Raw genomic sequence first — 144,179 nt, 5'->3', positions numbered from 1 at the left:
CTCCCTAGCTTCACCACGGACTACGGTCTGGACATACCTTTCGGGGAGCCGACCATCACGATCGAGATGCACTTCAAGGCCATCGATCAGGTACTCCAAAATCACCAACTCATCGGGGAGTTAGCAAAGATGGTGATGCTTCCTGCTAATTGGAAAGTCAGGAAAGTACGTTCGATCTCAGAGATTCAATCAGACACTTACATATCGTTGATCGGGGTAAGTACTCGAACTTTTTTTATTGGTTCTTTTTTTTCTTAGCCGAGTAGATGACTTAGTTATTTCTTTGTACTGTAGATGATCCACGACATTACTATACTGTCGGAAGGATTGATCAAATTTGCTCAGGTCAACTATGAGTTGGAGGACCAGGCCCAGACTGTTCGTGCATGGGCCGAGGTCTCCGATGAGCTCCTCCAAGCTGTCGAGGAGCAAGAGAGAAAGAGCAGAGAGAAAATCTCTCTGCTAGAGGCCGAGTTGGTCGATTTGACAGCCCAGCAGCAGAGCGACCAGGAGAAGTTTGAGAAGCTGAAGGTCGATTACCAAAAAGAAATAGAGTCAGCTGAGAGCACCCTCATCAAGGAGAAAGAGAGGGTACTGAAGGTGAAAAAGACTGTTGAGGAGGCCAAAAATGCGGTCGAGAAGATTACCGCCGAACTCCAAGAAAAATTGATGTCGGTAGAAATTTCGAGCCCAAAAAGTTGCTTCCCAGGTACTAGTTGAGTTCTGCCAGTCAAAAGAGTATGAAGATGAGCTTGCCAATGTCGGTGCGGATGCATTCCAACTCTCGAGTTCATGGAGGTAAGAAGCAAGTTCACCAGCTTATGCCCAACGTGGACTTGAGCTCCATCCAGCCCGACAAAAAATCGGATGAGTCAGACAATGAGGATGCGGAGGCTGAGGTGGATCGTCCCCAATCGAGCTCTTAAACATCTCTTGTACTCTTTTCTTCTTTTTTTTTGCTTTTGTAATGAATTTCTTGGAAATGAAATGAAATAAAAACTTTATTTATAAATTGTTTGACCTCTTTTGTTTGCATGCATTTCTCATTTTCTTTTCTCAACAAACTTCTTACAAATTTAACTAAGTAACTAAGCTGGTAGAATAACCCGTAGGAAGTAGCAATCCGAATAGGTTGTAGCCTTCCCATAAAATTGACTAAGTTACGAAATCGGTAATAAAATAAGATAGTTTGTAGGAAGTAGCTGACCGAGTAAGCTGTAGCCGAATTATCCAAATTTGAGAAAATTCTCTAAGTCATGTACTCAACTCTTGCAGGCAAACTCGGTCAGAGTAAAGTTGTAGTCATAAACCATTCACCGTAGATTGTCCCGTTAAGTAAGAAATTTGTAGGTGGTTTTTGTTTAGGATCAGTAGATCTTTGGCTAGTCGATACTAAGCCAACTCAGCGTAATTTATTTTCATCGGGTCGTATGATGAACTGTACCTCTTATGCTTGTAGCCCTTAGGCTGTTGCGAGTATGGTGGCAGTTGTCGGACTGCACGGCTTCGATAATCAGATTTTAGTCGATTAACATAATGATTTCGTCTAGATCTCGCATTCAATCTGGTGTTGTAGCTCTTGACGGGCATGCTTGTGATTGAGGGACCCATCTGTTGTTAAGAACGGGCCCACTCCCGGCTTCGTTAGTAGGGTATGAGCCGACTAGTGCTTCATCAGGGACGAGCCGATGAGGGAGTGGTTGTAATATAGTTTGTCGAGAACTTGAGTTGTTGGGAACATAACTTGCAAGAAGAAAGATCCTTTTGTTTGATGAAGGTATTCTTATTGATAATACATTTGTAGGTTTTCGACGTTCTAAATTTGAGGGATCTTGGTGCCATCCAAGTTTTCGATTTTGTATGCCCCTAGCCGTAGGATTGCTGAGATTCTGTAGGGATCTTTTCAATTCGGAGATAATTTTTCTTACTCAGTAGGCTTGAAAATTTTCACTCTCCTAAGAATTAAGTCTCCTACTTGGAAGATCTTTGGCTTGATTCAGGAGTTGTAATATCGCGCTATCCTTTGTTGGTAGGTGACTATTCTTAGTTGAGCTTTTTCTCGAATTTCTTCAAGTAAATCCAAGTCCACTCGTCTCTTGTCCGAGTTGGTAGATTTGTCGTAGAGCTCTACTTGAGTTGAAGGTAGGTCAATTTCTACTGGAATCATGGCTTCGGTTCTAAATGCCAACTTGAACAGAGTTTCTCCGGTTGGGATCCAAGGAGTTATTCGATAGGATCATAGGACACTGTGAAACTCATCGATCCAGCTTCCTTTAGCTTGATCGATTGTCATCTTTAGGCCTTGAAAAATCATTATGTTGGTCACCTCAGCTTCTTCATTGGATTGAGGATGGCCAACTGAAGAGAACTTGTGGATAATATGATATTTTGCATAAAATTCTTTGAATTTGGCATTATTGAATTGTCGGTCGTTGTCAGTGATGATTGCCTGAGGCAGATCGAAAGGGTAGATAATGAATTTTCAAAGAAAGCTGGTAGTCTTTTGTCCCATTATTTATGCCAATGGTTCGGTTTCGATCCACTTAGTAAAGTAGTCGATAGCCACTATGAGAAATTTTTTTTGTCCACTGGCAGGCAGGAATGGACTAAGTAGGTCCACACCCTATTGATCAAATGGTCAAGGTGCCAAGATGGCTGGATGGAAGCCTTTGAATATTGACGAACCTTTGACATTGATCGCACTTCTGCACTAGATCATATGCATCTTTTTGCATGGTTAGCCAGTAATATTCTTGCCAGAGGATTTTGTAGGACAGTGACTTGCCCTTCAAGTGACTACCGTAAATGCCTTCATGTACCTCTCGGAGGGTGTAGTCGACCTTGAAAGGTCGGAGACACTTGTGTAGGGGTAGAGATGCTGATCTTCTGTAAAGCTGACTATCAATGATTATGTATTGAGTTGCCAATCTTTTTACTCGACGTGCCTCGACAGGATTAGTCGGTAAGGTCCCATCTGTCATGAGATCGATGAACGGGTCAATCCAACTCGGCTCTTATCCGACTTCAATTAGATGGATTTCTTCTTTTGAGTTAATGCTCGGGCTCTCAAAATGCTCGATGAAGATTTTTTTAAGATCTCCGCAACCAGAGATGACGAGACAGGATAGAGAGTTAACTCGGACATTCTCAAAGCAAGAGATGTGAGAAATTTTGAAGTAATCAAAATACGATTGTAGAGACTTAAGCCTTTATAGATTTCTAGAGAGAATAGGATTTTAGACTGCATATTCTCCTTGGGATTGTCTGATGATGAGTTGCGAATCGATGAATACCCATAGACGCTTGACACCGAGATCCTTAGCAATCTTGAGTCTGGCTACTAGGGCCTCGTACTCTGCTTGGTTGTTGAAGCCTTGAAGCCGAATCGAAGAGCATATTCGATCACCATCCCATCAATATTGGTCAAGATCAAGCTCGCACTGCACCCTTGAGCGTTTGAAGCTCTATCAACATGCAAAATTCAGGTGGGCTCTTGAGTGCTTTCTATGGAGTTGCCTTCGACTTGTCAGGGTACATTTGATGATGAAGTCGATGAGAATCTGAGATTTCATTGACATTCTTAGAACAAAAAATTGGTCGAACTTGATGAGCTTGATCATCCACTTTGTCATTCTCTCCGAGATATCCGGTCTGTGAACTATAGACCTTAGGAGGAGGTCGGTGAGAATTTTTATTGAATGGGCCTGGAAGTAGGGCCGTAATTGTCAAATAGTAGTCACGATTGCAAAGATGACCTTGTCAATCCTAGAGTTTCTTATTTTAGTATCTCGCAGCATCCGACTTATATAGTAGATGGGCCTCTACACTTTGTCTTCCTCTCAGATCAGCATTGAGCTGATGGCTTCAGAAGTGGTCACCACATATATGAGTAATTCATCATCGGTGTTGGGCTTTGTCAAAAGTGGAGGAGAATTGAGGTATTGCTTCAATTCGTCGAAGGACTTTTGACACTCCTCCATCCATGGAAAGTCTTTCATCTGCCTGGAGATTTTAAAGAAAGGGAGGCACTGCTCCACAGACTTGGAGATAAATCGACTTAAGGACATAATTAGCCCCACCAATCTCTGAATGTCTTTTCGAGAATTAGGAGGCTTCATGTCGAGAACTGTTTTGATCTTTCCAGGATTGGCCTCGATGCCTCTTTTTGTCACCATAAAATCGAGAAATTTTTCTGACGTGACGCCAAAGGTGCACTTTGTCAAGTTAAACTTCATCTGGTGCTCCCTCAGGACATCGAAAGCCTCAGCCAAATCGGTGATATGGAGGGCAGCTTCAATACTTTTCACAAGCATGTCGTCGATGTAAATCTCCATAGTGCACCTGATTTGATCTTTGAAGACTTTATTGACTAGTCTCTGATATGTTGCTTTGACGTTCTTGAGGCCAAAGGACTAAATTTGTAGCAGTATAAACCCTTCTTGGTGATAAACACCATCTTCTTCTCATCCTCGGATGCCATTCGGATCTGATTGAAGTCGGAGAAGATGTCCATAAAGTTGAGTAGCTGATGTCCGACTGTTACATCAACTAGCTGATCTATTCAGGGGAGAAGAAAGCTGTCCTTAGGACAAGCTTTATTCAAATTAGTGTAGTCGATGCAGATGCACCATTTATCATTTGCTTTCTTGACCATAACTATATTCGTAGGCTAATCCAGGTAGATTGCTTCACGGATGAAGTCGGCTGTCAATAGCTTGTCGATCTCTTCATTAATGGCTTTCTGTCATTCTGGAGCAAAATTTTTTTTCTTTTGTCTCACTGGCTTGTGATTGGAATCAATGCTTAGTCGGTAGACAATAACTTTTGAAGGGATGTCCGGCATGTCGGAGACAGACCAGGCAAAGACGTCAGTATTTTTTCTCAAAAAACTAATCAGCTCCTCTTGTAATTGCTTGCTCAGTAAAGATCCAATTTGGATGGTTTTGGCTAGGTCTCTAACAAATAAGGGAACTGAGATGTGCTGTTATGCGGGTTCTTTTTGACTTTCAATTTCTCTTTGATCCAGTCCGTCGTTTATGAGAAGAGTTTCAGCTGATCTTTTTTCATTGATCATGGTTAAATAGCATTGTCGGGCCAACTATTTGTCTCCTCGCATCTCACTGGGTTCGTTCCTTGTTGGGAAGCATACGAGTAGGTGATAGGTTGAGATGACTACTCGGAATACATTCAATCCGAACCACTCTAAGATAATGTTGTAGGCGAACGGGACTCGGACTATAAGAAAGTTGAGGTGAACAGTCGATTGTCAAGGTGGTTGTTTGATCATCACGGGGAGTTCGATCTCGCCCTTCACCTTGATCGAGTCACCTGTAAATCCGACTAGAGAAATATTAACGGATTTGAAAAGTTTAGCGGAAAGCCATCGCATGTTGGAGAAACAATCATAAAAAATCACGTCAGCGAAACTTCCATTATTGGCAAGACATCCCTTTACATCATAATTTACAATTATCATTGACATGACTACAGCATCATTGTGAGAAGTCTGGACTCCTCGTAGATCCACTTCAGTAAAGACGATGTCATTATCGGTGCGCTGGCGCTTGGACGTGCTTCCACGATCGTCTGCCCCCCAGAGTCACGGCCCAATCGAAATCATGTTGATTACGCCAACCGTTGGTTGGACGTGAGCCTGCTCCTCGGGTTTCGATTGAGGTAGATCGGAAGGCAGCTGTGCAGATCGCTCCTGCATGTACTTTTCAAAATATCCCCATCTTATCAGGTTCTCGATCTCATTTTTCAGCTGGTGGCACTCCTCTGTGTCATGTCCATGGTCGCGATGGAAGCGACAATAGCACTTCTGATTATAAGATTTCATCCTCAATGGCGGAGGTCGATGAAGGAAGCTTTCTCCCTCTATTTCCATCAAAATCTGCAAGCGAGAGGCAGTTAGAGGGGTATAGGAGTCATACCTGCCCATAAAATTTTTGGGCTTCTGGCTTAGTCGGGGAGGTCGAGCCTCATTTTCGACACGGATCCGACTGGGCTCCCCTAAGTCTCCTCCCTTCTTTGTCTTTTTCTTCTGGCCTTTTTCCTCGAACTGGTGTCAATCAGTTGCGGCTTCCTCGACACAAATGTACTTTTGTGCATGTTCGAGGAGCTCGACGTAAGATCGAGAAAGCATTTTATCCAGAGAGTAGGTGAACTTCGAGTTTCAGAGTTTCCACTTCATCACCGCAATGGCCGTCGCCTGATCGAGGTCCTTGACCTCTAAGGTGGCAGTGTTAAAATGCGCTACAAACTCTCACAAAGATTCTCCATCCTGCTGATGAATAGAAAAAAGGCTGTCAGTAGTTCTGCGCACTCACTATTCAAAAAAATTGATGCTTCTCGACTGTAGCCCCGAGTACTATGCCCGTGTAATTTTTTGGAGCGTAACCAGGAAAGCAATGCAGAGGAGGGCATCAGATGCCCCTTGTAGAAGTATGAGGGCTTTATAGCTCTCAAGATGATCAAGTGAGTCTGTGGAGCGGTCATATGGCTCAATTTACGATATTTTGAACCGACTAAGAACTGGCTCATTGAAGATCCATCTTGAGAAAGACAGATTCATACTAATGCCAAATTCATTAATCGGGCCATGATGGTTGGTCTGGAGCCATTCCAGATGGCGATCTATCTTCTTTAGTTTTTGATCGTACTCGTCCAGCCATTGTTGCGACATATCTAGATTCCGCGAGTAGCCTGGAGTAGAGCCTTCTCCGAAAAAAGAAAATCTCAGAGGGGACTGCGGCCTCTTCCCCTTATAGAGAGTTCATCGAGGGGAATGTGGGGACCAACGATCACTGGAGTCGATATGCGAAGCATGCCGAGACTACGAATGTGGTGATTATCGGGCAAGCGGAGAACTCACTTGATGAGAGTGCTGCATAGAGTGGTGGGTTGGAGATCACGGTCGGTGGCTACGCTTGGGAGGCACATCACACGCTGCAACCTCTCCCAACTGTTGTTGTTGCTGTTGTTGTTGCTGGAGACTCTGAACAGCCTCCATCAGACTTTTTATCTACTATATGAGGGTAGCAAACTCAGGATCTACTATCATCGGCGATCGTGAAGCACTCGACTCTGCTCGAGTTATCGAAGGTGCATCACACTGCAATGAGCGTCGAACTGAACCAGTGGAGACATTTTGCGCCCATGTCTTAGCCTTGGAGGTCCTTGAGAGAGAAAATTTTTCTCTACTCGATCTCCTGCTGTGCCCCCTTACCTAGCACGCCAAACTATTGCACCTCCTCCGATGGATAGTCGATAGTCGGTCAAGAGCCGACTAGAAGCTACGCCTGTCGGTTGGCAGTGAGATTGCCGATTGATGAAGTACCATCGCTGGAGAAGGTGCCCACAATCAAGATCAAGACAAAGGGAGATGATTGAGTTTAGGGTGAAGTGATGCTAGGCTTTGCTCGATGTCAAGGAAGGAAGACCTACAAAACAAATCTCATCGGAGGTGGCTTCGGTGAAGACCCTCCGACGCTCAAGTCAATGTATGACTAAAGAGAAAAGAGTGACAGAGTTTCTGAATTTTGTGATGGTGCATTTGTGCATACTTGGAGGGGTCTCCGTTTATCTCTATTTATTGGGGGAGAAAAATGCATGATGAGAGGACAAGCGATTGTATCAATTATATCCTATCATACGGCATCGCACGGTACCATGTGGGCATCTTTAAATGATGGCAGCGAGCATGCCTTATATTCAGCGCGCACATGACGGCAGACGCCACAGGGCATGGGGCGTAATAAATAATCTCTGGACATATTTAATGAGATCGTAGTATCCCATCATGATGCGCAGCTAGCTGATCAATGTATGATGTCTGAGTGATATAATTTTGATGTGGTCTTTTCAAGTCGTATAATGGTCGTAGTCGGTAGAGTTCCACGTTGTCTGAGTCGGGAGGATGAAATTATTGAGGTACCTTATCCTTGTTTGGCGTAGTTGGTTGTCAACCGACCATTAAGTCGGTTACAGGCCAAGCAACCGTGGGAGGCATACTAGTCAGGATGGTGCCGACCAGGGGCGGCCAGTCTTCAGTAGGCTAGATATCAGTGATGGCGCCCGACATCTACCCTACTGGGGGGAAACTTTGAATATCCGAGCCAGGTAGATTGTTGGTTACTTGGTGCAGTTTTCTTAATCGGTTCATAGACGAGTAGGTAGAGTAGTCGGCTAAGTGACGGGAAGCTACCCCAACATTTAGAAGACTCGAAGCTGTCTAGCTATGTTAATTCACCTCCTCTATGAAGCGAATTCGATGGGTTTTCTGCCCTATCTTTTGTCCATCCATTTATCATCTATTGTAATTGGTCTAATAGGACTGTAGCTTCTTCTAGAGAGTACATAAAATCAAGCCTAAAGTCCTAAACTGACTATTTACCAAAAAAAAAAAATCCTAAACCGACTCCAGTGCATTTTGGACCAAGGGTCTAAAATATTTATCCTATATTTGGTTGGGTTATTGAGAGGATGGATGGATGAATGGCCTTCATCCACTATTTAGTTCAAAAAATTACAGAAAGGATGGATGAAAAAGGAGAAATTGTCCATCCATCCAGACCCATCAATTTATTTCTTTCCAAATTGAAAGAATACAAGGAAAGATGGATGTACATTAATAGATGAATTTTTATATTAACAAAATTATCACTCACTAATTTTTTAACAAAATTATAATATTTCTTCACTTTTTCTTTCATATTATTTATATATATTTTTGTATATACTATCAATCATATACTATTAAATTTTATTACTAATTATTTTAATTTTAATATATAATTTTAATAATTATAATTAAATAATTATAATTATTTTCTATTTATATATTTTTTATTTACTATTTTTAATCTTTATATGATATTAATTAAATATTTAAATAAATTATTAATTAATTAGATATTTATATAATTAATATATAATTAATTAATTAATATTTAATTTATAAAATTATTTATTAAATTAAATTTAATATTTATATAATTTTTTATATAATAATAGATTATAATAATTATAAATTTATATATTATTTATTTTTTTAGTATAAATAAGTATTATAAATTAATAATAGTAATATTTTTATCAAATGATAGTCTAATAAAATTGTTATATAAATATCATCTATTTTTCTTTTCATTTCTCCTATATCAAATAGAGGAAAAAATTATTTTTATCCATCATTTTATATTTTACTAAATAAATTTTATCCATCATATCTCTCATTTATTTTTTTTATCCCTCCTTCGTACCAAAACAGAAGGTTTGTATGTACTTTTTGCAAGCATCTAAGTCCAACCCAAAAATTCTTTGGCCCTAAATTTCCAAGCCTAAGCCAATCCATGGCTCTAAAACATGACCCTAGCCCTGGTCTTTTCCAGACGGACAAAAGTATGGATTCTTAAAAAATTAGATCACATTTGACATGTGCAGTATAACAAATTGTTAAAATTAATAATTGTCTCAAGATGGCCACGATCCGTGCACTCCCTCTTCGTCAAAGAGCAGGTTGTCTTATGTAACCAAAAACAATAAAAAAAGAAGGAGGAGGAGGAGGAGGAAAAGAGGGAGCAGGTCGTCTTCCAGAGTACCCTGGCCTTGGAATAGCAGATATAACAAAACGTGATTTTTGACCTACTTTACTAGGTCAAAAATAGTGCTCCCAATGTGATTGGAGAGGAGAAAAATTTTGTTCAATTGGCCTAACTCGAATCTTTCAATTTTTTTATAAAAATAATTGAAGCATAATTTTAAATCTTCTATTTTTTCATTGATCATAAATTGAGATATATAATCTCATTTATAAAATGAGATCCACTCTTATACAATTCAAATTAAATTCATCTTCTAATTCTAATAAAATTTATTTTCTTAAATTAGACATGATCAATAAAAATAACTATGAAAAAGTTAAAATTTTACGTAGCATAGCTTTCGACTTCTATATCAGCTTTGCTTTTTATCATTATGCTTAATTTTTTTCGAATGGAGAGATTTAATCTAGTCAAATTCTTTTCAAAGAAGAAAATCTTTAATTTGATTTGCCTATTTTGCAGTTCAAATGATGAAATTCGGATATGCACTAGAAAATAGTTCTATATCTTAAATATCAAAAAAGCTATTGATTTTTTTATTTAAAAAAAATTATTTCAATTGAATGCCATAAGATTGAGTTATGGTTTCTAGAGACTCAACGTGTGATTCGATTTCTCGATTTGGCCAATCCACTTTTGGATTCTATCTAGTTCTATCTATACTGACTAAAATGATCCGCATAAAATCTGATAATCTTTTAGATCAATTATAAAAAATTTAAGAAAAATTATTGAAACTATTGGGACTTTAAATAAATAGGAGGCTGTGAACCAGCCCTATCCCACGTTGTCTTGCTTGCAGCCCCGACTACAAGAGATGGATTCAGTCACTGATTTGAAAAAGAAGAGGAATAAGGACACCATTAGGCAACCATTCCATCAAGGAAAGAGCACAAGCCATTACACCTAGCAAGAATGGAATAAGATAAACAACACCCCGTAGAAAACCATTGTATAATAAAGAAAAAACATCTTAGACTCCACATGAAATTTTATTATTACTCATAGAGGGAGGACTAACGGAAGTAGTTCCAGATGGAAGCAAACATATGCCTCAACCTTCTACAGAAAGGAGTGAATATTCGGCGTTTGATGGACCCTCTTTTCGGCGGCACTTCCTTCCTCTCAGGAGCCATTGCCTCGATGCTTCCTCCTTTTTAGTTTTTTGTTCTTTAGAGCAGAGCAAGGGAGGAATAGGGTCCAAAGACCGAATTGTTTCCTATTATATAGAGATAATTATACATGTTTTTATTCTAATATTCACCTTGGCATAACTTGATTGCCCGTCCATTGTGCTCATAAAATAGAATGGATGGTTATCTAGTATGACGATAGCCATGACTTGATTAGTCTTCGGTATTCCCCCAACTACTATCATTTTATAGTTTACCATCTCTTTTATTTTTTTTTTTTAATTTTTTTTTTTTCAAGTGGCTGTGAACTATAACCACAATCATCTACCATGGCCATAATATCATGATATATGTCCTATGATGAATGCCAAATAGATTCTTGGGATCTAGGTTGGCACTGTCAATGCAGTAGATAGTGTCATTGATTTTTCGTTTCATTTAGTTTTTCATTTTAACAATAGGTAAAGTAGGCCACCTGTTGCCTACTAAGGCTTCTCTCACTGCTTTGCCCATATGTCGGTAGCTGGTAGGGGTGACAATTTACTCCAACCCCTCGGGTACCCGACTCAAACCACAATAGATCGAGAAAACGTATAGATAAAAATAATTCTATCTTGAACTTGATCCAGATATATATAATTTTTTACAAAAATTTCCTCCTTCGAGCAAAAAATATGTTTCGTTATGCCCCAAAATATATATATATATATAACATTATCTGATCTGATTTGTTTCTTATCCTGCTCCTTCTAATTATACCTACTTGTCCCATCTAACCCGAAACAAGAATAGAGTGGATATGAGTAATGGACTCTCCAACCCACACCCAACTCATTGCCATCCCTAGTAGCTAGAGAGGCAGGACAGCTTCCAGACCGTTGATGATACACCATAAGTGCACACTCAGGACAGCACAAATCAAGCAAGATACATCTAAGCCAAATCCAATAGAAAACTTAGCGCATCCTAGTAAAACACACCCATATAATAACTATACACTAGTGAGAGTCTAACAATGGCTTCTTGCTCCATGCATGGCCCACATGGCGAGCACATGCAGCCAAGTACTTTCATCACCGAGGAGGAAGAAACGCATCAAGCCCCATTAATAAATATATATATATATATATTAGGGTCTGTTTAGATCCAGGAGCCAAAATTCTATACGATTCATAGTTAAGCTTACACATTTGGGATAAACAAGTTTGGGTTATGTCTGCATACAGAAATACCTAAGAGCTTGTAGAGTGGGCCGGCTTGAATTTCATAGGATAAAAAAATAATCTGTTGAGGTAACTTTTTATTGAAAAAATTATAAGAACGTCCCCTCAACTTTAACTCAATTTCACTTGCACCCTCTTTACTTTAAAGAATGTCAAACTAGCCCTTCTAACTATCGATTTGTTTTAATGTGGTCCAATTTTTTATCTCCATTAACAGAATTTCATAAAATAATGAAAATATCCTTATCTCTATCTTCTTCCTCTTCTCTCCTTCCTCCTCCCTCCTCCATTGTCGGCATCTCTCCTTCTCCCTCCTCTTTCCTCTTCTTCTCCTTTCCCCTCTTCTTCCACCCCACCCATTTCTCCTCCTTCGCAGTGGCTCCCTCTATCTCACCCATTTTTCCATCTTTTCTCTTTCTTCCTCATCCACTTCTCTTTTTCATCCTTCTCCAAGTCGCCCATAAATTATCCCCTCTACAGCAACCCCCTCCATTTCTATCCCTTCTTCTCCTCTCCCTCTTCTTTCTTCTCATCCTCTGCTCTTTTTTATTCTCCTCCAACTCATTTTTTTGCTGGCGGCCCCTCTCTCCTCCTCCTCTTCTTTCTCAACCTCTTTCTTCTCCTTATCCTCTTTCTCTTTCAAACCCATCCATCTCTCCACCTCTTTCCGTTCCTCTTCATCCATTTCTCCTCCTCATCATCCTCCTCATAAACTATCCCGCTCCTTGACGGCTCTTTCCACCTCCATCTCTTCTCACAGGCAACTCATCCTTTCTCCTTCCCTTTCTCTCCACCCTCTTCTCCTTCTTGTCCTCCTCCTCCTCTAACTCAATCCTTGCCGGTAGCTCTTTTCTTCTCTTCTCCTTCATTCTCATCCATTTCTCTTTCTCATCTTCTTCTTTCTTCGAGCCCATCCATGAAGAGGTATTTCTATCTATTGAAAAGGAAAGCTAACTCTATTTATTAATAAAATGAATGGTTGGATTATACTGAAATATATCAATAATTAGAAAGATCAATTTGATACTTTTTAAAATATATCGGTGTAAATAAAATTGGACTAAAATTGAGGGAGTGTTCCTATAATTTTTTTTTTACACTTTTTTTTTATCCTATGAGATTTGAGCCGGCCGTATAGGCTCACGAGTATTTCTAAATATAAGCCTAATTCAAGATTTTTTTCTCAATTATATAGACCTAAACCATGAAACCTATGGAATTTTGGGCCCACGAGTCCAAACAAACCCTTATTAGTGAATTGACTAATATGTTGCTCGTGTTTATATCATCTGATCATAGACAATAATACCATCCAATGCCTTCAACAATTACTTCCATTAGGCTGTGATGTATAGAGGACTCGAAGCAGTCTAGCCGTGTTAATTCAACTCCTCCATGAAATGAATCCGATGGGTTTTCTACCCCATCTTTTGTCCATCCATTTATCATTTGTTGTAATTGGTTTCATAAGACTGTTACTTCTTCTAGAGAGTACACAAAACCTAGCATAAAGTCCTAACCTGACTCAAGTGCATTTTGGACCAGGCTGGGCTCCAAACATTTATGAACTATTTTCCACAAGAGTCCTAGTACAGCCCGGCCCAGAAATTTTTTCGGCTTAGATTTCAAGCCAAAGCCCAATCTATGCCTCTAAAACATGAGCCTAGCCTTGATTTTTTCTACACAGACAAAAGGACATATCCTTAAAAAAAACATCACTACCTACTGCGAGCGCGCATGACCCTGGTCGTGATGCTTTTAGATCACATTTGACATGTGTAATATAACAAATTGTTAAAACTAATAATCATGTCAACATGGTCCCCATCTATGCACTCACTCATCGTCAAAGAGCAAGTTGCCTTCCAGAGTTCCTCGGCCTTGAAATAGCAGACACAACAAAACGTGACTTTCGACCTAATTTACTAAGTCAAAAATAGTGCTCCCAATGTGATTGGAGAGGAGAAAAATTTTCTTCATTTGGCCCAATGCGAATCTTTCAATTCTTTTTTTTAAATGATGAAAGCATAATTTTAAATCTTCTGTTCTTTCATTAGTTATAAATCGAGATATAGATCTACTTCTATATAATTCAGATCAAATTTCTCTTCTAATTCTCATTAGACTCATTTTTTAAAATTAGACATGACCAATAAAAACAAATATGAAAAAGTTAAAATCTTATAGAAGATAGGATTGTCTTGCTTTTCCCTTGTTGTCTTGCTTGCAGCCCCAACTACAAGAGATGGATTAGTCACTGATTCGAAAAGGAAGAGGAATAAGGAAGCTATTCGGCAACCATTCCAACCAAGGAAAGAGCACAAGCCATTACACTCTAACAAGAATGGAATAAGATAAACAACACCCTGTAGAAAACCATTGTACAATAAAGATACAACATCTTAGACTCCATATGAAAGTTTATTGTTACTCATAGAGGGAGGACTAACGGAAGTAGTTCCAGATGGAAGCAAACATCTGCCCCAACCTTCTACACACAGGAGTGAATATTCGGCGTTTGATGGACCCTCTTTTCGGCGGCACTTCCCTCCTCTCAGGAGCCATTGCCTCGATGCTTCCTCCTTTTTAGTCTTTGTTCTTTAGAGCAGAGCAGAGGAGGAACAGGGTCCAAAGAACAAACTGTTTCCTATTATATAGAAATAATTATGCACGTTTTTATTCTAATATTGACCTTGGCGTAACTTGATTGCCCGTCCATTGTGCTCATAAAATAGAATAGATGGTTATCTATTATGACGATAGCCATGACTTAATCCAGTCTTCGGTATTTCCCCAACTACTATCATTTTATAGTTTAACATCTCTTTTCTTTTTCTTTTTCTTTTCAAGTGGCTGTGAACTATAACCACAATCATCTACCATGGCCATAATATCATGATGGATGTCCCATGATGAATGCCAAATAGATTCTTTGGATCCAGGTTGGCACTGTCACTCGGTCAGTCGTGTTGTATCTTTCTCATTTATTTCACGAAGTCAACTGTTGGGTTGCAGACCTTTCCCATCAACCGGGGCGTCCAATATAGGGCTCAATTCTGCTCCCCGTCGTCTTAGTCTTATTAATCTTAACGTCTTTGAAAACACTATTTTTTGAGTATACAAAGAAGGGGAACCCGATTTCTAAAGCGAACAGCTCAGGTTAGAGTCACGAAATAAATAGCTGGTAAATCAAAATTGGAACTAGCGTAATATTTGCTTCGAGATCTGTGCAAACGGCGGTCCAATGTTTGATGTCGCGAGAGAATATCAGTCATGCCTTCGCCCGACGGATATAACCTGAACCCACACGGCACGGAGGTGGTCATGAATCCAATAGCACGTCTTTTTTTTTTTTTTGGTTGGGGGCAGAAATAGTACATGTCATTTGACGGAGTCTTGGATGCGTTCCTATCTAATGCACGTGCTGGGAAATCTAGGGTGGATACAGAGTACAACTTGGGAGAGCAACAGACTTTGACCTGTAAGGTCCATAGAATTAGAGAGCTGTCTGGATTCCGGAGCCAATTGCTGGAGGCTGCTAAACGTGTTATAAAAGATGGCACTAAAGGAGAGATCCATTGTATCCCACAAAAGAGACGGAGAAAGAGACATCCATAAAAATATGGGAAGTCTGCGTCAATCCATTTTAATCCATAATCCAAGTTTTCTGTGGTTTAATATTGTGCACGTATAATTATGGTTATCAGTCATCAAATTTTTTGCCGCAAGGCTAGGAAAAAAAAAATTGAGTCGATCAAAAATCGAACTTGAGTTCCATGAAGAAATAAAATGAAAAAAATAAGTTGCATTAGTGTATCATCTGTGCAGATCTTGAAGTAACCAGTCAGTGATCCAACGGTGGATTTGCACGAAGGAAAATGAATCCTTCTTTCATGCAAAACATGCAGCCTGTTCTAATCTGAACCAATCCACACAACGTTTCAAGTCTCCATTTGGCCCAAGGGAGTAACAAAGCCCAATGGGCCAACCTTATAATGCATGAGTTCAGACACAAGTGTATCTATTCCCTCTCTCCAAAGGAAAAAAAAAAAAAAAAAAAGATATATCAATTCCAATTTAACATAATCATGATCTAAAATCTTTTCAGAATTTGTGAAAAGCTCCAAAGCTGTTGTGTTGGTAATCTTTTAGACTCTAGATTATTTATTGGTTCTAGTCTGGGCGATTGTGTGAGAACACCTAAATTGCTCCCATCGATTTCCGTTTAGGTCACTCCCTTCATTTTGTATCAGCTCAAGGAGGTCGTAAATGTCTATAGCCAACCCCTTTGTATGTCTAACTTAACAAATAACTAGTTGTTCTAAATAGACAAATTTTTTCAAGTCCCTTTTTCCTTGCTGAAAGGAATCCTAGGGTTCATAAATGACTAAGGGCCTATTTTGATATTCTTATAGGATTGAACTAAAATATCTATAAGATTCATGGATTGAGCTGCCTATTTAAGTGTGACCCTATATCAACTAAACACTATCCAGCCCAAATTCTGTAGCAAGAAAAAAAAAATCTTCATAATTTTTTTTTTATTTTCTGTAGCTCAAAAATAAGAATCTTAGCTGAGTTTGGATATCTAATATATATATATATATATATATATATATATATATATATAAACAGAAAGTGAGAGAAAGTTTATGAACTAGTGGAACTATCCACGTAAGTAACCATTTCTTATCTATAAATGCCACCTGGAGACAAATTAACATTCCATAGGCCACGTTTTTAAGTTCTTTTTCCAAACAATTCTTAATGCTTAATAAAAGGCATTAAATATCAATATTAATTATTAAAGTATGAAGTCCATTCATATATGCAGTTGAGAATATCAATCAACACTAACATTCCACGTTTCTGATCTCTTCTTCCAAATAATTTTTAATGCTTAATAAAAAGCATTAAAGACCAACATTATATTATTAAAGTATGAAACTCATTCATATATACAATTAAAAATATCAATCAACACTAACATTCTGAATGGATGATATTTTTTGATTTATAAATAATAAATATTTTTTTTACAAAAAAATTAATTTCAGAACTCGCATGCAAAGTGCGGGTTTAAAACTAAAATTTTAATAAAATACAAGCTAGATGAATAGATCTGATTTTTGTAGGATTTTTAATCCAATTTTATAGAATTATCCAAATAAGCCTAGAGGCATGATTTGTCGCAAATGATGGTTGTGGAAAGGAAACTTTGCATATGGACTTTGGTTCCAGGTGATCCTTGCTTTCATTGCCCCTATATTTCTTTCTGTATAAAGTTAAAAGATATAAAGGACTTACACTGAGGAAACTACTAGAGATATTTTCCACTGTGGTTGTTGTCATAGACCTTGCATGGTGGGATTAAACTCCAAGGATATGAGGCCATTTACTTGCCCTATAAAACTTTACTTGCCCTTCCATTCATTTACATCATTCTAAACTTACGTATTGGCAGAAATAATAATCTAATACATTTATTCAAAAGAACAGTCCATAGTCAATTAATAATACTTAGTAAAACTAATCAATTTCTTCAAAGAAACACTAATATGTCTTCTATATCCTAAAATCCTCGTCACTCAAACCCTAGCTCGTATATTCTTCCGCATTTGAAAAAAGTAGAAGAGTGGATATGAGCTTTACGGACTCAATAAGTTACCAAAACCTCTAGTTCGATTAAATATAAATTTTTAGTTTGTATGGCTTTCCAAAAATAAACATAGGTCAATAAAACATACCATATCTATCAACATAAAATTCAAGATATATAATGCATTTAGCCTAAAATAAATTTTCAAAAACAACCAAAGATGGACCACCCATTCTCATTCTCCTAATCCTATGATTATGGCCATGATCGATCAATGGCAAGTCTCGAAAAAGACTAGATTCTAACTATAACAAGTTGTTCATCGGTTATGCACTAGTAATCATTCTACTAGAGGCTCAGAAGGAATCTAGCTTTGACATCATATGAAAAAATATGTTTTTACCAACATATGCTAACAATCAGCCTTAACTGACTAGACCCAGAAGGAAGCTAGCTCCTGACTACAATACACCATCAGTCGGCATGTGCCAATGATTCTCCTGCTAAAGGTCTAAAAGAAGACAAGATCCTAAGTTTATATGATTATAATTGGATTAGACAATAGTAAAATAGAAACATAACACATTTTTTGATATAATGAAATATAATTCATGTCTAAGTAAATATGTTATACTCGATCTATAAATCATTTTCATATATAGCACATAAGATACTTAATTCAAATATAATAGTAGATTAATTTTCAAATTAAATCATGTACATGATAGAATACTATAGGTAGAGGCAACTTATATTTTCGCTTTAAAATCTCTTGAAACTCAACAATTAGGTAGGTCATCCAAAAACCTAAAATAAACAAAAGCCTTATTGGACTTCTATAAGGCATCATATAAAATGAAATGTTCCATAGTAGGGTCTAGTCTACATTCAAACTACTAAACCTATTGATTATATTGGGCTTTGCTCCAAATTATAACTTTTGAAGGGATTTTTTGCAAAAGGACAAAAATCTTATTTTAGTCAGTATTAACTTCTTATTTTCGATTATGTTTTTTGGGGACTGTTTCTTTTTTTTAAAAAGGGGAAGACAGAACCCTTTCGGTTGATAAGAAGGAGCCCTCACCCCGATCCCCATCCTGGTTCATCGCTTTCGATTTCTATTCTGATTTTGGTGTTCTGACCACTGAAAGCATCCTTCCCTTCCACATGCTAATGACACCCTTCCTGTGTCGAGATTTTTCTATTTTGTCCCTCGGTGCCGAGCATCTTTGTTCTTTCCTATTGAGTTGTTCATCAGTGGATCGGTATGCTCTTCTCTTGATCTGCCACTGAGGTCGAAAAAGATTGATCTGATCGGTGTATTTTGTTGCCTACCTTGTGATTATTCAGTAGCCCTTTAATTTGAATATTTGTGTAGCTTTTTTTGTACCTTATTAGAGATAGTTTATATAGTAGATTGCTCCTCCTCCCCGTTAATGTAGGCATCTTTGTCGAACCATGTAAATTCTTGCTTCTCTTATGCTTGTTTATTTATGCTTGCGATGTGTTTAATGAAATACCTGAATAAGATGAAATACTAGATTGAATGCCTAAAGTGATCCAATCTGGTGCTCACATCTACAAGAATTGGTATCAGAGCATTTTTTTTGGATGGCTAATGATGGATAACAAAGTTTCTCAATGGCTAATGATTCGGTGTTTGTTTCTGATTCCACTATCATAAGACATGAAGTGGCTGTGTTTGATGGCACAGGAGATTTCTCACTATAGAAGGTAAGAATGAAATACTTGTTGGCCAAAGAAGGTATAGCAAAAGCCCTCAAGGGTATGGATGCAATTCCAAGAGATAATGAGGCTGTCAAAGAAGATATTAATAAAATAGCACTAGGAACTCTGTTTTTGGATTTGAGTGATAAAGTCTTTCACAATGTTGTAGATCTTGATACAACTAAAGGTGTATGGAAAAAACTGGACAGTCTATGTATGGCAAAATCCCTTACCAATAAACTGTATTTAAGAGGAAAGTTGCACACATTTCGTATGGCAGAAGAGACTTCACTCAAATATCACTTGGATGAGTATAATAAGCTGTTGCTTGATTTAGCAAATGTTGGTATTGATGTAGATGAAGAAGACAAGGCTTTGATCTGATCTACTCTCTGCCTATGTCCTTTGAGCATATTACTACTACCATGCTCTATGAAAGAGAGACTATAAGTCTTGAAGAGGTAAAAGCTACTTTGTTATCCAATAAGCTTAGATTGAAAGTACAGCTAGAGCATCAGGCTCAAACTCCAGCTTAAGGACTTATAGTTAGAGGTAGAGATGAACAGAAGAAAGGTGGACAAGACAGAATCAAGTCCAAAATCAGATCAAAGTCTAGGCCTAAAAGATCAGGTGTTTGTCACTATTGCAAGAAGCCAGGCCATTGAAAATCAGAATGTAGACTTCTACAGTCTAAGAAAGAGAAGGAACAGAAAGATAAAGAAACCATCTCAAATTCAGCATCAGTTGCAGTTTCATTAGGAGGTCACGGCAGTATTAAAAATGATGCAGTATTTACAGCTGCTTGCAGTGTTAGTTATGCTGATACTTGGATTGTGAAATCTGGAGCATCTTTCTACATGACACCCCATAGGGAATGGTTCTCTTCTTTTAGATCATGTGAGGGGGACACCATTCTTCTTGGGGATGATGGTATCTATAAAGTGGAAGGTATTGGTACAGTTCAAATTAAATCCAATGCAAACACTATGGTGACTTTGGATGATGTCAGATGTGTTCCTCAACTAAAAAAGAACCTTCTCTCAATACATGCTTCGATAGTGCAGGTTTCGAGGGCAGATGGGGTAGAGGATCAATAACTATCAATAAAGGAGTATTAACTTTATTGAGAGATAAACTGAGTAGCACCTTTTACTATTTGGATGGCAATACAGTGGTTGGATAGGCTTCAACAGTACCATCTTCTATTGAGCAGTTGACCCACTTGTGGCATCAGAGATTAGGTCACATCTCAAACAAAGGTTTACAGGAGCTGAGCAGACATGGTCTGCTAAGTGGTCAGAAGGTTAGTACACTAGGATTCTATGAGCACTGTATATTTGAAAAATAACACAGGGTCAGCTTCTCTATAGGCGTGCATACGACAACTGGTATATTAGATTATGTTCATTCTGACCTATGGGGGCCTGTCCCAATTACATCCAAGGATGGATTCAGGTATTTACTCATTTTTATTGATGACTACTTCCGTAAAGTCTGGATATACTCTATCAGAAATAAGAGTGATGTGTTTGATACATTCAAAAAGTGGAAGGCTGTGGTCTAGAGGTACACTGAAAGGAAGGTGAAAACCTTCCGAACTGATAATGGATTAAAATTTTATTCTACAGAGTTTGATGACTTTTGCAAGTCAGAGGGCATTGTCAGACATAGAACCACAGTGGGTACACCTCAGCAGAATAGTGTAGCAAAATGCATGAACCGTACACTATTAGAGAGAGTCAGATCTATGCTACCAGTTCTGGATTAAGTAGAGATTTTTGGGCAAAGGCTGCACACATAGCCTGCTACATTATAAACTAATCTTCAGCATCAGCATTGAGCATGAAGACTCTGAAAGAGATGGGGATAGGAAGACCTGCATACTATTCAATGCTCAGAATCTTTGGGTGTCCAGCTTATGCATTTGTAAGAGATGGAAAGTTGGACCCCAGGGCAAAGAAGTGTGTATTTCTTGGATACGCAAATGGGGTGAAGGGCTACAGACTATGGTGCACAGAGCCTGGATCTTAAGCATTTCTAGTTAGTAGGGATGTGACATTTCATGAGACAGCCACTCCTTCAAGGTAGCTACAGCCTAGTTCTTCTCAGAGAGATTAGGGTCAGGGTTAGCAGGATAAGACTATTATGGATATTGATTAGACTATTAGCAGCAACAGCTAAAAGAAGAGACTTATATTTAGAATGAGCAGCAACAGTAGACAAATACAGAAATACAGACTCAGGAGAAGGTTACCATGCAAGGTCAGGATCAGATTGATAACATTGCCACTCGTAGATTCAGACGTCAGATTAAAGCATCTCAAAAGTATGGTTTTGAGGATTCTGCTTGTGCTGAGTTAGTTTATTATGCTCTGAGTATTACAGACACCATTGGTAATAAGTCGACCACATGTCAGGAGGCTATTAGTAGTTCACAGGCTAAGCAGTAGACCATGGCTATGGTTGAAGAACTACAATCTTTAGAAAAGAATCAAACTTGAAAATTAGTCAGATTATCGAGGACAAGAAAGCAATTGGCTGCAAATGAATCTTCAAGAAGAAAGAAGGAGCCAATCCTCGGGATTTTAGATATAAGGCCAAGTTGGTGGCTAAGGGCTACAGTTAATGGGAGAGTATTGACTACAAGGAGGTATTTTCTCTTGTAGTCAAACACTCTTCTATTCGTGTATTGTTTGCTTTAGTTGCCTCTCAGGATTTGGAGTTGGAATAGCTAGATGTCAAGATAGCTTTTCTTCACAGTGACTTGGAGGAGCAAATTTATATATGACAGCCACCTGATTTTGAGGTTTCAGATAAAGAAGATTATGTATGTTTGCTTAAGAGATCATTATATGGTCTCAAGCAATCTCCAAGATAGTGGTACCACAAATTTGATAGGTTTATGATCGATCATAGATTCAACAGATCTCCATATGACAATTGCGTGTATCACCAAAGACTTTCAGATGGATCCTTTTATTACTTATTGCTGTATGTGGATGATATAATTATAGCAGCCAAGGATATATCAGTCATCCAAAAGCTGAAAGCTGAGCTCAGTACTACATTTGAGATGAAGGACCTTGGATCGGTAAAGAAGATACTTAGGATAGAGATCATTCATGACAAGCAGTCAGGTAGACTTTTTCTTACTCAACATGGCTATATTGAAAAAATCTTGGATAAATTTGGTATGTCTTTCGTTAAGCCAGTCACTACTCCTTTTGCCAGTCATTTTAGATTATCTACTAGAATCTGTCCTCAGACTAAGGCCGATGAGGAGAGATATATATCCAAAGTACCATATAAGAGTGCAGTAGGCAGCATCATGTACGTGATGGTCTGCACTCGATCCGATATTTCATAGGCAGTAAGCGTGGTGAGCAGATACATAGATAAGCCTGGGAAGGCTCATTGGTTAGCTATAAAATGGATACTTAAATATTTGAAAGGCACTTCTAATTTGGGATTGGTATTCTCCACACAGAGTAGTTGCATTGTTATAGGATTTTGTGATTCAGATTATGCTTGTAACTTGGACAGAAGAAGATCATTGATCGAATATGTATTTACTCTCTCTGATTATGCAGTCAGTTGGAAAGCTACTTTGCAGTCTACAGTTGCCTCGTCTACTATAGAAGCAGAGTGTATAGTGTTGACAGAGGCATCAAAGGAAGCTATTTGGCTAAGAGGGTGGGTACAGGATTTGGGTCTCAAGCAGGACTGTTTGGATATTCATTATGATAGTCAGAGCGCTTTGCATCTTGCCAGAGACCAGATGTATCATGAATGCACTAAGCATATGGATGTCAAGTATCACTTCATCAGAGATTTGGTGGAGAATGGTGATGTCCAGCTTCAAAAAATTTACACTGCTCATAAACTGGCTGATATGCTCACTAAACCAATCCCAGCAATTAAGTTCAGGACTTTCCTGAACTTGATTGGTGTAAGCACATGTTAATGCCCTTCGGGGCTTGTGGTGAGAAGGAGGTTTTATTTTTCGATCCACATCTGATACAATATACATGATTTGTCGCAAAGAGAAGGATTGTTAATTATATTGGGCTTTGCTCCAAATTATAACTTTTGAAGGGGTTTTTTGCAAAAGGACAAAGACTTATTTTAGTCGGTATTAACTTCTTGTTTTCGATTATGTTTTGTTGAGGCCCGTTTTTTTTTTTAAGGGGAAGACAGAACCCTTTCAGTTGATAAGCAGGAGCCCTCATCCTGATCCCCACCCTAGTTCATCGCTCTCGGTTTCTATTCTGGTTTTGGTGTTTTGGCCACCAAAGGCATCCTTTTTTTCCACATGCTGGTGACTCCCTTTCTTTGTTGAGATTTTTTTATTTTATCCCTCGGTGCCGAGTGCCTCTGTTCCTTTCTATGGAGTTGTTCATCAGTGGATCGGTATACTCTTCTCTTGATCTATCGCTGCGGTCGAAAAAGGTGGATCAGATCGACGTATTTTGTTGCCTTCCTTGTGATTATTTGGTAGCCCTTTAATTTGGATATTTGTGTAGCATTTTTTATACCTTATTAGAGACACTTTACATTGTGGATTGCTCCTGCTCCCTATAGATGTAAGCAACTTTGCCGAACCACGTAAATTCTTGCTTCTCTTGTGTTTGTTTATTTATGTATGTGATATGCTTGATGAAATGTCTGAATAAGATGAAATACTAGATTGAAAGCCTAAAGCGATCCAACCTGATGCTCACATCCACAACAAAACCTAACCTAACATCCAGGGGTCTCAACAATCCATAGATCTAACAAATAATTATAATCTACCACTACTACAAGTATTCCAAAGTGAGATGGAGTCCATAGTTATCTAAATGTAAAAGAATTGGTCTTGATCATGCCTTCTTGCTATTGGATTCAAGCTTCTATTTGATCAGGTCCAAGCTCCTGGGTTAAATCAAATTCATCAATTATTGAAAAATTAGGTTAATTAAAAAAAATTAGGTCTGATTTGGGTCAACTAATAGGGATAGAAAAGAGAGAGACTCGATCCAAATTCAATCAAAATTGAATCTATTTGATCTGAATCAACCGACATAGAAAGGAGAGTGATATTCGATCCAAGCCAATTAGATTTTTAAGCCAGATCCATTTGATTTAGGTTCAATTAAGGGTCCGACCTATTCAGCCTAGGCCGATAAGGGGGGTCTAGCTCCAAGCCTAAAAGGAGCATCTTTTTTTTTTTTTCCCCTCCCGAATTTGTCCCTTCTTCTCCGTAGCAAAATAAGGATGCAAAACAGGGTTTATTCCATCGAACCAACAAAAGGAAGATGAAAAGGAGGGAGAGGAGGCTGGTGGTCCGGCAGTGGCACGACGAAGGTCCTCGGTAGTAGGCGGTGAGGACGGCAGCGATGGCTTGTGATGGCCGTGGCCTAAGAAGAAGGCCTATTAAAAGACAGAAAATGGGTTGGGAAATTGGCACTCGGTTTAGGAGAGAGTGGAAGCGGATGGGTGAGGATAGCCAAGGTAGCACTGCCGGCGGCGAAGTAGCCGCGGCCCCTGTGTGCATCGCCACGAGCACAGAGAACAGAGCAAGAGGAAGAAGAGGGGCATCGTCCCCGGCTGCCACAGCGTCCGCGATCTCAAGCAGGGACCATAAGAGTGGAGAGAGATCATAGAGATGGCAAATACGGCGGAGATTCGTCCGGAGATGACGGCGGCCAGCGAGAAGAAAGATGATGGATCTCGGAACACGAAAACAGAGCAATAAGAGAAGAATCGGGGTTTTGGGAGAGAAAGATGGGTTCTTGGCCGACGGCACTGGGCCGTGGAGGCACGGCAGCCAGCGGAGACGAGGAAGAAAGGGAGAGGGAGGCGGGTAGGTGTCTCGGTGGTCGGCGGAATTTAATAATGGATTTTTGGAAGAGATAAGTTCGGGTGGTCGTCGGCCGTTCAACGGTTGGAGACGGCTCTAACGGCCGACGGCTGTTTCGCTCCGGCCTCACGAACTCCGTACCGGCCATGACGGTCCGGTCGTGGTCTTCGCAACGGCCACTGCTCTCTCTCTTTTTTTTTTTTTTTTTTTTTTCTGAATGAGACTTGGTGGGTGTTGCCGACTCCTATCCAAAGAGGGCCCTATTTGGGCCATTTGGGCTTTTTCTCATAGTTTTGGATTCTCCCCTCTTCCTAGAATTTTGTACAAGAAAGTTTGTTCACCACATGATGCTGATCTTATGCTTAAGAACATTATTTTTCCTTCAGATCAAATGACCCACAAATTCATAATTTATCGGCAATGGGATGATATAGTATCGGCCAATCCCAAAATTCGAATAACTTTTTCCTTGTAAAATCTTTTTTAACTACAAATTTCTCTGTGCGAGTCTCTCTCTTTTTCGGGAAAAGAATTTTACCAAAACAATCCACTTGTAGAATGATTTTGCAGGAAAAGGACACAAAGTTCAACTTTTTACAGTTTGATCAATATTTAGACCTGTTGGGGAATATCGATCGACCTCGCTCGGGCCAACTTATGACCGACCGATCGACCGACTGACGGAGGGGCCGACCGACCGACTAACGGACCAACCGACCGACTGGCGGAGGGACCGACCGACCGACCGACTGTCGGAGGGACCGACCGACCGACCGATCGATTAACGGCCCTCTTCCATCCGTGGATATGTCGGTCGGGTTTCCACTCTCCGGGCCGACTGAACCAGGGAGTCTGATGGCCGACTCTCGCAACATGCCCGGCTGACCGTCAAAGGGGCCTGAATCTCCACCCGACGCCACACAGATGGCCACCGACCTAGGGTCGGTCGACTCCTCCGATCGCCGTACAGCCGCCGGAGCCTGTCAGTCCTGACAGCAATATGCGGCACTGCCACCCAAGGGCATTATCCCGCCTAGGACATTGTCAACCCTGGTGATTTGACAGCCTCGCGGCGATATGACGCTTTCACGGCGACTCTGACAGTCTACAGTGAGTTGACAATTCCTCAATTGTCCGCGCCATTAATGACGGCGCCATGCCGCGCCTCACTATAAATATCGGGGAAGGCAACAGTGCAGAGGGACTTCGAAACGACAGGCTTGCTCCCCCTCTCTCTCTTTCTCTCTCTCTCTCGTTTGAGCTCTCTGTCTTCATTTCACTGTTGCCCAGTCACCTCTCTGACTTGACCGTCGGAGGGTCCCCGCCGGAGCCGCCTCGGTCAGTGTGGACTTCCTTTCTTGCAGGTGCTCGTTCCCGGCGATCAGGCGACGAGGGGATTGGCCGCAACAGATTGGCGCGCCAGGTAGGGGGGCTACAGTGTTTACAGCAGTTCTAATGACAAAGACAAGGGCTCAGCGCTCGAGGATCACTGGGTCGGCGAGGCGCTCTTCCCGCCGGGAAGAGACCTCTCTACCACCTTCCGCGGCGGAACCCAGTTCCCCACATCCCGCGGTCACCACGGAGGCGCAGATCGCGGCTATCGTACGGCAGATGACTGTGCTGACGGATGCAGTTAAAAGCCTTCAGCAACAGCCGGTCCGACGGCCACCGTCACCGGCAGAACAGCCCGCGGCACGTCCGATGCCCTCCAGGAGCAGTCGCCGACGCCCGTGTCGACCTCCATCGCCCTCGCAGGAGCACCTACCACGGCACTCCTACCGGGAGGAGGGGGAACGGCCGCGGCGCGACACCCACTGATCCCGGCGAGACTCTCCATCCCGGCTGGAACGGGCAAGGAAGGAGAAGCGCCCGCAGACGCCGTCCGCCTCTCTCTCAGATTCTTCTGGAGACTCCACCCCTGGGGTCTCTCAGCACCGGCAGACGGACGACTACGAACGCAGGTTCGAGAAAATCGACCGTCAGCTTGCGCAGTTGCAGGTGGACGGGCAGAAGTCTTCGAACGACGTCGACTTTCAGACCGTCCAGCCTCTCTCCCGACTCATCCTCGATGAACCGATCCCCAGCCGGTTCAAGATGCCGCACGTGGAGCCCTACGATGGCTCCACCGACCCAATCGACCACCTGGAGAGCTATAAAGCTCTCATGATGATTCAGGGGGCAACCGACGCTCTCTTTTGCATCGGCTTCCCCGCCACACTCCGCAAGGCTGCCAGGGCTTGGTACTCCGGTCTTCGATCGGAGAGTATCCACTCCTTCGGACAGCTCGAGCACTCTTTCGTGGCTCACTACAGCACCAGCAGGAAGCCGCCGCGAACGTCGGACAGCCTTTTCTCCCTCAAACAGGGAGAAAACGAGACGCTCCGACGCTTTGTGGCGCGATTCAATACGGTCACGCTTGAGGTTCGGGACCTCAACGAAGACATGGCTATCTCAGCCATGAAACGGAGGCTGAGGGCGTCCCGATTCACCTACTCCCTGGACAAGACCCTCCCCCAGACGTACGCCGAGCTGCTGGAGCGCGCATACAAGTACATGCGCACGGATGAAGGAGCTTCCGATCGATGCTTGGCCGAACCCAAAGGCCCGAAGGAGAAACGGAGGAAGGGTCGGGAACCCGCTGCGCCCAGCAGGCCCCCGACCGATGGTCGGGTCTCGACACCACGACAGAACCAAAAGTCGCCCCAGCGGCAGACTCCAAGGCCGACACGCCCCAGGTATGATTCCTACACTCCTCTCTCTGCCCCCCGTGTGCAGATTTTGATGGAGATCGAGGGGAAAGAATACCTGCGACGGCCTCCGCCTCTGAAGGCAAAAGGTCTCGATAAATGAAAGTACTGCCGGTTCCACCGGGGCCACGGTCATAATACCGAGCAATGCATCCAGCTTAAGGATGAAATCGAAGCCCTCATCCACCGAGGGTATCTCGGTAAATTTTGGAGGAACCCGCCAACCCAACCTGTGGCCGACCGACGACCCCCGCCGACTGAGAAAGCGACCACCAATCAGCCGACGGTCGGGGTCATCAATATGATCTCCAAACGACTCGGCCCGGGGACGTCTGCTGAGAGGGAGCCCCTGAAGAAGCCATGCCCGAACGACATGATTACTTTTACAGAAGAAGACATTCGGGGCATCCAAACTCTCCACGACGACGCTGTTGTTGTCTCGGCCACAATAGCAAACTACGATGTAAAAAAATTTTTTGTAGATAATGGAAGTTCCGCGAACGTTTTGTTTTACTCGACTTTCTCCCGGATGCGATTATCAAACGATCGACTCAAGAGGGTCCCTACACCCTTGGTAGGCTTTGCCGGGGACGTTGTCACAACGGAAGGGGAGGTCACCCTGCCCGTAATGGTTGGCACCGACCCGCGGCAAAGCACGATCCATTTGACTTTCACGGTCGTCCAGGTGCCCTCGGCCTACAACGCCATACTTGGAAGACCCGGACTTAACGCCCTCAAGGCAATCGTCTCGACGTATCATCTCCTCGTTCGGTTCCCAACCAAAAATGGGGTCGGAGAGATGCGCGGGGATCAACAGCTCGCCCGACGATGCTTCCAGATCTCCACCCAAAGCGACGAGTTGAAGGGCTCCCTGACGATCGACAAGCTGGACCCACGGGAGGAGGGAGAACGGGGCGAACCGGCTGAGCAGCTCGTCCCCATCCCGATGGCCGGGGATCCCGACCGAAAGGTATGGGTCGGTTCTCAACTACCCGACCCAGACCGACGACGGCTGGTGGAGCTGCTGAGAACCAATGCCGACGTATTCGCTTGGTCGGCAGCGGATATGTTGGGCATCCCCCTGGAGACAATGATGCACCGACTCAACATCGATCCGACTATGAGGCCGATGCGACAAAAGAAAAGATCTTTTGCCTCGGAAAGACAGAAGGCCATCGACGAAGAAGTAGATAAGCTACTCGAGGCGGGCTTTATCAGAGAAACCACCTATCCCGACTGGCTCGCGAACGTTGTCATAGTCAAGAAGGCCAACGGGAAATGAAGGATTTATATCGACTACACCGACTTAAATCGGACCTGCCCAAAGGACAGCTTTCCACTTCCGAAGATCGACCAGCTGGTAGATGCGACGTCCGGATTTCGACTACTCAGCTTCATGGACGCCTTCGCTGGGTACAATCAGATCTGGATGGCGCCTGAAGACGAGGAGCACACTGCCTTCGTGACTCCCAAGGGTCTCTACTGCTATCGAGTAATGCCCTTCGGGCTGAAAAATACTGGCGCCACCTACCAACGACTCGTCAACAAGGTCTTCAAAGACCAGATCGGACGCAACATGGAAGTGTACGTCAACGATATGCTGGTGAAGAGTGCGCAGATTCAGGATCATGTCCGAGATCTTGAAGAGGCTTTCCGCACTCTACGACGACACCGGATGAAGCTGAACCCGACCAAGTGCGCCTTCGGGGTAACTTCGGAGAAGTTCCTCGGATTCCTCATCTCGCAACGAGAAATCGAGGCCAATCTAGAGAAAATCAAGGCCATCATCGACATGCGGCACCCGGGCACCAAAAAGGAAGTCCAGCAGTTGAATGGGAAGATCGTCGCCCTCGGTCGATTTATCTCTCGGTCGGCTGAAAGATGCCTCCCGTTCTTCAAAACCTTGCGGCAGGCCAAGCAGTTCTCTTGGCCGGACGAGTGCCGGCAGGCCTTCGAGGAACTGAAGAAGTACCTCGCCTCCCCGCCACTCCTTGTGAGGCCGGAGGTCGGGGAGGTCCTGTACCTCTACTTGGCCACTTCCCCAGAGGCGGTTAGCTCTGTGCTCGTCCGGGAGAATGAGAACCGGGTTCATCAACCAGTATATTATGTCAGCAAGGTGCTCCACGAAGCTGAGACCCGGTACTCAAAGGCAGAAAAGATGATTTTCGCCCTAGTCATTTCGGCACAGCGACTCCGTCCATACTTCCAAGCACATGCCATTATGGTCCTCACCGACCAGCCCCTGAGGGCTATCTTGCACCGACCTGACACGTCGGGATGGCTGGCGAAATGGACTGTGAGACTGGGCGAATTCGACATCCAGTACCGACCGAGACCTGCCTTAAAGGCCCAGGTTCTTGCCGACTTCATCGCGGAATGCCCGACGACCAACGTACAATCGGGGGAGGACGACCCGGTGAAGGTCGGGACCTCCGACTGTTGCCCCGACCCGACCTGGGTACTACACATCGATGGGGCTTCCAACGCTCAGGGGAGCAGGGCCGGTTTCCTACTCACCGGCCCAGAAGGAGTGACCACCGAACACGCCCTCCGATTCGACTTCAAGGCCTCCAACAATCAGGCCGAGTACGAGGCGCTCGTTGCGGGGTTGAAATTAGCACTAGAACTCGGGATAAACCATCTCCAAGTCTTCTCCGACTCCCAGCTGATCGTCGGACAGACCAAGGGCGAGTTCGAAACACGGGATCCGACCATGGCCAAATATCGCCAAAAGGTGAAAGATCTCGTGACGCCCTTCAAATACTTCGAGATCTCCCACATCCCTAGGACGGAAAACGCTCGGGCCGACGCACTATCCCGGCTCGCGACGTCCGACTACGGTGCCCTGGGCCGAACCTTCGTGGAGAATCTCGGGCGACCTAGTATCGACGAGGTCGACGAGGTGCTACAACTGACGGCCGAACCAAGCTGGATGGACCCGATCGTTCGGTATTTGACCGACGGGATCAGCCCCGAGGATCCCACGGAGGCCAGGCGGCTCCGATGGTCGGCCTCCCAATATGTAATCATGGATGGCCAACTCTACAAAAAGTCATTCTCCCTTCCCTTACTTAGGTGCTTGGGACCGACCGACGCAGACTATGCTCTCCGAGAAGTGCACGAAGGGATCTGCGGGAATCACTTGGGGGGCAAGTCTCTAGCCTACAAAGTCCTGCGACAGGGTTACTACTGGCCCACCATGAGGAAGGACGCGGCTGAGTTGGTCCGGAGGTGCGAACCCTGTCAGAAGTACGCCAACGTGCAGTACCAACCGGCCAGCTGAATCGCTCCCATCGTCGCTCCATGGCCCTTCGCCCAGTGGGGGGTCGACATTCTCGGTCTTTTCCCTCCGGCATCGGGTCAAAGAAAGTTCATAGTTGTCGCCATCGACTACTTCACCAAATGGGTGGAGGCCGAACCCTTGGCGCAGATTACCGAACGGAAGATGGAGGACTTTGTCCAAAAGTCCATCATCTTCAGGTTCGGGTTGCCGCATACCATCATCACCGACAATGGGCGGCAATTCGACAACCAAGACTTCAGAGGTTTCTGCGTAAGGTTTCACATCACGCACCGACTGACTTCAGTTGGGCACCCTCAGTTCAACGGTGAAGTCGAGGTGACCAATCGGACCATACTGCACGGGCTCAAAACTCGACTAAATGAAGCCAAAAGCCTTTTGGTCGACGAGCTGGGCTCCGTTCTGTGGGCTTACCGAACGACTCCCCGCATTCCGATCGGAGAGTCGCCTTTCAGCTTGGCCTATGAAACGGAGGCAATGATTCCACTCGAGATTGGACTGCCGTCTACAAGGGTCGAGCGGTATCAAGAGCCGGACAACTCTGATTGTCGGAGGGCCGACCTAGACCTCCTCCCTGAGCTGCGAAATGAGGCTCAACTTCGCATGGCTTCATACCGACAGAAGGTGGCCCGGTATTACAACACCAGAGTCAGACCAAAGCTCTTCAGGCCTGGTGACTTGGTCCTGAGAAAGGCAGAGGTCTCGAAGCCCCTGGACCAAGGGAAGCTGGCTCCGAACTGGGAAGGACCCTACACGGTAGCAGACACCTATGGTCCGAGGGCCTACCGACTGGAGACTCTGGAAGGGAAACCCATTCCCCGAACATGGAATGCCGACAACCTGAAGTTGTATCACCAATAAACTTTGTACTCGTTCATTGGGAATGCGAATCCAGTTTGAAATCTTGGAGTTTAACTCTTCGACTGACGATCGGCGCTCACCAAGGTCGAGCCCCGACGTGCCAACTCGGACTTGGTATCCATGCGAAACCGACGGCTCCATAGTCGGCGACATACCGGACTCTGACAAGGATCGATATACCTGCAAGGATGGGAGCCACACTCCTTCGACCTTCAACGACATATCGGACTCTTGCGAGGACCAATATACTTATATTAACGGGAGTTGACACTCCTTCTACGATCGTACTTTCGGACCAGACTATCGGCTAACTTACCGATTGAGCCCCGACCAAAGAAAGGCGAAATGCCTACGCGACCGCCGTCGCGACTCACCGACCGAGCTACGGCCGGTCGAAGGGTATTTGGCTAGCCACCGTTTATCAAACGATGCGACTTCAGTCGCATTCATGATTCACCGACCGATATACTACCGGTCGAAAGATATTCGGCTTACCACTGTATATCATGAGGCGTAGTATGGATACCCGACACGAGGGTATCAGGATCCGACTTATCGACGTTCGGACGACTAAATGCGCCGGACGACAGTCGACTGAACGCGTCGGAAGAGACCCGACTACCGCACTTTTATCCCGCGGTTGGTCGGCTTCCAACTCAACGGACACACCCGACTCATGGCCGGAGGAAGGACGCCCGACTTTTGACCTCGACCACCGAAGGCCGGTCCAAAGTCGGGACTTGACCTACCTTCGTGGCAGCACGAGTTGCCGAACGACCTAACCGACCTATATGAGTCGGCGACCTATGAGTTCGGATGCATTCTACAACTCATGAAAGAAAGAAAAACAGACAGAGGGAAAAAGTTTAAGCCTAAGACCGATTTCATTCAAGGTCAAAAGGAGCTTACAAAATCGGGCCGAAGCCCCAGTTACAATTGTTCTAAGAAGAAAAACGAAAAAGATAAAAGCCAACGAGGGCGCGGTCATCCCTCCTAGTCGATCTCCTCGACCGACGGAAGATCGGGGATGACCGGCGTATCCACCATGATCGGCGCTGGGTCGACAGCCGGAGCAGGATCGTCGGTCGGCGGGGGGCTGACAGTCAGTGCCGGGACAGGAGTCGCAGCAGTCTCTCCTTCGGCCACTTGTACCTGGATGGCCTCCCCCACCACGGCGATGCCTCCCGATGACGGGTCGGCCATCTCTTCAGTGGCTTGGTCGCCGGCCCCCGACGGGACAATACTGCTGAGGTCCAGCTTCGGGTACAAGGCTTGGACCGCATCTCGACCGTCCTCGTACCCCACCCAGTACGACGCGAAGCCGGACTCCAACATTTCCTCCCGGTACTGGTCGGTGGCACGGAAGTCGTCCACCGCCCGACTTGACGACTCCTTCGCCGACCTTGCTTCCTCTTCCGCCCGGTCGAGAGAGTCCTTTGCCGACTCAGCCTCTGCCTTCGATATGTCGACGTCGGCCTGGGCGATTGACAGATCCTCCTCAGCCTTGGCAAGTTTTTCCAGGCTGACTCGGAGCTGCTCGCGTTCACCCTCGAGTTCGACGGCAACACCATCGTGCTCGTACCGCAGACGGTGCACGATTTGACCCTTGCGTTTGGCTTCTTTTCTGGTCGACCTTAGCTCGGACCCGAGGCGGGAGACTTCGTCCACCAACTTGGCCTCCCGATCGGCCGACTGCTTCAGGTGGTCGACCAGCATTGCCCGGTCGGCTTCGGCCGCCGCCGACCTTTCTTTCCAAGCCGCCCGGATGTTCCCGAACCTCCGGTATCCGGCTTCGAGTTCCAACATGGTGTAGATCAGCTGCCGACGCAAGCGTTTCGTCAGGAAAACAAAGTAACTAAAATATTAAGGGAAAAGGAGGCGAAACGGAACTTACCTCGACCATGATCGGGTAGAATGAAGATAACATCTCGGTTACCTGCCGAGACCTTAGCACCTCCACGTCGGCTGGAAGGAGGATCCCCTGGCACAACCTCCTGGCCAGGTTGTGGTCGGCCAACGCCGACGCCCCTTCGGGGAACTGTGCGCTGGGCGGCACGGTGCGACTCCCCGATCTCGTGTCGTCTGCGGGGTCCATCGGGGCTTTCCCCCGATCGGCCGCTCCGACCGACGGAACTGGCAGGGAGGGGATGCTCGAGTTTGAACCGGCACCCCCCGTTGCGGCCGCAGAAGCCGTCGGATGGTGTTCGGTTTTCCAAACGTCATCCGGCCCCACACCAGCCGGCGAGGCCTCCGATGTCCCTTCGGCCGCTTCCCCTGCCGGCCTCTCCTCCGGTTGCGCTGTCGGAGCCGCAAGCGCTATTACCGGCTCCGACTGGTCGGTCGCCGATGCTTCGACGGTCGGCGCCGCTGGGGTGGGCTTCTTCGGTGGACGCGAAGGTCCCGCCCCCGATGCCGGCCTCTTCCTCGCTGCGTACTGTCGGATCTCGGCGTCGGTCGGCCGCATCCTCGGAGGTGTCCCTGCGATACCGACAGAAATGTTAATCTAAGAACCGGAATAAGGGCCAAATGAAAAGAGGACCGGAGGATCGGGCGATACCTAGTCGGGGGACCAAGCTCAGGCCGGCGTCATAGAGTGCTTGTTCGGTAACAAGCTCCCTCTGCTTCGGAACCGACATGTCTTTGAGTCGGTGGAAGTCCTCCCGGTCGTCTGCCTCCACCCGGCTGTTGTCGTTTGCTTCGGTTCGGGGCACGCCCCAGTGGGAAGGGAAGCCCCAGGGAGAAGAAGATGAGACGAAGAAAAATTGGTTCTTCCACCCGTGGATGGACGATGGAAGACCAGTGATGAAGGAAAGATCCTTTCGGGGGTTGAAGAGCCACCACCCTCGAGCCTTAGGGTGGGGTCGGAGCACAAAAAATATCCGAAAGAGCGAGATGCGAGGGTTGGTCGGCAGAAGCTGACACAACAGCGCGAAGCTGATTATCAGTCGGACGGAGTTCGGCGCCAGTTGCGCCGGACAGAGTCCGTAATAATCTAGCAGATTCCGGACGAACTCTGGAATCGGAAGCCGAAGACCCGCACGGAGATCTTCGACGTACAGCGCCAGTTGGCCCGGCGGAGGGTTGTTAACCCGACCACCGGCCCCTGGGGCGGAAAGTTGAAACTGCTCCGGGATGCAATATTGATCCCAAAGCCGATCAACGTTCGGCCCCGAAAGTGAGGAAACCTCAACTTCCGGAGCCGACCGAGGGTCATCGGTCGGATTTCCCGACCGAGCCCCCCGAGATGGATTTCCGGCCATCGCACCAGAACCGAAGGAAAGGCGAGGCCGAAGAAGAAGAAGAAGGAGAAGAAGAAAAAGAAGGAGAAGAAGGAGAAGAAGAAAAGGAAGAAGAAGAAGGAGAAGAAGAGGAAGAAAGAAGGGTAAGGTCACGAACCACCAGGAGACCGGAAGGAGAGGCAACTGCCGGTGCCGACGGAGGAGCCACTCGGACAGAGTCTCGGCAGCAAGTTGTTCAGGGTGGGGCTTCGAGCGCAGGTGGTCCTATATATATAGGGCCGTTCGACGGCCGAGATGACCCCGCGTCGATCGAGGTCCCCCGGATGGGCGATACGTGGCGGCATCTGGGCCCTCCCTTCGGCCCGATGGATCGGCGCGCCCATCCCGGGAAAGCCGCACCGCCCTCATTTAATGCGAAAGATGACGGCCCCAACCACCTCCGACACGTGGCAAGAGGACCGCAGTTCCGAATTTAATCGTCCGCGGTGATTCGCGTTTCCGATGGGACGCCTGACAGTGCCCCGCGCTCCCAGAATCGGCGCTGGGCGACGGTTTGCGTTCCCCAGAAGGCGCCGGACATCCGATCGTCTGACACCGAATCGTCCGGCACCCGACCTCCTAACGCCGACGTGACACCTGACACCGACTGGACGTCTGACACCGACTGGATGCCTGACGCCAGCGGATCGCACGGCATTCATAGGACGCCTGATATCGCATCAACCCACGGTACGGTCGGAATTGGGCACACGGTGATTCCACTCCTTGTCGCCCAGCGTCGCTGTCCAAGCAATGGCATCGGCCAGCTCACCGTCCGACTCAGGAGTGGAGGGGGGCAACTGTTGGAGAATACCGACCGACCCCGCTCGGGCCAACTTATGACCAACCGACCGACCGACTAACGGACCGACCGACCGACTGACGGAGGAACCGACCGACCGACTGACGGAGGGACCGACCGACCGACTGGCGGAGGGACCGACCGGCCGACTGGCGGAAGGACCGACCGACCGACCGACTGCCGGAGGGACCGACCGACCGACCGATCGATTAACGGCCCTCTTCCGTCCGTGGATATGTCGGTCGGGTTTCCACTCTCCGGGCTGACTGAACCAGGGAGTCTGATGGCCGACTCTCGCAACATGCCCGGCTGACCGTCAAAGGGGCCCGAATCTCCACCCGACGCCACACAGATGGCCACCGACCTAGGGTCGGTCGACTCCTCCGATCGCCGTACAGCCGTCGGAGCCTGTCAGACAGCAATATGCGGCACTGCCACCCAAGGGCATTATCCCGCCTAGGGCATTGTCAACCCTGATGATTTGATAGCCCCGCGGTGATATGACGCTTTCACGGCGACTCTGACAGTCTACAGTGAGTTGACAATTCCTCAATTATCCGCGCCATTAATGACGGCGCCATGCCGCGCCTCACTATAAATATCGGGGAAGGCAACAGTGCAGAGGGACTTCAAAACCATAGGCTTGCTCCCCCTCTCTCTCTTTCTCTCTCTCGTTTGAGCTCTCTGTCTTCATTTCACTGTTGCCCAGTCACCTCTCTGACTTGACCATCGGAGGGTCCCCTCGGAGCCGCCTCCGGTCAGTGTGGACTTTCTTTCTTGCAGGTGCTCGTTTCCGACGATCAGGCGACGAGGGGATTGGCCGCAACAAGACCCTTGTCGGACTAAATTATCCCACCGTATATTTGACAGCATATTCCCTCGGCACATTAGCCAAAATAGATAGGGTAAAAAAAAAAAAATTCGAAGTCAACTAGATAATGTGTAAGAGGTCGTTGAATAAAAGAAAGCTAGTGGGAAAAAGTGGTAGCGGCCTCAGCAAATTTGAGATGGGACTCATGGGTAAGGATGGCATCCTAGGGGTAGCTGAGAAAAGAGAGATGGGATTGTGGATGAAGTGCGGTCATCAAGGAGGGCAGAAAAGGGTGATGGTGTTGGTGAAGGAGTTCTTTTCCTAAATAATATCAAAAAAAATTATTTATATAAATAATATAAAATTTAATTTATTTATCAAAATAATATAAAAGAAAAAAAAATATTATTTTGAATCACATTTTTTCTCTACCACGTCATCCATATTTTTTCACGTAGGCATCATCCAAAAAAAAAAAAAAGAAAACGTCATTTTGAATGCCGTTTTTAAAAACATCATTTAAAATGGCGTTTTATATTTTTCTCCCCAAAAATAAAAAAAAAATCAGAAAAGAATGGAAAAAAATAAATTTTAAAATTTTAAATTAATAAATAAATTAAAATTTTAATTTTGAATGAAATTTAAGAATGAAATTTAAAATATAAAAATTTGAATTTGTAATTCAAATAAAAAAGATAATTTTAGATTTTTTTTTTCAAATTAATTTTTTTAAAAAAAATATCTAAACAAAAATCTTAAAATTTTAAAAAATTAAAAATATCATAGAAAAATAAAAAAAAGAGAAAAAAATGCGAAAAAAATAAAAATTATAAATTTAAATTTAAAAAAATAAAAATTTTAAATTTAATTCAAAAACATTATTTCAAATTCTTACCAAAAATGTTCAAAAAAATAAAAAATAAAAAAAATAAAAAGTGCCATTAAAAAATCAAAAAAATTAAAAATTAAAAAAAATAAGAATTATAATTTAAAATTTAAAGAAATAAAATTTTTAAAATTAATTAAAATAAAAATATCATTTCAATTTACTTTCTCAAATTTAAATTAATTTATTTAAAAAATATTTCAAACAAATAAAAAAATAGCCTAAAAAAATTTCATAAAAATAAAAATAAATGAAAAAAATAGAAAAATTATATAATCATAAATTTGAATTAAAAAAAATAAATTTTAAATTTGAATTAAATTTTGATAAAAAAATTAAATGCCATAAAAAAGTGAAAAAATGAGGAAAAAATATGAAAAAAAGAAATTTGTAAATTAAACTTTAAAAAAAAAAGAATTTTAACTTTAATTTAAATAAAAAAATATCATTTCAAATTACGTTATCCATTTCAAATTATTTTTTAAAAAAATTATCTCAAGAAAAGAAAAAATTATTGTAAAAAAATAAAAAATACTCTAAAAAAAAGGAAAAAAATAGAATTAAAAAAATAAAAATTATAATTCTAATTGAAAAATAAAATTTTTAATTTTTAATTTTAAAAAATAAAAATTGTAATTATAATTAAAATAAAAAATATCATTTCAAATAACTAAATTAATTAAAATATAATTATTTAAAAAATATTTTAAATAAAAGAAAAAAATACGTAATAGAATGCCAAAAAGATAAAAATGGAAGAAAACTAAAATTAAAATTTTAAATTATAAAAATTTTAAATTAAATTTTTTAAAAAAATGTCATAAAAGAAGTAAATAAAAGAGAAAAAAATGGTAATAAAATAAAAATTATAGTTATAAATAAAAAAAATTAACTTTAATTTAAATTAAAAATTATCATTCAAATTACTATCCTCATTATTTAATTAAATTTATTTATTAAAAAATTATAAAAAATAATTAAATAAATTAAGAAAAAATTTTTAAAAAATCAAAAAAAAAGAGAAAAAAAAAGAGAAAACGCCAAAGGGAATAGCGTTTTCTCCTTCTCCCCCTTCTCCCTTCTCCCTCTTCTCCCTCTTCTCCCTTCTCCGATGTCTCTCCGGCGGCACGGCAGCGAGCTCTCGGCGGCGGTGAGCTGCCTCCTCTTTCTCCCTCTTCCTCTCTCTCTCTCTCTTTCGTTGGCCGCCGGCGTCAGAGGGTCGATAAAAAAATATAAGAAATAATTTTGAATTTTAAAAAAAAAATAAATTTTAATTGAAATAAAAAATATCATTTCAACTTATTTTTTTCATTTAAAATTAAATTTTAAAAAAAATATCAAAAAAATAATAAATTTAAAAAATAAAAATTATCATAAAGAAGCCAAATGGTCGACTCCATGATTCCAAAACTTGTTCTTTCTATCTCTCGCAGTATCCGAATCCGTTCGTCCTCATCAATCGTAGATAAAGCACGACGAGCATCCAACACGAGATCCGACATAGAATCAGTCTACAAAATAAAAATAAAACAGTCAGTATAGTGTAAAATATAAAATAAAAATATAACACAAATAATATAAAATAATTTTCGTAATCTTACCAAAAGACGCACAGTAGAATTCTCATCCTCGTATTCAGAAACTGCATACCGAAACTGTCCAATGACTCACACCGTAATGCTAAAAAAACCAAGCCATGTAGTCATCGGTATATGAACGGCCTCTCAAAATAGGATCACCATGAACAATGTGATCTCGACGTGCATCCCAAATATCGATGTACTCTGCATGTCTGATACGCCAGTCAATATAAGCTCTCCCTCGTCGATCAATACGATGTAGTCCGTAGCTGGTATCAAACTGCTCTGGAATGTCCTGAATCTGACCAAACTACCGCAGGACACGATCGGAAAGATGCCACTCTACCACATCAAAATAAATAAGTGGCACCCTAGCAGTCCATATGTCGTGTCCAACTGTACACATCTGCGGCAGTATAGCCAATATCTCATCTGTATATAGCTCCCACAAAAACTGATATAGTTAAAATAAAAAAAAATTAGTAAGCTAAAATTTTAATAGATTATGAATACTGTAAAATGATAGTTGTAAAAAATTTAAAATTTATCCATCTATATGTATCAACTAATGTATCCAACTGACACCTATAAACTCGTGCCACTCTCGTTGATACGTGATGAACGTTGAATGCAATATTTCATCTGTTTCACAATATATTAATGTTAAATAAATTTTATCAAATTTAAAATAGTAAATTTGAAATAAAAAAATAATATTTTAATACCTATATCCCAATGGTCCGTCTAGTCTGAATGGAACATCAGAATCTTGCTGCTCTGATGGCATCTCGAGCAACTGTCATCGTAATGGACTGATAGTCGGCATACGCTCCCATATCCAAATCTGTAAATTTCAAAAATTAAATAGATGATATACCCAATATAAAATATAATTAAATATTAAAAATAAAAATTTTTAATTCATATACCTGTAATAATATAAGATAACCACCAATCTCGCTCTGATCAGCATAAGAACCCCGACACATAGCTTTGTATAGGCAAGCTAGTACTGCACTGCCCCAACTGAGTCGATGAGCGCAGTCTAAATCCTCTAATAATGACAAAAATATCAACTTCATCTTATTCGATGAAGTATCGGGTAACAGGACACCACCTAACAACCGCAGCACCTGACCCCTAACATACTGCTGCACCATCTCCTCTGGTGCATCATCCGCAATATGAAAATATCGATAACGATCATACAAACACTCAATCCTGAGTCGTGAATGATCGAAAAAATATGCGTCGGGCTCAAACCCTAGCAATCGCAAGCACAAAGCCTGCCACTCCGGAATGATAAGCGTGGGATCAACTCCGGTAACTGGATCGCCATCAACTGGTAGTCCAGTAAGGATGCTGACATCCTGTAAAATGATGGTCGCCTCACCAAATGGAAGATGAAATGTGTGTGTCTCTGAACATCATCTCTCAAGCAAAGCAGTAATAAGACCAACGTCCATCTGTATACGACCAATCCGATATACTCTATAAAATCTCAGATATCGTAAATAATCTAACACTCTATGTGGGATATCCTCTGTCCTCCGGAAGTCAGCATCGGATCGTCGTAGACGAAGGTGTCTGGACTCCTGCAATAAAATATAATAATTAGATAACGTATATGACTTTTAAAATAAAAATTTAAATAGTAAATAGGATTGGAATGCTTCCGCCGTCATCTAAAATAGTCTGTGATCGATGGTGCTCCTGCAATGTAAGAATACTGCTGTCTCGAAGATCGAGATACCACAGATCGTAAGCCATAATACGCTAATGAATCTAAAATAATGATATTATCACAGATGTATTAAAAAATAAGACATAATATATTTTAAAAAAAAAAATTTAAACATAATATTGTCACACAATATAATTTAAACATAAAATTCAGTTCATCTCAGGATATTAAACACGTAAATTCAAATACAATCTCACAGAAATACATAAAACAATGACGAAAATAAATCTTCGGAGCCTTTAATTTCTTTCATTGCTTGAAGTTGAAGTATGTTGAAGTATCCTAGGACAGCGACGGCGATCATGGCCCTGTTCCCTACAAATGCCACAGTGATTTTTACTTCTTATTTGCCTATCATCCATCTCATTTCGTAGTCTCGTTGACTTTGGTCTACCTTTCTGCTTGGGTCTCAAATGATGATGATCAGGAATACATTTGAACATACGTGTATGCATCCAATAATCTTCATGTGGTAATGTATTAAAATCACCACTCCAAGCATTCATATATGTTGTAATTGTATATGCATCAACCATAAAATCATTAAAATGTACAGCAATTTCTTGACACACAACTAAAACATGTAAACATGGATATTCATACATGCTCCACTTTCTTAATTACAATATGAGGAGTAAAAAGATTATTTGGATTCTCCTCTACATATCTCAAGGCTCGGGCATGCCTCGTATTGAAGTATTTCACAAGATGATAAAATATCATTTGAATACAAGCTGTAATTGGCACATTTCTAGCTCCTCGTAAAATACTGTTAAAAATCTCCGATAAATTTGTAGTTAAGACACCATAGCGCAGACCATCGTCATGTGCCAACGTCCACTTCTCCTTTTCTATCTCGAACAACCAGCTCCAAGCCTCTTCATTCACTATTTTGATCCTACCCATGATAAAGTTGAACTTGCAAACTTGATGAGCGCTTCCTGCTTACCATACTGCTCTTTTCAGCTGCATATATTTGAAATGAGTGTTGAAATTACTGCAGATATGTCTTAAACAGTATCGATGATAGGCACGTGGTGGACTCCATCCAATAGACTCATCTGCGATGGCATTTAATATACCTGGATGTCTATCAGAAATTAAGCATATTCCATTTCTATCTTTAACGATATGTGTTCTGAGCTGGAAAAAAAATCAACTCCAACTTGCAGTCGTCTCCTCATCCACAATTGCATATGTTAATGAAAATATCCCATTCTCTACATCAATTCTTGTTGCAATTAACATCTTACCTTTAAATTTTTCATACAAGTGCGTGCCATCATTGCTGATTACAGGACGGCAGTGTGTAAAACCCTGAATAGATGGTTTGAAAGTTCAGAAAATATAATTTAAAACTCGGACATTGAAATTCACAGCTTAAAAAAAATTTCATGAAACAACTGTACCAGAATTTGCATGTTGAAGTGCAGCCATATAATAGGATAATTTAGCATAAGATGGCTCCCATTCTCCATAAATATCAACCAATGCCTTCTGCTTTCCACACCATGCTTTCCTGTATGACACTGTATATTGAAATTGATCATTAACGACTGCCACAATAGCTTCAACTTTAACACCGGGATCTTTCTCAACAATATATCGGACTAATGTGCTAATCATCCTTCCACTGACATGTTGTGGTCTCGACTCAATCCCGTAAACAAACAAGTGTGAGGACCCTCATATTTTTTGATTTGAAAATATTCATATTTTTTCAACAATACAGCACGAAGCTTCCATTTACAATGTTGAACATTATCTGATGATGCGCATCGTACGGACCATAATTTCGAATGCGACTGAACTACACTGTATATCCGATGCTTCATAATGTGATAAAGATCAACAGCTCTCCTTACATAATCTTTAATCTCAAATATTAGATCTTTAAAAAATTCAGTCATCGAGGAGTTGCTAAACTGATTGTCAGAGTTTAATCTTCGACCAGCACTAACACAATCACCATTATCTAAATTTATATCGTTAAAATATTATGGAGGTTCGTGCAAATGAGATTGAGGTTCTTCCACATTAATATTAGCCTGAACATCTTCATCATCATTCTCATCTTCACCATCATCATCATTACTGCTACTGTCCTCATCCATCCAACAGTCTTCATCTTCACTTTTATCTGACTCAAAGCCTAGACTATCAGAATTTATTTCACCGACTATCTAGTCATCATTTCCTATATGAGTGTCGTCTCCCGTACTTACCACTACTTCTAGCAAAGGAGAAGTCACCATAGCAGAAGACATAGGAGAAGTCACCATAGGACTTGGAATAATTGGACAACTAGGACCGGTAGTAGTGGAATGTTGTTCTGCAAAAATGGCCTCAACACTATCGGTTTGCACCATAAGAGTTACAAAAAGTGAAGAAGGCCCAACATTATTATCCGCTTGAGTTAAAAGCCGACTATAGTATCCAAAGCTTGGTACATCTTCTTTTTCAATATATAATTCTAAAAATCGACATCTTCATCATCATCAATTGGAATCAAGATATATTTACTCTGCATTAACTGTTCCGACAAATTAGGAGATTTTCATTTCAATTTTATTTCATATTTTTCTTTATCTACAGGAATACTGCTGTATAAATGATCTAATAATTCTTGACGTGATAATGATGAAGATACTCTAATCATCTGATTTGCAGGGTGACTGTACTGCATACTAGTTTCATCATTCTGCATCATGCCATCATAATACAATAGTACACGAACTCGAGTACTGACCATTTTCTTAGAGGAACCTACGATAAAATTAAAATCAAAATATTTAATATTATTAATTATTTTATCATTTCAAAAGATTTACATGATACATACATCATATCATCAACAAATAGGTACAAATAGATCCTATCCCATTCGAAAATTGTATTAATTCTATAGATTAATTACATTAATCAAATGATATGCAAAAAAGATAGAAAGAAATTTCGGCAGTATTTTTTTTTAGTTCTCTCCACACGACTCAAAATGTGTGAGGAGAACTAAAGAAAAATACTGTCCAAAATTTCTCTCGAACCCTCCGCATATCATTCGAATAATATAATTATCTATAGAATTAAATACAATTTCCAAACTGTCCAAACTGGACAATCAATTGACCAATGTATATATTTTACGGTATCCGTATAAAAATATATATTTAAATATATATTTTATACGGATAATGTAGAATATTCTACATTGATCAATTGACGGGTCTACGTTTTCATGAAATGCAATATATTTTAAAATTTTTAAAATACGATCGAATTGAATTTTAAAATACATCTGAATCTAATGAGATAAAAATAAAAATAAAAATAAAAAATAATGAGATAAAAAAAATAAAAAAATTGAAATAGATGGCTCGTCGTAGGGGCCACGCGGAGCCGCCGTCGAGAGCCGTCGCAAAGCGACCGTCGGAGCCCGCCGCCATCGTGGCCCATCGCGTGGGACCTGCCGTATCCCACCGTCGGAGAAGGGGAGGGTCGGGGCCCGCCACAGGGGGCCGCCGCTGCGCCATGGTGGGGCCCGCCGCCCCGGCCTCCCCGATGAGGCCCACCGCCCGACCCCCACGGGGCCGTCATCGGGGCCCACCGCCGGAGAAGGGGAGGGTCGGGGCCTGCCATAGGGGCCGTCGCTGGGCCCCGGTGGGTCCCGCAGCCCCTCCGACGGGGCCCGCCCGCGGCCGCATGGGCCGCCGTCGTCGGGGCCCGCTGCCGCCGCCATCGTCGGGGCCCGCCGCCGACCATCTGTCGCCGGCGACCAAGGAAAAAGAGGGGCAGAGAGAGGAAGTGAGAGAGAGAGAGGAAGAGGGAGAGGAGGGCCGACCAAGGGAAGGGGACCATCGGGGCCCACCGTGCCGGGCCGCCGCTGGCCTTCTATCGCCGGCGGCCAAGAAAAAAGAGGGAGAGAGAGAGGAAGAGAGAGAGAGGAAGAGGGAGAGAAAGGGCCGGCCAAGGGAAGGGGCCCGCTGTAGGGGGCCGCCACCGGGATGCCGCCGGCTGTCTGTCACCGGCGGCCAAGGAAAAAGAGGGAGAAAGAGAGAGGAAGAGAGAGAAAGAGAGGAAGAGGGAGAGGAAGGGCCGGCCAAGGGAAGGGGACCGCCGGGGCCCACCGTCGGGGCCCGCCGCCGGGGACCGTCGGGGCCCGCCGCCGGCCGTCAGTCGACCGGTAGCCAAGGAAAAGGGAGAGAGAGAGGAAGAGAGAGAGAGAGAGAGGAAGAGGGAGAGGAGGGGGCTGAGGCCCGCCGCCGAGGAGCGCGGCCCGCCGCTGGCCGTCTGTCGTCGGTGGCCAAGGAAAAGGGAGAGAGAGAGGAAGAGAGAGAGAGGAAGAGGGAGAGGAGGGGGTTGGGGCCCGCCGCCGGGGCGCGCGGCCCGCCGCCGGCCATCTGTCGCCGGCGGCTAAGAAAAAAGAGGGAGAAAGAGAGGAAGAGAGAGAGGAAGAGGGAGAGGAGGGGGTCGGGGCCCGCCGTCGGGGCGCCTACCCGCCGCCGGTCGTCTGTCGCCGGCAGCCAAGGAAAAACAGGGAGAGAGAGAGAGAGGAAGAAGGAGAGGAGGGGGTCGAGGCCTGCCACCGGCCGTCTGTCGCCGACGGCCAAGGAAAAAGAGGGAGAGAGAGAGGAAGAGAGAGAGAGAGGAAGAGGGAGAGGAGGGGGTCGGGGCCTGCCGTCGGGGCGCGCGGCCCGCCGCCGGCACGTGGCCCACCGTCGGCCAACGAAAAAGAGGGAGAGAGAGGAAGAGGGAGAGAGAGGAGGCAGCTCACCATTGTCGAGAGCTCGCCGTCGTGCCGTCGGAGAGACGTCGGAGAAGGGAGAAGAGGGAGAAGGGAGAAGGGAGAAGGGAGAAGAGGGAGAAGGGAGAAGGAAAGAAGAAGGGGGGAAGGAGAAAATGCCATTCCCTTTTGCATTTTCTCCTTTTTTTTCTCTTTTCTTTTTTTTGGTTTTTTTAAATTTTTTTCTTAATTTCTTTAATTATTTTTTTATAATTTTTTAATAAATAAATTTAATTAAATAATGAGGATAGTAATTTGAATGATAATTTTTAATTTAAATTAAAGTTATTTTTTTTAATTTATAATTATAATTTTTATTTTATTACCATTTTTTCTATTTTATTTACTTCTTTTATGATATTTTTTTTTAAATTCAATTTAAAATTTTTATAATTTGAAATTATAATTTTAGTTTTCTTCCATTTCTATCTTTTTGGCATTCTATTACGTATTTTTTTCTTTATTTAAAATATTTTTTAAATAATTATATTTAAATTAATTTAGTTATTTAAAATGATATTTTTTATTTCAATTATAATTATAATTTTTATTTATTAAAATTGAAAATTATAAATTTTATTTTTCAATTAGAATTACAATTTCTATTTTTTTTCAATTCTATTTTTTTCTTTTTTCTTTTTTTAGGATATTTTTTATTTTTTTACAACATTTTTTTTTCTTGAGATAATTTTTTTAAAAAATAATTTGAAATGGACAACGTAATTTGAAATGATATTTTTTATTTGAGTTAAAGTTAAAATTTTTATTTTTTTAAAGTTTAATTTACAAATTTCTTTTTTTTCACATTTTTTCCTCATTTTTTCACTTTTTATGGCATTTATTTTTTTATCAAAATTTAATTCAAATTAAAATTTTAATTTTTTTAGTTCAAATTTATTAGTATATAATTTTTCTATTTTTTTCATTTCTTTCTATTTTTACAAAAAAAAAATTTGGCTATTTTTTTATTTGTTTGCAATATTTTTTAAATAAATTAATTTGGATTTGAAAAAGTAATTTGAAATGATATTTTTATTTTAATTAATTTTAAAAATTTTATTTCTTTTAAATTTCAAATTATAATTCTTATTTTTTTATTTTTTTAAATTTTTGATTTTTTAATGGCACTTTTTATTTTTTTATTTTTTATTTTTTTGAACATTTTTGGCAAGAATTTGAAATGATGTTTTTGAATTAAATTTAAATTTTTTATTTTTTTAAATTCAAATTTATAATTTTTATTTCTTTCGCATTTCTTTCTCTTTTTTTCTTTTTCTATGATATTTTTAATTTTTTAAAATTTTAAGATTTTTGTTTAAACATTTTTTTTAAAAAGTTAATTTGAAAAAAAAAATCATCTAAAATTATCTTTTTTATTTGAATTACAAATTCAAATTTTTATATTTATATTTCATTCAAAATTAAAATTTTAATTTATTTATTAATTTAAAATTTAAAATTTTATTTTTTTCTCATTCTTTTTCGATTTTTTTTTCTTTTTTTGGGAAAAAAAAATAGAAAACATGATTTCGAAATGGCATTTTTAAAAACACCATTCGAAATGGTATTTTTAAAAATGCCATTCGAAATGGCGTTTTCTATTTTTTTTTTGGACGACTCCTACGTGGAGAAATATGGGTGACGTGGCAGGGAGAAAATGCCATTCAAAATGATATTTTTTTTTCTTTTGCATTATTTCGGTAAATAAGTTAGATTTTGTATTATTTATGTAAATAATTTTTTTTTTGTATTATTTAAGAAAAGAGCTCGTTGGTGAAGGGGCTGAAGTGGTGGGAGGTGGTGCCCTTGCAGCCTGGGGGAAGGCCAATTTTGGAAACAAAAATCATATGGAGTGGGCACTATAAAATATCATATGGAGTAAGCTTCGTAGTTTGCCATATTTTTTTTAATATTATTTTAAAAAATAAATCTAAAAATATAAAAAAAATTATTAACGAAGTTATTAATCTCATGATTAAGATATTCCCTTTCTTCCTTATTTTCAGCATATATTTTATAACGATACATATTACATAACCATACGATGCATACTAAATATATAATTAGGTGATACATACTGTAAGCCTTTTCGATACACATCCAACAATGATCCAATATACACCTACAATTAAATTGATGCACAATTTATCGAACTTAGTATTCATCAGTGCATAATATATGACTAGTTGATACACACCCAGCAAAATATTCATCCGATGTCTCGATACACATATCTAAATAAAGTGATACACAGTTTTCAGATTATAGTACTCATCAATACATAGCATATGAGCAAATGATACACACTAGACGGCTTTCTGATATATACTATAAGCTTTTTTGATATACACCCATTAACAATCCAATACACACGTACAGATAAATTGATTATAGTTTATCGAACTTAATATAAAGTAAAAAGAGACTCGAGGAAGATCTCATGGATAGGAGAGATAGTGCATGAGGTTTAGAAGAGGAAAAAGAGACTTAGAAGAAAGATCTTACGGATGGAAGAAATGGCTTAATAAGAAGATAATGGATGGAAAGACTTGATTAAAAAGAAAAATGATATAGACAGTCACGTAGGATCTCTTTTAAGCATATTTTTTTTATTATTATTATTTCAGTTATGGAACTAACAGATTTTATTAATAGAAAAAATTCAATTCCTATTTCACTTATAGATTTCTTCCTTAAGATGCAAAAAAAAAAAAAATATGGTATGAAACTAAGCTCGCCCCGTATGATGGCCTATAGTGCCCAATCCATATGACTTTTATTCTCAGAAACATATATGCGCAATTATGCGTGTATCCTATATTAGTTAAGTGTGCACAAGAGGATTAGACAATATAGATAATTGTTTATCAAGAAGAGTTAAGCTTGTGCCAAGTAAAAAGTAAGTGTGCATTAAGAATGAAACTTAGTGTGGCCAAAAATATAAGCTTATATCAAGTAGCATATTACATGTGTTTGATACTGAGCAAAAATCTATTTTTAAAGAATATACCTAGTCCATGATAATAAATTATATACTGACAAATATTATGGGTGTATCAAATCTGGTAATGCATGCATCACCCAGAAACAATATCTTTGGTATTTATATCGATCGTTTGCTAAGTTAAGGGCGAGTGTGACAGAAAGATACACCCCAATTAGGATTCGTATTATCACCATACGTTATGCAAGTACTACCACCTATTAAAAGGTGCACATTAGTGAAAGTGGTATATGCATACCAGTCCGCACGTGTGTATCAATGTAGACATTATGTTCTCGACCTGTGTATCAATGCAGACGGTATATCCAGACTTCAAGTTGTCCAAGCCTCCACCTCCACATTTTCCTCTTCCTCCATCTTGGCCCTCCTCCCCATCCACCTCCTCCTATCCTTCCCCTCCATCACGACCAGCCTCCCAACAAGCTGCTGCAACACCACCTCCCTCCCCGAGCTGCAATTCACTTTCAGGGAAAATATATGTGCTAGTTTTTTCTTTTGGTAAGAAATATATGTGCTAGTTTGAAAGCTAAAAATAACAGGGAAATGCTGCCAAATCTTTTCTACCACAAGAATTGCCACATAGCCTTTGTTCTTCTTTCATTAAAAAAATTGATGATGATGATGACGATATGTATAGTAAATGTCATGACTCTTACCTTCTCACTCAACTTGCCACTCATGTATCCTTTTAACCATCTAATCCTTCTAAAAATATTTGATTGTAGTTATACGGCTATAGACTTTACTTTTGAATGCTTCAGCAACTAACAGACTCTGCAAAGACAACCAAACTGGTCCAACTCATCCTAAAATATTTGTCTTCACTATTAGTCTGATCAGTAAAACAAACCCGACTGATGATGAAAGTTTTCCTCGCTATACAGTTTTTAAATCACCATTGGAGTAGCATGGAAAAGGCAGCAGGTGAGGACACCGCTCAAGAAGACTTGATTAATCGTTCATCCTACCTCTGATATTCACAAAGAAAATAAAGTTGATGTGCTTGAATTGGTATCTCAAAACATTCAAGCAGGATCGACATGGCATTACATAACCTGCCTAAGATCAACCACAGGCCTCTCGCTCTGGGTAACAGTGGGCTATATATTAAGCACTTAAGCAGCGGGCGAGATCACACCTATTTCTAGCTGAATCTGATGTAATAATTTGTATAGAAGCCAGAATACCAACCTAACTACCTTGCAGAGTCTTAATATGTTTAAGCTAAGAGAAATAAAACCATGGGGGACCAGACCAACTCAATTTAGATGGCAGCTAATTAATCTGGTTCTGTATGTATTACCGTTTTGGGAGTCAATGACAAGTTCTAAACATAGAATTCGCAACTCAATAAAATATAAAAATACACACAATAATGATTACAGAAGATGAATAAATACCCCTCATAAAGGGATCAATGAAGAAGGGATGAATGGATCGAATCAAAAATTTGGGCTCGCCTCGAGTTAATTATTGATACCACAACCTCAACTGGCCTAACTACGCATGGGATAGAGAGGAAACTGTGTTAGCATCTCTGGTTGCACAAACCCACTGCCGAGGTGTTTCAATATCATCTCCTAAAACTGTTGGTATATGCCAGCTTCCACCTTCAGACTCCTGCATCCAACACACAGGCAAGATGGAAGTAGTTACAATTAAGCGCAACCAATGAGGAACAAAACTGAAGCAAGTCTTGGCGTTTGAACAGTGACCATGAACATGAAAATCAACTAACAGTCCTTACCTCTCGATCAACAATTAACAAGCTCACAATAATCAATAAATAAAACAAAAAGGTAAAACTAAAACAATGTCACAGCCTCGAAGATTCCGCAGGATCTGCCCATTTAGCTGCTTCATTAACAAGGTCCTTACTAATGACCTGCCCAACAGATGATCCTTACTCTTGAATTGCCTATACTGTACATATTTATACCGTAACCTGTTAACATGACACAATCAACCACCCCCACCCCAACAAAAAAGGGGGGAAAAAAAAACCGGGAGGATTCAGCTTGCTTGTTCCACTGGCCATGTATGGGTCAAATGCCCTGCTGGTCAGATATGGGTTGGGCTAATTCATGGAGCACCATGACATTAAAAAAAATGGTTCCCTTTTTTTTTCCTCTACAGAAAAAAAAAAAAAAGGGATCCTGATCCAAAAGGCAAACCCTAAAACCCAATACCTCCCAATCCTGCCCTACTATCTGCTGATGCACTGCCATTGACAAAGCCATATCCTGAGCTGTTGTCTGCTGACGCACTGCCATTGCCCAAGCCATAGTCCTGCCATGACCGTCCTCTCATTTCCTCTCCACCCTCGGCTCTTCTCCTTTCTTCACCCAACACCCCCAGAGCCCATGCCAACTCAGGTCCAAGGACGTCCAGTGGCGGAGCCTGACATTAAACGTTGTGAGGGCAAAATAATAATTTATTAATAATTTTTTAAATAAAAAATTTTATAATAAATAATAAAATAAAGATATATATAATCAAAATATTATAAAAATATCAATAAATATTTAATTTTATGTATAAACAAAGATAAGTAAAAAATATTATCTTATGCCATCTATAAAATGATTTTGATTGTGTAAAAATTTCAATAATCTCTTTTACATTAAAAGTTGAAAAATAAATAAAGGGTTAAAAAATAAATAAATAACTGTTCTTTTTTTAAAAAATTTATTATTTTCAATAAAAAATATATAAATTAATTAATTATATGATCTTTTCTCAAACTGGTGGACTTATAATATATGTAAGATTAAAATATTGGGAGGGCCATCATATATATAAATATATAAGTAATAAGTATTTTAAAATTTTTTTGAGGAGCAGTAGCCCCCTCCGATCCCTCTTACGCTCCGCCACTGAGGATGTCCAACCAACCGGCCAATGGATTCAGATTAGTGACTGTCACTGTTGGGAGGTTAGATTGGATTCAGATTAGATCAATTAGCTCTTCATAGGAAAGGTAGATCTGACCTAAAGCAGACCAATATCACCCACATATCAGGAAGCAATGGTCTGAGCATAAGAACTACAAGGTCAGTTATGCAATAAAGAATCAGAGTCTTGGACTAGCAGGTTGTTTAGGGGGTACAGTATTCGTGATATATATTCAAGATTTCCATTTTTTGGGGTTGCACAAATTGGTGGAACTAGAGACATGAGCCAAAAATGTAATAGAAACACTTATAAAAGTGGCGAAAATGGATCAGGTATCACGATTCCAAATATAGTAGGTTGGTTATCTTATGTGAATGCATCATGATATGGAATGGCCAAATGGCACGTTGGAGGCACCCACACAGCTGCTTGACCTTTGAGGCCAATGCAATGCAGGTTGGGGGGGCCATTGTCATATCCAACCCAATAGGGCTGGAATCACCTAGACACCTAACATCACTAAAAACAAAAGCACGTTGCTTATTGAAGCCAAATGTTGTATTACTCTAATAATTCAGCTAGCAAGATGAAAAATCATATTTAGATTAATCACCTGAATGACTATTGAATATGGAGGTGGCATGTGAAAACTGGGGCCTTTTCTGGAAAATGTAAGTCGCACCTGCAAATATTTCAATGCAAGTTATAGCTGCAAAATCTGCACATAACAATATCAGAACAGTGTGAAATAGCAGTTGCCCACATTCATGTCAACAACATAACAGCATATCTACTCCAAGTCCACAAGTCTTGTCATAGTTGATTGAGTATACCAGGAGGCAGGTCCTTGATGTGCATCATATGCAAATGATTTAGCACTATCTGATGACAGATTCAACTACAGATGCTAACTAGAATTTAGAATGAAGTTTGGAAGATTAGGTTCAAAGGTAAATTGAACAAAGCAATACATTTCAAAATGGAAATTGAAAGAAAGGTTTAAAATGCAGCAATACCAAGAAATCTAGAGAATCATGATATTAAAAAAATCATAAAATCATATAGATACCCTAAAAAGTTGCTATTATCTTATTGGACGTGCACCATTATGAACTGCTGTAAGAAGCATAGACAGACCTGATGCTTCTCTTTCCATCTAGGGAAGAAACTAGTCCCTAGCAATTCAAACAAGTGGTCCCTCATTTCATCATTTGTAACAAGCAAAGACCTACAACTGACAGCCGCATACAACCAATACCTGTAACAATATGAAAAGCCAAATTATAAAATAAAGCAATGATGTCATGCAGTTAGTAAAATCATGCAAGTAATATAAGATTGATGTTAGAAAGAGATAGATAAGAGAAAGTCAAGAATTGAAATGAAAAATTAGCTGTTCTTTTGAGCTCAACACAACAAAGTCAATCAACCTTCAAAAAAAAATCACACACACACACCCACGTGCGCGCACACACACGCGCGCAGGCACGCACACACACATGCACGCATGCACATTCACACACGTGTATATATACATATACAGATACACATATGTATATGTATATGTTCGTATATATATATGTATATGTATGTATGTATATGTGTGTGTGTAACTCACCCCAGGAAATTCTTTCATGAAAAATATATGGCAGGGCATTGCAATAAGACGTCCCATGATTCAACCTTCAATGGTATCCACAATAACGAGAACTCAACCCATCACCAGGCTGAGTCTGAGAATTAGTTTCCAACAGAGTTAGTGTCCCGTTCGCCAGCATCACATCGAACCATCTATCCATATCTCTGAGATAAAAATGGCATAGAAAGAAGAGATCCATTTTCTACAGAGATAGTCAGGCCTAGCTAATCCACTCAATTAGAAGAAGAAAGAGCACCTAAACCAACATCTGTTGAAGGAAATCGATACTATTTGAGGTCTGCCAAAGGTCTTTCAACGCAGCACTTTTCTAGTAAGAAAATGGAACTTTTATTGAAAGTTTTGTTACCCTTTTGTGGACACACCCTGAGGGTTGGAACCTCTTGCTCTTATGCTAAGGCAGAGGCTTTCTCAATGCAATGGTACATATACATATATATGTATATACATATAGATATGCATATAGACATACATATACATATAGATATACATATACATATACATATACATATATATGTATATAAATATACATATACATATACATGTACATATATATATATACACATATACATATACATATATATGCATATACATATATATAAAGAGAGAGAGAGAGAGAGAAAGAGAGAGTTTGCTGAAAAAAGTATGTAGCTAACTTCTAGCTTCATTGATTTCTTAAAAGGTAATGAGTAGATTTAGAACACAAGGAGGCAAAGATACGGCATGCTTAACCCTCATAGGAATAAGTACAGAACCCCAAAAAAAATGATAAAACTGTGTGCATTTATCAAGTGCAAGGAATTCGGACTAGAAGTTTTCTAGAGGGCCCTTGATAATGAATCATATAAAAGGCCCTTCATATTCTCGCACATAATCCAAATTGCAAATCTCAAAGCAGGTAATATCCATCTCTACAGGACTAAGCGAAACTCCATTAGTTCCTGAGAAGAGGCTCATCCCTCTCCTTCAATCTCATCAAGTCCCCTATTGTTGACCGCTTCCATTCCCTCCTCCCAGCTAGCCAATTTCGAGAAGCCACCTCCACCCCTCCTATCCCTCCCTCTTTCTCCAAGCTCCTTGAAACTAGAAACCCTCCTTGTTGTCAATGCCAATGATCACCCCTCCACCTCCGTCATAACCCAACCACCATCTTCCGAACCCTCATGGATCACCTCCTTGCTGACCTCCTGAACCATGTCATGGACCATTTCAACTATCGTCTCCCATGCCCTCCGCCAACTGCACCTATGTTGTCCTCCTCCATCACCTTGCCCTCACCGATGGCCACCTCAATCACACACATGTTGTGCCCCCTCCAAGCTCCTTACCTCAAACTCCATCTCCCTAGCCAAAGACAATGGATGGAGTGTACGGCCAGGCAACCGTTGTGCAGTCTCTCTCTCTCTTTTTTTTTTTTTTGTAAGCATGCCAAGGAATTGATCAGCAGGCTAACCAATAGAGATGATGGCAGCCTGCCGCACCACCCCACACAGCAGCAAGGGCCTAGCATTGGTGTACTACCTGAAAAGCATCCTGTTAATCTTCGAGATCTGAGCACTCTGCAAAGCCATGACGGAAGCAACCAGGGAGACAATAGATGCAATTCTGCTGGTAGGAGGGAGCAGGCCACATGGGTTGAGGGATGGCCACGGCCATCTAGAAGGGAAAGAGAGAAAGTGGTGAGATGCTTCCCAGGACCTAATGAAGGTTTTCTTAGTTACACAAGGGTAGCTCCTTAATTGTTTGAAGATTCTCACTTTTAGTGATGTGGCATAACATAAACAGCCCTCAATATTATTCATTCCACCAAACCTCAAAAGAGTTCCTATTAGAATCTTTGTGCACCACAATGTTAGAATCTCTATAATTAGTGAAGATATAATGCTGTTTCTTGTTTGTTTTTGCATCCATTTCATCTATAGTTTGAATTATCTTTCTAACTGGGATAACTATTTACTCAACAGAGACAAGTTCAAAGATATTTTTTCTGAACAAATTTTTTAGTGGATAAAGCTGAGTCGTCACAAAATTTGGCGGTCTCTATGCAAAGAACTCACCAATCATCATTTGAGCCTGGAGGGGTAGCATATAGTGCACCGGCCTTCTGCCAGGTCTCCAATAGTTTCTTATTGTTTGGATTATCAGCAGGGCCACCTTTCACACGCCGACAATGCAAAATAATAAGGGGCATTTTTTTTGATGGACTCATTTGACGCATTCCTTTTACAACAGAATTTAGCTGCCACAAAGGTGAAAATATTATAACTTGAAATGAACCAGATTGCATCCTATGATTACTGAGCTTATTAATGGAACATGACAAGGATCATAACATTTTATGCAAAAGGTCCTTACCTGGAAAAAGCTGAAGTTGTGTTGCTTATACAGGCCTACATTTGCAGCATCTATAACAGCATCAAATGGTCCATGACGGTTGAGCCACTCCTGAATTGAGTTCAGCTTCTAAGTCAGATACTAAAAAGGCAAAAATCATCCATACTTCTAGAAGGTGCAATAAATCTATGGCAGTAAAAGCAACACACATGATTTTCTACTATTCCACATGTTTGTTAATGACACGTGCTAATTTAAGAGAAAGAAAGAAAGGATGCTGAAAAATGGATACATAAGGTTGAATAGCAGACATATAGATGTCGGTGCCAATACTTGGATACATGTTAGTGTCTTCGAAAAGGAAAAATGTAGGGAAAGAAGGAAAACAAACAACTGTATTTAGTTGATATTGAATAATAATGCTGCTTTTACAATGCAAAGGTTTTGCATCATCTCCCTTCATGTCATTATGTCAATCTGCAATATAATTTAATTAATATATATTTCACATACAATATATGTAATTTTCACCTTATTAGCTAATACCAAATTTATGTGACTTGTCATTTTGTTAGTTCACAATTTACCATCATGAACCTTATGCAGAAGAAATGAGGATGGTAAGCATTATCTATGAGAAAAAGGATAAGTAATCATGTCAATGTTAGCATTTGTTAAGCCTTTGCTTGTTAGTTTAAATATGTGTCTGACTTGAATTCTCTCTCGGATGCATGGTCAGGTCAATAATTTTTTAATCCAAGGGAAGCATCAGATCCTGTTAAAGATTGCATTGGATTTCCCTGAATTCAAATGGTAACTATAATAAAGGCCACTACTTTCACATGGACATGCAATACCAATGATGTTCTGCCTGCTTGTTCGTCCAATGGAAAGCAGTATAACCAACCTTTCATAAAAATGTCGATCTAACAGTACAATGTGATCATCTAAAAGTCCAATGAAATGTAGTATTTTGTTTACAACAAAAAGGAATTTCCGTTCATACAAATGAAAAAATTCAGCAGAAACCATCCAGACACACAATCCAACCATTCTTTTCAAACTGAGAAACAAGAACCAGTATAAGCATAATAAACAGAGTACAGAAATAATCAGCTACACTTTCAAACCAATCAACACGAACCTGGAAGCCCATGAAGTCAGTCTTGACCTCTCTCTGGGAAGCCAGGGAAGCCAACGACTTCACAAAGTCCTCTGTCTCCTGCGGATCAATATCTATGCACACCAGCCTCTCCCCACACCGCCGACACACCCCGTTCTCATCCATCTCGCTCCTCCCAACACTCCACCGCCCTTTTCCTAACCATCCTTGCCCATGCCACCCACCCCCTCCCTTCACCACCCCTTCCTTCACCTTCCCCGCATCCCACTCCTCCACTCCCACCTCGGCCGCTGCATCCGAACTGAACCACTCCTCGGCGATCGCCGCCGTGGACTCCGATACCCGTCTCACGATAGCTCGCAAGCGGTGGAGCAGCCGATACACATCGTCCGCCCTACCCTTCTCGACATTGAGCCTGAGGAGCGCGGCGAGCTCGGGCTCCTCTAGCACGACACCGGCCGCGGCCATGTGGGCCTCCACGTCGTGGGCCTTCTCGACCTCGCCCTTCTTGCAGAAGCCAAAAAGCGCGGGGCCGTAAGACCTCAGCTTGGGGGGAATCCCGACGCTCGACATCTGCTTGACGAGGTCGAAGGCGAGGTCCGCGTCCTCCTTCGCAGCGGCCAGGCGGGCGACGCTGGTGAAGGTGGCCTCATTGGGGGAAACGGCGTCGGCGCCCATCTGGCGGAAGATCTCGAAGCCACGTTCCAGCCCGAGGGCACGGGTGTCGTCGGTGGCGTCGGAAGGGGAGGAGCAGAGGTAGAGGAGGACGTTGTAATGGTGGAGGGAGAGGGAAGTAGAGGCGGCGCGAGCGGCGTCGTAGAGGCGGAGGGCCTCGGGGAGGTCGCTGCGCTTGGAGCACATGTCAAGGTGGTAGCGGAGGAGGCCCTCGGGGGACTCTCGGCGGGCCTTCTTCTTGGACCTGGTGGAGACAGCGGCGGTGGGATCAGGGTCAGGGGAAGGAATTAGGGCGGGGGCGGCGTCGGTGGAGAGAGGGGAGAGGGAGGGGTTGGGCATGGGGCGGGGGCGGAAGGAACTGCGCGAAGGGTGCTTGTGGAATGGTCTGCGAGAGGAGTAGGAGAGGGAAAAGGGGCGGCGGGCATAGCGGGAAGGGAGCGGGAGGGGGAGAAGGGAGAGGGTTTTAGAAAGTGAGGAGCGGAAGGAGGCGTATCGGAAGAGAGAGGGAGGGAAGGATGCCGCTAACGGCATCGCCCTCGCCGCCGAAAAGAACGGATGGATGGATGGATGGCCTGATGACGAAGGAAATGAGTCCTCTCCACCCTCATGGACTGGGTTGGGTGAACTAACGTATTAATGATAGAGAAAAGGCTGGGCTCTCTGTTTGGGTGATGCCTATTTAACTTAGTGCTGGGCTTAGCTTTTGGGCTTCTTAGATGAAAGCTGGGCCACGTCTGGTCTGGTACGACCCAGCTTATTCCAGATATAAATATCCTAGAATAAGCTGAAGATTTGGTTGGAGATAATTTGATATAAAAAAATGATTCTCATATCAGATTATCATGTTTGGTATGAAAAGAAAGAGATGATAAAAAAATTGGTGGGTCCATACTTATTTTTTGGAAAGAGAAGATAAAATAAATACCATAAATGGTTGGTATTTGATAAATTTTCAAATGACGATAATCCATATTTGATAAGAATACCTCTAATAAAGCTGCATATGTAATTATTGAATTTATTTTAATATTTTTCCAAATTCATTCAATAAATAGCTTTTATAAAAAAAATTAAGATGTAGATGGTATAATTTAAAGGGCCATGTGATTATAGTCATTGCATAAAAATTAATTGGAGATGACAATGTTACTATTAATATTAAAAAATTATTCTATGTTGAAGGGTATATTTGTAATTTAGTTATATTCCAATGTAGATTTATCTCCAACCAAACGTAGTAATTTTTTTCAGTATCATTTTTTATAGTAATTTTTCTACCAATCAAATATAATAAAATTTATTTTTTTTCACAATTATTTTTTCAAATAAATAATTCTTAAAAATTATCAGATTGTCTCATAGTCTGATATACCCCAATTAAATGGATCCTAAAATTTACTTAAGTATAACCGCCCGCTGCTACCTTCTTTTCCTTTTAAAGAATAATCTTCTTTTATTTCACTCTTTGCTTTTATTACTCTCCAAGTCCTACATTGATTGTTCATTTTTTTTAGCGTTCATTTTATCTTTTCTTTGTATGCTAGCAAGGCAGGGCGAGAGAATATATAAATCTATGGTTTAAAATATAAGTATTTAAAAATCAGAAAATAGGAATTGGATTATCTTAAAATGGACTTCCCTATTTCAAATGCTAGTTCTCATCCCACATCTTGGTAGCTATCATAGAGCTTGAGAACTAGTGAATGGTGTCTTTAGTGCATCTAACCTACCACGGATGACCTTGATTGGGAGGCCGGAGGCCAAGGGATCAAGTGCAAATTTTAAGATCATGTCCCAGAGTGTCTGTTGATTCAAATTTTCAGCAATTGATTGCTTAGAAGATAGTTTATGATAACATGATAGTTGGCACATAAGAAAACAAAAAAAGAAATGAATAAATTACAAAAACTCCCTTGTAGTTTACATTTTTTACACTAATATCTAGTAGTTTGTAAAACCTATACTTACATTCAATTAAATTAACAATGTTAGTAAAATTATTTATCTTGTGTGAAAAGTCAAAATTATCTTTAGGTTATGAAATACATGTTTTCTTATATTCTTGAATGATTGTTATATCATTTGAGGTTATTTTGATTATTTTAGAAATTTTTTCTGATGTAGTATTTAGGCCTCATTTTAGATTAATGGTTTGACTAATATTCTACTAAGTTATAGATTAAAGTGTTGGTTAAAACTAAACCTGAGGATAGTAAGTGTAAGTTTTCAAACCATTAGGCATAAGAGTAATTTACCTCTAATCTCATATGGGTTTTGCAATTTACTCAAAAGAAAAATCTGAATGAAAACTAAGGAAGCAAAATTATCATTTCATTCTGTTATTACTTATTAGGCATGAAATGAAAGAATGCATGGGAAAAGGGATGATGATTCCATTCTAGTGTTTGACTTTGCCAAATATATTCTAGTTTGCATTGATTTTATACTACTTTTTGAATATACCTTTGACAACAAATAGAATTAGATATTCTTTAATGCAAATTTTAATCAAATCATTCACTCACATTTTATATCATAAATTTAGAATTTTTTTTTACTATTGTTAACTGATTCATACCAAATAATAAAAAATAATGCTACATGGCTCAAGTGCACAACAATTATCTTGCCAAGCAACAAGGGGAGATTGGCGCTTGATTGCTTATGAAGTTGCCAAGTTGGCAAATAAAAGCTTATAAGCTTTTTATGTGCATTTTACTGGTGCCTTAAGCATTTTTTTCAAAAAGAAAATAGTTTATTCCCTTAAGAAATTTAAATGATCATTCCTCTCATGTCCCAGGGACTCTGAAAGAAAGTATCATCATAAAGATATATATATATATATATATATATATAGAGAGAGAGAGAGAGAGAGAGAGAGAGAGAGAGAGAGATATCATGCCGTCCAAGTTTTACAAGGTGATTAATGAAATAAACCAGGGTAAGTGTGATGGACATGGAGGTGTGAGATCCAGATCAGCACCGCCATTGAGCACCTTTTGATTGTCTGCTACACATTACAATTTGTGACGATCTCATCCATTTCCCATTTCTAAAATGTGATTCCATTAGTTGTTGCATTAACCAAGAGTGCTGCTCCGAAGCAGCACTCATCTCCTCACTTAGAGCACCAGTCTTCTGTAGTAGCGAAGGATTGGTTACAAAGGCCGCCCTCAGATACTTGCCCACCAATCACCGTGCACTGACAGTGCGAATAATGGAGCTGTTTCAAGGAGAAATTATTGGTTATAACAGTTTCACCGCATGCACCTTACACTACCCAATAACAGACAAGTATACCATCTAAAAAAGTGAACATTTTTTCCATTGAACATAGTAAAAGTGAATTTTTTCATTTAAAATTTTCAGTCAAGGATAGATGGCAATATACCTTTTTATTTTTTTAGATGATATGCTGATTCATTGTTGGATGATGCATGGTACATATGATAGAACTGTTCTAACCAATAATTTCTGTTCGAAGACATCTAGTTTACAAAGACCTATATATCTAGCACATGACCAAATTTATCAGATGATTGTGACAACATTGCTCCTCTTCTCCTTCTTGATATAAACCATCAACTTTGCAAAATAAAAACAATTTCTAGCACCGAAGCCTGACAATATAGATATGCAAAGATGAATAACCAGCAAAATGAGATATGATCGGCGAGCAAAGAAAAGATCAATCCATGGAGGCCTAAGAGTCAGAACAATTAATAGTTCGATGAAAGCCAGCCGTATCCAACAGCAGGACCTAGCTATTAGTCTGAAGGTTGTATGCAAAGATGAATGGAAACAACAAAGAATTATGACAATGAAGGTTGTATGCCTCCATTCTCATGCATGCAGATTTATAAAACAGTAAGTGCAACCCAAACAAAGTTATTGACAATGGACAATATTCACATTGGCAGTATCTATAGTTGATCCAGGTGCTGTAGCAGCACTAGATGTTCCAGTCTTCCAGAATGATGTTTTCATTGATTCAAGAATAAATGGTTCTACAATTGACTCGTAATTAGAAGGCTTTTCCCTTCTTGGATACAAGGAAGATAAAGCATACAACAAAAATTTTACACGATTATATGAGAACAGCCAAAAATTATCGAACTACCATAGATGATGGTTCTAATACACCGATGATTTGCTTGCCTCTACTCTTTTGGCCGCCACATTGTCTTTTGAACACACAACAACCCCTCATTGTCCTTTGAGTAGGTCATCCGGATCTCCCAGTGCAAAGACTTTGCAATGTTCTCTATTTCATTGATTATCTCCACATTGTCTCTTACAATCAGATTGCCTTCTGGTCTCAGTATCCGATCCACCTCTGCAATCACCGGCTGTAATTTGCACCTAGAGGGAAATATAACTCAGAAAGAGTCAACATCATAACAAAATTAACAGGAGTGGAAGGGAAATAACAAATGCATTTTTGAAATGAGGTACTTCAATGTGGCCAGAAGTGGCATTTGTATATAATACTACTAGAAAGTATTAAGAAAGGAAGATACAGTATTGATTTAGAGAATATTTTTCACCGACTATGGCAGAAAGATGATCATCATTTGGTTAGAAGGTTATCATCATATAACATCATGGATGGGTCACATCCCACTGGAACTTTAACCATCTGATAGAAGGGTTTAGAGGCTTGGGTAAAAGAGCTGCAATTGGGATGGGAAGTATCCTCCAAGTGATAAGACACTAACAAATATGAAATGTTCCAATCAAAATCAGGTTCCATCAAATAAAAAAGCGGGGGAGAAAATCATGCAGGCCAAGGATCGTAGCAAGTTCATGTTAGAATGATTATTGAATATTTAACTTTCTGGCCAATATTCAATAATTGATTCTGCTATGTTGAAACCAAGTGAATAGTTAAATTATAATGCTTACCTCTTTTTGAGCTTTGAGAATAGATGGTCTGCATGGAGAAGATCATACGTTCTTGGGTAGGTGCTGAACGATTCACACCAATCATGATACGTTCCAAACAGTCCACGCTCATAAATAACGGGAAGTGTGTCAGGGGAGTCAATGGAGACAATATTCATGACCCACACCTTCATGTCTCGCAAAGCTGTGGCAAAGCTGCAAAAACAAGCATACAAGTAAATTTAGAACTAAAAGCAAGAGGAGAGAGTCTAGAAAAGGGGTCTGTTTATCCCTCATCTGAATTCAGAAAATATTAGATCAGTAGGTAATAAAATAGATAGATGGTCCTTCACTTTCCACTATACATCAACAAAAAAACAAAAGTAACTTAATTTCATGATTTGAAAAGGTTCTAAAACTAGTCTATCACCTAACATCAGCCCTTCATCAACATGCTGCCAACTTCCAGATCATCCTCAGTGGAAGACAGGAAGGCCCTACCTTTACACTAGGTGGCCTTAAAAATAGCAAAACACAATATGTGGGCATGGATCATATCATCAGCAAGAACAACTGAATGAAAAAACAATTCTTTATCAGGACAATAAACTCTCTTCAGAACATGCGAGACCACAAATTATCCACGTAGGTCATTCATATGCAGTTACTCAACATGTTTAGTCCCTAAATTGCAGAGAACCATTGGCACAATTAGGCATGCCAAGCATGATTTTGAAACAGCCCTACAGCTTGATGTTCAAAGTTCACAGGAACTACGCAAAATTTATATTGCATATGACATGAGCTAATGAAAAAACATAAGGACATTAATTAAGACCGCAAACAAACAGTCAAATATAACTGCTTTTTGCAGCATCTCACAGACAAAACTGAGAGACAGTTGATCAGTTCACTTTTATTTTAAAGTTGCATGGTAGAAAAGATTGAGTTAATTTGTGAAACAATAAACTATGAAAAACAGAAGTCCGTCCCATTTGTCATAATTTATCGGGTGCTATAAAATTTGTATGCAAATAAAACTGAAATCTAAATCTTAAAACAAGGCCGCCACGCCCCTCCCCAAACCAAACTGATTGCACAATTGAAAGAAGGATGGTATCTGCTTACCCTCCATATACAGATCTCATATCCATGACATTTCTAACATGAGACCAGTTGATTCCCATTCCACTGACATATGACTTGCTTACAACTCGTTTCCAATGCTGATAGTCTGCTTCAAAGTCCTCCACAGCTGGTTTACCATAAACCCCAGCCTGAGAATTGTTTAGCCAATAAGGTGCCTTCTCCAGCCTCAACGGCCACTGCTCTGGCCACTTTGACCCACGCACATCAGGATCTACAGGCAATTTGTGCATGCAAGCTTGCAAGGGAACATTCCTACACAAACATGAAATACATCATCAACTCTAGGCATCAAATATAATACATGATAATAAAACAAAACAACCAAAGAAATATATAGATTGTTCTGTAAGGAATCAGCATACCAGGCTGCATCTGGATCATCAGATTCTTCACAAAGTGGAGGGTTGTTTTCCATTCTTTTCTCGTAGCATTTATTGTCAGAAGGTTTTCTGAAGATTGCTAAACCCACTTGGTTGAAGGTATCATTCGTTTTGTTTACCATTTTCCAGCACATGGACTTTGTAAGGGCAGACATGGCTGACATCAAAATCCACACAATATATAAGTTAGAACTTCCTACAGGTAGTTGGCCAAGAGTTTTTTTTACCATATTCATTCGCAAGAAGTTGGATTCTTATCTTTACAAATTGTACCAGATAAGCTCCACATGCTCAAGATCATTTAGCAAAACAAACATGTCCGGAAAAAAACAATATATTGAAGTTTACTTCTGATTAAATGTGTTTTATGCAGAAGAAGTAAAACATAACTCATCAGGAATGGATACTAAAGCTTAGCTGCCAGAATCCAAAGCAGAGGCAGGTGAAGGTGCTCATGTGGGTGCGGCAAACCGAATATTTTAACAACATTTGAAGTAAAAAGTTTACCATTAGGAAGGTAGATTTTACTTCGTATTTAGTCATTTGTGTTTGTTTTACCTGAACATGTAAGTGTTTTATCAATCCAAAACAAAAATAAGTTCACTCTATTTAAGGATCAGACAGTATTATATCAACTCAACTTCTGAGTTTATTTGAGATCTTACTTCCTCAAAAGTTTCTATGAGATAACTTATAATGCATTTTGAAATTTACTAGTAGCACATGATTTTTTCTCTGCACCTATTTCAATCAAGCAAACACATACAAATAAATTTACCTTTCCAGACGTCGACATCTTCTGGAAGACTTTGATAAACTGGAGTAGCAGACCACACAAAGTAACCACCAGGACGCAGAAGACGGTTTAACTCCAACAAAAGCATGCCACCTACAAGTTACCTCCTCTAAGATCTGAAAGCAGAGTAAAGAGTAAATAAATAAAGACTAAAAAAGTCTAACACTAAGTACCTTCAATGTGCCAAGGTACTCGGCAGCGGGCACAGTGGACAACATCAAAGACTTTGCTGGGGTAGGGAAGTCTCTTGGTGCCCATTACTGCTGATACAGCTGGGATTCCTCGCTCGAGAGCAAATTGAACTTGAGCTTCATGCTCATCTTTGGGTGCAAATGACATGGTAAGCACACCTCTATCGAAGAGATAGCCCCCAAAACTAGCCACACCACAGCCAACGTCCAAAACAACACGGCTTTTTTCCCCCCATGCAATATCAGATAGTGACTGTAATAATAAGATAAAAGTATACATGTCATGCAAAAGCAAAACATAAAAGTAAAAATAGAAATAAGAAATAAGGGTCATAAAAAAAGTAAGTTGAACTAAGAGAATTTGAAAGGACATTTAAATAGGAACGCATGCCACAATTGTAAGAATGTTTTATAAGCACCCCATCAATTTTGTCCCAGTCATTGCCCATAGTAGCTAATCAAGCAAACATGAAAGAGAAACAGATAAATAAAAATTTTACAGAAGTCATAACTAAACATGCACATGCAGATATGGGAACAACGGCAATGACAACTGGGAGTTATTTCTATCAAATACAATAATAAGAACATCCGCGACAAAGATTGTACAATACTAGAGCCAATAGGAGCAGCAACACTATCCACCCAAAGATATAAAAAGAAACTTCAAGCACTCAGGAGACATGAAAACAGGATCTCATATGCCAAGAAATGACAAATATCAGGAGGCAAAACAAAAGGCAGCTAGCCAGCTACCGTATAAAGGATAGAAGTGAACCTGTTGAATGAAATCAATGTAGTGGAGTGCACCATTCTTGAACTGAGTTCCACCCCCTGGAAATGTGAGGTATTCTCCTGAAACTTTCACCCAATTCTGATGCCCCTTTACCACTGCAAGCTTGGTATGTGGGACATTAGAGTACCATACCTGCAGTTTAGTCACAAAATTAACAGAACTAAATAAAGTGGACTAATGGAAGAAATAGTTGAGCATTAAAAGGCAAACGGAATGGCAAAACAAAAACCTTGTCCCTGCTCTTAGGCCAGTCAATTGGTCGTTTGTATCCATCTGGAACATGAACAAGGCAGGTTGGAGCCTCTTTAGGGCAATGCCTCTCTCGATGTTCATAATGTTTGGTACTTGGAAGCTTCCTGATAGCTTCCTCATTGTCAAGACAAGGGATATAATCTGCTTCAGCAGTGACATTACAAAGTTTCCAATTGTAGCCTACAAGTTGGCCCTTTGATGAGGCAGATGCTTGGACCTCCTTCTCATTTTTTGATTCTGCAGCTTGTGTAGACCATGCCCCATTCTGGGTATTGGTCTCATTTAAAAGCTCTGACTGGGCCCCAGATGGAAACACCTCATTTGAGGCTTTATCCTTATCCTGGTTCCCAGCATTGTTATCATCAGAGATTTGTCCTGTCCCCTGGCCTTCACTTTGCTCCACCTTCTCCTGTATCTGACCCTTATCCTTCCCATCACCATCAGATTTCTCCTCTTCTTCCGATTTCTTCTCGCTATTGGTTTCTTGTTGTTCACTATTTTCAGCTTTCTCGGACTTCTCTGCCAAGTTCTTATCTTGCTCATCTGACTTTTGTTCGCTGTTATTGCCTTCCCCATCTGCCCGACTGCCAGTGTCTGTCTCCGTACTTGCATCTCCACCCTCTTGAACTTTTTCTTCTTCACTCTTCCCATTTCTGTCACTGTAAGTCACAGTTTTAGACGTGTCCTCTGCCCCAACATTGGTTTTATCCTCATTGCCCTTCACAGGATTCTCCTCATGAGTCTTCTGCACCAACTTCTCCGAATCTTCAGTTATGTCACCAGAGTTATCTTCAAATAGCTTAGAATCAGTTTCAGGAACTTGATCTTTAGCATCAGATTTGGAACTTGGCGGAGACATATCCACAGGGGTTACAGTTGAGGATGTCATCATCCATACGCCAACTAAGCAAAGAGCAACAAACACGACAATTGTTGTTGTTGAACAGAAGGATGATGACGTCCTCCTAGCATCTGCCCGCGAGCTTTTCCCAAATGCCATTTTCTTACATGCAAAAACCTTTCAGATAGTTTATCCGAAAAACAAGGATGCAAAAAATAAATAAATAAATAAAACAACAATCAAGCTCCTGCTACTCTTTCTTGAAAACACAGTAACATGAGTCACTAATTTCCAGCATATCTAGTATGTAATTGAAATGTAGAAGAAAATATATGAAACTCCATGCAGATCTGTAATGAAACTTTACAGATCTAGAAAGATAGAGTAGGAGTTTGACGAACATGCCACTGAAATGATATGGTTACTTCTCTCCAAAACAATCACCAATTAAAGACTCTGAGCCTATCAGTGCTGACAGTTTACACACTAATTTTAATGGGAGAAATTGGCCATGCCATTACTCAAAACATCCTAAATTTATCAGGAAGAACAGAAACAAAAAAACAGTGTTACGAAAAGAAGCCTTAAAAGATACCGATAGTGTCACACCTACCTACTACAGCCATAAATTCATGAGCTTCAATAGTTCTCAGATTCCCAACAGTAACTAAGAAACAAAACATTTCAACGCTTAAACAAGATAATCTACAAACACTATCGGAGACCAAGCACCAAACAAAATGCGAAGTAAGTGGCAAACTGCAGATTAAACCGATGGTGATGGTAGAAAGTTACGGAAGTTTCTCCTGGTAAGGCGCAAATAAACTGCAATTTAAGAAAAAAAATAGACAAAAGCCCCTTAATTTATCAAAGTTAAACAAACTCCAATACGAAGGGAAGAAAGAGCGGATCCGTACCATTTTGACTAATTTTAAAGTTCTTTTAAAAAAAAAAAAAGGAACTATCTCTGAGCAACTTAAATATTTAAGCACGTCGAGATCTACATCAACTTCGCATCAAAGGGTAACGACAGAGAAAGACTCTCAGCATAGTAACATCCAGAGAGAGAGCGAGCGAGAGAGAGAGAGAGAGATCATACCATTTCTGACAAATAGCCTCGGCATAATAGCATCATAAAAAGAGAAATCACACAAGGTGTCAGCTAAACTTATTTTTTCAAAAAATTTGAAGCAAGAATCACTCAGTCCGAACCAGATCCAACTCAAACTAACGCAACACAGATCTAAATCTGCAAGACTAAATTTTTTAAAATAGTAACAAAATCCACAACTCTCTAAAGAAACATACCAAAAAAAATCACAAAAAAACCCAAAAAATCCAGGAAAAAAGACCAAACCAGCATCAACGCGTAGATCCAAAAGATCCGAACCAGAGAAAGCCAATCCTTACCTCTTCTTCGGCTGAAACCCTGTGGATCTGAAGCGAGGGGAACAAAACAAGCGAGAGCTTCAAGGGTTCCTTCTCCCCTCCCCCGGCTTGGAAGAAGGGGGAGCACCTCGTGAGAGTATTATAAGAGACGAGTGGGTTAAGACCGCACTAAACTTCTTATTTTTAAATGCCAGGAAAATAATAAATATTTAGGCGGGGAAGTTGGGAACCGAAGGGAAGTGGAACTGACACTGACTCAGTGAGTGGCCGCTTATAAGGAGGTTAGAGATTGGCTGTTCCTTTGTATCACTTTTATCCGGCGCGAAGGACGAAGGAAATCCATGACGTCAGCATCAAGTTAAGGGATTAGTTCGTATTTTATTGTAGGTTTCGTTTAAAATAAAAGGACTTTGAGGGAGTATGAGAAGCAAATCCTTCGCGGAGGCCGGAGAGCTGCCGGTTTACACGGAGGCCGATCAGATGGGCCAGTGTTAATTTTGAAATGACGAAACTGCCCTTACCTTTTCCTCGTATTACTTGCTTGTATATTTGATTTTATTAGTTTGTTGAATTAATTGCAGGAGTCCTGGTTATTATTTTTCTTTCATAGTTTTAGTTTAGATTTCTTTTGGTGGATTTGATCATAGTTCAGCAGTCTCACTTATCACTTTGTGTCAATTTACTCCCATTGCATGATAGAATCCAACTTTATACAAATCAATAGCATTTAAACAATAAAAATTCTATTTTTTATAAAAAAATTTAAATTGTATATTTTGCATAGAAGAATGATTGATTTTTTTTAACATTGGTTATTAGATCATGCCATGCACAAAAGCTATTTCATTCATCTAATTATATAAATTTAAAAATTATTAATTCAAGATCCAATGAAAAATTTATGTGAAAGAAAGATAAATTATTTTTTTGACTGGAGGATACATTCCATTCATAAAATATCATATCAAGTATTATAGTCTACAAATCAATTATAAAAAATAGGTTGTATATATTTTTAAATATAAAAATTAAATATTTATTGGATTTTGTCAACATAAACTAAGTTGCTTCCAGATTTGCCGTGTAAACGTGTTGACCTGGGAAATTGACCTCTTGGACGATATCTTGAGATAAAATAAGGAATAAAAGAAAAGATTCAAATACCGGCAAAAATTTGAGGTCAAATGTGGAACGTAGGAGTGTCGGTGAAGGGAGGAGGCCCAACAGCAACGAATCACGTGGTGTGAAGACATGAATTATTCTCTCCCCTTTCCACCGCTAGATCTGATCGAAGACGTTACAGCTGTCATCCTTCACGCATAGCGTGCGCGGTCTAACTGGGGACTATACGATGACGACCCGGTAGTTTGCCGACTACTGTTGTGTCACCTTCCTCTACTCGCCGACAGTTGTTCTAGCTCTGGAGTACTCGACCTGGTGGGATGGGGGGCATTTTTGTTGGTAAGTAGAGAAGATTATTGCAGCTTTAAGGACCGGCTTGGAGGTGCGTGTAATAAGGAATTGGAGGCTTCTAAGATGGAAGAAAAAGCTGTTGCTGATGATGATGATGAGAAAATTGCTTACCTTTCTTTGTTTTTCCCAAAAAACTATGTGCCATGGATCTGATCTGTTGAACTTTGGGGACCATCACCATCATGCCATGTCACCTTGTGGCCGGTTTTGGCTGTGGAGCAGTGCCGGCCCTGGGGCGGGTCAAATTGGGCGACCGCCCCAGGCCCCAAATTTTTTTTTTTTTTGAGTAAACAAAATGCCATTCTTTCTTTTTCGAGTCCTGACTCCCAACGGCTCCAAGCCCCGGCAAGAGCTTTTTAGCTCTCATCATCTCGATTTCTCCCATAATTTCTCATCACCTCGCAATGCCTTTCTCCTGTTCTTTTTTTGAGTAAACCAAACGTCATTCTTCCTCTCTAGAGTCCCGACTCCCCAAACAAAACGCCATTCTTCCTCTTCCGAATCCCGACTCCCAATGGCTCCCAAGCCCCAGCAAGAGCTTTTTAGCTCTCGTCATCTCGATTTCTCCCGTAATTTCTCATCACCTCACAACGCCTTTCTCCCTGTTCTTTTTTTGGGTAAACCAAACGTCATTCTTCCTCTCCGGAGTCCCGACTCCCCAACGGCTCCTAGCAATAGCTTTTTAGCTCTCGTCATCTCAATTTCTCTCGTAATTTCTCAATTCTTATCCCCTCTCATCGCCTCGCAACACCTCCCTTGATTCTATATTTCGTATAAAATATCAAGTAAAAAGAAAAAATAATTTGATGAAGATGTTAATGTGGATATTGAACAATCACCAGAAGAATCATTTAGAGTTAATTATTTTTTATATTTAGTAGATCAAGCTATCTTTTCATTGAAACATAGGTTTGAACAATTTCAATTATATGAAAATAATTTTGAATTTTTGTTTGATTTCAAAATATTAATTTCATTGGATGAAGAAAGTCTGAAAAAATTTTATCTTAATCTTCAAAGTATTTTAACAAATGATAATCATTATGATCTTGATGGGATTGATTTATTTTCAGAATTAAAAGTTCTAAAAATAATTATGCCAAAAGAAAAAAATACTGCTATGAATATATTTAATTATATTAATGAAATGAATTGTTATCCAAATGTATCAATTGCATATAGAATATTATTGACCATACCTGTCACCGTTGTCTCTACTGAAAGAAGTTTCTCAAAATTAAAATTATTAAAATTATATTTACGATCAACGATGTTACAAGAAAAATTAAATGGTTTAGCTATACTGTCTATTGAAGAAAAATTATTGTCAAATATTGATTATAAAAAAATTATAAGAAATTTTGTATTACAAAATGCATGTAGATTAATTTTTTAATAATAATTAATATTTAAAATATATTAATTTTTAATAGAGAAGCTCTATTTTTTTATTTGGCCCCAGACCTAAAGAACGGACCGGCCCTGCTGTGGAGCACAGGTGTATCATTGCTTGTCTTGGTACATTGCGGAGGCCTGCACTAAAATCACAAGCCATGGGAGAAGGGTGATTGACATTGTACTTGTATGCTAACACTGTTTTACGAGTATTAGTTCTCTAACCCACGAAAAGGATCCCATATCTCTGTTTTAATCATATTCATTGTATCTCAAAGATTATATATATTAGTAATATGAATTGTCATATGATCTCTAAAATTATGTAATTATTTAAAAAAGATATAGATGGATCCAATCGAATCGGATCATGAGTGATTCTGATCCGATCTGATTCTTGATCAGATCCTAATATTAGACTCACACCCAACCTAATAAAAGATCGGATCAACTTGGATTGGATCCATGGCCAACACTTTCGACCCAACAAATTATTCGAGTTGGATTGAGTTCATATATAACCCAGCTCCAATCCGAAAAATTTGGATCTACATCGAGTCCAAATCAAATGTAGCCAACAGCGTTTTAATTACCACATGGCTAACTATTATCAACTATAAAATATAAACATAAAAAAAGATTTCTCTCAAAATAAATTAAAATATAAAAATAATTTTTTAAACATATATCTATGTTAAAGACATTGCTCATATAAATTTTAAATCATAATTTAGAGGCTCAAATAGGTTCGGGTTTTAATCATATGGGTCCGGGTCAAGTCATAGAGTATAAGATCCAAAATTGATCCAAAAATCAAAAGAGTCGAGTTAAATCGGATTTGGGTTCAAATTCAATAAACCCAAACCCAACCCAAAAAATGGAATTGGTCCAATTTGATAACTTGACTCGACCCTACAGATCTTTTAAAATGGGTCAAATTAGGCTTAAGTGGGTCAGGGTAAATCAAGTCACAAGTCAACCCAACTCATTTTCAATCTTATCTAAAATCATATGATCTTAAAACTATGTGATCATCTAAAATCATACTAATACCCCCCTCAAACTCAAAGTGGCACTTTATTTGTCAACTTAAGTTGGTAAACTAAATTATAAATATAACCAGAAACTAATATGACATATTAGAAACTGAAATAACAGCTCAAAAGCTAACATGATAGACAAGAAGCTGACATAACAGCTCAGAAGCTAGTGTGATAGTAGATCAGGAGCTGATGTGGTAGCTCAAAGATTGGAGTGATAGATCAAGAGCTAATATAGCAATACAACAACTAACATGACAAATCAGGAGCTATTACATAAACTCAAAAGCTGATGTAGCAAATCATGAGTTAACTAGCAACTCATAAGCATATATGACACATTGTATGTTAAGTTGATATAATAGTATAGAATCTGGTGTGGCAAATTAGAAGTTGACATAGTAATTCAGAAGTTGATGCGGCAAATTTGGAGCTGACTTAGCTCAAAACCCATCTAATAGATTGATATATCAAACTGATGTGATATTATAGAATCTAACATGATAGAATAGGAACTAATATAGCAATTTAGAAACTGATATGGTAGATCAAGGGGCTAATGCAGCAAATAGATATGTTCAACAATGTTGACATAGCCAACTGATATGGCAGATTGATGTGTCCACTAATATGGCTGATTAATGTATCCACTAACATGGTTGACTAAGGTGGCAGACTGGTGTGTTTGTCGAAATAGCCAATTAACATATTTGGTGACATGACTAACTAATGTGATTTATCGATATCTTTAACGATATGGATTGTGGTATCTAATTAGCGGCTAATATGGTTCTTACATTGAAGTGATATGGAAAAACAGCTAATGTGACATGTTTTATGACTGGACAAATAATGATGTGGTCAGATGTCATGTTTTATTTTATGTTGATATGGCAAAATGACATGTCAATTATTATGGCTGCTTTATGTGATGTGGCAATAAGGAGACAAATAGAAAGTTGTGGTTGCAGTGCCAGCTGGCACTCGGAGAGAAAATAACCAAAGGTCAACGATCCTTGCAAATGAATGCATTGTGGAAGAGGAGCAAAAAACCTCCGACTGAATGGTGAAGGAGCCAAAGATAGCAAGTGAAATCAGAGATGGAGAGAAAGGCCGAGTGATAATGAGGAGAGATGACAGAAGATCTAAAACTGAGAAAAATAGTGGAGAGGAGTTGCAGATTCAATAAAAAAAAAGATCTTTGAATATTAATCTAGAAAAAAAATAGAAAATCTGCAAAATAGATAATTTGCATAGAAACAAAGATCGATAGGTTGGTAAAGGGGATCTTCAAGGCTTTTAGACATGGCAAAGATGGCCACAATAAAGGTAGAAGGGATGGCTGTGGCGTATTAGATAATTAGTTGTTTTGATATCATGTTAAAATATTTATAGAAGAAGAGAAAAATAAGAGAGAGAGAGAGAGAGAATACTTTATATATTTTTTTTTAATCACATTCGGTACATCTTAGGATTATATATATTAGTGCACAAACTCTATACAAGAAAAATAATATAGGCCAATTCAGGATCATGCAAACCAAAAAAAAAAACATAGGCTAATATGGGTTTTTATGTGATATGTAAAATCATGTGACCCTTAAAATCCTGTAATATCTTCCAAAGTTATGTGATCGCTAAAATCATCTGATCATCTAAAATCATGTTAACAAAAAGAAAGATGTCAAATAGCATTTACTAATTTTGCTCTAGCATGATATGTTAGTTACTAAAGATGCTTATTGGATCTTTACAAAAAAAAAAAAAAGAGATGTTTATAGGACCAAGTTTGTCTGGTCAATTTTTCATACAAAAAATGAGATAAATTATAGGAACATCTCTTTAATTTTAGCTCAATTTCACATACACCTTTTCGACTTTCAAAGGTGTTAAAATAGCTCTTCAAGTTTTTGAGATATTCAAAAATGGTTCTGTCATTCACTTACCAACAAACAGTGTGAGCTTGCCATTTTAATAAATGAATATGCCTCTTGCTTATATAGTAGACGGATGAAGAAGAGGTGGAGATGGAGAGAGGTGCCGTGGAGAGGGAGGGTGGGGTCTTGGAGGTCGGTGTGAAAGAGGAGGATGGTGTCGAAGGTAATGTATGTAGGATTAGAAGAAAAAGAGGAGAAAGGGATGAGGAGGAAGAAGAGAAAGAGAAGGAGGGATCACCGATAAGGAAGGACAGAGATAGATAGAGCCATTGTGGAGAGAGAAAGCTTATGGGTGAGCTTGGAGGAGGAGGATAATGAGGACCGGGAGGGTGAGAAAGAAAAAGAGAGGGAAGGATGGGTTGTTGGCAAGAAGGGGTACAGGTAAAGGGAGCCACTATAGAGATGAAGGGTTTATGGGTGGGTTTGAAGGATGAGAAGAAAAAGTGGATAAGGAGAAAAATAATGAGAAGAGAGGTACTATCAGCGAGGAATGGGTGGAGGTGGAGAGAAACATCGTGGAGGGGGAGAGCTCATGGGCGGCGTTGGAGGAAATAGACAATAATGAGGAGATGGGAGTGAGGAGGAAGAAGAAAAGGAAGGATAGGTTACCGATAAAAAAGGATGGAGGTGGTAGACGGCTTGAAGGAGGAGGAGGAAGAGAAGGAGGGATCGTCAGTAAAAAATGGTTGGAAGTGAAGGGAGCCATCATAGAGGGGAAGAGCTCGTGAGCGAGCTGGGAGGAGGAGGATGAGAAAATGAAGTACGTGAGGGAAAGGAGAATAAGGGGTCATCGGTGAGGAATGAGTGGAGATGGAGGGAGCCACTATGGAGGAGAAGTAGGTGAGGAGGAAGAGAGGAGAGAGAACAAGAAAGGAGAAAGAAAAATGCCAACGATGAAGAAGGAAGGGATTAATCGGAGAGAAGGGAGGAGATGGGGATAAGGATATTTTGATCATTTTTATAAAATAATGATATCATGTGATGGTCATATTACATCATTCCGTTAATGGAGAAAAATGGTAAGATTATTTTGGAGCTTTTTAAAATTTGGAATGACTACTTTGATACTTTTTAAACTTAAGAGAGTATAAGTGAAATTGGACTAAAATTAAGGTTGTGTTCTTGTAATTTATTCAAAAAAGCATCCATCTTCCTTAGGTGACATGTTGCTTACTAAGGATGCTAATTGGATCATGCTTGTGTGGCAAGATTTTCATGACAAAAAAAATATCCATCTTCCTTAGCTTGTGGATTATAACAATTTTTCTTCGTAAAGTTATTAGAAAGTCTATTGGTAGCTCATAATTAAGACCAACATGTTTTAGCATAATCACAAACATTTTCATGATGGAGATTTATTAGGTTGTTTCAAATAAAGCTCGATTTGAGAATACCAAATACTATAGGTAACAGCTTCATGAAATGACATTGACTTTGGGTTCAAGTCTTTCCCTCGTCTAGATCTAGATTTGGGACAAGAAAGAGTGCAAAAAGAATATGGAAGGTCCTTCGTTGGTCGATGATTGGTAGTTATCTCTCTAACCAGACAACAAACAAATATATAATATAATCCCTATCTCTCAGTGGCCGATAAGCAAAGGAGTTAAAGAATTTTTAAGATACTAGATATAATCAATAATGTACCTCGGAACCTTAGCTGCATGACATGCTAGAAAAGTATCCAGATTCTATCATGCTACAACTTGGCTCGCTTGAAACACTTTCAGTTGAGAATGTACCTCACTTGCAATTCCAAGAGGAAATGTCCTCTTAACTCGAAATACATAACAAGAGAATTTCGCCTCAATGGACGGCCCATGGTACCTATATTTTGCTAATCAAGTCCATGTGGTAAGGGTGCAATTATATTGATTTTCTAAAATCACGCAACCATGCACCCCAAAACCATCTCATATCCCTTATGCCTTGTATGTCACCACACATGATCCGGTTTTGACTTAGTCAAAACACTTAATCATGCATTAAGCCTAAATTTTACTCTTAAAAGCACTAGATTCTCTGGCCGCTTAGTGCCTGATGGCCTAACCTGGCTTTTACAACCACCACCATGATACTTAGGTACCATTCATTTTGGTACATTACAAAGTGCAATTCCATGCCAAGTACATCAACATCTCATATAACTGTTGAGCCGCTCTTCTTAGATATCATTCATTGTCCCATTGCCTTTGGTTTCTACACCAAACATGTGGCTACCACAATTACACTTTTCCTAAGTCAATATTATAATAAAAAAAGGGAGATATCAGTGGGAAATCCATCAGTCAAGCAATGCCACCTTCCTAATGTTATGACACAAACTTTAACTTTGAATCTACCATCTCCCTTACCTTTTGAATATTTTCAATGAATCTTATATTTCTTTTAGTGGATGGACATTTAGGTACAACAGCATCAATAGATAGGACTTTAGGAGGGGGTGTCCTCACGCCCGCATAGAAATGACTGTGTATCCGTCCGTAAGGCAGCATTGCTTTCATGGTAACTACGCGGCACTAACCGGCCACCTTTTCCACGGTGCGCCATGTCACTCCAAGGAGCCAAGTAGATTCTCCGTCTGTGCTGCGTCCTTTTCTTCTTCCTCCAGCGGCATCGATAGCGGGCGAGTTCGGTCAGGAGACTTCTTTGCAGAGTCTTCGAACGGTGAGTTCATTCCCTCTTCCTTCGAATTCCCTTTTACTTGTGTGAAATAAATCGCTGAAATGTTACTGTACTCCATTAAGCCGTGAATTTGGCATGTATAGGAACCCTAGATAGGGATTTAATAACTTTTTTTTTGATGAGTCGTTTTGGAATTTTTTTTTGGTCCGACGCATACAGTGGAGCGAAGCAGCGATCCAGTTGAGGTTTTGTTTCTGGCGTTTATTGTGATTTAATTATGTGAACTGTGGAACCTCAGAAATGTGTTCGAGTTCTAGTTCCTAATCCACAAAAGGAGGAAAGTATCCACTGATTTATGTATAATTTGAGTGGTTTTTTTAGTTCCTGGGCCTTGAATTATAATCCCACGTAATCATGTTGAGCTGTTGAAGTACTTTCGGAATGGATTTTGAGAGGGAATCGATGAATCTACGATTCCCTGACCTAATTTTTGATAATTGTAGGGTTCTGTGATCAAGGCTCGCTGTGATTTTGGGTGATTTTATTGCGTATCAACGGAACTAAATTGTGAAGGATGGAAATGACACTCTGCCGTCCTTTACGGTGGGTTTGTAGTCTCATAGCTCTTGGTAGCTACGTTGGTATCCACAAAAGGCACGGCGTTCTTCCTGTGTTGGTATGTGACAGATATTTTTTTGTTAGGCGTCTGAGAAGCATAAGAGGTCTAAATTGATTCCGAGTTCTTTGTAGGTACATTTCTGACAGTAGCAAGGAATGATGGCTGTTTCTGGGGTGAGTAGGAACATGCAAGGAGAGTCAAGGTTTTGCTCATGCTGGATGAATGAAAAAGTTGCTATTATGTTTAGTTTAGTTTCGTTTTGTAGTGAAGGTACTATATAAGCGGTTTTTTGGTTCCTTTGTTACAACTTACTAAGATATGGGAAAAATATGAAAAAATATTTCAAATGAAAGGTCATGCACAATTTTCTAGGTGAGTTTTTGAATGACAAGGAACAACTATTCTTTTCTCATTAGTAGTGCTTAGATCGATCGATAAGGAAATGGAAAAAAAACCTGGTGTATGCCAGGAATTGTCATACCCATTTGCAGAAAAACCTTGAAGCTAGTTGCATTTTTCATTTTTTGAAGGGAAAGCAATGGAAGCCAAAAAAATAAAATGAAAGATTTGAAAACAAAAAATTGATTGTATCACCATGCTTCGGAGAGCAAAAGGTTTCTTTATTTTAACAGGGAAATCAAGGTTTTGTATGAGGAAAAAGAAAATAAGAAAATGTTGTTCAGATGTTTGTTTGCAGATAATTTGGTGGTTGGTGAGAAAAGAAGAAAAAAGGGAAAAGGCATGTGGTGATGCTTTGAAAAAACTGAAGTTCTTTTCTTCCTGTTGTTTTTGGGAGCATATGAAAATTGCCACATTTTAGCCTCTACATAGAGCAGATTTCATGTTCAGGTATTTTCCTTTCAAGAAACATGATTGAAAGATTCAATCTTCTAAGGGGAAAACTTTCAGGTCTTTTTCCCAGGAAAAACAAGATACCTTAATGGAAGACTGCTAAATTATTTTCAGTATTTTTGGCCTCTCTTTTTAAATAAGGGATCATAAATAAGTTACGAAAATCAAACTCTTAATCACAAACAGAGATTGCAGGCAGTAGGGGAAAGGTAGTACATGCACAAACAATTACACGCTCTGCCAATTTTTTGAAAATGGCTATTATTACATGGTCACCCCATTAAAGATGATAGAAGCATATCCATATGAGATGCTTCTAACTTGTACGGTAAGGGTAAAGTCATCCATGGACCCATGCTTAAAGTGGATAGAAGAGTAAGCCCTTGATAAAGCATGTTTGTTGTCATCATCTGATACACTCTTTAAAATAATATTGGGGGCCAATGCAGTTTATTTGCCTTTTGAACAAGCAACAACAATAGGATGTGCTTTATCCTCAAGGGACCTTTTATTAGCATCAAGTTTAATAGTATCCGATTTTGTCGAAATCCTTAAATTCATTTGTTGACTACATGAAATCAATAACAAGTTTTATTTGGAAAAAAAAAAAATCTAACAGTCTTTTGTTTAAATAATTAAACCAAGCATAGCAACTCAGACCATCTCTTCGGAAGGGGATGCTCAAGACAGTTTGTTTTTGTTCGTGTCTAGCTTTGTAGCTGGGTTTAGTAACTCTATGGGTGCTGAGAAGGTTTCTAATGTTGTTCAATTGTTTTTTGTTCATAAATAATAGCCAAAAGACATGACCTTAATACATTCATATTACGACAGATTTTTAGGGGGTACTGTAATTTGTAATGGCTTATACTAGTCATTGTTGTGCTAAAGTTCTATGATCTATATCGTGTATTGCAATTAGTAATGTTAATGCAGGAGATTTGCAGCTAGTTGGACTATAAATAATACTATTGTTTTTCCATGCATTGTGCAGTTGCACTACAAGCAAGCCCCTACCAACTAGTCACATCTTTTCTATGTGTATAAGTTGTTGTAAAAAAGGTTGGCCTTGGATCTTTATGATTGGGAATAGTTAATTTCTTTTACTCTTAATGGTTTCAGGAATTTTGTAGGTTTAGTCAATTTAAAAACTGACTCCATTCCAACACTATTGTATACTTTCAGCACAGATCAGTTAAAGAAGGCCATTGGATGTGTTATATGCTCCTCAACAGTTCATGTTAATTTGATATGGCCCTATACTATATTGGGGGATACTGATCTATTCCTTGTCTAGTTTTATCAGATTTGTAGATCTCTTGCTTAACTTGCGGGTAATATGAATACTTGCCTTTCTGCTTGGTCCTATTGTACATGTTCAAAGGATAACTTGCTTGCAGGTTTTATGATCTTTTGTTATGGGGAGCTTGCTATCCATTTTGAAACCAACACTCTATGAACTATTGTTGTACTCTCTTTCATATTTGGCCCCTTTTTTTGGTTGGACTTGGGCTTCTGCAATCTCTTGTCAGGGGGAATGGGAGTGCTTGGAATGGGAGCAAGCACTCGTACTTTCTTTCAGTATCTAACCATCCAGGTACTTATATTGACTTTTTGCTCATCCAGTTCTCCAACTTGTCTTTCTGATAATTCCTTCTAAAAGTTTTACAAAAATGTTTGTTGACAATATCGGTTTCTTTGAATTAGTATATGGGATCAGAAATGTTCCTTTTATGCTCATACATTAAAAGGGCTTTGGGTAATTGATTCGAACTTAAGATACAGACTGCATCATTTGGTTCCAAAATCTATTTGTGTGAAGTGAGATTTAGTCTTTCTCCATCACTATTTCCAGTAGTGACCAGATCCAGATATAATGCTTATATTGGAGTCTTAAAACAGTTGATCTCCCACCCTCCCTCTCCCCCTATGTTTGTCTCTGAAATAATTAAGGGCTTTTTTTTTTTTTGTGTGTGTGTGTGCGCGTGCGCGCGCGCGCGTGCCAATCTTCTTAAATTTGCAAAATTTTCGAGGAAATGCAAGATTTTTTTTTTTTTGTTGTAATTTTGTAATTATAAATCTGAACTGTGATAGTTAAACATGATATTGGTTGCTGGTGCAGTTTTTGGATTCTGAACTGGCCTGTCAGTCGTCGATTTCGTTCAACCTTTTGAAGTCACTCGCATGCCTGACTTGTCTTTGTTACTGAAGCACAGATCATCTTAAATGTTCAGCTTTGTAAAAAACTTTGTCCAAATTGTCATAGAGGCTGTGTGGTTGCCTTATTTTCATGCGATGTAGGAATACCACTAGCTTGTTATTCTGTTTCAACCATAACTTTGCTGTAAGGTGGGCCACTTTCTTAGGAGTAAGCTCATAATATTCTGGTGACCTTAGAGGAGTCTAATTTATCCAATGGGCCTCACAGAAGAACATATGCAGTTTCATGATGGTGAAGTGAATGATACAAATTCTTGCACTTCCATGAGTGGTCAGAAGTTATATACATCACATACATCAAGACATAGCACAGATACATCACGTGCATCAAATTGTAGCACAGATAGGGATGCAGGTCTCTTGCTTTGTAGGGTGTGCCATAGTGCAGAATCAGACAGAAGGGGGGATGCTGCCTTAGGTTTCTTGGACATTGTCCCCCTGTCACAAGAAATTTTAAAAATCAACAAAGATGGAGATAAAGCTTCCAAGAGAATTGCTGAAAAGGATGAAGATTCCAAGAATTGCGGACGGATTCCTGGATTTATAGAGTTCATAAGCCCTGAAGGGGAGATATTTGTTTGTAGCACTGATGTAGAAACAGGCTCATATCATCACCAAGACACACTATTTGAACTAGGATGTTCCTGCAAAAATGATCTTGCTCTTGCACACTATGCCTGTGCATTGAAGTGGTTTATAAACCATGGATCCACTACATGTGAGATATGTGGAGATGTTGCTAAAAATGTAAGGCCTGCAGATTTCAGAAAGGTCATGGCTTCCTTGAAGGACTATGAAGCATTAAGGGAAAGGACAGCTACGGGGGAGCTTACTCATGTATCTACTGAGACAGCTTCAGGTGTAGATCCTGATGCTATTGCTGCTATCCGAAGACAAAGACTAAGTGAGATATCATTGTGGTTCAATCCTCAGAGTCATTCCATAACAGTTTCACAAGAAATTGCAGACGAGTTGCCTGATAACCCAACAGAAAATGTGGTGCACACCGATAATCCAACAACTAAATGGGCTATTGAGGGCACAGGAATTTTAGTTGCTACTGGCCTTCTTACTGTTACCCTTGCATGGTTAATTGCTCCTCACGTTGGAAAGGTATGCATTCAATTGGTGCCAATTTAAATTTTTCAACTGATAATGGTGGCTGGGATTTCTGTTTGAATTGTCACGATTTTCCAGGGGAATGATCAAATATCACTGTTAAACTTGTAGTGGAAATTCAAAATCATTCCACCTATGTATAGTCGTATATATAGGCATAATCTGCATACATCTCATAATTTTGTGGAATGGATGATTAATTGGTGCATAGTAAGTTTTCAGTGGCCATTGATCAAATAACAATTGTTCACTTTGCTGATACATTGTGCTGCTTCACATACAAATTTCTCACTGGTGTGCAGAAAACTGCAAAAAATGGTCTTCATATTCTTCTTGGAGGTATATGCGCCTTGACGGTTGTGATCTTCCTTCGGTTTGTAAGTAAATCCCTCATTTTATATTCTTGAACACCTGATCCCTTTTTTGTTAAATGAAGATTTTGACTTTTGATTTATGTTTTTTTTTTCTGGGCCCAACTTCTGATATGCTTTCTTTGCCTGTAATCTATAATTCATTTTATATCTTAAGATGGTTTTGCATTAAGAGAACAAAGTGTCATTCAGAACTTTTATAGTGGATCAAGATCAGCTATGTTGGAATCTTATGACAGATCAGGCATCAGTTTTGTGCTCCATGAATCTGTAGTTCGTAAGGCGAACTGGTGGACATGTATTTGTGCTTCTTAAGGAGAGAACTTCCTATTCCTGTGCTAGATCTTTTGTAAAAAAATTACTTTTTCAAAAACATCTAATAATATAATCAACAAATGGGAAAAAAGTGTTCCTCGGGCAAGAGATTTCGTGGTGGCTCACTTCAATGGCATGCTAGAGGGGTATAAAACCACATTAGTCTGTAGAGAATTTATATAGAGCTATAGAGTCATACAAAATTTTGCCATCATGCCAGTGTGACCATATAAAAAAATGTACATCCTGCTTTATTTAATTTGGCGAATGCAGGAAGCCAAGAACTTAAACAGGAGTCTGAACAACAAGGGAGTGACATACTATATGAGGTTACAATTTGCAGTTGTCTGATTAATGTGAACAAGAGCGGAATCCAGTTTGGGGCAGGGAACAGGTTTTATTACCAGAAGTCATCTATTATTGTCTTTAAGTGCTAGACCAAGTTTCTTTAGTTAATGTTGTCTATGCTCTGTATTTCATCTATCATTGTTCCAGTAAAACTTTGCCCAGGATATTGGATTGCTCTGCATAACTTGCCTAGTTCATCAAGTGGACATTGGAGGAAATGCAATTAGGAAGCATAGTGGCTAGAAGCATGTGGAGTCAGCTCAGGATTGGTGAAGGAATAAGAAGTAGATCTTGGCTTGGGAAGGGGTTGAGATTGGCAAGATCAAGACCTTGCTTTTGTCTACATTGGTTGATAATATTACATCAGTTTACGGTTGATGTTTAAAAATCCTATGTGTTAGCAACATTTGGAAGCCAGTGGTAACTTGGTCAAGGGTTTAATATGTATCTAGTGGTGGACAAGGCAATGACCAGAGGTGAATATTTGTGCTAGATTGTGCCCTGAGAGAATTGTGGGAGAAAGCGTAGTCAAAATCAGAGCATTGGCAGGATCAAACACAGGTCATTGTTGTCCGACACCCAGTAACATTACTATAACCAATTGGCACCCCTAATGTTATTTTAGTTTCCAATTTCTGGCTTCTCGTGCTATGTCTGTTTAATCTAATGCTTGGGAGCACAAGGTTGTATGGTTAATAGGAGATTGAGACACTGGTCATTAATCAAGTAACAAGGGACTCCAATGATACTTGGTCAACCTGTGAATGAACATATTATTTCTATTAGATACCATTCTATTTATCATGCTAGTGTAGAAAAATAGTAGAATATTTATGACACTTTTCATTTGTTCAATAGATATAATTATTACATTCTGTTGGTTAGATGAAGTTGGTGTGCTCCTCTATATCATAGATGAAAGATTGTTAAGTCTTTTTTTAATGACAGGTTGTACTATCAAGAATCAAGTATGGACCAGCACGCTATTGGGCAATCTTGTTTATATTTTGGTTTCTTGTTTTTGGAGTTTGGGCTTCTCGTACCCATCATGCCCGCTCCACATGATCTGGTCAGTGGATTCCAGAGGAAGCCTGTTTTTCCTTTGTATGCCGGTTATGCTTCACCAATCCCCCATCCTTGTCACTGCTATCATGTTTACAGCAAGAAATATTAAGCAATAAAACAGTGTTGATTGCTTCTGTTGTGATGCTTGATGCTTGAGATGGTTTTTCCTCCTGACCTTTGGGAGAAAATTCAGACATTGCTGGGCAGATTACATCTGATCTTTGGTATGAAAAATCCTTGGTGTGATAAGCCAGATTTGGGTGTTCAAGTACCCAAAATCAGCACTTGAAGCCTACTTCCATTTTCATTTTATAGCAGGGGTTTGCAGAATGATCGCAGGAACAGCTATTTGTGGGCACCAGCATGCATTTTGTTATATGCTGTAGAAGCTGGACAGTTTCCTCATGTCGATAACTTGTACTTTTAGGCTTAGTTTTCCTGTGGATATAGTATTTACTAGACCAGGAGCAAGGGTTCCTGTTCTAGAGCACCCAGTACTTCGTTTGCCTTGGCAAGCTGGTTTTGCGTTCGACCATCAGGGCGGCCCTTTTGCAATTTTCTCCCTTTTATATTCGTTATGAAGACCATGTTCATTCACGTAGCTTTTTGCTATTTTTTGTTTCAGAAATAATCAGAGATACTTCTCAAAGGAGGACAGGATTAAATTTGAGTTCGGCCATGATTTACATGGCAATGGTTCAGAGCGACCAGAAAGCACATAGTGATCAGGATGGTGCTTGGGATTCTTTATATGGTGGATGGTAGGTTAATGGATAAATGTGTAGCTTTATTGGCAGGAATTTGTTGTAATTAGTGAGGCATTATGTTGATAAGGATCTTTGATGCTTGAGATAGAATGGTGGACCAGGCTTGTTATAATCCAAGATAGAGAAGCCAATGGGAATCATATTCGAACTGTTGGACTTCAGGGAAGGCCCTGATTTTTCTAGGCTCAGTCCCTGGCTCTGATCCATCGACAGCTCTGGAGAAGTACGTGGCGTTCACAGGCATGGGGGCGCGGCCCGGTTCTTCATCTAAATGATTAGATAAGGCAATATTCTGTGACCCTATGTCCGGGTGTCAAAGGATAGTGAATGTGGTTATGCAATTTATAAATATCTTTTAGAGCACCAGTGCTTGTGTCATCATTTATCCTAGCGTGGAGTGGATTCCCATGATTTAGAAATTTATGCTGTCATTGTTTTGTTCCATATTTCAGTTGGTAGATTGGAGCCTAGATGTGATGTAGGGCCATTAAAATACTGACCAATCATTGGAGAAAGTATGAGCATCGATGTCATACTCGAGAAGCAGTATGACTAGTTAGCAAGAAAAATTATTTTTTGTTCAACTTGCACGGAGGTGAAGTATTATGATCCTAACTGCACCAAATTCTAATAAAACAAGTGCTTTCATAGATCTTGACACCAAGGGAACTGGAGCTGCATTTTGAAGAAGTCTTATTATTTTTAATTATTTACTTGCACAAACGTTCATTTGGTTTCTCAGGAGATGCACTATAAAACGGGAGGAGACTTGGTCTGATTGCTGTGTTTCTTTGGCAGTGTTACAACTTAGAATCTAGAGGAAAAGAAAAAAATAAAATAAAAATAATTATGTATATTAAAATAGTTATGAGCAGACTGTTTCTATTTTTGTTTGTTGTAACGTTTAAGCCAACTTTTAGCTTAAGATGCTTTTATTTATCAAAAATGTTGAAAGAATATCAAGGACGAATTTTTTCGCAGAATAGTTCATGATGGCTTTTCTTGATTGGGATTATTCCGGATACAATCTTATATTTATATTAAATAGAAAATAGTTAAATAGGGAATGGAATATATCTATTTATTTGGAGACAATTTTTCTTCAAAACTTAGGGGCGGCATCCTTGATGTGTGAGAAATTTCTAAAACTAAACGACCAGAAAATTATCGGAACAGTCGCATGTATACTTTAATAATAATAATTTATACTTCACAGCACTTATAGAAGCCCAACTACACAAAAATTTTCTTTACAAACGGCAAGAGCATTTCACCCGCCTCTTACACTAACCAACAATTATGCATACAGACACATCCTTAAACCCAGGCACCCACCTACACCAACCCACGACTCGGAGCCACGCGGTCTCATCGCCGCCACATCATCTCCATCTGATCACCATCCAACAGTCGCACGCCCTCCTCCGATTCCACGGCGGCTCGCCTGAGTCACCCCGAGTCAACACATAGACTCCATCACCACCGCGTACATTACCAGTGCGTACTCCGTCATGTGCCGGTTCAGAAGGGCTTGCCCAGGTACATGAGGATGTCCTGGAGCGGGTCTCTGAACCCTGGTTCAAGCGATCCCGGTTCGAGCTGGGGGAAGAACCCGATCCCACTGGCCGAGGCAGTCGGACCCTCGTTGATGAGCGGAACCTCGAGGGCCTTCTCCCACTGGCTCCGCACCGCCCGGGGCTGGCTCTGGACCTCCCTCTCCCACGTGACCTCCGGGGACAGCACGCGCTCGGAGCAGCTCGAGTCCGTGTGCAGCCTCGGCATCGAGTCCGCTGTGTCAAAGTACACCATCTCCGGCACGTGCTGGGCGAACACCGGCTTCCGCTCCGGCTCCGGTCGCCCGGCCATCCTCCAACCGGCCGCCTTCCTGTCCGACCCCGTCGCCTTCTCCGCGCCGCCTTTCTTGTTGTAGATCCGGCACAGGACCGAATCGTCCAGCTGCGAGCGACACGTGTCTCTCAATCGTCGGTATAAAAAAAATACATTAACTAGCGCTGCGATTTAAAAGAAAATAATCTTTTTTGGGGTCGTTGTCTTGGCTTTTACGAAAGGCGTGTGGGGATAACTACGGAAAGAAAGCAGACGGAATCAAATGCTTCCAAATCCTGAAAACAACGCGCCGAGCAAGATTATTGGCAAGTTGCTCGCAGGTCGAGGGCCAGTCTAAGTGCAACCAGGGTCGTACATTGCAATTTCCGGCCAAGCAACCATTTAAATTAGGACACCTGTACAAAAGCCAAAGTCCCGGCTAGAAGTCCTTGTCACCAGCCGTACCCTACCTCATAGGTGGTGGGCCCTTATAGTGACATCAACCGAGAACACCAACTTATCTTCCAACATGGTGAGGTCCACACGCGTCCCACGACGTCACCTTATTTTGGGCTACGTGTCGATTTCCAGTTCAAGGACGCCGGCCATCGATTCTGGACGAACCGGCCAGTCCAAGTCCCAAAAGCCTTCAAAATAACGTACGTGGCAGGATTTTACTGGCCGCACATCACGGGATCAGCTGATTTACCACTAAGATAAATCATGTAAAATAAGAATGATATTTCGGGCCTAACAAAAGCCTGCCACGTACTCACGCCGCACGTTGTTTGGTTATTTCCTACAATTAGGGTTATACGTACCCGGAGGCTGTTGCTCCTGCGGGCGGAGCGGTCGACGTCGGCGAGCCGGTACTCGTGCATGATCCAGTTGGTCTTCAATCCTTTGGGCGCCTTCCCCGTGTAGAAAACCAATGCCTTCTTTATCGCCACCGGCTTGGGCGTCCCGATCGGCTTGTCCGCCCCGGTCGCCTTCCAGTACCCCGACCCGGCCGCCCGGTTCGGCCTCGACCCGTTCGGATACTTTCTATCCCTCGGCGAGAAGAAATACCACTCTTTCTCCCCGTACAAAGCCATCTCTGTAAATATATATAAAGAGGCATACGTATCAGCTACTGATTTTAAGGATCATATGATTCGGATCAGAGGGTCGAGATCGATTTATTTATTTTACCAGGGAGCTGCCAGGGGTCGAACTTATAGAGGTCGATGTCGGCGATGATGGGCACGGCGAGGGGCAGGGCGGCGCATTTCCGGCAGAGGTAGTGCGTCACGAGCTCCTCGTCCGTTGGATGGAAGCGGAACCCCGGTGGCAGCTGCAGATCTCGGGCGTTCATCTCTCCTTCTCTTTCCCTCCTCGCCGTCCGATCTATGCTCTCTTGTTGCCCTCTTTATTGCGAGTGGTGGGAGGATAAAGCTTGAAACTTGAAAACCAAGAGGCGCGTTGGATTTATAGAAAGGGGGAGGGGAGCGGGGGTGGATGAGGACACCGGTGGAGCGTGGGGGCTTCGAGAAGGCCACGTGGGAGTGACGGCAGGGAGTCGGGCGGGCTGCACTAGGAACCATTGGATGGGGCCACGTGGCGAGAATCAGGCGAGGGAGGCACAAGTGGCCGGGATTGCGGCGGAGGTGATTCTGTCATGGCTTACGTCACCTTTTTGGACGGAAGCGCACGTTGGCGTGCCGATGTGGCACGAGCGGCTTGCCGATCGCTGGCGTTCGCGATAGGGCGGGGGCTGGGCGGGGGTGCTTTTTTCCCACGCGGCAGGAACTAAGAGAGCACGGTGCTCGGCCGGTAGGTTGTCGCCACGTGGAGCTTCGAGGACAACGTTAAGGCGGATAAGGGAGGGTTTGGAGCGCACGTTTTAAATATAAAAATAATATTTGTTGAGGTTTGCTTTTCGCACGTGACGTTGGAGTAGATGGGCATTGCGAATGGTGCGAAATGGCGGGAGTCAAGATGACTTTGAGACTAAATTAAGACTTAAGACGTTTGACACCTGTTTGTGGCAATTAATGAAAGAATTTTCTGCAAGGAGGAACAAGTTTTCTCTTGCAACTACGTGCATCACACTTATAAATTAGCACGCATGATTCATGCGAAGTTGTTGGGAGATATCTAAGAAAAAAATCATAAAAAATAGATTCTGAAGCAAATTAAGATAAAATAATTTTTGTACAAACTAAGGCAAAAAGGATAAAATAATAGTTTTAACATGTTAGAGAGATGCATAAAAATAATATGGTTTGCATCATATTAATTTTCACGTGTCTTTTTATGCATGCTAGCCTAAAAAATTGGACAATCAATTACACATGTTGATGTGCATTTCATCTAGTTGATAACGCCATCATCCAATAAGCTTTAGGATTCTGCAAGATCACTTTACGCATCGATTTTGGTGGTAGCTGCCGACAACGTGACAATCATATCAAGATGGTGATATCAATTCTGATTATTAGGAGAATTCCTAATATCATGAGTATTAAGTTCAAGTAATATGTATATTGCTATGGTCCAAGTGGATCCTCACTCTAATATCAAATATTTGTGCATCTCATTGAACACTTAATAGTTTTCGTAATTGCATTCAATTTAATTGAATTTAAGTTCTATACTTAAAACAACTACGCTTGATATGTTGAACTATCTTGACTATATATGGCAAGATCATCTCTTTATTGGAGATCGCCAATTTTGTATTCTCAAACTTGTACCAGGCATAGTTGTATCTATTTCTTATATTGCAATTATTTACATATTATCTTAGAAATTATCCATACAATTATCTTTCCTTCGTAAATCAATCTATGCTGGTCGTTTGAAGAATACCTACTGGTCAATTTATTAGGTGAGAAATGGAAGTACACCAAATGTGACGCATTAAAGCATGATCTAACATAGCAAAGTTTTTATGTGTGTGTATATATATATTATTCCAATAGATGTTGTTATATTAAAAATTTTAACTGTTTAACAGGTGCAAACACAATTTCTGTCAAACTATTGCCGAAAAAAGATCTGAGGCCATTGTCGTGTTGACATCTTTTCCAAGTTGGTCTAATTGCCACGTATACATTTAGAAAATGGTCGTTGGACTCCACTAGGGTCACATAGCATGGTAGGTGGCGTTTTTCTACCATATTAGGACACTTTAGGCGTGTCCTCTGCACGCCTGGATGGAAATGAACCACGTACACGACGGAATGTGCCAAGATTATTCCAAAGAACATCCTTCAATTCTTTGAAGCTGCTCTCATTTATTTTTCCAATGACTCGCCCAGGAATGTTAGTAAGAAAATAGGGGATTCTGCCCCCTTTTCCTTACCCAAAAAGTTAGGGAAAAAAAAAAAAAAGTGACGAGACTATCATGGCATCTTCCTATGTTTTTCTTCCCCCAACCCCCATCCCTAAAATATATAAAAAAAATATTTTGGCAGCTTACATTAGCACCCAAACTTAGAGCAAATATAAGAACGATTAGATTTTGAGATAGCCCAGCATAATAAAAAGTCAGAAAAATATTTTGTGCACTGCATGTGGTGCAATAAAATTGACGTGGTGCACTATGCCATCCCATTGGATCACGTAGCCCTCGTTTTTTTACGCTCATTAAATACCTGCAATTCTATTTTTTGATTTAAAATTTTGAATGATGAAAATATCCCTCTGTTCTGAAAAATTATGATATCTTATGGCCTATTACGATATCCTGAAGACATATTATGCCTTCTTGAAAACAAAAAGTTATAAAGAAAGAAAGATATTTTTATAATTAAAAAATTTAATGACGAATATATTTTTATTTTTGCATAACTGACGTATTTAATTCACATCAAAAAATACAGTTACGTAGTCCAATGGGAAAGAGCGGTGCACTGCACTACAGTGTACAAAAAATTACTCAAAAAGCCAACCCTATACTCCAAACTAATTCCATATTCCTACCTAATTTTCCATTCCAAACTAGCCCGATAGAACCCAACTGTGCTCTGCCCATCAATTCCATCTCTTCTCGGTCAATTTTGGTTTAATTTCCCTTGTTGTAATGGTATTATAACCATTAAAACGGCTGCTGTAACTGTTTCAACAGGCTCTCATTGCATGGCACATATGTACATAAATTCATGCATATATACATATCACAATTCATTAATAAGAACTAAGAAGCTAAGTTGATTTATGCTTCTTTTCTTACTATGCTAATCATGGGTGCTTATAAATTTTGCTATTTAACATCATTTATAGCTTTTGTCTGTTTCATTTTTCCATAACTGCACCATTTCGACTTAGGACCTAAACATTTTTAAGATAACTTGTGTGGCTCAATTTTTTTCTAGGAATTTGCACTAAGCTACTAATATTTACGTTTATCAAGGGGGTCTTGGAGCCCCAATTTGTTCATTCTATTTTAACGTATAAAATCATGCAATGTGATGATTAGGCATATTGGATTTTCTTATAGTCATTTTGATGAAGTGATAAATTGATTGTGTTAGGATTTGACATCTCGAGATTCGATCCATATTGAGTCCACAGCAAGATTTGTGACGAAAAACGAAGTCCAACAAGACCAAGGTCATCCCAAACGGAGCTCAGATGGAGGAGATACGTGCTTTTGAAATCGGTACGAAACTCGGAGGGACAGCGGTTTGCCGGTGGCCGGCGATAGGCTGGCGGAGCGGCAGTGGCACAGTAGCAGGTGGCGGGACGCTGCCCAGTGTGCGGTAGTGCATGGGCCAGATGCACAGAGCATGGCCCGACACGAGACGCGAGAGAGCCTGCGATGCTGAGAGAAAGAGCAGGGAGGCTCTTGGACAGCGAACAGCAGTCGCTTCTGGGATTCAGGGGGGTCTTCCAAGAGAGAGCTTTTGTGAGAGAGAACTTCTCGTGAGGGAGAAATTAGGTGTATGAGGGTTGAAGATGGGATCTCCTCTTGTAAATTTTTTTTTTTATAGTGAAATTTGCATGCCCTGTGGAGCCGAGATTTTTAGTGGCTGATCTATGTATTTTGATTGTTTTTGTTTTATTTTTTCTTTCTTCTTACTGCATCGCACAGTAACGAAAAGATCTTGAGAGATGGTGTTCTGACCAAACATCCATCCAACAGGTTGGCTGAGGGAAAGAGGGCACATCGACCCTTATGTGTCCCATATAGATTATAGATGTCCTAATAGAGTTCTACCTTGTGAACTGACCTCCTTTTCCTTTTTTTTTTTTTTTTTTTTCTCTTTTTTTTGGGTATTGGGAAGTGAATGTACTGTTTTATATTATGGTTAATACATATGCATTAGGACTTTTTATTGGGGAAAAAAAAATGAAAATCAGTTATTTTTCATGGAAGTTAACATGGTCCCTTGAAAATGACATCCTAATAATAAGGGCAACAAAGTTGCTGCTACTCCTTTGCTCCCATGGCCATGGAGGCTTATCAAACACATTGCTAACATACTTGATTTATATTATTTTCACTTTCAGAATAAAGTTGATCTCTTGAGATCTATCATTTATGAGCAATAGATGTATAGAGATGCTATAAAAGGCCACAAGCATGTAGTCACACGACCTCATCAAGTAGTAGCTAGCAATCTTCTATTTTTGGGTTGGATATGTTGGCATTTTATCTTTTGAGGGCTCTAATTTGTAAGACAAACAAAAATGCAACATATTGTACCCAAAAAAAAAAAAGTTATATTTTTCACATTAACCATTATATAAATTAGCAAATGAGCATGAACAAACTCCTTATGAGCTCTCAGATAAAAGATGACCAAGTGTCATACTCCCACATCGACTAATCAAAGAAATGCCATGTGCATTTATTAGCTTGGACTAGTCTTCCACCCAATAGCTTGAGTTTTTAGGCAATGAATTAGTCTCAAGTGCCCATTATGCATTACTATCTTCATCAGCTATGTGCCTCTTTCATTGAGGGATAACACAATCGAGTAGGGTACAAGCCATAAGTGACCTCCCATTTCGAGGAAGAGCCAAATCATGATGAGAATGTCATGAGATTGGATAAAGAAAATCGTCATAGTTCTGTATTGATGAATCAAAGAGATGTCACATAAGTTTATTAGCCAACCAACTTAAGTTTTTGAATCTTGAGTCCATGACACATGGCTATCGAGATACAAGCAATGAAATAATCATCGCTCTAACTCTCTCTCAAGCATTTCAAACAATGGCATAAGATGAATGGACCTCCGAGTCGCGCTCCATCAAAGATTCCTAAGAGATGTCCAATCTGAGCATCGATAATCCAATATCTTAAGGCAAACTTGAATTCTTTTTCCCCTCATATGGACATCTAAATGTATGTGATTTAAGAATGTAAAAGAGTTGAATTTAAGATAAGAAGCATAATAGTTGTATGCGAATATCGTAGTCTCAACCATGGGTGCAAAAGAGATGTGAGGTGAGCATCCCTAAGCGGTGCCTCGTAGGCTTGGGAGGTAGATGGCTTGTGATTGTGCACGCACTCACTCACATTGGGGTTTCATTCAGGTAAAAGAACCAACAATTCATATGAATTAGAGCAAATTAGATGGTTCAAATTTTCTACGGATAGATTCTTACTTGTAGTCCTAACGTACCTTTTCATATTATTAAGAGAAAGTTTTAGGGTCTCTTTCCAGGAAAAAAAAATAAGAGAGAAAGGTTTAGGATTATTCAGGAAATCAAGTGAGATTCGACTGAATTTCTTATTGCATTCATGAAGTAGCCTGTTGGAGTAAGCCCATGTTAATCAGATATGTCCCAGCCCAACAATCTTATGGGCCAACAGAGCCCCCGATGAGACACAAAAAATAGGACACACCTTTATGAGAACACGAAATTTTTTATGCACCGCGAGCGGTGTAGAAAATCCGACATAGAGTACATCGTCTTGTCCAATTGATCCACATAGTTATCACTTTTCAATGCGCATTTAATGCTTGCAGGTCAGTTTTTCGTTTAAAAATTTTGTATGACAAAAATATCCCTATCTTTTTGATAAAATTATGACATTCTATATCTATATTATGACATCTTACATTTATAATATGCACAGGATATGATAATTTTTTTAAAGAATAGGAATATTTTTATCATTCAAAAATTTCAAGCAAAAAAGCCGATCTATCGACATTAAATGCGTGTTGAAAAATGGTTAGACAAAAAATATCTCCCTCATGTTATAATATTTTAGGCCATATTATGACATCTTGTGCTATATTACACTATATAATATCATAATTTTTTTCAAAAGATAGAGATATTTTTGTTATATAAAATTTTTAAACGAAACAACCAATTTGCAGGCATTAAATACGCGTTAGAAAGTGATGACTATATGGATCAATCGGACGAGATAGTGCACTCCACATCGGATTTTCTATACCTCCTGCGGTGCACAAAGAATTACTCTTACGAGAATATAGGCTGGACTGGCTAATAATCTCGATTTCTGTAGAAAATCCAGTCCAATATTGTTCACACGTGGGCTCCACTAGTTTAATCTAGTTTAAATCCAAATTTTTAACATTTCATGTGTGTATTCATCGTCTGATGCATGCCCTAGTATGCAACCCACCCCTCCCCAAAAAAAAATAAAAATAAAATAAAAATAATTAATTTATCACGATAATCTTAGGTGGCTTGTGAAAAGAGCCAAACGGTGCCTGTGCTTTTTTAGGGCACCATGCACGAATTGCCTAAGATATTCAGAAGATTTCACAATGAGAAGTTAGGCTCGCCGATTATTTAACTTGATATTTTACTCTCCAAATCCTTTTTTCACTTCTTCTTGAATAAACAACTCATGTATAGCTTAATGATGGCATTATCATCATTATTTTACGTGTGGACACATACAAACAAAATCCAACGATCAAAAAATTATGAATTTAGGACCTGTTGGATTTCACATGCCCTCCATTGTCAAATGATATAATGCTTGTTTTGCTAATAATAAATATAACCATATTATTCATTAAAAGAAATGATATTTTCAGACACCCTATTCATTTCTATATATGATTTGGATTGGATTCGAGTATGAATTTTATAACTGAAAATGAGTTAGATAATCTTTGGCCATGTCCGTTTTTGTGTTCAAATCGATTTGGGTAGAAATTTTAGAACTAAAAACAGGTTGGGTGAGCCATTGCTGTATCCTGTTGATAACACTTGAACCATGGGATTGAAATCCTCTTGTTGTTTGGTTTAGAACTTCTCAACAACTAAAATAACACTTAGTAATACTTAATAATGATAATTTATTGTACTTATTTAAAAATTTATTGATGTTATTAAATCAAGTAACGTGCATATCTTGTGATATTTCATATTTCAATAACTGATTCTTTTCATTAAAGAAATACATCCCTTTTCCTCCATAAAATAAAAATCAACATATCACATTTTACTTTTTATGAGACTTTCAAAACTTTATTGTTTATGCTTATTAAATATATCAAAGTCTATATATTCCTACATCATACATAAATTTCATAAATTTTTTAAAATATTAGGTATTCATGATTGTTACGGCAGATTTTTGACTCTGATCGGGTAGCTAGAGTCAAGTAGAATCTGCAAGTACAGCAAGATCAGCAAAATAAATCCTAGTCAGAGTTGGCTCCGATGGAGATCTTTTGACGCTCAAATTAAATCTCTGAAACGAACGAGAAGGAGTGTGCAATAGATAGAATGTACCTATCTTCAGGGTCCCTTTGAGGCCTCTATTTAAAAATAGAGATGAAGGCCGTTTAGAGGATAATATTTTTGATCCATCCCGATCGGTTCGAATATGCACGGCGAGATTTGGGATTCGGAGCTAGCTTATAGTTTTTCAAATTTGAAAAGAGACGTAAGATTCTTGAATCGGACGGAGTTCGGCTGGAGGACTTTGGATCGGCTAATGGCGTGGTTAGCAGGGATGTTTCTCTAGTGCTAGTGGCTGGGATTGCCGGCCGAGATTATGATCGGTGGTCAAAGTCAGAAGGTTTTTCGGTTGCACTACTTGAGAAGATTCGGTCGGAAGGTAAAGCTGGTAGCTTGGATCGACAAGATCCAAAATCAGGAGGCTTTCTGATTGCTTATGTTTTCGTTTGGATAATATGTTACCTCCAATAATGATTATTTTATATTTATATTGTAAAAAAAAAAATAATATGAATATATAGATCTATGTGATTTTTTAAATATTTTTTATTTTTTAAAAATATATTTTAATGTAAATTTGATCTACCTAATCAGTAACTCAGCAGTTAGACTGTAACTTGGAGCCTTGGTTCCAGTTTTATAACCAACTTTAAATCCTCATATGGTTACTTATGCATAACGTGCAACTGGGATAATTAATTCCATTATTTTTCTTTGTGACCATGCCATTGATATCAATTCTCATTGGTAAATTTTGTTCAGAATTTGATTTATATTTAAAAGAACATCAACTACAACAAAATAAGATATTAATGATAAAAAAAATTTATCACTAATAATTAATTTTTATCACTAATAGTTATTAGTGATAAAATTTTTATCACTAATATTTAGTCACAAATAATACCATCATCGATAATTTTTTACGATGGAAAAAAAAATGATCGCAAATAATCAATATTACCGATGAAAATTTTTTGTCGTTAAAAAAATTATTTTTTTAAAAAACTATTTACAATACAAAATTTTAGTCATAAAAAAAGATAATTTATGATGAAACTAATTATTTACGATGAATTATATTCATCGCTATTAATTTAATTAAAAATTTTTATAAAAAATCAAATTTAAAAAAGTATTAGCGACATAAATTTTTCATTGTAAATATCTCAATTTTTGACTTAAATTTTTATCGCTAATAAATATTAAATTAATAATGATGAAAATATTTTTATCGTTATTAATTTAAATAAATTTTTTTATAAAAATTAAATTTAAAAAAAATTAGTGACATAAATTTTTCGTCACAAATATGGTTATTTATGATGAAAATATTTTTATCGCTATTAATTTAATTAAAAATTTTTATAAAAATTAAATTTAAAAAAATATTAGCGACGTAAATTTTTCATCACAAATATCATTATTTACGATGAAAATATTTTCATTACTATTAATTTAATTAAAAAATTTTATAAAAATTAAATTAAAAAAATATTAGTGACGTAAATTTTATGTTGCAAATATTTCAATTTTTGATGTAAATTTTTGTTAGTAATAAATTTTTAATTATTTACGATAAAAATATTTTCATCCCTATTAATTTAATATAAAATTTTAATACTTTTAAAATTTATTTAAAAAATTTATTTACAATCAATTTTTCATTGCTAATATATTTTTTGTGACTAATATTTCATCAAAAATAATTTCATTGCTAATAATTTATAGATATTTTTTAAAAATAATTTATAAATATATATATTTAATTTATATTTATAATATTTTTTATAAATTAAAAATAATAAATTAAAATAATAAATTCATAAATAAAATTTTTTATTTTATTATATTAAATTAAAATTATAAGAGGTCTAAAATAAAAATAAAAAGCTACACAAATAGGCCGTCAAGTATCGGCATCTGTAGAAGGAGAACGAGCTGGGGAAGGAGAGCACTCGGATGAGCTCGGACCGGCCTACTGCTGTCTCATCAGCTGCATCATCTGCTCCATCTGTGCCATCCACTCTATCATCTGGATCTGGAGTCGCTGATACTCATTGATGCGTGCAGTCAACTCATCAGCTCGCTGCTCAGCCTGCCTTTACACCTCTGTCAGTCGAGCATCGCAGACAGCATGGATGTCAGTCCTGAATGAGCATGAGGATGAGAGAGCAGTGATCCTATGCTCTAAATCTCTAATATAACAGGATCTCGTACCAAGTATCTGATCACAGATCTCATCATCTGTGGGTGCGGTCGAACTCTCAGGGATAAGCTGAGATCTGATGTCTATCATACGATCCTAAAAATTAAAGAATATAGATCTACGCATCAATATTCATATCTTTCTCGACATGTAGATCCTCCTCCGAATCATAATAATCAACATATGTGTAAACCTAATCTCGAGGATCCGATGATTTTTTATTTTTTTAAAATATTTTTTACCTAAAAATAATAAATATTTTTTTATATTTTTAAAAAATATTTTTTACCTAAAAATATTTTTTTCCTAAACGAACTCCAGACTCAGCCTCTCACGGCCCCTGCTCCCATGGTGCCGGTGCCGTCACACACCTCACGTCGCTCAGACTCGGCCCCCGCAACGCCCGCTCCTGCGGCACCGTCATCGTCACCCATCCCTCACGAGCCACCCCCCTGCGACGCTGCCACCCTCTCCAACCCCCCGCGACCTAGATTCCAACTCGGATCCTAATCGGATCCCAATCTGGATCCCAATCCGAATCAAAATCTCGACTCGAATCCCAAACTCGATCCAATTTGAATCGTGATCCAGATTCAATTTTTATTAATTAAATAATAAAATATTTATTTAATATTTTATTTTTTTATTTTTTTCTTTTTTTTCTTTTTTTTTTATTTTTCCCCCTCCTTTCTCTCTTCCCTTCCTCCCTCCCTCCCTGCCGTCACCCACCCCTCCCCGGCCGACCACCTCTCCACCGTCACCCACTCCGCGGCCCCGTGGTGTCGCCATGTCGCGGCCGAGCCCATCCCTGCTCTGTTTTGCCCCTGGCCACCCTCGGACCCCGTCTCCACCGGCTGACCCCATCCCCGACCTCGTGGCGCTGCCGGCTGCCCACGGCCACCTCTCTGCCCCCATCTCGCCCACGACCCTCCCGACCCCATCCCCGCCCCCATTTCTCCCCCGACCACCCCTCGACCCTGTCTCCGCCGGCTGACCCCCTCTCCGACCCCGTGGCGCTGCCCACGGCAACCTCCCCACCCCCGTCTCGCCCCCGGCCGCCCCTCGAGACCATTCCCGCCCCCGTTTCGCCCTTGGCCGCCCTTCGACCCTGTCTCTACCGACCGACCCCCTTTCCGGCCTCATGGTGCCGTTGGCCGCCCACGACCCCCCCCCTGCAACCCCCTTTGCCCCCCGGTGGCCTGATCAACACAAAAAAAGGGTTGGAAGAACCTTACCTCCGACGGATGACAATGGCAACAGCGGTGCAGACGGCGAACGACGGCAGCAACGATGGAGACGAGCTCGCCGACGGGAAGAGGGGGGAGAGCATGGAGAGAGAGAGGGAGAGGGAGAGAGGAGAAGAGAGAGGGGAGGGAGAAAGAGGATCTCGCACGAAAAGACGTCGAGTTGATGTGTATTGAATGCAGAACTATTAACGATAAAAATTTTCAACGTTAATAATATTATTAGCGATGAAAAATTATTTTCATCGCTAATAATTTCTGTCAAAAAAAATTTTTCTACTAAAAAAAATTTTCGTCAAAAAAAAAATTTACGATATAAAAAAAAATTCATCGTTAATAATATTATTAGCAATGAAAATTTGATTTTCGTCGTCAATAATTTCCACCAAAAAAATAATTCTCACTAAAAAAAATTTTTCACCCAAAAAAAATTTATTGATGATAAAATAAAAAAATTTATCGTTAATAAATTTATTAGCAACAAAAATTTAAAATTCATCACCAATAATTTTTACCAAAAAAAATCTCCATTAGAAAATTTTTTTCATCTTAAAAAAATTATTTACGATGAAAAAAAATTTAGTCATTAATAGATTATTAGCAACGAAAATTTAGTTTTCGTTGCCAATAATTCTTGCCAAAAAAAATTTTCACTAAAAATTTTTTTCCCTAAAAAAATTTCAAAAAAAAAATTTATTGATGATGAAAATATAAAATTTCATCGTTAATAAGCTTATTGGCAACGTAAATTCAATTTTTATCATCAATAATTAATTTCCTCGCTAATTTTTTTTGTCAAAATTTAAAGAGTATTTACGACGTAAATTTATTTTACGTCGCTAATAATTAAATATCTTTCCAATAATAATTTTATAAAAAATTAATTTTAATTTTTTTTCATCAAGAAAATTTTTCATCCAAAAATTTAACAACAAAAAATGATATTAAAAAAAATTTGTGATAAAAAATAAAATTAATTTTCTTTAATATAAAAAATTTTTGATCTAAAAATTTTTTTAAAAAAAATTCATCAAAAAAAATTAATTTTTTATTAATCAAAAAAATTTATATAAATAGTTAATTTATAATTTTTTTAAAAAAATTACGTACATAAAAAATATAATTTCGATGAAAAATTTAATTTGTGTCGCTAATAATTGCTATAAGAACAGCTCTTCGACTTCTGCAATGGAATGGGCATTATGAAAAATCGATAGCTTTGAGATTTTCGATCTCCAACGAGCTCGTCTTCTTCTTAGAGTCTTCATTTTGAAAGTCAGAATATGAGAATATCACGGCATTGTGCGAGCATCTAAGATATAGCAATTAACTAGAATTCAAGCAAACCAACAGGTAGTGTAAGTTGTATTATAAAGCACAAGCTCATATTTATGCTTTACATTGCTAGGAAGATGAGTGCTTGTATTGTTTGTCTTCTCATGATTGAAATTTCTACAGAGATATATTTGAGCGTCAATCGATGCGAGAAGCGATCGTGGAGGCTCTTTTCATACAGCTTAAGACAGACACTCTACAGAAAGATTCATTAATATCATTAGTAACAGTAACAGCGATGAACAGATGAATTTTACATCGCAAATAAATATATAGCTCATTTCATTCAAAAGGATCTATTTATTCTAATTCACAAATATCACCTACTTTCATATGATTTTTTCATATAAAAAGTTTGGTTTGGATCATAACTCACATTTGCTGCTTTACCATATAAAAGGATAAAAGATAGATACAGATGCTACAAAAAATAAATGCAGTTATCTCATACAAAATAAGGAATTTATATTTTATAATTTTTATAAAATATTAATTTTTTTATATATTAATGATGAAAATATTTTCATCATAAATAAAAGTATTTATGATGAAAATAAAATTTTTATTGTAAATAACATTATTTACAACAAAAAATTTTATCGCAAATAATAAGTTTTATTTTTTTTAATTTTTGATTTTTTAAGTATTTATAATGAAAATATTTTTGTCATGAATAATTGAGTATTTATGATGAAAATAATAATTTTATCATAAATAATTATTATTTACGATGAAATTATTTTCACACATAATAAGCAACCTTTGATTTTTTTTAAATTATTGATTTTTTTAAATATTGATGATGAAAATATTTTTATCTTAAATAATCGAGTATTTATGATGAAAATAATTTTTAATCATAAATACTCAATATTTATGATTAAATATTTTTATCATAAATAATCTGTAATTTTTAAATTTTTTAATTTTTTTCAAAATATTGGTGATGAAGATATTTTTATCATAAATAATCGAGTATTTACAATGAAAATCATTTTTGACTATAAATACTCAAATATTTATGATAGAATATCTTTATCATAAATAATTTATAATTTATAAATTTTTTAATTTTTTAAAATATTGGCGATGAAAATATTTCATCATAAATAATTGAGTATTTATGATGAAAATAATTTTTGATCATAAATACTTAATTATTTACAATAAAATATTTTTATCATAAATAATCTATAATTTTTAAATTTTTAATTTTTTTAAAATATTGATGATTAAAATATTTTCATTGTAAACAATCGAGTATTTATGATGAAAATTATTTTTAATTATAAATTTTTGATTGTTTATGATAGAATATTTTGGTCGCAAATAATCTATAATTTTTAATTTTTTTAAATTTTTTATTTTTTTAAAATATTTATGATGAAAATATTTTCATCATAAATAATCAAGTATTTATGACATAAATTATTTTTGATCATAAATACTTGATTATTTATGATGAAATAGTTTCATCACAAATAATCTGTAATTTTTAAATTTTTAAATTTTTTATTTTTTACAAAATATTGATGATGAAAATATTTTCATCGTAAATAATTGAGTATTTACGATGAAAATAATTTTTGATCTCAAATACTAAATTATTTATAATACAGTATTTTTATCGTAAATAATCTATAATTTTTAAATTTTTTATTTTTTTAAAATATTGATGATAAAAATATTTTTATTGTAAATAATTGAGTATTTACGATGAAATTATTTTTGATCACAAATACTTGATTATTTACGATGAAATATTTTTATCACAAATAATATATAATTTTTAAATTTTTTAAATTTCTTATTTTTTTGAAATATTGATGATGAAAATATTTTCTTCATAAATAATCGAGTATGTATGATGGAAATAATTTTTAGTCATAAATACTCGATTATTTATGATGGAATATTTTTATCACAAATAATTTGAAATTTTTAAATTTTTTAAATTCTAGATTTTTTTTCAAAATATTGAGGATGAAAATATTTTCATCGTAAATAATCGAGTATTTACAATAAAAATTATTTTTGATCGTAAATACTCGATTATTTATGATGAAATATTTTTATCATAAATAATTTATAATTTTTATATTTTTTAAATTTTTTATTTTTTTTCAAATATTGACGATGAAAATATTTTCATCGTAAATAATCAAGTATTTATGACAAAAATTATTTTTGATCATAAATACTCGATTATTTATGATAAAATATTTTTATCATAAATAATATATAATTTTTAAATTTTTTATTTTTTTGATATATTGACGATGAAAATATTTTTGTTATAAATAATCAAGTATTTATGATAGAAATAATTTTGATCATAAATACTAAATTATTTACAATAAAATATTTTTATCATAAATAATCTATAATTTTTAAATTTATTATTTTTTTCAAAATATTGATGATGAAAATATTTTTATCATAAATAATAGAGTATTTATGATGAAAATTATTTTTGATCGCAAATACTCAATTATTTATGATGAAATATTTTCATCGTAAGTAATCTATAATTTTAAAATTTTTAAAATTTTTTATTTTTTTTTAAATATTGACGACGAAATATTTTCGTTGGAAATAAGTTTATTACCGATGAAAAAATATTTTTCATCGTAAATACTAAAATTATTTACGATAAAAATATTTTCATCATAAATATTTAGAAATTTAAAGTTAAAATAAATGATGTATTATTTATGATGAAAATATTCATTGTAAATAATTCGTATTTACGATGAATTTTTTTTCCGTCGCTAATAGGAAACTATTTGCAATGAAAAAATATCTTCATCGTAAATATTTTATTATTTATATTAAATATAATTTTTCATCGTAAATACTGTTATTATCGACAAAAATTATTTGCGTCGCAAATAATTCCATTGCAAAAATATTTTTTTTTTTTGTAATGATCGATTTATCTCCATATTTAAAAAGAAACTAAAAAATAGATATAACTAATATATGACTTATATTTGTAACCCTTTAGAATAAATATAGATTAATAGTACAATTAATTTTAATATCCATTTAATTCCATATGGATTTATCGATTCCTGATCTGTCTTTGATCCATTTGCAGTCCTAGAAATTGCCACTCTACATAACCAACATAATAAATGAAGGAACTTCTAGTAATTTAATACCCAAGAGTCTTCCTGTCCAGCTGTAACTTGACCTAGTATCTTCTGATGTCATTATCTTACAAAAATGTTTAAATTCTGAGAATAGTTAATATTTTTTTTTGGTAATGTGTTATCCATAAATCATTCACTACAAGTACCTGATTATAATAGAATATATTCATAAACATGTAGTCAATTTTCATTATATTATAATGATGAAATTAAATAAATATACATAATCTTCTAAATATTTAGAGCTTTCTTCCCGGGAACTTGACAGTTGCAGGAGGTTATCCTTAGGTCTCACTTGGTTCACCAAAAGTGGAGGGAGGAAGATACAGTCAATAAAAGGTAGAAAAACTCCCTTTTGTTTGATTGGATTTTTAAATGAAATGAAGATTAGAAAAAGGTGTATTTTATAAGATAGAAAATTTATGTTATACATGGATTTGCAGAGTTTCCATAGGATAGAAATTGAAGATTTTTTTTTTCAAAAAAATATTTTTAAATCATCAAAAGATCTATAGCTGACATAAATATTATTTCTCATTATGTCTCAAACCCTCTTCTACCACGATCTATGGCCAAAAATATCCTTAACCATCATAATTTTTTATTTACAAATAATAGTAATGTGTAGAACAAGATAAAATTTTTTCGAGTATAATAAATATCTTACACAGTTTTTCTTTGAAAAGTAGATATCCAATCAAATATAAGTCATTCTAGAATAAATTATTTTTTAATAATCAAAAAATAAATAAAAAATTTTTTTCCTGATAAAAGCAAGCCTAACTTTTACCAAAAAAAATGATAATAATATTTGTTACTGTTGCTTATGATGGTTGGGTCTAGCATTATGTGAGCCAACTGGTGGCACATAAAGCCTAAGCCTAATGTGCTTTGTAGTAGGCTCGGGGATATGGTGCGATAATGTTAATATAGCAAATTTTGTGATAGCACTCTATGAAGGTTATATATTGGTTTTTATAAAAAGTATCTTAGCATTGTTTGAATGGTCTGATATCTCAATCATCAGTCCATTGAAAGATGTCTTTTAGACCCTCTTTTACCTTTTTTTAATCTTTTTTCTTTTCGTCTCTTAGTAGATGAGGTCCGTAGGTTCTTTTTCTGATGGAATAGTAGTCGAAGCACGATTTTTTATGGTGCGAGGATTGCAGTACAAAATGCCGTGCAGCATTTGATGGCTACTCTACAGATATGGATGGCTATCTAATGAAACAGCCTTATGTGTCACGCACACTGAATTACAGTTGATAGCCATCTATCTATTAATGGCAGTCATCAGACATTGCACAATACTAAACAGTGCAATCCGTACACCACAGAAGATCTTGGTTTCTTCTAAGAGGTCCATGGGTTCAAATCATAGTTGCACCCCGCAAAAGAATTTGTCAGTATGGTAAACCAGCTACCATCTTCAATGCTTTTTGGAATTCTTAAAGTTTTCACCTTCCGCCTATAAAAGAAGACCAAGATACAGAAAAGTATTTAGATTTGGATGCTTTCATTCATGGTTCATGTGCAGAGGACTAATATTTGTATTTGAAGAGCTCTTCTGTATTTCATATCTCCACTGCACACAATGGTTTCCACTTTATAGTCCATGCAGAAGTTACTTTATAGATCTGCACATCTTGATCAACCTCTATCTCTTGAATCCAACACTAGCTCAGGGATTTCTGCTGTTCTTTTAGATGTTGCTTTATTGTTTCTCCACTCATCATAGATCTTATGGTTTAGGATGGGTTTTGGTTCGGTCTTTCACGTGAAAAAATGATCTCTTCTTTTTTTATGATGTCGGTCATTGGATTGTATAATATCCATTTTATGTGTAGACAAAAAAAGATTAGAAGGCTTTGAAATCCATGCAAGATGCGATCTAATGGTTGATTTTGAAAAAAAAAAATATTAATCATATTTTTCATATAAAAGATACAATCCAAACCTGAACTAGATGCTTAATACTACTACTCTGCTTGCTCTATTTTTGGTGGGTGTTTGGTGTAAATATAGCTTATTTGTTTCCATGACTAACTACCGTATATGTTCTTCTGCATGCAGGCCCTACTTCTCATTTCAGTCTACAGTGTCCTGTAAACTTTTGTTATCTTTCAAGTAATACAGCTATTCCTCCTTTTACCAAAAAAAACCAAAAACTATAAAAGAATAGGGATATAATTTTTCTACAGAGAACAGCAGATGTTCTGGCCAGGAATAGTAGGCAAAGGGCAAAGGAATAGAACACATTCCTCCCATGAGAGCTTGGAGCAAGACATGGTCATAGAAGTAATGTTCACTAAATGGGGAAAGCATCAAATTAAAAGGCGTGTTAAAAAAGCACTCACATATTCCTGCAACATACAGACAAGACTGGTTGGTGCCTGGCCCCAGCAAGTTCAAAAAGGAACAGAAAATAAGCCATGCAACACCTAACTCTTCTGCCTATTGGTTTCTCAACATAAAATACCACATGGTAAGAAACTTCTCAAAGATTTCTCTTAGTATAAACATTGAGTAAGGCCACTTCTAAATCTATTACCATGGAAACAGTTCTCACTGACAACTAATAGAATAATCACCCACTCATACTTTATTTATGTACATGGATGACTACATATAAACAAACATCTATATATGTACATGGATATCAACATTGATAGAAGATAGGGGAAAGAACAGAACTAGTGATTATCAAGTGCAATCATTCAGAAGCTCCCCAATGCTCGAGCGCTGCTCGTTGCTTAGTTTCATGGGGAAGATGATGTGGAATTTTATTCGCAAATCCCCTCTGATCCCCTTCTCATGCACAAGAGGCATGCCTTGGCCTTTAATGACTTTCTCATATCCTGGATAGATTATCTCATCATGGAAGGAACAGCTCATCTTCTCTCCACTCAAGAGTGGAAAAGAGAAGGTCCAACCAGTGAGGGCGTTCACCAAGGGGACCTCTACTTTGAGCACCAAGTCATTACCTACTCTCTTGAAAATGGGGTGCTTCCTCTCTGATATCAAGATGACAACATCGGCAGGGACGCATCCTTGTCGCTGGTCCCCCATCCCTTCAAATGTGATTTTGGTCCCTTTCTTCCATCCTGGCTTCACCTTAATTGTGTGTCTCTCCTCCTGATGAACAATTAACCTACCAAAATGAAAGAATACAAAGCTTTAGGCCAAGTTCTTTTCTTATAGTTTAAGATAGTCATATTGATGTCATCACAATATTGTGGTAGGACCGTTCCAAAGCAACATATTATATCAGAACTTCAAATAATACAGGGAATAAAATTCACACAGATCTCAAATTATCTCAGAATTTCATGTAGTAGTAAAGAGAAATGATGCACCGCACAAAATAGTGCTGTCTGTGGCTTCCACCTTCACGTGTCCATAGATCCAATACTATTGCTCAAAGGACCATTTAATGGATAAGCCAGAGCACAGACATAAACTAACTTGATGCTTGTAAATATATTATCACAGAAAACATCCTCTTTTTAATCAAGAAAACTCTGCTCCAATCCCCATCATCATATTTAAGCTTTAACCTTTTCTTTAAAGAGAGATTAGAAGCTAGACTCCTTCAGCTTCACATCAGTCATATTAAATTGATATCATTTTTAGGATTACAAAGTAGATAGTCGATGTTAGAGGATGGTGCCACCTAGATAGGTCGCAGGTACGTGAACGGATGACGGAGACTCTGACAGACGCAGCAAAAAAGGTCCAAGTAGACTTGGTCTGGATGGGAACTAAAGAGGAGGTAGTATCAATTTAGTTGACCTATAATTGAAACCAGTAACAATTAAGCTTGTATGAAATATTAATAGGATAACCCTAATTATTTAAGTTCATGTTTACATAAGCAATGGCATATCTAGCAATTGGCAATGTCTGGGATATTTCTACTTGCACCCTGAATACATGTATTTTGTCACTGAATGAGATTAAGTTCCCCAATATGTCCCCATCAGAACAAATTCCGAGTGAGCTAAGAGAAATGATGTAAACACTCCAAAAGTCATTTATCAGAGGACCTCTTCTTCTTGCAATGTCTCCATCTACAAATAGCTAAGCTGAACATTTTGCTCTGTTTTCAGGTAGATTCAAATCATATGCAACTATAATTAATTTCATTGGAGCAAAGCTATTCCTTTGTGACATATTTACCAAGCATACCAATACCTTCATATAGCGCCTCAACAAGTCTTTCTGTTGACTTCATGAATAACCATTTTTCATACATGTCTTTTTTTTTTTTTTGAAACATTTTTATAAATGTTAGAACGTAAAGATAAGATAACTCTGCTTACTTGGTTAATGTAAGAAAAAAGTTTCAAAAAGTAAGTGCCCATCCTTCTCATATAGTATAATATTTCAGATAATAATCTGGTTGGTTGGGATCAACCTAGGCAATAAAACTACCAGTTCAAACTCTTCCTTCTGAAAGGGAATTCAATGATGTCCTCAATCCATCCTTATAATTTAATTCCATAATTTTTTAAAAAAGAAAGCAACAGCAACTAAACCTCCTGCTTTTTTTGGGGACAAAATTGTAACTTTCCATCTCTTTCCGTGGTAGGATGAATGGAAGAATCACCAACTATAGCAAAGCAATTGCCTCCAACAACCATCCCCTCGCAAGAATAAAATAAAAATATAAATAGTAAATATAAATAAATAAATAGATAATAATTTTTTTTTTTTTGGAATAAAGGCATCACTTTTCAAAGAAGATTGCAGCTTCTTCTTCTTCTTTTTTCTTCTTTCCTGAAAAAAAACACTCTTCTTGCGGTAGATTCGAGGAGTTACAGAATTTTTTTGAGATAAAGAGTTGCAGAATCTCCAACAAGAAATAATTAAATACCAGCAAAAATTATGAGAGAAGAAGGGGGAGAAGAAACAGGACATATACCCGTTCTTGGTGACAACGTCCCTGGTGAACGTGACCTCCTTCTTGCAGCCACGGAAGAGCTCCTCGAGCGTGCACTCGAGCTTGTGCTCCACCGGCGGGGGCTTACGGCAAGCCGGCACCGAGAACGTCGGCCTCCCCACTGGGCTGCTGGCGCCCATGGAGTAGTGCATGTCCTTGGAATCCCTCCCTGAGCCGCTCTGAGGGAATAACTCCTGGCTCCGTTGCCTCCGCAGCGGCGACGGTCTCGCCGCTTCCCAGCCACTGTTCGACCCCCCTCCCGCGCCGCCGCCCCCGACGGCGTTGCAGAACCCAAACATGGCTCTGCTGTCCTCCTGAACATTAAGAGCCTATAGAAACAACAAAAAGGAAAAGAAAGAAAAAAACAGATCTTTAAGCTTGTGTGAGATAAAATTTAGGAATGGGACAGAGCTGAGAGAGATATAATAAGACGGGCTTATAACAACAAGAACAGCACCAAAAGAAGAGATTTTTACGTTGTTGGACTAGATTCAGGTGATGGGATGGGATTAAGAGAGATAAAATGAGAAGAACAGGACCTATAACAACAAGAACAACATCTAGAGAAGAGAATTTTAAGCTCTTTTTAATACAATTGAGGTAATGGGACGAGGTTAAGAGACATAAAACAAGAAGAGGAGGGCCTGTAACATCAAAATCTCCAATAAAAAAAAAGAATTCCAGGATTTTCAGGTAATGTTGAGGTTCTGCATCATCAACATCAGCAAGAAGAAGAAGGGGAAGAAGAAAAGATGAGATTTTTAAGCTTGTCAGACCAAATTGGTGGAATAGGATGGTGTTAATTGAGAGAAATACACTCAGAAGAGGAAGGTCGACGAACAAAAACAACAGCAACAACAACGAAAACAACAAAAGGATAAAACTTTAAGCATTAGAGATAAAATAGCGGGGAATGGGAAATTATGGGAAGGAGAACCTCATAGGCTTGGGTGATGGCTTTGAACTTGGCCTCGGCTTGGGGCTTGGAGGAAGCGGGGTGCTTGTCGGGGTGCCACTTCTTGATGAGGGCTCTGTAGGCGGCGCGGATTTCTTGGGGGGAGGAGTCCTTGGGGATTTCCAGCACCTTAAAGTAGAAGTCCATGGGGTTGCCCATTGGGAGAACTAGAGGAGAGGAGAGGAGAGAAAAGAGAGAGGCGAGAAGAAGAACCAGCAACGAGCCACTACTGATGGCCTAAACAAAGCAAAAAACAAAAGAGAGAGAGAGTGAGAAGGAAAGGAAGGATTGGTAACGGATGGAAGGGAGAGAGATGTGTGACTTCTTATTCCGGTAAGTATCCATTTGGGGATTGAGAGAGAGAGAGAGAATGAAAAGACCCTCCTCCTTCGTCTGGCTTCCAATTGGAGGAGGACATGGAGATGAAGGCATTGGTTGGAACTTTGGCAGTTGGAGGATGCGAGCAGAATGCCAAGGCACGTGAGATGCATGTGGAGGGAGAGAAAGTATCCTTGGCTCTCATAATGTCTCTCACTAGAAGTTACTTGGATCAGTGTTGTCAGTCTAATGCGAATTGGTAAGGATAGTAAAACCTTTTCTTGTGGCATACTTTTCTTTGTCTATAATTGCTAAAGAATGAGATGTATTTATTTGAGAAGAGAAGCAAACACCTTAAGGGTCCCACGCATCATAAAATGCGGTACACCCATGGATGATATCCATTATAGGATGGATGGCCTTACACGAACATATTGTTTCATAACCGTCTATTTTGTGATCATCGCCATCCACAAACATACCACATTCTATGGTGCTACGCATGCATTGTAAATAATCCGTACTCCAAGATATATATGCACAAATGATGAAAAAAATAATGCCACTCACTTCCTACATACGGTCATATAATGGCACACCAGCATTTTGCTTAAATTTTACAATATATGAAACTTTAGAAGAGAAAGCGATCATGATTACGAAGAAACTATATCCTATATTACATGCACTATATGATCTTTTAGTATGCTAATTATCTCGTTTTGTTTTCATAAAACTATTCATGATGTACTCATCATGGTAATTGGCCCAAAGAAAGTAGGCATGTTTATTGATGCAATGCATGGCCATATTGATGGACACGATGTAGGATATAATTTTCTGTGATTATGCACCTATAAAATTAGCTTTATAAATTAGCATTGGGGCGTGCAATTCACATGAGACAAAATCAGATACTTTTTATTTTTTTTAGATTAAAAAATTAATTATTTACTAGTGGTTATATATTTTTCACATCACTACATGTGGGACCTACTGATTTCATGATCTTTTATATAATAACGTTGGAAGGTAGTTTAATTTATCCATTTATTTAAAAGCCCTTGCATGTAATTCACAAAAGAAAGAAAGATTAATTTACCAAAACTTACCCCAAGCTATGGTTCCTATCCTTTATTTAGGAGGTAGTAGGTTTGAATCTTATAGAGCTATTTGAGGATTTCTATATTATTCTAGGTGAAATGCTATCAAAACATATTAAATTTATGAAAACTTCTAATTTAGGCTTTCTAGGTCAACTTTTGATAAAATTACTTGATTGTGGAAGAACCTATAACTTGATTGAAAAATGCTGTCAGAGCAAACTGCTTCATAAATCCTTTTAATAGACTTCCAAAGTGCCCAAAAAATTTTGCCCATGGTAGTGAGGTGTTAATGTGGTTTTGCCTCCAAACAAGAGAGACCAACAGACATGAGTTACATAGCTGTCCTCCAAATCTATATAACCTATTGAATCTTGGTGAAAGTGGATCTAAATACATGCTTATAGTACAGCAGTCAATGGAACTAAGTCTAGATCTTTTTAGTGGTTCCAACTTCAAAAGATAATTTTGGCAATCACCTATCATTCATCCATGCTTCATGCTTATGGCCCATCCATGCTATCATTGCAAGCATTATTGCTTGTAGCTATAAATTCCAATCCTTTTGCGTACTAGCTGCTGATGTTACCCTCGTAAAGAAATCCCTGGCCCCCCAAGTGTACGGATGTTGGCACCTAACTATATATGGGTCCCCTCATTCTCTGTCTCCTCCCCTCTCTCTATGTATATCTGCATCATATAAGCATGACAGGGTGAAGGGTCTCACATCATAATCTCACGTGAAAAAGAAAGGGAAAGGCCAATAAAGTATTCACACAGTTGGGATGTCACTTTAGCCGACAAACGGAAGAAGAGATGGAAATAGATCTAAATAAAAGGGAAAAAAAAAAAAATCCAAGGAGACCAATCTTGTGGCAGCTGGGAGTCTCCACCTAACAAAGCAAAGTAAAACCAAAGATGAGCTACCATTGTATAACTTCCTCTTACATAAGTACTAATCACCACTGGGAACTGATTAATGACTTGTTTTATCCAACCAAAAGATTATTGCAACATTCCTAAAAAGATTATCACTTTTCAATTAACTAGTTTCAATGCAAGATATGGTCATTATAAAGGGCCTGTTTGGATGCTAGAACTTGATGACACATCTATCATGAAGATGGGAGAAGGATGAGAGAAGCAGGCTGATATAGAGATGCAGTTGCTCCTCCGATCTTAAGATTTGTAGAGCCTATAGAATACCTTGATTCATATATTTGTCTTTGTAACAAAGCAGGAGACATTACAAGGGTTTAAAAAATTAAATAACTGTCCAAACAATCAGCCCAAAATGAAGTGGAAGCAGTAAGCATGCCTAATGCTTAGATCTTGACTAAGATTGTCGTAGATACATCTTCTTTCTAATTGAGATTATTTCCAATACTAAAGTTCAAAATCCAAGTTAAAAAGACAACTAGATTATAATGGTGCGTGCATCAAACTTATATCTTAATAGTTTTTGGTACAAGATTTGCCATACTGACTATATTAGTTTTTACTATATTATACCAAACGTATCGTATTGAACCAATATTTAGCCTCATAATGCACTGACATTTTTAATATGCCTTGTATCGTACCATGCATTGATACTATAATAAAATGGTATAGATATGGGGTTTGGAGATGGCGACTTTTGCTTAGGTAACTAGGAGAATAAGCCTCAAGCAAAACATAAGTATTTTCCATTTTTTCATTGAAACTTCAGAAAAATGGCATAGTATCTACTGCCATAGTTTGGAAGATCACAATTTAAGAGTTCCAAATATTTCAAGCATAATAGGCCAAGAGTCTAGCTATTTCGAGCCGTATGTGTTGAAGTTAGACCCTTGATCAATAGACAACCGCACTGCAATAGATCCTTTCATAGAAACAATCCATTAAGTATGACCTTGCCAATAATATGATGGCTATTCGATTGGTTGGACCACCGACAATAATGTGCCCATAATACAACAATGAATAGTCCTAAGTTCTATTTGGAATGTCACTAAAAAACTTAGGGGGGCCTCTTCTAGGCCCTTAGAGCCGGCTCACGTTGGAAAATGTCCCTTTCACTAGGCATAATATGTTTGTTTTATGGCTAATAAACACAGGCTCTAGCATGCTATGTGATAAGGGACTGATGGATTAACTTTGTCTTAAAAAAATTAAAAAAAAACTTTTAAAACCAACTGCTATTGATGGAGTTGGCCATGTGGAAGCTAGAGCTAAGCAATTGATACCAGGATCTCTATGAGCATAACACATGTTCAACAGAGATTGTGTCGTGGCAAAATTATTCCGTTTTAATTCTCCATTACCGAGTCTTAGCAACATTCTTTGTGGTTCACGTAAAACAGGAAGGAGAAGCATAGTTCCTTTCTGATTTGTATGTATATATGCACACACATACATACGTACACGTATGTATATAATCTCAGAGAGAAGAGAGGATGGATGATTTTTTTTTTTGGTGGGGGGGTGGGGGGGGGGGGGGAGAAAGGGTAGACTGTAATAATTCCTAGGATACCTTATATTCCTCCAATATATATATATATCAACAAAAAATGGGGATGAAGTTTGAAATTAATAGTCACACCCATATTAACAACTATTTAAAGTCCATTGAACACTAAAACCTTGCTTAGCTGTGATAATTTTCTATTGTAAATAATAACTTAATCTTTGAAATCTATAATTGCAATATGGAAAATTTTTGTGTGAACATATGGCAATACTACCTGAATATAAACACATATTAGGAGGTTCTGTGATAAATTTAATATATTTTGTCTGATCTAAAATTTGTACTTTTTAACAATCTAGAACCTTTTTTTCAAGGAAGAAATATAGTCCATCTCAATCTCATAATATTAGTTCGGAAGAACAAAAGAGATGTAACTGCATCTGGACATTAATTGCATGTAATTTCTCAATGATGACTCACAAATGACATAAACAATATGCACAACATGAGCATTAGTCAATATATTTACTCTTTACTTCTGCATTCATTTCCACCCCACCAAGCAAAAAGAAAATAAGAAAAGCAGATAATTTCTAGTGACAGTCATAGGATTTTTTTTTTTTTTTTTTTTTGTGTGGACACATTGGTAGTCTTAGATACCTGTATATGCTTTTAAATTAGTAGATAAAAATAATTAAGCATATCACTTACGTGTCCAGGGTAAATAAATGTCAACCAATCCAGTGTATAGAAATCATATAATAATACCAAAATGTACAAGTAAAATATCTTAACGAAAATCAATTATATAACCTAATAATTCAATTAGCATATGCATTAGTTGGTCAAAAGCAAAATTATATATCCTGTCAATCTTGTAGTTGTACAAGAAAATCAGTGGACAAAGGAAGAACTCCAACATCATAAAGTCATAGAAATCTTAAATGGTGCTAATGCCCATGGAGACAGCTGAGATTTATGAGATCATGGCTCCTAGAAACTGTTTTAGAGAAGTATAAGGAATTTTTTTTGTTGTTTGAAAGATTCTTTGCTCCCTTCTTAAAATTAGGGTGGCTATTTACTATCCGACCCATCAATTTGACTTCCAACTGACTTCCAACTAACATACATAGATTTGGATCATAAATGGATTAGTCCATCTAAGCAAGTTATTAAATGATTGAGTTAATTGGATCCTCATGACTTTATCCATTTAACCTGCTTAGGACTGTTTGACTCATTCAATACCTATTTAATCCATTTCAAACCTATTTAAACCGACATGCTTAACATGTTAAGACCCATCTAACTTCTTAAAAACCCAATTAAACTTTTAACTCATTTATTTGATTCAATTTGTTTATCAAATCAGTTATGCGGATTGGGATAGGTTAACTGATCAGTTTTGGATCTGGAATTTTGACTTATTTAATAAATAGGTGAGCTCGGGGTTACAAAATTTTGACCTCATCCATATCCGACCCAAACCATGTCCAACTCAACCCCAACCGAGACAAACATGAGTATAGAATATAAATGTCATGCAGACTTGGGCATTAAAGGTAGCATTGGACCATTCAGCAATTGAACATCAAAGATTTAGCAGAAGAAAAAAGAAAATTGCCTCTGTAGATGAAAAATACAGAGCTATATTGGTGGCCAACTGCTAAAATAGATGAAAAAGGTAGCATGGGACATTCAACCAACAAGCTGTCAAAATTGCGCATTCATACATGAAGATAATAATAATGATATCAATAACAGCAACACTAATGCCCAATTTTCCCCCAAGAGACAACAGCAATAACAACAATTATAGAAATTAATTATTGTTTTTTATGTAGCCGTTGTAGTGGCTTTCCAAGTACTTTCTCATTTATGATGATAAATAGTTCCAGTAGTTGCTCAGTTCTGTGTGCACAGACCAACTTGTTCTCACCACCAAGAAAATGAGCCAATAACTTGCCAAATCTTAAATATGGAGGACAAATGTAAACATGAGGACAGGTAACATTGAAAACATCATTATTATTATCGTACAATCTAGAGCTTGAATGAGAAAACTTCCCATCTCTTGGATCCTCACCACTTCCTATAGTGAATACGTTTTGGATTGCCTTTCTGCACAAATTTGGATGTGTGAGTAACCTTAATGTTATGGAGTGCATCTGCATGCCTATGATGCTTTCTTGGGTCTCTCTCATTCGAATCCATGTAGCTAATCCCGACTCTTATTCGGTGACTCCTTGGCCTTAGAGACCTCTCCAAGTGAATCCTTCTGCGTTCTCTTGATCTTTGAGAGAATAATTTTCGAAACTCTAACGACCTTGGTTTATGCGTATATGATATTGTATCTTCCAAGTCATCATTGCTTGTAGTGGAATCATAGTAGTCATCGATATCTCTTAGGTGCTCCTCATTCATTCTTTTCAAATTCTTGGACTTAAACCATAAAGACATGCATACATACTTGCAGATCGAGAAGCATGATGTCAAACATGCCCATAGCATCTTGCACGTACCCTTACCAATGCAGTGACAGATACCAATTTTGTATAGAAGGTAGAAGAACAATAGTACTGCATGTCATAAGAGAGAGAAAATATTAGGTGGATTTAATCTTTTGGGAGCTGTAAATTAATCCATGGAGTATATATACTCACCAATATAAAGGAGGACTAAGACAGCAAGCATCTTCAAAAGATTGGCAATGCAGAAATTCTCGATGTAACAAACTAAATCCCATGTTGAACCACATACTGAGCTGATAAAAAATTTTAAGGTGTGAAAGAGGCATAAGAAATAAAAATGCTATATGTCAAAATACTCTTTTGTCAGATACATGGCTTCAGAGGATCACTAGCTAGAGCTCTTTGGTAAATAACATTCAGAGAACTGAGAAATATAAAAAAGATGCACCATTCAAATGATATGTCATTGGTAAATATGAATCTATAAGCTAATTGTATAATTATCGAAAATTTCTACCTTAAAAAGCAATGCAAGAAGAAAAAAAAAAAAACTAGAAGAATCTCTAGAATTACATTCTGGGTATAAACTAAATGCATCTGTTGATAGATTAAGCAAGAAGAGTTTGGCATTGGTCTTTAGTTTTATTGTTCACTCTCTTTCCACCCACTCTCCAACAACCTGATTTACTAGTCCGGCCATCAATTATTACTGAGAGTACCCCTCCAAGACAACTCACTATTTTGTAATTTTTTTAGTTTTTTCATTTAGATTGACATATATTGGTACCATGTAAATAGCTAGATAAACTATAGATTCTTAAATTAGTCCTTTCTGTCAAATATTCAGAACTGCAATTCCAGTCCTTTAAAAAAACAAAATAGCATCTAGTTTCCATGCCAGAAAACTTTCTCAGAAGTGCTTAATCATCCTAGAAACAAAATTATCTCCCAAGAAAGAATACTTGAATTGTGGATATAATAACATGACAGGATACAGAATTCTCAGTACATGCCCAACCTCAATTATAGGAATTGTGGTGGTCCAATATCAGTTGAACATCTAGCCTTTTCGATAATGAAAAAGAACAAAATGCACCTCATTTTATGCTAAATGGGTTCAAAACCCAACTTATTGTTTGCTAAATCACTGATAATAGCATTTTCATGTAGTAATTTCTTGGTATTCCATAAAGCGAGAGACAATTGCATGCCATAGTAAACAAGCAAAGCGCTAAGGTTATCTTGAAGAGAAGTTCAGTACTAAATCACCATAAGAGCAGCAGATAATATGAGATGAAACTTGAATGTCAAAAAATTTTAATGAAACATATAACAACTAATATGGGTAAAATAGAACTCAATCACTAGCTCTAATACTACCCGCAAGATTTTCCAGAAAGAAAATCTAATGGAGCTCCAAGCAAGTCACCGACAACTTTAATAAAGCCTGAAACAAATGAACCAACAATGTTCCCCATGGAATCAGTATCAGCTGTCACTCATCTGCTCAATTCCTTAGAAAAATATTGTTTGATGTGCTCCTCGCTGCCCAATCCTACACAGGCCCAATGTGAACAACTATTAAATTCACTTCAGAAATCAGATATCTTTAGGTCATGTAATTTTTTTTTAAAAAAAAAAACCTATTTTATTTTGAAAAAAGAATTGCTCTCGTGTGATTTAGTTGCTCATTAGAACAAGAATAATCACAACAAATGCAAAGTGACACAAACATCCTTTTCAAAAAAAGGAATTTTTTTTTAAAAAAAAGGACAAAAATAACAATCAGACTTAAATTATAACTGAATAGAGAAGACAAAAGGATGAAAGAGAAATATGAACAAAAAGTCCGAACCAGAGCGTAAAAATTCAACTTCACTGGGGGCTTCAAACGAAGTCTAACCACATCTGATCCACTGCAAGTTTGTCTCTGAGAATAAAACAAAGTATTCAGGTCCCGTCACACATAAAATGACATAGATGCAGAGAAATATCTTCTCTTAGCCATCAAAATCTCCACATGATCTCACTCCACAAGGTATATTTAAACAGACCATATTTTCAGTAATCTTCAATAAATACCAAGAGACAAAGGGAAGGGACAAAAAAACTCTTCATACAATGGGAAACAACCATATTCGTGAAAACTGCACCTACCAAATGGGAGAATAAAAGCAAGAAAAATCACATTTGAGGCATTTGGATTGCATAAAAAACCACAAACGGGATTCAGGAACATGGAAATTTACGGGCTCTGATGGAAACTCTGGATGTCTTAGATCTCGTTCTCTTTCTTCGTTCTCCTCTGCACTTCAGAGAAGGGTCAAAATTTTGAACTTTTAAAAAAACGATAATAGTAACGGTCTCCCTTCCTGTCAGCAACGTTCGGCTCGGAAACAAACGCTCGGATTTGCCAGGGCCCCCTGATCCCAACCGTTCTTTCATAGGCCCTGCAAATAATGGCTTAATGAGGAGCGATGCCATCAAGGTTTTGGTCACGTCAAATGTTGTTTTATTACACAAGAAAGCCAAACAAATATAAAATACGGATAATATTTAAAAATAATGATTTTTTTTTTAATTATTACGCGACAGGTAGTAAACAACAAGCTTGCAACATTTATGCCCTGATAAAATAAGTCTTTTCGAAAATATAACCAACAAAATGACGCATTACAGAATCAAGCCCTGGTTTGGCCTCCAGGGCTGTGTGATTGATTGGGTTGAGTAATTGTGGGCGATTGAGAACCTTGGAAGGCTTAAGTTGGACCAAGAAAGAAGACCATGGGATCCTTTGTTCTAATTTTCCATTTTTCCCCAGGCAAATCGTCCATGTTAACCTAGAAGGTCTGGATCTCCAATCCACATTTTGACTAGGGTCAGAATGTAGGCCTAGATAATTATGATTAAAACTGCAATCAGACTCTAGTAGCTGACATAGTTTCTATTATGATAGAAATTAACAGTTAACAGATGTGGAAGGAGCCACCATAATGCAGAAAAAACATTATCAAGATCTTTTTTAACAACCAAGGTTATATTTCTTGAAGAAACTGGTACGCCTGTTACTCTGCAAAATACTAAGAAAAATAATTATAAAAAAAACAACATAAATTGCTACTCAAGGCAGGATGGTAAATTTGCTTTCAAGTCATGGAATTATTATTCACAAATATTTCCTTTTCCTTACTAGCTAACCTCATGATTGTATTGAAATTTCATGAACAATTTATGATCGATTAATGTAGTGCCTATAAAGTATTTATGACTGAAGTTACTTCTTGCTGGTTGGTTTTGTTGTTGCTGTCTCTCCCGAGCTTATTGATCTCCCGTGAATTAGCACAGACACAAGTCTGGCAATTCAGCTGGGCATGAAAATTTAAAATTCAGATATCATATTATCAGTATTTAAAATAATTAAAGGAATTCAGTGTATTTATTATTGCTCTTAAAGTGATCAAAAAATACATAAACAAATGGTTCGAGACTAAGAAACCTGCAGATAAAAAGTCACCAATAGCTTATACTTGCCAAGCAAATCTGAATCACTGTTATTAAACCCGGCCCGGTCCGGCCGGTCGGACCGAAAACCCGGTGACCCGATCAGAAGACCGGGCCGGTTATCTAATTAAACCGTTTATGTTTAAAATTCGGTTAAAACCGTATGAACCGGCCGGTTGAACCGTGAACCATCTGACCCGGTCTAACCCGGTTGAGCCGTAAAATTAAAAATTAATTTTTTTTTATTTTCGAGATCGACCGTTCGACTCCCCTTCGACCTTTCCTCCCGTCGTCCCTTCGTCTCTTTGTTCCCGAGCTCAAACCCCAGCGGCCCAACCTCAGCCAGTCAGCCATCTTCCCTCGGCGTCGTCAGCGACGAAATCAGCAGCGGCAGCCGGCAGCGAAGGAGGAGAGGAGAACCGAGTCTTCTCCGTCTCCGGTGAGTAATCTAACTCTTTTTTTTTTTTTCAAATCTCCGGAGTCCGGCAGCTCTGCTCCGTCTGCTTCCTCCAAGGCTCCAACCGCGAGTCCGCGACTGCCCTCCTCTGCTCGCCCCCTCCCCTCCGGAGTCCGGACCTCCCTCTGCCTCTTTCTTCTCCGCTCGGCCGCCTTCACCCTCCGCCTCCTCCTCCTCCGCCATCCGCCTCCTCTTCCTCCGCTCGATCCCCTCCCCCCTCTGCCTCCTCCTCCGTCGGCTCCTTCCCCCCTCCGCCATCTCCTCCTCCTCCGTATGCTCGACTCCCTCCCCCCTCTGCCTCCTCCTCCCTCGGCTCCCTCCCCCCTCCGCCGCCTCCTTCTCCTCCTCCGTACGCTCAACCCCCTCCCCCCTCGGCCTCCTCCTCCGCTCCGTTCCCTCCCCCCTCCGCCTCCTCCTCCGTACGCTCCCCCCTCTGCCTCCTCCACTCGGCTCCCTCCCCCCTTCGCATCCTCCTCCTCCTCCTCCTCCTCCTCCTCCTCCATATGGCCGTCGGTCGTCCGCCTTCCTCCCCCTTCCGCCGCCTCCTCCTCCTCCTCCGTATACAGCCACGGACACGGCAAATTTTTTTTTTTTTTTTAAATGCTGTGAGCCTGTGACTGTGATACAGTGATAGTGTGAGTGTGTGACTGTCTGCGGACACGATAAATTTTTTTTTTTTTTTACTGCAGTGTCACAGTAATACAGTATTACTGTAAACACTACAGTACAGTAAACACCCATGATTCCGTGAACATGAAAAAAAATTTTTTTTTTAATGATGCTATGTTGATTGATACAGTAAATATTAAATATTATTTTTTTAATTTCTGTAATCTGTGATCACCATGAGTTTGACTCTATAGGATCATGGGAAAAAAAATTGGATAGAAATGAAAGAAGATGTTGATGACTTGATCTTGTTATTTATTTATTTTATCTTCTACTTATAAATTATAGCTTAATTTAATTTTCTTTGTAGATTATCAAAATGGCCTCTGTTGAGGGAAGTATGCCATCCATGGATGATTCAAGTAATACTTCATCCACTCAAGTAACTGGGGTTAGAGGTAAAAGTGATCCTGCATGGAATCATTGTAGAGAAGCTCCTGAACTTAGTGGTAATACCAAAAGGATGAAGTTGGCATGCTTGTATTGTGGAAAGTCATTTGCTGGTGGTGGGATCAATCGCTTCAAACAACATCTTGCAGGAGTAAAAAGAGAAGTAGAACCATGTCGCAAGGTGCCGGCGGATATTCGTCGTCAAATGATACAAAATATTCAAGCTATTAGTGAGAAGAAGAAAAGAACAAAGGAAATGGGTGAAGATTACAATCCCTTTAGTGCAAGGCATAAGGAACATGAGGAACAAGTATATTATAGGCAATTAGGTGAAGATGATGACATACAAGAAATTCCTCCCTCATCAAACAAGTCTACGGGTAATACAAGAGGTAAAAATATAGAAGGTGGAAAAGAAAAATAACTAGGAACAATTGAAAATTATTTCATGCCAAGAACAACTCCTGGTGCTCAACCAACTATAAAAAGCTTGTTGCAAAACAAAGAAGCAGTTGAAAGGTGTGATCTTGCAGTGGCAAAATGGATGATAGATGCATGTGTGCCATTTAATGCTGTCAACTCTAAGTATTATCAGTGCATGATAGATGCAATAGCTAGTATGGGGCCTGGTTACAAAGCTCCAAATTTTCATTCTGTTCGTGGTTATTTGTTAACCAAGAATGTTGATGAGGTGAAAAAGTATGTTGAAAGCTTTCGTGCTACATGGAAGAAAACAGGATGCACAATCATGGCTGATGGATGGACAGATCAGTGTAGGAGAACTTTGATTAATTTTTTAGTTTATTGTCCTAGAGGGATCGTATTTTTGAAAAGCGTGGATGCTTCAGATACCTCAAAGACAGCTGATATGTTGTATAAGTTGTTCAAAGAAATTGTCATGTCCGTTGGTTTTGAAAATGTGGTTCATATAGTGACTGATAATACTGCAAACTATGTTGCTGCCGGTAAAAAGTTGGAGCAAGACTTTCCTACACTTTTTTGGTCACCTTGTGCTGCTCATTTTCTTAATCTCATCATGCAAGACATTGGCAAGTTAGTTTCAGTGAAGAACACCGTAGCCCATGCTGCAGGTATCACAAAATATATTTATAATCATTGTTATCCTTTATATTTGATGAGAAAATTTACTGGTGGAAAGAAGATAATTCGTCCGGCACCTATACGTTTTGCTACCAATTTTATTGCTTTACAAAGCATATTGGGCCACAAAGATGCATTAAGAGCAATGGTGACTTCTAGAGAGTGGACAACTTCAGCTTATGCTAAAGATAGTAAAGAAAAAAAGCTCACCGATGACGTGCTTAATTCTCTTTTTTGAAATGAATGTGCAACCATTGTTAAACTAACAGAGCCTTTAATTCGAGTTTTGAGGATTGTTGACAGTGATGATAGACCTTCAATGGGTTACTTGTATCATGCTATGCATCAAGCTAGAGATGAAATGATCAAGAGATTTAAAAGGAGAAAGATTGTAGTTGAACCTTATTTGAGAATAGTTGATTCTCGGTGGGATTTGCAATTACATCAAAATCTTCATGCAGCTGGATTTTGGTTGAATCCATGTTTTCAATATGACTCAGAACTTATGGATAAACATCCTCGTAGTGTTTCTGGACTCTTAGATGTCATAGAGAGATATTCATTTGGTAATCCAACCTTGCAGGGGAACTTAACTAATGAGATGAGATTATTTAGAAATGCAGAAAATGACTTTGGACGCTCATCGGCTATAAATGATCGAAGTCGCTTGGCTCCAGGTAAGCTTGTTTCTTAGTTATGTTCTTATGCTTTCATTAGTTTTATTGATATAAAGTTTTTTCAATTACATTCTATTTTAACAAATACAATATTTTGTATCTAGATGAATGGTGGGTCACCTATGGAAGTTGTGCACCTAATTTGCAAAAGTTAGCTATTCATGTTTTAAGCCAAACTTGTAGTGCATCCAGGTGTGAGAGAAATTGGAGCATCTTCGAACATATTCATTCTAAAAAGAGAAATAGATTAGAGCATCAAAGGCTTAATGATCTAGTATTTGTGCACTATAATTTGAGACTACAACAAAGGTAATTTTATTGTGAATGATATCCAATTGCTTGTATTTATTTCTTGTTATTTAATTTTCAGACTAATAAATATTAAATACAGGTTTTATTTCAAAGGTCGCAACTATGATCCTATTGACTTTGAATTGTTTGGTGATAATGATGCGTGGATATTAGTCGATGAACCATCGGAGTTAACTAGTGAGGAATTAGAAACTTTTCACCGTGAATTGGCATCATGTTCTATTCAAGAAAATAATAATAATGGTGAGCGAATTATTTTATTATATAGTTTATGAATAAAATATTATTACAATTTTATTACATATGATTTTTCTTTTTAACTTTTTGTTAAAATTATGATTTTGTAGATATATTGAACTTGGAAGATTTGGATGGTGATGATGGTGAAAATGATGGAAATGATGCGAATAGGAGAGAAGATGGAGGAGATGAGAACATTGCAACTCAAGAAGATGTTTTTGCAAATATTGACATAAATTTCAGTCCATTAGCTTGAATTTTTATATTGTGTACTTGTTTATCACTTTTAACTTTTTTTTTTAAAGATATTGAAGTGAAATGTCGTACATTATTATGTACTTGTTTGTTAAAACTTTTCATTTTGCTAGCAGATGTGGATGGTTATGTTTTAAAGTTTAAACTACTAGTTATTATGCATTTATAACTTTATGCCATTAAATCTTTATATTCATCAATATTTTAGTCTAATTATTTGTATTTATAGGATTACAGTTTTGTTTCATTTGTATTTTGATACTTGTAGCATTGGAATATATATTATCAGGACTATTATTGTATTTCTGGATATAAACAGGTTATTAAATTTTAGATTTTATGATTTGTGCATTGACCCGCCGGTTCAACCGTTGACCCGACGGTTGGACCGCTGACTCATTAACCCGGTGCCTTATCCGGGTTAAGGCCCGGGCCGGGTTTAATAACTTTGATCTGAATTAAAAAAACAAAATTTTTCATTTATAATGAAAAAGCCAAAATACATCCTTGAGCAACAAAGTTCATTTTCACATGGAGATCCAAATGAACTGGGACTAGAGAATATTTCAAATGAAACAGGTCTTCCATCAGCTTTGCTGAAAAGCAGCTCTGACCCTCTGAATCAGAAATAAGTGACAGGCAGTATGCCACTAGTATTTGCATGCTATAAATTAAGGGTCCCTATTTTGAATGATTTCATCAATGGAACTTCTGGAAATGGTAACCTTAGCACCCTTCATGTTACTAGCTGCATGCTGCTTCAATAGCAAGCGTCTTAATCATGCCGGGACATATATCTTTCTTAAAGTTGTCCTCATTTGACGAAACAGCACACTGACTTCTGTGACTTCTATGTAGACAGGCCTGCCATGACAACGTGCACAAAAATTTCGGATAATCTACTCATAAAAACTGATACGGATCATGTTCAGATTATTGCTCCTATAATTTATTTTGATTTTGAATAAAACTTCTTCGATCATACATACCTAAAAGAGAGAACTATCATTGCACCTATAAATGAAATGGCGGATGAAATAAACATGCACCTACTTTCCCTTCTCTCTGGTGAAGAAAGAAAGTACTTAAGTTCAGGTTCAATATATCAGACATCAGTGGATGCTGCATGTGAGGATGTTCTTTATCCAATCGAGTTTCTAAATTCTTTAAAATTTAGTGGCATTCCACATCATGAATTGAGGTTGAAAAAGGGTACACCAATAATGCTACTGCAAAATATAAATCAAAGTATGAGCTTTTGCAATGGTATAAGATTGATAGTAACAAATTTGACAGCAAAAGTCATTGAAGCGGAGGTCATAACAAGTGCTAACATCGATGCCAGAATATACATTCCTCGCATTATAATGCAGGTGAAGGAAATAAAATGGCCATTTATTTTTAAACGAAGGCAGTTTACAACAAGAGTTTGCTACGCCATGACTATTAACAAAAGTCAAGATCAAATATTGAATAAAGTTAGATTATATTTGCTGAATCCGATATTTAATCATGGTCAACTTTATGTTGCTCTCTCGTGTGTTATCTCATGCAACGGTTTGAAGATTTTGATAAAAAATAATCATAAAGGATATGAAAATTATACAAAGAATATAGTCTTCAAGAAAATTTTTTCGGACTTGCCTCAAGGTGCTTCATCATTTAAAAAATTGTTATATACTTATATGATCATATAACCATATGTATTGTAACCCCGTACATCACTTTTTTTTTAAAAATTTGTTCGTGCAGAGTGATCGAAATAATGGAATACAATATGCTCTTGGATCTATCATTGGAAAAACAAAATTGAAAAATAAAGATTAGGATTGCAAGAATTTGGGATTCGATAAATTCCAATGCTGATGATCAGCTACTGAGTGTCGATTGTATCTTTATCGCCAAGAAGGTCGTGATGGTAATCTGTTTGGTTATGCACAATCTCTCTTATTTCTTTTTTTTAAATAACTACAAGGAGATACTATCCAAGCATCTATTTGTAGAGAAGATTCAGTGCAATTGAAAACCCTTTTGATTGAAGGGAGCATCCGTCTTATTGAACGATTTAATGTTGCACAGAATAAAAGAAGTCACAGAGCTACTATGCACAAATATATCATCTACATTAATAAATAGACAAGCGTGCAGTAGGTTGATCATCCTCATTCTGACATACCTCTTTCAAAATTTAATTTTATTAACTTCGATAGATTATCAGCCCAAAACCATAATGATCTTTATTTGGTAGGTACGTGTTAATTAAGTTTGTTTTTGTTAGTGGTTTTACAACTTGATACTATAGCTGTGTTTATCAAATTATTTTCAGATGTTATCAGTCACATATTGACCATTGGCGCTCTTGAACAAGTATACGTCAAGCAGAAGTAGGTTTATAGAAGAAATTTGGAAATTGAGAACTTGAGGTTGCATATACAAGCACAATCTATCTTTTGATAACTGTATAGTACATTGCTTCCTAAATATGCGTAAATATTTTTTAGCATGCAGAGGTTATTTGTTATCTTTTGGGCTGTCTTAACCGAGGCTATTGATCACCACGCAATTGAGCAGACAGAGTAGAAAGGTCCTGTTGTTTCTATTTTCTCGAGAATGACGGTTAGAACTTATAAAGGTAATTTATAAATATCCTGTAGGTTATGGCTTGCTTTATCAAATTATCAGCTCTAACATTATCCCATATATTTTCTTCGATTTAGACAAAATATGCCTATCTTCGTCTTCGGCTTCAAGACATTATATGTCTCTAGAAATAAAGAAAATAGAGGAGTATCGGCACAGATTTGTATATCCCTTTTTTATTTTGCATATGCTGTATTGAATGAAAAATAAAACTTTGTTATAATATGGATATTGTTGGGTATAAAATACCCACAGCCGAAATCCTCGACGGAATCGACTTCGAGCAGCTCAGCTCCGCCCGGACTCCTACGGGAGCCGGGCTCCACCGCCGACATCAGCACAGCTCCGCCCGGACTCCTACGGGAATCGGGCTCCACCGCCGACATCAGCATAGCTACGCCCGGACTCCTACGGGAGCCGGGCTCCGCCATCAATAGCAGGACAGCTCCGCCCGGACTCCTACGGGAGCCGGGCTCCACCGCCGGCATCAGCACAGCTCCGCCCGGACTCCTACGGGAACCGGGCTCCACCGCTGACATCAGCATAGCTCCGCCCGGACTCCTACGGGAGCCGGGCTCCACCGCCGACATCAGCATAGCTCCGCCCGGACTCCTACGGGAGCCAGGCTCCGCCATCAACAGTAGGACAGCTCCGCCCGGACTCCTACGGGAGCCGGGCTCCACCGCCGACATCAGCACAGCTCCGCCCGGACTCCTACAGGAGCCGGGCTCCACCGCCGACATCAGCATAGCTCCGCCCGGACTCCTACGGGAGCCGGGCTCCGCCATCAACAGTAGGACAGCTCCGCCCGGACTCCTACGGGAGCCGGGCTCCACCGCCGACATCAGCACAGCTCCGCCCGGACTCCTACGGGAACCGGGCTCCACCGCCGACATCAGCATAGCTCCGCCCGGACTCCTACGGGAGCCGGGCTCCGCTATCAACAGCAGGACAGCTCCGCCCGGACTCCTACGGGAGCCGGGCTCCACCGCCGGCATCAGCACAGCTCCGCCCGGACTCCTACGGGAACCGGGCTCCACCGCCGACATCAGCATAGCTCCGTCCGGACTCCTACGGGAGCCGGGCTCCTACGGGAGCCGGGCTCCACCGCCGACATCAGCACAGCTCCGCCCGGACTCCTACAGGAGCCGGGCTCCACCGCCGACATCAGCATAGCTCCGCCCGGACTCCCCCCGGACTCCTACGGGAGCCGGGCTCCACCGCCGACATCAGCACAGCTCCGCCCGGACTCCTACAGGAGCCGGGCTCCACCGCCGACATCAGCATAGCTCCGCCCGGACTCCTACGGGAGCCGGGCTCTGCCATCAACAGCAGGACAGCTCCGCACGGACTCCTACGGGAGCCGGGCTCCACCGCCGACATCAGCACAGCTCCGCCCGGACTCCTACAGGAGCCGGGCTCCACCGCCGACATCAGCATAGCTCCGCCCGAACTCCTACGGGAGCCGGGCTCCGCCATCAACAGTAGGACAGCTCCGCCCGGACTCCTACGGAAGCCGGGCTCCACCGCCGACATCAGCACAGCTCCGCCCGGACTCCTACAGGAGTCGGGCTCCACCGCCGACATCAGCATAGCTCCGCCCGGACTCCTACGGGAGCCGGGCTCCGCCATCAACAGCAGGACAGCTCCGCCCGGACTCCTACGGGAGCCGGGCTCCACCGCGGACATCAGCACAGCTCCGCCCGGACTCCTACGGGAGCCGGGCTCCGCCATCAACAGCAGGACAGCTCCGCCCGGACTCCTACGGGAGCCGGACTCCACCGCCGACATCAGCACAGCTCCGCCCAGACTCCTAGGGAGCCGGGCTCCGCCATCGACAATAGCACAGCTCCGCCCGGACTCCTACGGGAGCCGGGCTCCGCCATCGACAGCAGTACAGCTCCGCTCGGACTCCTACGGGAGCCGGGCTCCGACCTCAGTATCAGCTGCTGGTAAGCTTCGTCCGGACTCCTACGGGAGCCGGACTTCATCTTTAACTTTGATTGCAGAGGGTTCTGACTCTTACAGGAGCCGGACTCCACCCACGACCTCAACCGAAAGGAGGACCCCTCCCGGACTCCTACAGAGGCCGAACTCCGACCACTGCCGAGCCTCGATCAACAGATCCGCGCCCCCTGGCAGATCACAATAACAACCATGATCCTGCTCCACTTCCTGTGGCGGACTCCGCGCAGTTCCATCATTCCTTGACAGGCCGCAGTAACCATCGCCACCCTGCTCCACTTCCTGTGGCGGATTCCGCACAGCTCCACTACCCCCTGGCAGGCCACAATAACGGCCACGAACCTGCTCCACCTCCTGCGGCGGATACCAGGCGATTCCCCCATCCACTGGCGAGTCACGACAACGGACGCTGCTCCACCCCACGTAACAGATTCTGCATGGCAAGCCGCGGTGATGGCCACGTGTCTACTCCACTATCCTTCGCAATCAATTCCTCTGACCATGGGCGGCCCACTACCAGACGGTTACAAACGTCGCCATCAATCCGTTGTCTCCTCCGCCTATAAAAGGGGGACCCAGATACGTTATTCTCTAAGCTCATTTTCTTATCTCAAAACTCTGCTAAATTCTCCGTTCGAGCACTCCATTCTTGTTGAGGCAGAGAACTGACTTGAGCGTCGGAGGGTCTTGCCGGAGCAACCCCACCTCCTGTTTAGACTTCCCTTGCAGGTCCCGGCGGCGACCGCGGCTTCCCCGACTCCAGCTTCTCCGGCGCAAGCAGATTTTTGCACCAACAGGATTGGCGCTAGAGGAAGGGGTTGAACCTTCGGTGTCTTCGCAGCACCCTTGTTCTTAAAAGAGTGTTCAACGGAGCCGCCTCCGACCGTTTCTCCGTCATCCACTCCTAATCCTCCCCTGCGAGATCGACACTCAATGCCTCCGCGCAAGGCGTCCACCCGGCGGTCCACGGCCTCCGCGGCCAGATCTCAGGCTCCGGCCTCCCCTCCCGTTTCTCAGCCTCCTCCTCCCCCTCCGACGGCGGCGGTCGGCGCGGAGCAGTTTGACTTGCTAGCGCAGCAGGTCAAAGACCTCGTCGAAGCCGTACAAGCAATGCAGCAGCAGCAACCACAGGCGTCAGCGCATCCGGAGGGGGCATCTCCGGAATGCCAGAACCTGACGGTGGGGCGGGCCAGCCGCCCCGTCCTTCCTGGGAAGGCGAATCCGAGGGTAGAGAGCCCTCAATCGGACCATGACTCCACCCCTGGAAGATCCCTGCCCCCGTTCTGCCAGAGGATCCTCGAGACTCGAAGTCGAGAGGACTTCCTGGACCGGAGGCTCCAGGAGATGAACCGACGGATCGAAGAACTCCGCCACGCGCCTCCCGCTTATGGTGAGGATATTTGCACTGACCCTCCCTTCTCCCAAATGATTATGCAGGAACCAATCCCGTCGAATTTCAAGCTTCCCCAGTTCGAAAGCTACGACGGGACGTCGGACCCGGTTGATCATCTGGAGGCCTTCCGAACGATGATGCTGCTTCATGGTGCTCCCGACGCCATCTTGTGTCGGGCTTTCCCGTCTACTTTGAAGGGAGCAGCGAGGAACTGGTACTCGGCTCTGAAGCCGGGTACCGTATTTTCCTTCGATCAAATGAGCCACCAATTTGTGGCCCATTTTGTCAGCAGCCGGCGTCCCCGGAAGGGTTCGGAGTCCCTCATCAACATCAAGCAGAGGGAAGGGGAGTCCATACGGGCCTACGTCAACCGCTTCAACATCGCGGTGTTGGAGGTCCGGAACTTGGACCAGTCAGTTGCCATGGCCGCCCTGAAAGGTGGCCTTCAGAAGAATGATCTTTTGTACTCCCTGGAGAAGAAGTACCCCAGGGATTTTGCTGATCTACTAGCTCGGGCTGAAGGATATGCCCGAGCAGAAGAGGCCTTCAAAATGAAGGACGAAGAGACTGCGAGGGAGCGTCAGGCGGGAGATTCTAGTAAGCCCGCAGTTGAGAAGAGGCCAAAGGAAGCCCGGCCTCGCTCCCGATCCCCTCCTGGACATAAGCGCGCCCATACTCCACCTCGGGCACGCAGGCAGAGAAGCCCGGACAACAGGTTTCGGCGGGGTTCCCCGCCAGGGAAATTCTGCAACTACGCCCCCCTCAACGCCTCGAAGGCCCAGGTGCTGATGGAGGTCAGGGAGCAGCTCCCTAGGCCGGAAAGGATGCGCACGTACCCCGGCAAGCGCAACCCCAACAAGTTCTGCCTCTACCACCGCGACCACGGCCACGACACCGAAAAATGCATCCAGCTCCAGGACGAGATCGAGGAGCTCATCCGGCGAGGTCGACTCGACAGATTCATCCGCCGCAGGCCTGAGGGTAGGGGAGACCGGCCAAGAGCCCTCCCACCGCCCGAACTGCAGAAAAGGGAGGAGCAGCCCGGGGACCGGCCTCCTATCGGGACCATCGACTCCATCGTCGGAGGACCTCAAGGAGGAGCAGGAGAACTGTAAATATATATCACTTTCTATTTCGTTTTGAATCTACTTTTCTTTCTAGCTAACGCGCCCCTCCTACCTAACGTGGATGTATTATGACTGGATATGACCCCTCCAAAAACAACGGCCATGTCAGGAACAGGAGGAGAATCTCGTCCTGACATGAGCAAAGTTAAAGGCCCGGTTCTTTTAGATCGGATGGGGGGAGAGGCCTTACAACGCCCTAATGTGCCCCCACAGCCCTGTTAGGGACAGGAGGAAAACCTCGCCCTAACTTGAGCAAAGTCAAAGGCCCGGTTCTTTTAGACCGGATGGGGGGAGAGGCCTTACAACGCCCTAATGTGCCCCCACAGTCCTGTTAGGGACAGGAGGAAAACCTCGCCCTAACTTGAGCAAAGTCAAAGGCCCGGTTCTTTTAGACCGGATGGGGGGAGAGGCCTTACAACGCCCTAATATGCCCCCACAGCCCTGTTAGGGACAGGAGGAAAACCTCGCCCTAACTTGAGCAAAGTCAAAGGCCCGGTTCTTTTAGACCGGATGGGGGGAGAGGCCTTGCAACGCCCTAATGTGCCCCCACAGCCATGTCAGGAACAGGAGGAGAACCTCGTCCTGACATGAGCAAAGTTGAAGGCCCGGTTCTCTTAGACCGGAGGGGGGAGAGGCCTTACAGCGTCCTAACGCGCCCCCACAAGCCAGGCTGGTAACGAGAAGAGAACCTCGCGCCGGCTCGAGCAAAGTGGAAGGTCCGGACTCCTACGGGAGCCGGATTCTGCCGCCAAAGAAGACTTCACCCGGACTCCTACGGGAGTCGGGTTCCTACGCCAAAGAAGACTTCACCCGGACTCCTACGGGAGCCGGGTTCCGCCGCCAAGGAAGACTTCACCCGGACTCCTACGGGAGCCGGGTTCCTACGCCAAAGAAGACTTCACCCGGACTCCTACGGGAGCCGGGTTCCGCCGCCAAGGAAGACTTCACCCGGACTCCTACGGGAGCCGGGTTCCTACGCCAAAGAAGACTTCACCCGGACTCCTACGGGAGCCGGGTTCCGCCGCCAAGGAAGACTTCACCCGGACTCCTACGGGAGCCGGGTTCTGTCGCCAAGGAAGACTTCGCCCGGACTCCTACGGAAGCCGGGCTCCATCTGCCGCTTCTGCAGCAAGGGTTAATAACGGTGGCGAAACTCGACCGCATGACAAGGTCGGATGAAAGGGAAGGCCCCCCCCCCACGACGACATCTACACCGAACAAGCCAAACGACAAGAAAGGGTCAACAAACGACAATATCGTGCTACGCGTGGACAAGGTAACATAAAGCGCTCTTTTTTTCATTTCCGATATGCATACTACAGGGCCAGGGCGGCCAGGGAAAGAAAGACAAAACGACAAAAAGAAAGTAATTACATAAAGACAAAAGGACTCTAAGGAGGTCCTGCTCCCTCCGACCTAGGGTTATCACCTCCATCCCTCAACCAGGACTGCCTCAGGTTCTCCACTGCTTCTTCTAGTTCTTCCTTCTTCCGCAGCGTATCCTGGAGCGCCTGACGAAGTTGTCAGCTCTCTGCCTTCGCTTCTCGACGCCGCTTCTGCAGAACTTCGGACTCCGCCTCTGCGTCCGCGACGGCCTTCCGCTCGAGCGCCAGTTGGATTTTCACTTGTTGAAGCTCGGCTGTCTTCTCCCCAAGGGAGACAGAAATCCCTTCGACAGTGCCTCTCAGGGCTAGGAGCTCTTCGGTATCTTGGGCGTTAGTAAGCTGCGCCCTAGTAACCAGCTGCCTCTGGAGACGAACAACCTCGTCCGCCGTATGTCGGAATCTCCCTTTGTACTCTTCCACTTGCCGGCGCCAGCTGGCCCGCTGCACATCGTGGCTCATCTCAGCGTCTTGAAGCTGCTTCTGGAGGTCGGAGACCTTCTGCGACCATTTTTGCTCATCATCAACCCGCGCGGAGAGCCGGGATGAGTTCCCTTCCAGCTGGCCGATCCTCCTCCTCGCAGCTGACAGCTCCACCTTAAGGGCGCTGATCCTGGCTTCTTGAGCCCAAGTTCGGTCGCTGGCGCTCTTCTTACATTCCTCGAGCTCCTTTGTGAAGTTCGCCTTCCTCCGGCTGTAATCCATGATTGCCTTCACTTGGAGACTCCTGAAGTGGGCGGCCTCAGCGGCGGCCTCGGAATGGCATTTTCTCGACTTGCGGAGCTCGCCCTCCGACTTCTTCAACTTCTTCGTCAGGTGGAGGACCTCCTTTTTCAGCCACTGGATAGTTGACTTCAGCGGGACCCCCAGGGGCAAGGGAAGTGCTTCAGCAGGGCACTGCCATCGGAAGGTGCAAACGTCAAAGACCAACTCATTACAAGAAGAAAGGCAGAAGAGAGAAGAGAGAGAAAAGAAGAAAGAAGAAGCGACATCGATCAGTCCAGAGTCAAAAAAAAAAAAAAAAAAAAAGAAAAAAGAAGAAAAAAGAGAAGAAAAGAGCGGGAAAGGAAAAAAATAAAGAGGAGAAGAAGAAGACAAGAAAAGAAAAGATAAATACTTGCTGGATCCTGAGGGCTCAGGCCGATGTTGAAAAGAAGCTGCTCCCTCAGAAGATTAGGAAGGGAAGGAGCGGGATAACTTAGAAGCTTCTGGGCGGCCTGGAGGTCGTCCTCTCCCAGACGGAATCCCTCAGAGACCCCCAAGGGGGCAGGCCCAGTTCCAGGGTCGGGCAGTAGACGAAGAGAAATTTTCCCTTCCAGTTGTGAATCGAAGAAGGGGCGCCCTTCAGCAACCCCTTCTTACCGAACTGGGGGGAGAGGTACCACCAGTCCTTCGCTGAAGGATGGCGTTTGAAGGTGTAAAAATGCCTGAACAGGGAGAGGGATGGCTGGACCTCGGCTATGTGGCAGAGAGAGAGAAACCCTATCAAAAACCTAAAAAAATTCGGGGCCACGGAGGCGAGAGAAATGTCTAAGAAGCGAAAGAAGGCGGCAACGAAGGCAGGAAGCGGAAGCCAGAGTCTGGCACGAAATGCCTCCTGATACAAACAGAAACGACCAGGAGGAGGAGCGCTGGCCCGGTCAGAAGGGCCAGGTAACTCCAGGTCGTACTCCGGAGGAATCCCGTACCGAACCCTTATCAGAAGGAGTTCATCCGGAGTCAACGAACATGGAATGGCGCCCGGTGCAAAAATCGGGCGAGGCCCTGCCCCGAACACGGGTTCGTCCGCAGAGACAGGGACCTGGGGGTTCGAAGCAGAAGAACTCTCAGAACTAACGGGAGCGGAAGAGTCGGAAGACATTTTGAGCAGTTTCGGAGGGAGAACCTAAAGGATCCTTAAAAGGCAGACCGAAAGGAGAACGAGACGCCGAAGGCCAACTCGGAGGGAGGTACAAAAGTAATGAAGGGAGGAGAAGCCCCTAGGCGGAGAGAAGAAGGTTGGCACTAACCTATGTTGCTCTGAGAGACCTGGGGGACGAAAAACGGGAGGCGCCTACGGCTCGAGAAGACGATCACTAGAGCAAGGCTCTCGAAGAGAAGACAGACGCCAGCGAAAAATCAGAAATGGAGTAGGACGCCTGAAGGGGGGAGGACGGGTTTAAATAGACCCTGGGATCCGGCGCCATAATGATCGCGAATCCCCCCAGGCCAGTCCGCATCCGACGCGTGTCCCACTCCCCGTGGCAGACGGCTAAAGGCGGCTGACGGTTGGCAGAACCATAATTGTGCCGTACCTAGGCCAGTGTACCTGCAGGATTTTTGAAGCGTCCCCTCGTACCGCTCTAATTCGAAAAGACTCCGGCACGCGCTCATTTAATGCCAAAATATTTGGAGGCGGCAGTGCGCAGGATTCGAAGAGACGGTTCCGGCTGTACCCATCTTTCTCTCTGTGTACTTCCTTCGCTTGAAATTCAAACTCGGAAGTGGGGGGACTGGTGTTGGGTACAAAATACCCACAGCCGAAATCCTCGACGGAATCGACTTCGAGCAGCTCAGCTCCGCCCGGACTCCTACGGGAGCCGGGCTCCGCCATCAACAGCAGGACAGCTCCGCCCGGACTCCTACGGTAGCCGGGCTCCACCGCCGACATTAGCACAGCTCCGCCCGGACTCCTACGGGAACCGGGCTTCACCGCCGACATCAGCATAGCTCCGCCCGGACTCCTACGGGAGCTGGGCTCCGCCATCAACAGCAGGACAGCTCCGCCCGGACTCCTACGGGAGCCGGGCTCCACCGCCGGCATCAGCACAGCTCCGTCCGAACTCCTACGGGAACCGGGCTCCACCGCCGACATCAGCATAGCTCCGCCCGGACTCCTACGGGAGCCGGGCTCCACCGCCGACATCAGCACAGCTCCGCCCGGACTCCTACAGGAGCCGGGCTCCACCGTCGACATCAGCATAGCTCCGCCCGGACTCCTACGGGAGCCGGGCTCCGCCATCAACAGCAGGACAGCTCCGCCCGGACTCCTACGGGAGCCGGGCTCCACCGCCGACATCAGCACAGCTTCGCCCGGACTCCTACAGAAGCCGGGCTCCACCACCGACATCAGCATAGCTCCGCCCAGATTCCTACGGGAGCCGGGCTCCGCCATCAACAGCAGGACAGCTCCGCCCGGACTCCTACGGGAGCCGGGCTCCACCGTCGACATCAGCACAGCTCCGCCCGGACTCCTACGGGAACCGAGCTCCACCGCCGACATCAGCATAGCTCCGCCCGGACTCCTATGGGAGCCGGGCTCCGCCATCAACAGCAGGACAGCTCCGTCCGGACTCCTACGGGAGCCGGGCTCCACCGCCGGCATTAGCACAGCTCCGCCCGGACTCCTACGGGAACCGGGCTCCACCGCCGACATCAGCATAGCTCCGCCTGGACTCCTACGAGAGCCGGGCTCCACCGCCGACATCAGCACAGCTCCGCCCGGACTCCTATAGGAGCCGGGCTCCACCATCAACAGCAGGACAGCTCCGTCCGGTCTCCTACGGGAGCCGGGCTCCACCGCCGACATCAGCACAGCTCCGCCCGAACTCCTACAGGAGCCGGGCTCCACCGCCGACATCAGCATAGCTCCGCCCGGACTCCTACGGGAGCCGGGCTCCGCCATCAACAGCAGGACAGCTCCGCCTGGACTCCTACGGAAGTCGGGCTCCACCGCCGACATCAGCACAGCTCCGCCCGGACTCCTACAAGAGCCGAGCTCCACCGCCGACATCAGCATAGCTCCGCCCGGACTCCTACGGGAGCCGGGCTCCGCCATCAACAGCAGGACAGCTCCGCCCGGACTCCTACGGGAGCCGGGCTCCACCGCCGACATCAGCACAGCTCCACCCGGACTCCTACGGGAGCCGGGCTCCACTGCCGACATCAGCATAGCTCCGCCCGGACTCCTACGGGAGCCGGGCTCCGCCATCAACAGCAGGACAGCTCCGCCCGGACTCCTACGGGAGCCGGGCTCCACCGCCGACATCAGCACAGCTCCGCTCGGACTCCTACGGGAGCCGGGCTCCGCCATCGACAACAGCACAGCTCCGCCCGGACTCCTACGGGAGCCGGGCTCCGCCATCGACAGCAGTACAGCTCCGCCCGGACTCCTACGGGAGCCGGGCTCCGACCTCAGTATCAGCTGCTGGTAAGCTTCGTCCGGACTCCTACGGGAGCCGGACTTCATCTTTAACTTTGATTGCAGAGGGTTCTGACTCTTACAGGAGCCGGACTCCACCCACGACCTCAACCGAAAGGAGGACCCCTCCCGGACTCCTACAGAGGCCGAACTCCGACCACTGCCGAGCCTCGATCAACAGATCCGCGCCCCCTGGCAGATCACAATAACAACCATGATCCTGCTCCACTTCCTGTGGCGGACTCCGCGCAGTTCCATCATTCCTTGACAGGCCGCAGTAACCATCGCCATCCTGCTCCACTTCCTGTGGCGGATTCCGCACAGCTCCACTACCCCCTGGCAGGCCACAATAACGGCCACGAACCTGCTCCACCTCCTACGGCGGATACCAGGCGATTCCCCCATCCACTGGCGAGTCACGACAACGGACGCTGCTCCACCCCATGTAACAGATTCCGCGTGGCAAGCCGCGGTGATGGCCACGTGTCTACTCCACTATCCTTCGCAATCAATTCCTCTGACCATGGGCGGCCCACTACCAGACGGTTACAAACGTCGCCATCAATCCGTTGTGTCCTCCGCCTATAAAAGGGGGACCCAGATACGTTATTCTCTAAGCTCATTTTCTTATCTCAAAACTCTGCTAAATTCTCCGTTCGAGCACTCCATTCTTGTTGAGGCAGAGAACTGACTTGAGCGTCGGAGGGTCTTGCCGGAGCAACCCCACCTCCGGTTTAGACTTCTCTTGCAGGTCCCGGCGGCGACCGCGGCTTCCCCGACTCCAGCTTCTCCGGCGCAAGCAGATTTTTGCACCAACAGATATGATTGTGAATTTGAGTATAGGATCAATATGCCGATACCACCTATCGAATTTACAGTGCATGAGCACAACATTGCCACGCATCCACATGACGAAAGCATTTCTAATAAAAAAATATTGCATGAATTATTATTTTTGGAGCAGTAGGATTTTATGGTATAAAATAAATTGATTGAACGAATATGATATTCTTTTATATAATGATTTAACAAATTTTTCCATCCTTTCAGGGTGTGAAATTCACATGCAAGGCTAAAATAAAAGATATCAACATGTTTTATGGATAGTGGTATAAAGCATATTCCTATTGTCGAGCTACAGTGAAGGTTTATGGTGACAACTTTTAGTGTAATCAATATGACAAGAATGACCAGCCTCTGGTTCCGTGGTATGTTCGTTATACCTTAGTATACTTCTTCATTTAAAAAATAAGTACTTTTACTATTACTTTCGTACTAAAATTTATAGGTATAAATTGAATATTGTCGACGAAGATTCTACAGGTGTAGCAAATTTTATTGTTTTTGAAAAAATGGCTCAGCAATTGATCAGCATCCCTGCGATCTATCTTGCGACGGACGGCAGATGCGATCGTTTTACTCTTCCTACTGTTATGAAAAAAATACATGGCCGCATATATATATTTCAAGTTTTGCTTGGTCAGCAGGGTCCTAATAATCTCGAAAATAACTTGAAGGTGACCAATAGATTCAAAAATGATAAACCTCAGCAAGATATTATACAAGAAAGTTGTGCAGCGAAATCCTCATATGCATCACAAGTACTTGAGGAGCCTAATCTTTTATCTCCTAATAAAAAAATAGATCGAAGCCTTTCTGTAGAAACCACTCCAACCAAGTGATTATCGAATTCGATGAGGTAGCAGTTTTTTAGAAAATATAATAGCTTTACCCACTTTCACCTCACAAATAAAAGGTATCCTCATCATATGACAGATTATGTGCAAGGATGCATTGGCAATCTCGCCCCCCAAAAGATCAAGGCAAAGGTACTCTATCTTCTCGACTTATATTTATGTGTTTTTTTTGTTCGAATCGGATTTAATGCGCTTCATAATTTTAATGTCTAGATAATATTTAAGTAAATTTTATTCACTCTTTTTTTTTTAGTTTGGGTGGAGTAAGCCATGCAAAAGAGGAATGATGATCTACTCTTTTTTTTATAAAAAATAATAAAAAAATAAATATTTGTATATCACGGTATAACCTATATAATAGATAATGTCCGAGACTACCTACTAACTCCTTTCGTTTAAGTAGCAGTATGTTGTTTTTTTTTTTTATATGATAAAATTTTAACTTAAGTTTACTTTCTTTTTGGAACTACCAATATTTATTTATCGGATATTTCATCTTATCTTACTATTAAAGATTAATAATTATTTTTTTAATTAATTGAGTTACTATGATAGAATATGATTTTACATAATGATACAAAATATTGCATAATTATTTTTTTAAACTATTCAATATATTGTTTATTAATGATTACCATCAAATTTATATTATTATTTTAAATTAATTAAATATTTTTAAATTTCAACCCGCCGTGTAGTGCAGGTAACTTGCTAGTAACACATTAAAAGGGGAAAAATCTCATAAGTGCATTTTGGTTCAATATGAACTGATGATCATCAGACATATCTTAGGCAAGTACCACCACAGAAATTGATTGCCTACATGACACAAGATAAATCTGACACACTTGTTACACAGACAAATAGATTTACAAGGTAACAGTTTCTCATTTAACATGGAGTAAGACGGCTACACTCTTTGGGATGGTCTCATATACAGGTCATGCAAGGATAATGACCACCTCACATCTTTTTCCTTTCAGATTTAAAGTACTGGCAGTTAAAGATTATTTTGCGGTACATGATGGCAGTTTTTTTGTCATGATCTGTTTGAATAGAATATGCTTAACAAATAGTGCAAATCAAAGGGACAAAACCCTGATCTTTGACATGAAAACTTATGGAGACTACTATCTTATGCAAACACTAAAGAATAATGTTTGAGGGCATCCCTTACCACTGATCAGGAGCATCATATTGTTGCCACATAATCCAAGGCACACCAATATTTTGAGAAAGAACCATACTTGCAGTACATTGCATATGGCTGTCCCCCATTTCCATAAACCTGTACAATGTCGCCATGTTCGTTTTCAATCTGCAACAAAGAAAACAACTGCATGACACAGATGACTGTTACCGTCAAACTTTGTTAATCAGACAGAATGACAGTACTACAACAACACATCAAATGCCCGAACAACAACACCATACCAAGAAGCGTTCTTTTTTCAAGACACATCCAACATTTCTTACTGATAGTTGAAGTAAGAGATTTTTTGTGCACCGCGGACGGTGCAGAACGCGCACACCGCCTGTGATTGGCTCATGCATAAGGTCAAAGCATGGCATGCAAAAAAAAAAAAAAAAAAATTGACTCCACATACGAGCCAATCACTACAGACAACACACGCGGTTCTGCACCACCTGCAGTGCTCAAAGAATTTCTCGTCGAAGTAAGCATATTTGAGGATAATGCAGAAGCTCAACATGACAAACAATAATTGTTGGGTGGATGTCTGGCCAGGACACCACCTCCCAAGACCCTTTCAGTACCACGCGATGCAGCAGGAAGAAAGAAGAAACAAAACAAAAGGAAAAACAATCAAAATACATGGATCAGCCACAAAAGGGCTCGTCTCCACGGGGCATGCAAACTTCACTATGAAAAGAAAATTTTACAAGAGGAGACCTCACCCTCAACCCTTGTACACCCAATTCTCTCTCACATAAAGTTCCCCTCACAAAAGCTCTCTCTCTCTTGGAGACCCCCCTGAACCCCTGAAGAGCCTGGCGACCGCTGTCCAGGAGCCTCCTGCTCCTTCTCTCACAGCGCCCTCGCCCCTCTCTCTCTCTCCTCTGGTTCGTACGGCGGCGAGAAACCGAACCGCTCGTTCTCTGCTGTGTCTCAGGCCTTTTAAAGCCTTAAACATAGGTTAGAGGGTGATTAGGAATCCTTAATCAAGCCAAATCACGTCCCAAGCCGTCCGATCAACACCGGGAGCTCTCTGGACCCTTAGATCGCGCTCCGGTCCACGGAATAGGGCCGTGGACCGCGAGAAACGAGTGGGAAAGGTCCACGCGGTCCACAGGCCGCGCCGTGGACCACCCCGTCCACGGTGGACCGGGGATGGGCCAGCAGGCTGCTGGGTCGCGCGTCCCGCACGGGCCTGGGCCTGGGTCGCGCGTCCCGCGCGGGCCTGGGCCTGGGACGCGCGTCCCGCGCGGGCCTGGGTCCCGCATCCCGCCCGGGCCTGGGTCCCGCGTCCCACGCGGGCCAGCGGGCCTGGGACGCGCGTCCCGCGCGCCGCCGCCTGCGGCCGCGCCGCTGCCGCCCGCCGCCGGTCGCCGGCGGTCCTCCGCCGCCTCGGTTTTCGTGCTATCTTCGAAAGCTCGTATCTTCTCCATCCGAGCTCCGATTCAGGTGATCTTGGTCTCGTTGGACTCCGTTTTTCGCCGCGAACCTCACTGTGGGCTCAATGTGGGCTGAATCTCGAGGCGTCAAATCCTAACAATCTCCACCTCGACTCGATATTCGGCCTCCTCCAAACTCCGAGAGCTTCTGGATCTCCTCGCCCCCATGCCCTGGGGCAATCGCCTGCTGATCATGGATGGGCAAACATGGGAGTCGAGCCAGGCTGCTCGATCCCATCTCCGTCGTATGCTGTGCTCCTCCTGACCTGAGACCTGCTCGGGGCATCATCCTGCGGCAATAGGAATCTTACCTTGCGACGTCGCCTCTCGTCCTCCCGAGTCTCCTGTCTCGTGCCCGATCCGCCTTCTGGAGCTCCACCTCGCTCTGGGCTCCACCTGGCTCCCGATGCTTCACCTCGCACTGGGCTCCCTGCCAGGTAATAATGTCCTCTGCTCCCCTTCTTCCCCTCCAGCACAATCCTATCGCCGCGTAGCACCCTCAGGATTCCTCCACCAGCTACCGTCCTGTAGCCTCTCGAATCCAGTCTGCTAAGTGAGATAAGATTCCGCCTGAAATCGGGTATATATCGGACCTCCCCCAATCTCCTCACTGCACCGTCATGTGTCCTCCAGCTGACCGTCCCAATGCCTCTGATCGCACAGCTCGATCCATCCGGCAGATATACAGTGCTCTCACTGTTCTCCAGGGAGTCAAACTGCTCCTCTTTGCAACACACATGATAGGGGCATGCAGAATCTAATATCCACTGTTGGGAAGAAGTAGATACCTCGTCAGATATCTCCAGGACATCTCCATCTGAATCGCTGCCGGCCGTCGCTACAGCAGCCACCGTCCGATTTTTCAGTTGAGGGCAATCTCTGGCTAAATGCCCCAACTCCTCACACCGGTAACACCTGGTTTTGCTCAAGTCCCTCCTGGACTTAGACCGCCCTCGATGCGATCTCCTGTCGCTCCGTCTACCGCCTCCTGCACCTCCAGAAGCCACCAAAGCTGAGCTATCGACACCTGAGCTCGAAGCTGGGTTCTCCCTCCTGAGAACCTCGTTCTGGAGTATCGCCGCGGTGACCTCGTCCATCTTGATAGTGCTCTTCCCCACTAGAAGAGCAGTCACGAAGGACTCGTACGAAGGAGGAAGCGACGCCAGCAAAACCAGCGCCCTGGTCTTCTCCTCAACGTTCTCGCCAACGTTGAGAAGGTCGGTGAGGATCTTCTGGAAGTGGCTCAGATGCTCCTGCACGCTCTGTCCCTCAGTCATCCGCAGTTGGTAAAACTGCCTCCAGAGGAAAAGAGTGTTGGTGAGAGACTTCGCCATGTACAACTCCTCGAGCTTCGACCACAGCACCGTCGGGAAAGTCTCGCTTAGCACATGGATCACCACCTCATCCGCCAGGTACATACGGATGGTACTCACCGCCTGCATCTGTAGCCGTTTCCAATCCCGCACCTCCATGGTGGTCGGTTTCTCATCGCACAAGAGAGCTTCGATCAACCCCTGTTGGATGAGCACGTCCTTCACCCTTGCCTGCCACAAGGAGAAATTGCTCTTACCATCAAACTTGTTGATCTCCATCCTGATTGTTCCTGTTTTCTCCATCTTCAGTCTTGCTCACCACCACTGCAATCTGCGTCCTTGTACCGCCTTGCTCTGATACCACTTGTTGGGTGGATGTCTGGCCAGGACACCACCTCCCAAGACCCTTTCAGTACCACGCGATGCAGCAGGAAGAAAGAAGAAACAAAACAAAAGGAAAAACAATCAAAATACGTGGATCAGCCACAAAAGGGCTCGTCTCCACGGGGCATGCAAACTTCACTATGAAAAGAAAATTTTACAAGAGGAGACCTCACCCTCAACCCTTGTACACCCAATTCTCTCTCACATGAAGTTCCCCTCACAAAAGCTCTCTCTCTCTTGGAGACCCCCCTGAACCCCTGAAGAGCCTGGCGACCGCTGTCCAGGAGCCTCTGCTCCTTCTCTCACAGCGCCCTCGCCCCTCTCTCTCTCTCTCCTCTGGTTCGTACGGCGGCGAGAAACCGAACCGCTCGTTCTCTGCTGTGTCTCAGGCCTTTTAAAGCCTTAAACATAGGTTAGAGGGTGATTAGGAATCCTTAATCAAGCCAAATCACGTCCCAAGCCGTCCGATCAACACCGGGAGCTCTCTGGACATCGCACTCCGGTCCACGGAATAGGGCCGTGGACCGCGAGAAACGAGTGGGAAACGTCCACGCGGTCCACAGGCCGCGCCGTGGACCACCCCGTCTACGGTGGACCGGGGATGGGCCAGCAGGCTGCTGGGTCGCGCGTCCCGCACGGGCCTGGGCCTGGGTCGCGCGTCCCGCGCGGGCCTGGGCCTGGGACGCGCGTCCCGCGCGGGCCTGGGTCCCGCGTCCCGCCCGGGCCTGGGTCCCGCGTCCCACGCGGGCCAGCGGGCCTGGGACGCGCGTCCCGCGCGCCGCCGCCTGCGGCCGCGCCGCTGCCGCCCGCCGCCGGTCGCCGGCGGTCCTCCGCCGCCTCGGTTTTCGTGCTATCTTCGAAAGCTCGTATCTTCTCCATCCGAGCTCCGATTCAGGTGATCTTGGTCTCGTTGGACTCCGTTTTTCGCCGCGAACCTCACTGTGGGCTCAATGTGGGCTGAATCTCGAGGCGTCAAATTCTAACAATAATAAAAAGTTGGATCTTGATAGCAAGGAACTAGAATGTCTGTTTATTTGAAGAGTTACATAATGCACATTGTGGCTAGACAAGTGGCATCAAGGATTGGCAGCAAGCATTCAGAGATTACCATAACAGACACACTAACTAGTCCCAAGACAACGAGGAAATAAATTGCCAGAAAACACTCACCTGAGCTAAGATGATATGCCTCCCCTGGGAGGCAAAGAACTCCTCTCGCTTCATCATCTCCACTATATATGATGTGAAGCTCTTCATATGCCTCTGTACCCAAGAAACGAGAACAATCTCACTTCATCAGACCCAATCTAAAGCAGTAAACCCCAAAAAATTGCAAAGAAGAAAAAAGAAAAAGACATTCCCAGGCACATAATGCAGCCAAAAGGGCACTCCCCGACAAAGCTCCATCACAACCACTCCCTTGAGGAACAAACTGCAAAAGATAAGCAAATCAATATCTCAAGACAAACCCAAAGTTCCACTCGGCCGCAACAAATGGTCCAATGCTGAGGATATGAACAGCCCGGCATCCCGTACTATCTTCACGAACTTGACCAGATCGAACAGCTCCCCAAAATAACACTATAAAATAGGACAAAAAAAAAAAAAAAAACACGAGCTCGAGTCCCAATTGCAGCAAGAAGAAACAGGGAAACAGAGGAAGGGAATTGTGAGGGCGCTCACATTGCCGGCTCGTGGCCGTTCCAGAAGACGTAGGTCTCGATCACATCGGCGCCGCCCTCTTGGCAGCGGCGACGAGACCGGGCCACATCTGAGGAGGAGGAAAGGAGAGGGGACGAGAGGTTAGAAGAGGGAAAGAAAAAGACGGGAAAAGGGAAATGGAGCTCACGGCGGGGACCCTAACTTTAGCCGAGGGCGCCACGTACCGGAGTAGGAAGAGAAGAAGAGGTGGGGGCTCGCCATTGCTGCGGTTCTCGCAGATGGACAGCTCTTCAACTATTAAAAGGAGAGCTCGAGGGGAAGAGGTCATTATAGGAGTGGAGAGGAGTCAAGTGTGTGACAGCTGTGAGCAGCCAATGTGGTTCCATTTTTAACACGAGACAGAGGTCCATAGCAGCAGCAGTCGGTGCAGGAGCGATACCATACAAAGAATGGTGAGGGAGACCGAAGGGAGGAAAAGACTAGAGAGCCACGAGGTTTGCCTTCTTTTGAGATTTTTTACCCATTTACTATTAATTTTAAAATAATTTATTAAAATAATATTTTTTAAATAATATTTATCAAAATACTATCCAAAAAAAATTATCCTAACGACTTTAGATGCCAACTGGATCACCTTCCACGCTATGTAAAAGGATGAGTCAGCCAAAAAAAACCACCCTTTGGAAGAGCGAGTTTTACGGTCGCCTTATGGAAGGACGACTACATGAGCTGTCCTTCCAACGGATGACTCTATTAGTCATCTTCACCAAGAATGACTCACAAGGGATTTAGGCAAAAAAAAAAAAACTCTCTCCATAACTTAGAAAAAAAAAAATACTCGGTACCCCCCTCCTCCCCACGCGATCCCTGCTTCTCCCTTTCGGTCCCCCCTCCTCCCTGCGCATCCCTGCCTCTCTCTCTCTCGGTCCCCGATGCAGACGCCCCCCGTCGCTCTCTCTCGATTTCCGGCACAGACGAACCCCCCTCCCTCCTCTCTGACCGCCCTCCCTCCTCTCGGTGTGAGAACCTTGACACCTCTCTCTCAGTCTCCTGCGGCTGTCCCCCTCCTCCTCTCAGCACGAGAAGCCCCTCC

At 40.8% G+C, this 144,179-nt stretch overlaps 7 protein-coding genes across 27 annotated transcripts; 2 read left to right on the top strand and 5 right to left on the bottom strand.

Moving 5' to 3' along the window:
- Window positions 1–28,823: 28,823 nt before the first annotated feature.
- LOC140855585 (uncharacterized) lies at window positions 28,824–32,078 on the top strand. Its single transcript, XM_073251617.1, has 3 exons — window positions 28,824–28,847; window positions 30,117–30,717; window positions 32,074–32,078. Exons 1-3 carry the CDS (start codon window positions 28,824–28,826, stop codon window positions 32,076–32,078), a joined length of 630 nt encoding a protein of 209 aa, XP_073107718.1.
- An 18,115-nt stretch (window positions 32,079–50,193) lies between these two features.
- On the bottom strand, window positions 50,194–58,242 carry LOC105037047 (proteinaceous RNase P 1, chloroplastic/mitochondrial). Of its 5 annotated transcripts, none has more exons than XM_010912758.4 (6): window positions 56,955–58,238; window positions 55,832–55,921; window positions 55,534–55,715; window positions 52,957–53,077; window positions 52,433–52,501; window positions 50,194–50,544 (listed from the first exon to the last, which is right to left on the bottom strand). In XM_010912758.4, exons 1-6 carry the CDS (start codon window positions 58,137–58,139, stop codon window positions 50,425–50,427), a joined length of 1,767 nt encoding a protein of 588 aa, XP_010911060.1. In that variant the 5' UTR covers window positions 58,140–58,238; the 3' UTR covers window positions 50,194–50,424. The 5 variants fall into 5 exon arrangements, with proteins under 5 accessions (XP_010911060.1, XP_073103358.1, XP_073103318.1 ...); XM_073247217.1 differs by lacking the exon at window positions 50,194–50,544 and adding an exon at window positions 50,582–51,324 and having other exon boundaries at window positions 56,955–58,242; XM_073247257.1 differs by lacking the exon at window positions 52,957–53,077 and having other exon boundaries at window positions 56,955–58,241.
- Window positions 58,243–61,575: 3,333 nt separating this feature from the next.
- Window positions 61,576–68,548, bottom strand: LOC105037081 (probable methyltransferase PMT26). 2 transcript variants are annotated; one of them, XM_010912787.4, is made up of 9 exons: window positions 68,308–68,548; window positions 66,034–67,059; window positions 65,787–65,936; window positions 64,991–65,261; window positions 64,800–64,910; window positions 64,004–64,178; window positions 63,621–63,893; window positions 62,514–62,708; window positions 61,576–61,970 (listed from the first exon to the last, which is right to left on the bottom strand). In XM_010912787.4, the coding sequence occupies exons 2-9, from the start codon at window positions 67,054–67,056 to the stop codon at window positions 61,769–61,771; spliced, it is 2,400 nt and encodes a 799-aa protein (XP_010911089.1). In that variant the 5' UTR covers window positions 67,057–67,059; window positions 68,308–68,548; the 3' UTR covers window positions 61,576–61,768. The 2 variants fall into 2 exon arrangements, with proteins under 2 accessions (XP_010911089.1, XP_010911096.1); XM_010912794.4 differs by having other exon boundaries at window positions 66,034–67,074; window positions 68,308–68,507.
- An 8,030-nt stretch (window positions 68,549–76,578) lies between these two features.
- Window positions 76,579–83,793, top strand: LOC105037099 (uncharacterized). Of its 7 annotated transcripts, XM_029262457.2 has the most exons (7): window positions 76,679–76,795; window positions 77,257–77,429; window positions 77,504–77,545; window positions 79,622–79,818; window positions 80,344–81,554; window positions 81,863–81,937; window positions 83,543–83,793. In XM_029262457.2, the coding sequence occupies exons 5-7, from the start codon at window positions 80,637–80,639 to the stop codon at window positions 83,657–83,659; spliced, it is 1,110 nt and encodes a 369-aa protein (XP_029118290.1). In that variant the 5' UTR covers window positions 76,679–76,795; window positions 77,257–77,429; window positions 77,504–77,545; window positions 79,622–79,818; window positions 80,344–80,636; the 3' UTR covers window positions 83,660–83,793. The 7 variants fall into 7 exon arrangements, with proteins under 7 accessions (XP_010911117.2, XP_010911105.1, XP_010911112.1 ...); XM_073247088.1 differs by lacking the exon at window positions 79,622–79,818; XM_073247027.1 differs by having other exon boundaries at window positions 77,257–77,545.
- Window positions 83,794–85,609: 1,816 nt separating this feature from the next.
- LOC105037120 (NAC domain-containing protein 48) lies at window positions 85,610–87,694 on the bottom strand. The gene is made up of 3 exons (XM_010912822.3): window positions 87,445–87,694; window positions 87,075–87,349; window positions 85,610–86,382 (listed from the first exon to the last, which is right to left on the bottom strand). The coding sequence occupies exons 1-3, from the start codon at window positions 87,605–87,607 to the stop codon at window positions 85,948–85,950; spliced, it is 873 nt and encodes a 290-aa protein (XP_010911124.1). The 5' UTR covers window positions 87,608–87,694; the 3' UTR covers window positions 85,610–85,947.
- Window positions 87,695–105,435: 17,741 nt separating this feature from the next.
- On the bottom strand, window positions 105,436–109,212 carry LOC105037130 (uncharacterized). The gene is made up of 3 exons (XM_010912832.4): window positions 108,746–109,212; window positions 107,791–108,137; window positions 105,436–106,017 (listed from the first exon to the last, which is right to left on the bottom strand). The coding sequence occupies exons 1-3, from the start codon at window positions 108,920–108,922 to the stop codon at window positions 105,570–105,572; spliced, it is 972 nt and encodes a 323-aa protein (XP_010911134.1). The 5' UTR covers window positions 108,923–109,212; the 3' UTR covers window positions 105,436–105,569.
- A 5,287-nt stretch (window positions 109,213–114,499) lies between these two features.
- On the bottom strand, window positions 114,500–143,426 carry LOC105037139 (uncharacterized). Of its 10 annotated transcripts, none has more exons than XM_073246739.1 (9): window positions 143,108–143,425; window positions 142,894–143,005; window positions 142,595–142,687; window positions 138,271–138,411; window positions 117,357–117,557; window positions 116,963–117,037; window positions 116,488–116,662; window positions 115,300–115,400; window positions 114,500–115,215 (listed from the first exon to the last, which is right to left on the bottom strand). In XM_073246739.1, the coding sequence occupies exons 7-9, from the start codon at window positions 116,583–116,585 to the stop codon at window positions 114,719–114,721; spliced, it is 696 nt and encodes a 231-aa protein (XP_073102840.1). In that variant the 5' UTR covers window positions 116,586–116,662; window positions 116,963–117,037; window positions 117,357–117,557; window positions 138,271–138,411; window positions 142,595–142,687; window positions 142,894–143,005; window positions 143,108–143,425; the 3' UTR covers window positions 114,500–114,718. The 10 variants fall into 10 exon arrangements, with proteins under 10 accessions (XP_073102840.1, XP_073102821.1, XP_073102801.1 ...); XM_073246720.1 differs by having other exon boundaries at window positions 142,595–143,005; window positions 143,108–143,195; window positions 143,311–143,424; XM_073246700.1 differs by having other exon boundaries at window positions 142,595–143,005; window positions 143,108–143,195; window positions 143,289–143,422.
- Between the last annotated feature and the right edge of the window lie 753 nt (window positions 143,427–144,179).

The sequence above is a fragment of the Elaeis guineensis genome, chromosome 1 (genome assembly GCF_000442705.2).
Source record: "Elaeis guineensis isolate ETL-2024a chromosome 1, EG11, whole genome shotgun sequence".
NCBI classification, from domain to species: domain Eukaryota; kingdom Viridiplantae; phylum Streptophyta; class Magnoliopsida; order Arecales; family Arecaceae; genus Elaeis; species Elaeis guineensis.
The sequence above is the reverse complement of the archived record's forward strand: the minus strand, read 5'-3'. Positions and strand labels throughout refer to the sequence as shown.

What these genes read in the sequence shown, in the direction of transcription:
- LOC140855585 (XM_073251617.1), top strand. Translation starts at nt 28,824, where the DNA reads ATGGCCGGGGATCCCGACCGAAAG. An exon ending in CCGGGGATCCCGACCGAAAG is followed by an intron (nt 28,848 to 30,116) that starts GTATGGGTCGGT and finishes CTCACCGACCAG; the next exon opens with CCCCTGAGGGCTATCTTGCA.
- LOC105037047 (XM_073247217.1), bottom strand. Translation starts at nt 58,139, where the DNA reads ATGCCGTTAGCGGCATCCTTCCCTCCCTCTCTCTTCCGATACGCCTCC. An exon ending in CTGACTTCATGGGCTTCCAG is followed by an intron (nt 55,922 to 56,954) that starts GTTCGTGTTGAT and finishes AACTCAATTCAG; the next exon opens with GAGTGGCTCAACCGTCATGG. An exon ending in CATATTCAATAGTCATTCAG is followed by an intron (nt 51,325 to 52,432) that starts GTGATTAATCTA and finishes GTTTAATGTCAG; the next exon opens with GCTCCGCCACTGGACGTCCT.
- LOC105037081 (XM_010912787.4), bottom strand. Translation starts at nt 67,056, where the DNA reads ATGGCATTTGGGAAAAGCTCGCGGGCAGATGCTAGGAGGACGTCATCA. An exon ending in AGTACCTTGGCACATTGAAG is followed by an intron (nt 64,911 to 64,990) that starts GTACTTAGTGTT and finishes GGTAACTTGTAG; the next exon opens with GTGGCATGCTTTTGTTGGAG. An exon ending in TTCTCAAAGCTCAAAAAGAG is followed by an intron (nt 61,971 to 62,513) that starts GTAAGCATTATA and finishes ATTTCCCTCTAG; the next exon opens with GTGCAAATTACAGCCGGTGA.
- LOC105037099 (XM_010912815.4), top strand. Translation starts at nt 76,594, where the DNA reads ATGACTGTGTATCCGTCCGTAAGGCAGCATTGCTTTCATGGTAACTAC. An exon ending in CTTTGCAGAGTCTTCGAACG is followed by an intron (nt 76,796 to 80,649) that starts GTGAGTTCATTC and finishes TGGGCCTCACAG; the next exon opens with AAGAACATATGCAGTTTCAT. An exon ending in TTGTGATCTTCCTTCGGTTT is followed by an intron (nt 81,938 to 83,542) that starts GTAAGTAAATCC and finishes TTTTAATGACAG; the next exon opens with GTTGTACTATCAAGAATCAA.
- LOC105037120 (XM_010912822.3), bottom strand. Translation starts at nt 87,607, where the DNA reads ATGAACGCCCGAGATCTGCAGCTGCCACCGGGGTTCCGCTTCCATCCA. An exon ending in CGACCCCTGGCAGCTCCCTG is followed by an intron (nt 87,350 to 87,444) that starts GTAAAATAAATA and finishes ATATATTTACAG; the next exon opens with AGATGGCTTTGTACGGGGAG. An exon ending in GCAGGAGCAACAGCCTCCGG is followed by an intron (nt 86,383 to 87,074) that starts GTACGTATAACC and finishes TGTCGCTCGCAG; the next exon opens with CTGGACGATTCGGTCCTGTG.
- LOC105037130 (XM_010912832.4), bottom strand. Translation starts at nt 108,922, where the DNA reads ATGGGCAACCCCATGGACTTCTACTTTAAGGTGCTGGAAATCCCCAAG. An exon ending in CCATCACCCAAGCCTATGAG is followed by an intron (nt 108,138 to 108,745) that starts GTTCTCCTTCCC and finishes TTGTTTCTATAG; the next exon opens with GCTCTTAATGTTCAGGAGGA. An exon ending in GACGTTGTCACCAAGAACGG is followed by an intron (nt 106,018 to 107,790) that starts GTATATGTCCTG and finishes TCATTTTGGTAG; the next exon opens with GTTAATTGTTCATCAGGAGG.
- LOC105037139 (XM_073246673.1), bottom strand. Translation starts at nt 116,585, where the DNA reads ATGGGGAACATTGTTGGTTCATTTGTTTCAGGCTTTATTAAAGTTGTC. An exon ending in CTTTCTGGAAAATCTTGCGG is followed by an intron (nt 115,401 to 116,487) that starts GTAGTATTAGAG and finishes ATTTTTTATCAG; the next exon opens with CTCAGTATGTGGTTCAACAT. An exon ending in CTTAGTCCTCCTTTATATTG is followed by an intron (nt 115,216 to 115,299) that starts GTGAGTATATAT and finishes TATGACATGCAG; the next exon opens with TACTATTGTTCTTCTACCTT.